General features: G+C 39.1%; 2 protein-coding genes across 9 annotated transcripts; both read right to left on the bottom strand.

The window, feature by feature from the left end:
* Positions 1 to 2499: 2499 nt before the first annotated feature.
* Positions 2500 to 23805, bottom strand: dpysl5a (dihydropyrimidinase like 5a). Its single transcript, XM_007252189.4, has 13 exons — positions 23651 to 23805; positions 20503 to 20771; positions 14524 to 14682; positions 13725 to 13904; positions 12600 to 12668; positions 12391 to 12435; positions 11535 to 11610; positions 10938 to 11094; positions 9978 to 10119; positions 7254 to 7396; positions 6649 to 6856; positions 6116 to 6284; positions 2500 to 4514 (listed from the first exon to the last, which is right to left on the bottom strand). Exons 2-13 carry the CDS (start codon positions 20761 to 20763, stop codon positions 4429 to 4431), a joined length of 1695 nt encoding a protein of 564 aa, XP_007252251.3. The 5' UTR covers positions 20764 to 20771; positions 23651 to 23805; the 3' UTR covers positions 2500 to 4428.
* Positions 23806 to 26427: 2622 nt separating this feature from the next.
* Positions 26428 to 118818, bottom strand: dnmt3ab (DNA (cytosine-5-)-methyltransferase 3 alpha b). 8 transcript variants are annotated; one of them, XM_022672894.2, is made up of 23 exons: positions 118667 to 118818; positions 115381 to 115546; positions 109387 to 109494; positions 89838 to 90189; positions 75901 to 75947; positions 75221 to 75367; positions 63498 to 63881; positions 53471 to 53629; positions 52472 to 52579; positions 51131 to 51287; positions 49709 to 49858; positions 49391 to 49435; positions 49208 to 49287; positions 46394 to 46506; positions 45109 to 45292; positions 43945 to 44029; positions 42297 to 42442; positions 41073 to 41163; positions 39440 to 39588; positions 37220 to 37305; positions 36390 to 36459; positions 35671 to 35789; positions 26428 to 28313 (listed from the first exon to the last, which is right to left on the bottom strand). In XM_022672894.2, exons 2-23 carry the CDS (start codon positions 115456 to 115458, stop codon positions 28172 to 28174), a joined length of 3000 nt encoding a protein of 999 aa, XP_022528615.2. In that variant the 5' UTR covers positions 115459 to 115546; positions 118667 to 118818; the 3' UTR covers positions 26428 to 28171. The 8 variants fall into 8 exon arrangements, with proteins under 8 accessions (XP_022528615.2, XP_022528614.2, XP_022528616.2 ...); XM_022672893.2 differs by having other exon boundaries at positions 109387 to 109497; positions 118667 to 118817; XM_022672895.2 differs by having other exon boundaries at positions 41082 to 41163; positions 109387 to 109497; positions 118667 to 118817.
* Between the last annotated feature and the right edge of the window lie 310 nt (positions 118819 to 119128).

The following is a 119128-nucleotide window of genomic DNA, read 5'->3' as shown; positions in this document are numbered from 1 at the left end:
ACATTTTTTTTTAATTTAGGAGAAATGTTGTCAGTAGTTTATAAAATAAAACAACAATGTTCATTTTATTGAAACATTTACCTATAAATAGCAAAATCAGATAAACTGATTTAGAAACTTAAGTGGTCTCTTAATTTATTTTCAGAGCTGTATAGTATGGGTTTAAAAGGCATTTTATAGTATATACATAATTATACAGTAACTCTGCCTGTGAGCTACCACGTGGGGGAATGTGGTTCAATTCCAGGTATGGGCAACTATGACTACAAAACAAACTACAAACAAATAACAAAATAAATTGCAAACACAGCTCAACTACAAAAACAAAAAAAAAAATGAAAACAGCTCTGGAAAATGGATTGACTTTGCACCATTTTGGTACCCCACAAGCCAGCCAGCTTTACAGTACCATGTAGGAGCTTTTGAGCTAAAGTTTTGGCATCCTATGAATCAGCAATGCAATTATACTCACAGTTTCTTCAGGAACAGCACTCTAGTATCAGCTTGAGACCCCTGGGCTAAATCTACTATTTTCCATTTGAAAAAAACTTGTTTATTACCTCCTCACCCACTGCAGCACAGTAAACAGACACGTCTAAATGTTTTTGAGGGGGTTTGGTTAAAACTGACGATTAAAATAAAGCTAAGTAAAGGTTAAATAATGGTTGACTGTGGCTGAAGTGTGTCAGCAGTTCCTGCATGATGAAGACATTGATGCTATGGACTGGCCTGCCTGTTCCCCAGACCTGAATACAATCCAAACATCGTGACTCGTTCCACCAAAGCCACATTGCACCACAGACTGTCCAGGAGTGGACTGATGCTTAAATCCAGGTCTTTAAGGAATCCATCAGGAAAACATAAGCCACCTTATCAGTAGCATGTATGATTTCATATTTAGACTTTCATGGTATCATTTTGGTTTACACTGATTTCAACTGGATTATTTCATTCATTGAGATCTTTGAGTGTTATTTGAGTGTTCCCTCTTTTTTTTGAGCAGTGTTGAAACCTCCAGATCCACTGACAGTTGTTAGACAAGCAGTGTAAGTTAAGTTTTAAATAATAAATCTCTCTTAACTCTATGCTGCCATCTAGTGTCCAGTTTAATTTCCTACAACTGCTTTCTGTTTGGTTGGCTATTGCTTCCATTGATGCATATTCACACAAAAAAAATGTATTACATTACAGAACTTTTTCAGAGTTGTCCGTCTAAAAGTGACTCTGTGGTAGAATCTCTATTTATATTTTTGCTATGCGGTTGTATTCCACTGTAGTGTTGTAAACCAGAAATTCAAGATGCTTCATACTGTACTTCTGGAACTGCCCATTCAATGTCAATGAGTTTACATATATGATACTTTAAAAATGCTAAATGTGATCTAAGTAAAACAACCATGTACTACATACGTGTTATGCTTATTTATTTATTTATTTATTCTAACACTGTGTTTTACTGAACACACAAATGCTGACTCTCCCCAGAGAAAAACTGAAAGTTCTTCACTCTACTTTTCACAGGTGCCCAAAACTTTACATGTAATGTAAATTTTTAACGACTGTATATAAGTATGGAATGTACAGGTGATGGTCAACGAATTAGAATAATTTGAAATAGTGCAATCATGAAATTCTTTGAATGCATTTTTTGTGCAGAAAGCAAATCAGGTGTTCACCGCACCTGTCCTACTCGTTAGACTAATCAATGTCATTGAAAACCTTTGGGCCATCGTCAAGCGGAAAATTCGCGACAGAAAGCCTACTACGCTGGACCAACTGAAGCAGAACATCGCCACTGCCTGGGAAGCTGTGAGTGCGGAAACTTGCGACAAGCTGGTCAAATCGATGCCGCGGAGACTTCAGGCAGTCATACAAGCCAAGGGGGCAGCCTCAAAATACTGAGAAAGTGATGATTGTAATTATAATAAAAATTATTCTAATTCAATGAAACGGTTTCTCCATTATTCTAATTCAATAAAACAACAGTGTCACAGTTAAATGGCCTAAATGGGCCTTTTGGAAAGCTCAGCTGAGCAAATTTTTTCCAGGTAACGAGTTCGGTGATTAGTCTAACGAGTAGGACAGGTGCGGTGAACACCTGATTTGCTTTCTGCACAAAAAATGCATTCAAAGAATTTCATGATTGCACTATTTCAAATTATTCTAATTCGTTGACCAGCACCTGTATACCTCAATTCTCTTCTACTCTATAGAAATCAAATTAAACTTATCCGCCATGTTTGTGCATTCACAAACAGAGTTTGCGCAGTTGGCTCAGAGGCAGAGCCAGACTCATCTAGTCTTTTGGTTGGCCTGCCCCTTTTCCCAAAACCCAGTGGACCAGAAGCAAAGTTAATCACTCCTCTTGATACTATACCCAGTTTGTTATACCCTAAATTTGACCAATGCATTTAAATTGTGATTATTTAACAGTGTTTACAATGCACTACAGTCTAAATGCTGTAAGTTCATCTTCATCATAATCAGAAAAGTCTGATGCCAGGTTGGACAGGGTTTATTTGTACTCATGAGAGGAACATAACATACATACAATTATAGTGATTTCATACATACATTATATTTAAAAAGTAGATGGATGAAAAAAGTTCTAAAATCGAAAAAGTAATAAAAAAAATAACATCCACACACACATGAATATTCAGCACCAATAAAATGTTCTATTATTCTTGTTGGAGTGTTAAACTGGGACAATTGCACTGTGATTCACACCATCTCTACAGTGGGGTCTCCCAATGCATTGAGCTAAGCTAAGTGACAGAAGCATGATGAACAGGAACCAGTAAAAGACACTGTACACTACAGTGAAGGTCTTTTTTATCTACCACTGTTTGGCCATATTCAGTTCTTATTCACTGCTTATTCAGTTATTCACTACAGGGGAAGAAGACAAGTTTTTACTGATGACAACAAAGGTATTACAGCTAATAGTTGTGCAGCTATTTGCATCCTAACCTATTTGCTCTCACTGCACACAGTTTTAATCCTATTCTTTGTGGAACAAGAATGAACCAGGTCTCTTTTATATAATAATTCCCTGCTGGAATGAGAAGATTTGATGGTGCATATTTCAAAACTAAAGTCCCTTCTATTGTTTTCAAACCTCAAAGTTCTAACCCTAGTAACACTAGTAACTAACTGAAGTGCACTAAAGACAACAGCTTAAGAGAAAGCTAAGGTGTCTGTTGTGAAGCAAGCAGAGAATAACATTGGCATTATGGGTTAAACTATGAGCTCAATCAGGCATTAGGCAATCCCAGGTAGTTATGCTATCAAGATGCAGTGAAATGCACATAAGAGAAACTCAAGAGTTTTGATATGTGACACTGTAAACATGGCAATCATGTTGATTCACATTAATGGGAGGTACAGGGCTGTGCTAACTGAGCGTAAACACCCTTAGCAAATGTAAGAATGATTTAGCTATCGATAACACTTTCAAATAGTGACACAATATAAGTCTACCGCACAGGGACACACCGCTGTTGCCATTTACCATGTAGAGTCAAATAAAACATGCTGAACCATGGCATAACAAAGAAGTAAATAACTCAATATACACAGATTCTAGCTAAATTAATGCCGTGGCAAGAACTGGATTTGATCACTTTCAAAACTGCCTTTGAATAATACACAAGTCAACGGTCATGTGAACAAAAAACAACCAACCAAACATTTCCACTTCAACATAAAATACAAAAAAGCGATACAGAGGCCGCGACTGAACGTTTAGCAGAGGAGCGCGTCATCGTTTCTAAAACCGCTTTACTTGATCACAACAGGTGTACAGTTCAACAAATGAAGAGGCAGGGTAGTGCTGTACATAAGTGCAATTCCAGAGATAAAACACACTGAGGTAAACACAGATTCATGTGCCCAGACAATTAAAAAAAATGTGGTTAAATAATTATACATAGTTACACATCCTCTTACCATGGTCATATAAAATTCTATCCATTTTCAGCCAAACGTCCAAATGATCACTTTCTTTTTTTTAGAAATCTTTTTTTAAACTGTTGCATATCACAGTGCACTGTTATCAATAAAGTGTTAAAGTAGACATAATCAGGAGAAAGGTTAAGTTACTTGCACCACTATCATACGACACCCACACAAACCCAGATTAACCAACTAATAAAAAATGCCTGCGTAATGTTTCAATAATCACATCTCTTACAAACAATCCACACATCCTCTATAAACACACCTATACCTTGTTTTCCCATTTTCGTTCAGCACGTCTCAGCTTTCCCTCCTCAGGCCATTAACAACACTTAGGTTTTTAGTTACGTTTGTAGCAAGTGACTAGCTTTAAATCATTTTGGTTGGATGTGAAGTTGTCAAACAATATTAAGGTGTTTAGTTTCAGGTTTAGTTGTTCTGTGGGTCCAAAGCTAGCAGCAGCCGATGTTACCATATGCCACTGGATCTACCACCGGGAGGAGCCAGAATCCTTTGAGAAGATCGCTTTGGGAGGTTGTCGTCAATCTGGACACCTGTCAAAACACAAAAATATTGTGAATTATATGGTGTGCACTGTGTATTAATGCATACTTTCAATGTATTTCTAATTTTTTTTTCTGGAAAAGATTGCTTCTGTTTAAATGACACATTGTAACACACAACATTTTTATTGTTTAAAAAATTGTGCAATATGTTAATTTAAGCTACTTAAGAGTAAAGGCTCAAGGCTCATTTACAGTGAGTGTTATGCACAGATATAGATATGAATCTTTTTTTCCATATTCTGTGTTCATGGTAATCGCAAAGGCTGTTTGGACAATAGTTATCAGAAACACGACCACCACAATATGGACACACAATGGAAAAAAATAAAATAAAAAAAATCTAAACCCTATGCGGATGGGATTAGTTTCTCAGGGGGTCCTGGGGTCATTTTCTCTTTTATAGGGGGTCCTCTGTGATTTTATTCTCATCAGGATTGACCATGTACATGTTTTTCTCAGACGTCCTCTGAGAAAATTACAGACTGAATTATCTACTGTTTTTCACTGAACTCCGTGGTCCTCCGGTAATTTTATTCCTATCGAGACGCACATCTATGAGTTTCATCACCTCACGTTTAATAAAATAGCTATTTGTTTGCTGCCACGCACTGTAATTACACTTTGGGCACGCGTTTCCACGGAGATCCACAAAAACGCAACAGCGAGTGGACGTGGAGGAGCTACTGAACGTGATGTCATGTGACCGAGACAGCCAAAAAACGGACTGGTCCTTCTGTTTTTTTAATTGCAGGCTGGATGCAAGAGTTTTATCAATGAGTAGAAGTGTGAAATATTTTTCACAGACGTCCCCTGAAAAACGAATCGCAGTCGGATAGGGCTTTAGTAGGACTTTTTACTTTTTACACTGCTTACAGATGTTTTTTTTTTTGTAGTAAGTACAATATAACAACCTAGTGGTTGTTTGGTTGTTGTTGTCAGAAACATTTGACTCTGATCTGCCCTCTAGTGATGTAGTCATTTTTTCCAGTCTATCTGCGAATAGAGTGCATTTCTACATTGGCTTTAATATGGTTCTGCAGCTGTGTGCAATGTCCATATTGCCATCTATGAACTGAACGTGAAACTGCAGTGTTTTGTAATCTTACACAGCACTGCAACATATTGCAAAATATGAGTAATATGATCTGACCAGTTCTCAGGATTGAGTAAATTAGGGCTCATTGGATATTTGGGCTGAAACTGGCCAATACCAATATCGATACATAGCCAATCAATCCTATCATCTCTACCTTTCAAGTTATATCTCCTGTACACACACTTCTCATATCAATATGGTAAAAGTCACAAAAATGATCACATTTTACATTATATTTTCTAAATTCAACAAGTAGTAAGAGCAGCAGCTTGATCAAAATACAGAAAAAGAGGTAGACATAGCCTACTATTCACATCAGGAAGTTAAAACATAAAAAATCTTTGTTTGATGTGACTGTAAAAATGTAATGTATCTGGTGAGTCTTGAATTTAGATTGGTTCTAGTCTAATATCTACAGAAATTTAATCAGGCTGAATATTTAAACCTTGTGACAGTCAAGTCCGTGGCCAAAACACATGATCACAGCTAGTACCTGATAAGCTAAAGCTGGACTCGTGCAGGTCCCTCATTCCTCCATGGCGGGTGCAGGGTCGCTGAGCCAAGTCACCTACAGCAGGGACCGTCTCCTTCTTTCCCGAGTTCTGAACTGCAGCCACATCTCCAATGTAAGGAGCTCGGTCTACTCCCTTCAGAGCCTGACACTGAGGGAAAAAGAAACACACACATTACGTAAAAAAGTACACTATGTAAGCCTCTATCTAGTTCACTTCCCCACTTCCAGTTCTAAAAACTATACTGTGCAAACATCCCCAATTGAGTTATTCATCTAATTATGATTGTGATGTTAATTAATAAAGTTTTCTTAACGAAATGTGCAGAGAAATACATCTGGACATTTTCCAGTGTTGCTTCTGTTCCTGAACCCTATTAAGCCACATATGAAACATTTTTGTGCCTATGCAGGCCCAAAGTGACTAAATCCATATCATTTTTTAATTTGTTTTTATGAAGGGCCAAAAAAAAAACATGTCACACAGTGAAGAAGAGTCCAGAATTTGGAAATACCTTCTCTCTTTGAACCATCTTCTTGTAGAGATAGTCAGGAAAGGTCCGGAGGGGATAGAACTTTCCAGAGCCCTCAGCACAGGTGAAGATACCGTTCTCATAGACCACGCGTCCACGACTGATAGTAACCAGAGGCACACCATGGCAGCGCAGACCCTCATACAGGTTCACCTCTCCCCCTTGCCACTGTGTGGTGACGGAAATGGTCCTACCAAAGAGAACATTTTACAAGACAATTAACAACATGAGGTGAGATCCTTCTCATAGATATTCTATATTTAATGTAGAATAAAAATTTTGTAACAGCATTAGGTAGCCTTTTGGGGACAATGTATAATTACACAGAGCATGTGGAAGATTATTTTTGAAGAAGGTTAATCAAAATACATTGCTAAGTGAAATTCTGTGTTTTTGAGTATACTGTTTTGTTCATTTTGCTCACCTATTAAAATACTTCCAAAATGAGCAAGTTGCAGAGATGGTCATGCCAGGACACTGACTCAAGCATCTCCCAGCTCAGTAATACTACTGCATTCAATCAAAAAGAAGCAGCCGCTGCTTTAAGTAGCACAGGTCAAAAATGGATCATCAGCTAAAGAGTGTACCTGGTTGCATCAGGGTCCCAAACCACTACATCGGCATCAGCTCCAGGGATGATCCTGCCTTTCCTGGGATACAGGTTGTAGATTTTGGCAGCATTAGAGCTTGTAACAGCAACAAATCGGTTTTCATCCATCTTCCCTCCAACCTGATAGGGTAAAAAAGTAAGAAGCTTAAACTGGATTCTGTTTCATTGGCTGTCAGTGAATAAAGTTGACAGGTTGACAATCCTTTATGTTTTTATTTATTATTTTTTTTTATTCCACTCATTAGGACTCCCTCTATCACTAGGTAAAGACTCGCACATGCCTTCTTCAATATGTGAAGTCAGCCACCACCTCTTTTTGTACTGTTGCTGATGTATCATTGCAGGGAAGCATCACAACGCACTTACAGACGCCTTGTGCTGATCTACCTATGATCAACCTAGGAGTGATCTGGGGAGAGAGCGCCATCTACCCACCCAGAGAGTGAGCAAGGCCAGCGATCATAGTGGCAGCGCTGGACCACTGGGAGCCTAGGTTGACAGTCCTGACAACAAGAATCTGTACTACAATGATAAATGCAGTTATAATAATAAATGATTACAGGAAAAGTAGGTAGCCTCATTTACTACTGCACAAAATCTATTTAAATAGCTCAAAACAACTAATATAGCATATTCAACACAAACTGGCACATTAATGATTACCACAATTTCATAAATGTTTCCTGAGTTAAAGTGCCTGAATAGAATTAACCCCTAAATAGAATCACTAACAAACAGAAGCACAAAAAGGAAGCCAAAACACAGAATGCACCTTGATATATACTATATGAATAGTTCACAAGCTTAAAGACACCCCAGCTACACTACTCTCTAGATGTGCCAGAAACAGAAAGCTAGTACCAGCTGCTGCTAGATTCCTGAGGAGAGCCTTCCAGCTAGATTTGGTGGCTTGGTTTTAGTTTGCACAGTGTGGTGAATACTAAACGCCGCCGCAATCCAAGAAGTACACTTCTACTGACCCAAAAGCACAAGCTTCAGTCTTCTCAAAAACATTTTAGGTTAAGGGATTCTGTTCTGTGGAGTAATGGAACAAAACTGGAACCTTCTGGGGCTTATAAATCAGCAATAGGTCTGCAGGAGAAAGAATGAAGCATATGCTAAAGCATAGTTATGGCTCTGTGATGCTATGGGGCTGATTTGCTTTCTCGGGCACTAGAAACCTGCAGCATGTGCACGGCAAGATGAATTCAATCAAATATTTAAAAAAAATTCTAGGACAAAATGTTATGCGTTCCATAAGCTGAGGAAGCTGAAGCTTAGGCATCACTTGACCTTTCAATAGGAAAATAATCTAACACATATCTTGAAGTCTACCAAGTCTTGGATTCAGAAGAAGTCCAGGATGATTCTGCAGTATAGAATATCTTTGGTAGGATTTGAAGGAAGCTGAAAGCCACTGCCAATGAGTACTGGGCTAAGATTCCTTAGAAACGCAGCAGAAGCTGGTGCCTGACTCATGTTTGCAACAAATCTACAAAAGGTGCTCTGCAAAGTACTCAAGACATTTGTTATAAAGGTGTTGTACAATTATAAGACTGCAGTTGTCATTTATAATGGCATTTTGTGTTACACTGCTCTTGATTTTTTTACTGTCAACAAACAGAAGGTTTGTACATTTTGCCTATAAACCTAATTTGCTATGAGGGCTAAACTTTTTTTTATAGCAACTGTATGATTTAAGAACAGTATTAGTTCAAAGTATGTTAATTTGTGTGGTACAAAACATTAAAGCTTTTTTAATTTAATGTTAGATTCAATATTTTAATCTAACCTGTCCTATTCAACAGCAAAGGCTGAGACTGATTTTAAGTAAGACTCAGACTGAGAAAAACATTATTGTTCATGAAAAAAATGTACTGACATTACATTTCATGAAATTCATTGCAAATAGTTTGTTTTGGGCTATTTTTTAGATTAGTATTAAAGCTCACCTTCCGTCGTTTTTTCTTTCATTTTAAAATGTCTAGTTGTGGTCTCTAGTATGAATGAATGACATGTGAGCCGTTTTTGTAAAAAAAAAGTGCTCAGGTGTCTCTGTATAGCTCTTTTTTAATGGACTGTTTTAGGGGTGTGTCCAAAATGACCGGATTCCAGCTTTGCTCATGAATATTCATACATGCAAACAGCATGCAAATATCTCTCCTCTGATTGGCTAGGAGCACTGCGACGCCCCTCCACCGCTCTGCCGCTCACTGCCTCCCACCTCCTAACTGATGAGCGGTGATGTTGCGTCGCTTCAGCTCCGCCTCTGGGAGTTTCTCGAGCCAAGGTGGGCTGGTCTGTGAGTTTCTGCCTACGTAGGCAGAAAGATAATTCAAAATTCACCCGTTTTTCGGAGGGGGGGAGGGGGGATTTCTTTGCTTAGCTCCTGCAGACAATGGGGGCTGCAAAACAGTTTAATGTGCAGGTGTACACATTCAACTCGGAGAGACCTACTGTATTCCACAAAAAACAAGAAAAATCGGATTTTCGCGGAAGGTGACCTTTAAGCGCACCTTTGTGGCAAAATTTAAATAAAACCTATAAAGAATCTCTGATTTGGAAAAAATCATCTATTACCCGTTTCTGGCTGATGACTACCAGGTAAGCCCAAAGTATTAATAAAAAGGTTTAAACATTACAATAAATTGCGAGTTTAAAAGGTCAGCATGATCCTAAAGCCATGACATATAAAACATACCACTCCTTTCTCCCAGATGATGCTCATGCGATCCTGTACTCCTGGCACTCCATGAGGGATCTTAGTAAAGTCGTCTTTACCCATGGCCTTCTGTTTGGTGGTGAAGGGTCGGTGGTCAGATGTTACCACGTTTAATGAGTCACTACAGCAGAAGAGAAATTGGTGATGACAATGTGTAAAGCCCTCTCTACACATGCAGTCATTTGTTTAGCTTGACTGACCATATAGGAGCACTTTGTAGAGCAGTTATTATTTGGGTGGTGGGTCATTCTTAGCACTGCTGTGAAACTGACCTGGTGGTGGTGTGTTAAGTGATGTGTGGATGGGTTTTTAAACATGATCCGATACATAGACGTCAAGACAGAGACAGAAGCTCATCTGTTTGTGTGGGTCATCCTTTAGTCATTCATCAGAGCTCACAGAACATTGCCTACAGGACACTGTTTGTGGACTATTTTTAGTCCAGCAGTAACAATGAGGTGTTTAAAAACTCCAGTAGCAATGCTGTGTATGATATCACTAGCACCAGCACCAGGGTGGGCGGGGTAGCTAACTAAGTTAATAAAGCTAAGTTAAGTAAACAAAACCGTATGACAAAAAATATTTTCTTTAAGTTAAATGAGTGCTGGATGTAAATATACACAGATTTCTCTCCTGAAAACTATTTATTTGGGTGAGTAAAGCACCTCCATTTACTTACAGTAAGCTTAGATTCACGAATTTCTCTGGCACTAAGGCTGGACCATTTGCATTAACGCTAACGCTAAACTTAACTGAAACTCCTGTAAAACGCTTCACTTCAGCGAAGTGATTTTACTGCTCTTTACAACCTGACTGGTAAAATTCATGCATAAGGTGCACTCGATTAAAAGGCGCACTGAAGATTTTGGGGGTAATAAAGGATTTTAAGTGCCCCATATAGTGCTAAAGATATAGTATGTAGAATATAATGGAACCTACTTTCCGAGCAGGCTAAGCAAGAAGTTGGGAGTGTTGGGGTCCAGTCTCAGGGGGGGCACAGTGACGTAGGCAGCAGCATGAGCCCAATCTTGGTGGTAATACTGAAGGCCATTTATCACTGCATGAGCAGTGCTTGTCTCCCCATGAACTACTTTACCTACATAAAGAACAGAAATGCAATGTTACATACAGTAAGCAAATTATACATTTGTTTTAGTAATTGTTTGTCAGCCAGAAATGAGGAACCAATGGATGTCAGAAAAGGGAAAGCTGTTCTTTTAAATCTACCATAGTTGCAGAAAATAGTAGATCCAATGACAGAAATAGCTTTTATATAATGGGTTACATAATATACATAATGACATTTTACATAATTGTGCATAGTAAAATATATAATTAAAAAGAATTATATAATAGCATGTTTATTTAATGAGTTAACCCCTAGGAGATGCAGTTTTCTCTCCAATAACAAAAGCACCTCTGTGTAATTCCTAGGTCTATATGTATTTACATGGCAAATTTATGAAAAACACAATTACAGACTTAAATATGTAAGTTTGAGATGTAAGTGGATACAGACACAGTTTTGGTCCTTACCCTGCATCTTAGCTGTGGCCAGAACATCTCCTGCCGACATGCTGGACACGTTCACCAGGTATATGGGGCAGTGGGCCTGCAGGGGGTAAAACAACTGTTACCACCTTTAAAAGCTTAAAGTGAAAGCATTGTATCCACACTAAGCCACATCTGCACTAACTACTTTTTGTAATTTAGAACACTATTAGAACTCCATTATTCCATTACTCCATTACTCTGCCAAATGTAATGTAATGTAATGTAATGTAAAAATGGTAAAATACCTGATAATAAGTATTTGTTACTGTGTTTTAATCTACAAATGACCAATAATTGTCCAATTTAATTGATCTGTCACAAAAAAATGTAAATGAGTATGAGTATCATTTATTCATTGCATATAAACTGCAAACATAAACAATTATAAATAAATACAAGTAATAGCAAAAATACAAAACAATATGTTACACCCATGCTTTAAACAAAACCGTTTTAACTTTGACATTAAATACTTCAACTTATTGTAAGGAAACTTATATTGACCTAGATTTAATTTTTAAGTGCTTAAGAAGGGGAAACTGACCAAATTTATATATATTTTATATGTAGTGCATATCTGTTTAAATTTTACATGATACTCCACTTACTGCACTGCATAGCACTGGCATGAGGCCTTTAACTTAAACTTTTTTCAATAACAAATCTGACTAAATTCTAAGTTTTATTCGTCCAATACTATCATAGCCCTAACACATCCCGCACATCAGAATCACAAATAATATTGTGTTCCAAAGTATGGTCAATTTCAGACAAAAGAGGAAAATATCTGTCAAACTATAATACACATCAAGCCATGTGATGATGACACAGTACTCACCCTATTAGCGATGGTGATTGCTCGGTGAACTGCCTCTGCCTCCAGCTGTGAGCGGAAAATTACCCACAGTCAGTAAGAAATGCATGAATGCTACTAATGTAACCTAATAATCAGCAGACACTTAAAGGCATTAATATTCAATGGCAATACTATATCTGAGTTAGAAGACTTCATAAGATCAAATTAGGATTCAACGGGCAACAGCCTACCTCTTCAGGCCTGCTGATCTCGATACCCTCTGGTCCACTGATGCCCAGATCCAAAGCTTCTTTGGCACCCTTGGATGAAAGCAAAAAGCAAGGATCAATTTAAATCCAAGCTACATACATTCAAGCAAAATACTGCCATATGCAAATAAGATGCGTATTTTATGACGGACATATACTTCCAATAAACATAAATAAATAAAACAATTTTGTACACTGAAAAAAGGGTCCAGTTAAGAACTGTGATAGTCCATCTTACCCTTCCCCATGCCTACCACATGATCTCTGGTAGTTAAAATCTATTTTTCGCACTATAAGGCACACCAGATTATAAGGCTCATTATTAATGAACTATAAATGAACGCTACACTGAGGAACCCTAAATGTTCTGGTAAGCAAGGGCAACATTAGCTAGCCGTTCATCCTATGTAGCTTGTTTTAACACGGTAAACACGGAGACTACAGTCCAATATACTCACCTCTGACCGGCAAAAAAGCTAGCGCTTAGCGACTAATGCTAATGCTGCTCTAGCTTTGCTAGCAGGGGTTAGCAGCAGGCTACAGGCCGATGATACTCACCTTTGGCGGGCCTAAGAGCTAGCACTTAGTGGCTAATCCTTACACTGCTCCAGCCTCAGTACTGGAGAACTAAACTGAAACTCCTGTATAATGCTTCACTTCAGCAGAGTAGCTTTCCTGCACCTTACAAACTGACTGGTACAATTCATACATAAGGTACATCGGTTTATAAGTCGCACTGATGGTTGTTGGGAAAATTAAGGGATTTTAAGTGTGCCTTACTGTGAGAAAAATATGACAGTAATGAATGTGGTTAAATTATTGCCCTTTGCTTGTTTGTCATTAAATCAGTAAGCTACCTTAAAATCTAGTAAATGCAAAATGCAATACAAAAACAAACTGTCTTTACAAACTATGACCTTTTAAATGCATTTGAGAAACAATTTAATACAAATTAAAGCTTTTTTATGGTTAAATAAATTGAAGACCTTATTGGATTAACAGACAGCGTTTGATGTATATATACACAATCATGATATGCTGTATGGCATTATGTCCATGTAGTGCAATCCTCCTAAAACTACTAGTATGCCATAGATCAGTCCCAACCTCGGCGACCAGCTCTCCGTTCTCAGCATGCACGCGGGCAATGGCTCCAATGTCCTTACAGTTCTGCAGGGCCTGGAAGAGCTCGCTGTCCCTCAGCATGTACACGTCCTTATAAGCCATGAACATCTGGAAGGAGTTCACTCCTTTCTCCCTCACCAGCGTCTCCATCTGAGCCCTCACCTGCCATCAGGACACAGGCGGTTCCAAAGAGAACATAAGTGATGTATGGGATGCCACCATGTTGGTTAAATACAGCAAGCCACTGCCACAAATTCCACATCGTGTTATCCATAATAGGAGACTGCTCAGACAAGTGTTTAGTCTACATTTGGTCTACGACTGCAAATACTGCCAGTGGTGCTTGTACAGTAAGAGCTAAAAACAAACAAGCTTTACAGCAATGCACAGCAATGCACTCTCAAACATATGTTTACTCTCAAACATACTGTTCTGCAGCGTACAAAAATTCACAGATCCACAGATACGTGTAATACTGTGTTAGTAATTGAGGTATAAGTGGTTATGGTTATGATTCAATATAGTATGCTATATTGCAATACTGTAAGCAAGGTGATATATTGAGATTATATATAAAATCTGAGTAAAAGAAAAGTTTATTTTTATTCTTAACAGTGGGATCTAACAACAGAGCACAACAAAGTCAGTACAGTATTACTAAACACAATACTGCAATTCTTTAATATATCATTATTTTCTTACACAGCAAAACTAAAGGTATCTGCTAAGTAAATCATATGAATTATTGACAAATAACCCTGTGAGTAAGAGGGACAGTTACCTTAGGACCCCACCAGGTGACAGCAACATGAAGAGCATAATCACAGCAGCTCTTAGCATCAGCATGGGATCGACATTTCTCATAGGCATCCAGCAAAGACTCGTTCTTCTCAGGCAACACATGGCCTATGACCATTGTAGTGCCTCCAGCAAGGGCAGCCTAAAAAAAAAAAAAAATAAACACAAGACATTACTTCATTTTCATAGATAATATATGTTAAGGGGAGATAAAGGCAAGGGTTTTACATTTAAGGGTTCTTACCACTGATTACGACCATCTTTATCACAAAAGAATACATGAATCACTCCACCTTGACATCAAAGAGTTCATACATCCAAAACAAAATATCTACATGCAATAACAAATGCAGCTCCACTCAGCCACCAACTATTTACTGTTTTTTTTCCCCAAAAGTCTGATTTTTTATCTCATTCCTTAAAAATATGGAAAGTAGTCAAAATGAACAAATCGGGTGCTGCATTGCACTAATTTACACTAACAACTACATTATTACTTGATTCCCCTGAATGCTCAATTCTAAGTAGATATCAGTATGGGCAAGTACAAAAATGCACATTCTCGTACTTGCTTGGGAAAAAATGGTATCTATGCATCCCTAGTTCAGACATAAGTGAATATAAAAGTAAGCAAACAATTTTAAGAAGTGTAGCCAATTCACTAAAGTTTGATCCAAGAAACTCAAACTGTGACCATCAGTCTCAAGAGGAAATTGGTTTCGATGGTCAGGAACAGCCTAAGAACCACTAAGGCACAGACCTGCCATTAACTGGAAGCTGCTGGAAGACAGTCAAGCAAATCTTAAATTGCCATAAAATGAAAGGCTACTGTCCAAGTAAGAAGCCCATTTTCCAAAAAACAACACATTTAAGCTTGACATTCTGGGGGAAAATGTAATAATCAGATGAGACTAAAAAGCTATATATTTATCTAGTAAAGAATTCAAATCCAATTACACTGTACTAACTGTTAAGGATAGTAGTGGCAGCAACGTGTTCTGGACCTGTTTTGGTACACTACACAAAGTAGAAGGAAAAATAAGTAATAATAAGTAATTAGACATTACAACATAACAATGACACCAAACACACACCAAAAAGGGGTTTTGAAATGTAGAAAGCACACTAACATTAAACTACTGGAGTGGTCTTCTCAAAGTCCTCACCTTAATCATGTAAAATATATGCGAAATAGTTTGCATTTAAAATCAGTTCTGTGCACAAAATTAAGATGAGCTTTCAAATATCCAAAATGATATTTGATACTTAATTCAATATTTGACTGTGTGTAAGTATTGTATGTAATTATTTGATTATTATATTACACTTAATAACAGATGTATGCCATTATTCCCCAGACAATAAAATATTTCCAATATGCAATATTGCCACGATATTCAGGTTCATGATGAGTGTGGATAAATGTCCAGCTAGAAATAGTATTTCTGCTATGTGTTTTACAAAACATGCTTTAGGATTTTACAAATCACTAGAAAATCGCAATTACAAAACACTGCAGAGGACATTTCATTTGAAACAATGGATACAGGACATATGACAAGAGGGAAAGAAAAAAAAATACAGCAAAAGGGTGCAAAGACAAAAGGTAGATGTGAGTAGCTAACGTTTAGTTTTCCAGTTGAAAAGAACATTTATGATGTAACGTAAAGCCTGTTACACATCGGCTCCTTGTGACTCTGATCACTTTAAGTTTGATTCCCCAGTGTGCCACAAAGCATTCTAAAAGTACTAAATTAAATTAAAGCCATATTAAGACCACTGAAAGCCACATTAGATCATATGTGATGGTAATAAACAAAAAAAGGCAGCCAGCCCAGCAGTAACCTTAGCTAGCATTACTGTCCTAGTCCTGTACAGCTCATACCTTTCAGCAGGAAAACTGAGCTTTTGAGGAGATAGTAAACTGGGCAAACTAATACCAGGAAACATAAGAGATGCTGAACACTTTATTTTGTTTCATTTATGAGTGCAAGGGTGTAAAAATAATAATATAATAAAACATTCAGTGGAAAACACTGGTACACTAAAACACAAAAAACTAAAGACATAACAAGCACAGACATTGGATTTTGTTTTTAAGCTCCTTGAACCCTTAAATGCATACATCTGCCCACTGGTGTCCCGTGACCTCATTTCCCCTACTTTTTCGTCATATAAGCGGCAAGTAAGTATGCAAATATAATAACATGTATTTAATAGTCTTCTTTTGTTCTTTATTTATTATTTATGGAATTTATTTGTGTAGTTCAAGGCTTGAAAATTAAAAATGAATGGCCTGCAAGTGTGCTGGCCTATTGGAGTGGAACCAACATATTAATGCAGTTTTTGAACACGCACTCTTTTCCAGCACAGCAGAGCGTACAGTAGTTTTACTATACTATGCTAAGCTGTATGAGGCCGTACAGTATAAACGGTGGTAGTATAGTGGATTGTACTTGACCTGAAAATAAAATGAATTCACTTTTGTAGAATTATATGGTGTGTGAGCATCTTATTCAGTCTGTCAGCTGGCACAGGGGAATGGAACAGTGTCCACTGAACGATACGTGCACCATTGTTTTGTAGGACAATGGCGCAAGTGAAATGCTTTTGCAGCAGTCTTTGCAGCAGCTCCCCCTCCGTATCTATGGCAACAGAATCTGATCTGCATTTGTCTGGGTTCTTGGCCAGTCTCACGGTAGTAATGTTGGGGGGGTGTGGCGGTGGTGAATACCACTGGTGTCGCCAATGGCTAAGAAGCGCATTTGGGAACACAACTGATTTATTTGTCATCCCAAACACTACACACACTCAGACCAGGAGTGTGTATGTCTCCGTTCGTCTGTATGTTTGTGTGTGTGTGGTGCCTGCCGGTGAATCATACCCTGCAGTTCACTGAGATGGCCTCAGTGTATACTCCTCGCTCTCGCCTTTCAGTGTTTGCTAAGTGAGCCATGGGATTAGTTTGGACAGGGCAGTCGGCTCCTGCATCCCTGTTTCTGTTCTTCAACTATTTCAAAGCATATGCATCGCTCTGAGAAAACATGAAGATGCAGCTCCAAACAACCACAAAAATAAGTAAACTGTGTTTTGTCAACGTGAAAATACTGTATTTTTCCGACTATAAGGTGCACCTAAAATCCTTAATTTTTTCAAAAAATCTACAGGGCGTCTGATAGTGCTGGGCAATATGGGAAAAATCATATATCATGATATGGAATTTTTTATATCACGATAACAATATATATCATGATATACCACAGTTATTTCAGTTTCAGTAACGTCACGTCGCAAAACCACATAATGAAACTTTTTTGTGCAGATTACTTTATTATCACCTTTAAAAACCGAGTTTATGCAATGTGACCAAGCCAATACATTTCATCGTAGCCTACTTTATATATTTGCATGAATAATTGATGAAATTACTAGGGACGATAGATGGTAAGTAGCACAATAGACACTTTTCTATTGTCTCCACGATATTTATCATCATATCGCACAACACTAACGCCTGATAATCCAGTGCACCTTATTAATTAATTACTGCTCAGGTTGTAAGGAGCAGTAAAGCCACTCCAATGAATTACAGAGTATAAGGGAGTTAGCTCTGCTAACTGGGGCTGGGAATCGCTGTTAACTGGGGCTGGCTAGAAGGGAAACGTCGCGACACCCTTGCTCACATCGATGTGCGCATCCTAGGTATGTTGCTTAATGCGCCTTATAATCCGGTGCGCCATATGTATGAAAACATACCAGAAAATAGACCTTCATTGATAGTGCACCGGTGCGCCAAATAGTGCAAAAATACAGAAAACCCAATTAAGTTTAGCCAATCCAACTTAAAGGAATCATGTTCACTTAAATCAATTACATTGCTTTAAAGGAACTAATAGAAATTAACCTTAGTGCACACGAAGTGCAGGAGTGGAACCACTATAGAATTTATGGAAAGCAGAGAAAGCTGTAACACCTTTAACACAGATGCCAGGGAAGAATAATTTAATATAAATTACCAATAACCAGGTAAAGGTAGTATAGGGAAAGACTACACAGTGAGGGTAAGTGAGCGGAAGGAGGGAAAGACATGTAGCCAATGCCGGAAGCCAATGGAAAAAACATAAGATTAATTCATCATGGTTGCACTGCCCAAACAAAAGAAATACAAATTCATAACTATGCTGTATCATACATTGTGTGTGGAAGTTAATATATAGTGGAAGCTAATAAATTAGATCATGTCCACAAAGATTCCAAACATAATTAAAGTGTGGCATAAATCTTCAGGCATAACCAACAGCCACTCAAAATATTTTTTTTTTCAGTCAGCCCCCCAACTGTGGCTTTTGGTTTAAAATAGAACACAAATGCAGTTATTAATAGCAGCTCTGGTGTACAATGAATTATTTTTAATCCGTCAGGCATGCACCAGACGAGGCAGTGAAAGCAGACACCAGTCTGTGCAGAAATCCAAGTCAGAAATCTGAGGATCAAGCTCTGTAGATTTCACGTCTTTTGGAGTGTAAGCCTGTGTTATAAGCCCAGTAGGTGAAGAGGAGGGCTGTGGGCTTAAGGCCAACAGATGGTGGACTCCTCAACTGTGCAGGGCAAGCACAAAAATCAATCTATTTCAGACTCAGACTACAAATACAATACAAAAATCAGGCTTAATTACAGAACACAATGGAGTGCACCATATATACTGCTTTTCTCAATAATTTCTTAATTAAATGTGCAATAAAAAGTATTTACTCAGGTTTTTACATGTCCTCTGGTGTCGGCATAGAAGCTATGCAACTTTAGCCAGCTCAAATAAATAAAATAATTATGCATTTTTACATGTGCATTTAAACCTTAGATGATTTAGCCCCAGAAATAAACAATCTAGTTCTCCTTTTATGGTAGCCTTATTATATAATTTGATGAACTCTGTTTTGACTCAGCTCACACAGAATTAACATGTCTATCACTAGCACAGTTATAACTTATCTTACTGTATAGTGCTGCTCATGTGGTTTATCTGTCTAGTGCATGTTTATCAGTGTTGATGATATTGATGTACGACTGTAATACAAGATTAGCTTATAAAACGTTCTTACAAACGTAAGAAAAACACCAAATAAACACCAGGAATTGAATACTGTGTTACCGCAACGAGTTATAACTAAGTAACTATAACAAATTTTGATATATTTTTGATATATTTTATTTATATATTTATTTTATAATACACTGTATTATTACTTATAGGTTAATCATATTATGTATGTTAATTTTATTTAGATGGGTAGAATATTTAACAGTACAGTTTTTAACAGTACAGTGTTTTTTTATAATTAAAAATCTAAGTCATTCATTTTACATGAATTAAGCTGTAACAAATTCTGTTAATGGTATCAGGCTGGTATGCCACACACACAGGAGCACCATGCACAGAACAGGCGCATTTCAAACAAGGAGCGAAGGCAAAAACAGCAGAATATGAACTTACAGATATACAAATATATCAGAATGACGTTGATTAAAAATTAAAAATCTAAATATTATGATTGCTACTTCAGGACTATGTTGTTGTTTAACTTTAATTCAGGCACACCCACAGTAAGAGCCAAGAGATCCAGCACAGCAAATTGAATTAAAGAAAAGTGCTCTGCACAATATTGCTTTTTCTATCCTTTTTTGGAAGGGTGGGTATCAATTTGTTACCAAGCATTAAAACACTGCACTTATCTGATTATAGCCTTATACACTTGCAATTATAAATTCTGTGACAACCTTAGTCCACCTGCTGCAAGGGAAGGAATTTGCAAATATGACCATAAAGTAATTTAGAAAAATCATGATATTGTATTGTGATCTCATTATGATTTATCAAGGCATGAACTAGTCCGGGTATCGTTACAATCCCAGATATGCATGTGCAATAAACGCTTTTCTCATTTTAAAATACGGGACACTGTACCTTAGTGCCACTGTAGAAGTCATCAGCAGTGGTGGCGTTCATAAAGGTCTCCTGCAGGTGAACGCTGGTGTCGATGCCTCCGGGAAGCACCAGCTTGCCTGTGGCGTCAATCACCTTGGCTCCGCCCGGAATCATCAGCTCCTTGCCCACTTGTTGGATGATGCCATTCTCAATGTACACATCGGCCTCCTGAGTATAGTCATCATTCACCACTTTGCCCCCCTTTATGAGGATGCGTACCATCGCTGCTCCAGAAGACATGATTCAACCTACAAGGGAGGGAACAAGTGAAACCAACATGACTTCCTTCTCAAAAAGAACTTTCAACCTGCCAAAATACTAAAATACTGTGTGGTCTGACAGGACTTCTTTCATTTTTTCCACATGTGGCCAGTAATCACTGGGTTGGAAGGCAATTCCCCGAAATTTGAGGATTCCACTGGAGTCAGACATGACGCAGAAATAAAAATGAATCTGGGATTTGTAGGCTACTTCTGACAGGAGCCAGGCTCCAAACCACAGAGTGTGGAATATCAGAAGGGAGGGTGAATGGACTTCAGCACTGGTACTCCATGTTCATTGCATGCAAAGCATTGCTTGGTGTTGTGAGGCTTCTATGCAGCTTCTCTATGGACAAATAGCTATTTTATAAAATGCGAGGTGTACGTCCAGATGGGGCTAAAATTACTGGATGACCACAAGATTCAGCAAAACACAGTAAGTAATTCAGCCTGTAATTTTCTCAGAGGTCGTCTGAGAAAAATACAGACATGGTCATTCCGAACGGGAATAAAATCACAGAGGACTCCGCCATAAAAGAGAAAATTACCCCAGGAACCCCTGAGAAACTAATCCCGTTTGGATAGGGTTTAAGATTGACTGCATGCCTAGCTGCTTGGTTCCATACACCTGTGGCCATGAAAGTGATTTGCCCAGAGTTTGCCAATGATTTGAAGGGGCAAACGAATGAATACTTTTGGCAAATCATGGCGGTCTATCTGTAATTACTGCTCAGGCCAGTCACTCTCACACAGATGAAGCACTGCAGCAAATCAATACCATATGTGTGTCTGAATGAAATCAGTAAGCACACATACTCGGCTCGGCTCAGCTCTGCTGCTGCAAACTGTGCTGCTGCCCACAGGCACAACATGGAGAGAGTTATATCATCTGGCAGGAGTGAAGAGCATCGTCAGCGCTTATAAAGAAATCATGATGCTGTGAGTCAGGGGCGGTTCTGACCCAGATTGCGCTGGGCGTAGTGTGTGCAGAGGGACGCAGGTGTACTCCAGCTCCACCACAGAAATGGGACAACTGATGCTGATGCTGCTGCTGCTTCTTCTACTTGAATTCCCTCCTGGTGTTCAAGGCCCTGTAGTGTTGTTAGCATGCCCCAGCCATGGCGAGTGGGTGCGGCAAATTCACAGCATGACGGCACCCCCTCCTGTTCTAAGCCCCTGATTGGGAGGGTAAGGGGAGGGGGAGGCTGCCAACCTAAGGGAGCGGGTACGGATGGGTGTGTCCTGAGCCATCCTCTCTAGGCTGAAAGGCTGAACTATATTGGGAAAGCAACAACATTACATTACACTACATATGTTAGCTAGGCTACATCCATGAGCCTGCCATGTTCTCTCCAAAGGGCCTAGAGACACATTAGTCACGCATTTGTTCGCCTTCATGGCTTAGCTATGTGGGCTGAGTCTGGCATGACCTATTTTTTCCTGCATTTAGGAGCATGTTAGTTAGGTTAGGTTAGTGAGATGCTAAATGCAAAGCAGACAGCTCTGTTGTGTGAACAATATTAGCTACAGCTCTGGAAATAATTAGGAGTCCGCTTCAGTTTCTCTGATTCAGCTATTTATAGGTACATGTTTAAGTAAAATGAACATTGTTGTTTTATTCTATAAACTATGGACAACATTCCCCCAAATTCCAAATAAAAAGATTAGCATTTAGAGCAGAGCTATCAGACATAAAATAATACAAAGAAAATAGTTTCATATTCATAAAGTTTTAAGAGTTGAGAAATCAATATTTGGTGGAATATTTGGAATAATAACCCTGTTATTTAATCACAGTTTTCATGCATCTTGGCATGCTCTCCTCCACCAGCTTGGTTCAGCTCGGTTTTATGGCTTATGATCATCCATCCTTCCTTTTAGTTATATTCCAGAGGTTTTCAATTTGGTAAAATCAAAGAAACTCATCATTTTAAGTGGTCTCTTATTTTTTCCAGAGCTGTATGGAGCTGTCAAGAGCTACATTCAGCATAGCTCTAGTTAAGCTAGTTAGGCTAACTAACTAGAGTACACTGAGATGGTATGGCCACTCACACTGGTTTCTATATCAGAGTAGGGCAGGAATGTGAGAGAACAGCATGGTGATTTAATAGTTTTAAATTATTTACGTACATTTAAGACCCACTGGCACGCTCAATTGCCCTTTTTGACGTGGCAAAAGGAGGAACAGAGATAGAGGGAAGGAATTATTAGGTAACTAGCTAACCTACATAAACGAACCTAGCTTGGTTAGTTGACTAGCTTGAGGAGAGTGGAGATGGAGGGCACATCCCACTTGAATGTGAAGTCTATCACACACATACACACACAAAGGGGTGACCAAGCCCTTCCACCAGATAGCTAGCGTTAATGGAAACGAGCAGGATGCTTAGGTTAGCCAAGCTACAGCAGACACCAACGAAAAAAAGCATATGTTTGACTGTATAATGGCATAGAATGGAAGATAATTATCGTTATATTAATTTTCGACTATTAACATTAACGTTAGCTAGCTAGCTAGTTAATTAGCTTCTCATCTAACGTTACACAGACCTCATAAAACATGTTTACTGCAAATTGACATTCTGGTACTTGCTGAGCTAGCTAGACAGCTGTATAACTGGCTAATTAATTAGCTAACTAGTTAAAAAATAGCTAGATAATCGGCTTACGAAATATCTTAGCTTATAAATATCGTTAAAGCTAGCTAACGCTACCGTCTCAGAATCACAGCACACCGTCTCCAACGGCTGCTCCAGCTCGCGACTGTCATTCAGCTCCAGCTCGCGACCGTTATCCCTTTAAACCAATTTAAAATAACACAGCAAATACGAGACATACATATAAAAATACGAAATAAACCAGTTTACCTCCTTCTTGATGTCCCAAACAGTCGCTTACGCCTCGTCTCGCTCCGTGCCGTGCAGGGTTTCGGTGCTGTCTGACGGTAACGCTCGCTGACACCCGCAGGCAGGCGCACACAGGCAGATGCTCCGCTCCACAAACCTTACGGCCACAGCATCCACACGGCCGAGCCGGCAGCGCACCAATCACAGAGCAGACACAGCGAAGACGGCAACGGTATCGACCAACCCCAGCTCGAGTTGGGCGTATCCAGACGGCCTCGGCTTATACCATTGTACACTGTCAAGGGGGGTGTGAGGGGCGTGGTAAAAATGGCACGTAATTCCACACACTGGATCTCAGTGAGACTGGGAGTGAAGATTATATCATCGCTCAGGATTAACGTCTGTATAAAATGATGATTGTTAGATCAAAATAAGATAAAAAATATATATATATAAAGGGATGCTGAAATGACACCTGTGTCTGGATTCATGCAATCCATACAAACCCATTCATTCTCCTGTTCATAGGAGAGTAGATCTATTTATATGTGTGTATATAACTGACGTCATGCAAAAAAAGGATAATTAGTGCATGGGTGACTGGCAAGGGATTATTCTACCGTAACTGATGCATGCTGATGCAGTGAGTAGCTTCTCATTTGTTGTATCATCATATGCTGTATCCTTATTTTTCTGTAATATTTTTTCTTATGTTACACTTTTAGTTATTTTGACTAATTTATAAAGAACAAAAATATTAATGATCAAACCTTTGGCCAACACAAAACTGAGTAATAGTAAATACAGTTTTCTACAGGTATGACCAATGTTAAACGTTAAATATCACCAGATTTAATAGAAACAATGTTAAAAATTAAGATAAAATTCTCATGTTTAATTAAAAAGGATTTTTGCCTAATGCTTTTGGAGGATAAATAAACCTTTTATCTTTTTAGCTCTTGATTACGACTGTGAAAACTGCCACCTGGAAATGGCACCTGGTTTGGAGAATGATAAAATACACTTCAGGAAAGCAAGTAAAAAATAACAGAAGTCTGAGCTGCACAAAAAAAACAATACATTTATTCAAGTGTTCTCCAGCACAAGTACATAAGGAGCCTTTTTTCTTCGTTCTGGGCACATAACAAAAAGAGAGAGGGAGGAGAGGTGGAAAATGACTGCTACATCTGCTGTATGAGCTGATCTCAAAGAATAGAGAAGGCTTGAAAACAGAGGTCACACAAAAATCAACAGTGTCACTGAGATATATATTTATATAGAGCAAGAACCTGTTACGATAGAGCAACCAAATAGGCCACAGTAGCCCAAAAAATAAAAAAATCATACGAAACTGATCTATAAAAATCAAATCAAATAAAAGGAAGGGAGGAGGAACAACAAAAGACGGAGGGCTGGATACATGGCATGGAATGTAGGACTTAAAAGCAATGCTGCCTGGATATTAAGCAAGTACATGTTAACAGCAAAAGTTATAACTATTTTTTCTTACTTCCCAATATGAGTACATGATTTTCCCACAGATAAGCACCAACTACAGCAATGTCTATTCTAAAACAATATAAGAATCTTTTCATCATTTATCATTTTTTTCAAGTACAAAGTTAAAATGCCTTTGTTAATATATTTATATGAGAGAGTAAAATAATAGTGCTTTTCCAGTACTACAAGGAACAGGAAAAAACAGTCATTGTCAAGACGAGTTTTTCTCTCTTCCAAGTAATATACCTTTTTTTCTCTCAATTAGATAAAATGTTTAGCACCTTAGGAAACACCTACAATCCCCCTTTTAGTACTTAGAAAAGAATTAAACACAAATAAAAACAGACTTTTTTGTATGTAGGGCTGTGCAGTAACGATGGAATTGTCCATCTACTGTTAAGATCACTTGGCAAATTCATTCATTTAGCTTTCTGTAATTCAAGACATGACATATAAATATGAAACATAAAAGACCAGCAGTCGTCCCACCCCACTGCTCTATAGCTTATGTCAAATTTCCAACGCATTTCTGTCAAATTACCCCTCTCTTTGTAATTGGAGACTTCTTGTTTTTTTATTTTTTCATTTTTGATTCCATGATATATATTAGCAAAGAATTATATTTGTACATCTCATAGGTCATTTTAAAACAGTTAAAACAGCAACAGACATATTCTATGTACAAAATGTACAAAAAATATGGGCAATGAGATCATTTGAACGTAAGAAAGCTGTTACTGCTAAACAGTAGATTAAAGTAGAACAAGCTAGATTAAGGTATGTATGCAGTGCAATGCCTTAAAAAAAGAAAACAACAACATCAAAAAAAGTCATCGAATTTGTTTCTGCAGTATGTCTTGTGGTAGTTCGCCCAATGACCAAATCTGCCCTAAGTACAACAATTTGGATGCACGCAGATATTTTTTTTTACAACTTTCTAATCTAAAATTTCTGAAAGCTGCAGATATTACAGGCCTTGGACTTTGGAAGTCGGGAACGGTGGTCAACTTCTTGTTGTAGCTTGTTTGTTTTAGCTAAAACACTCAATTTCTTATAAAAGTTACACATTCCTTAAATCGGCCGCATGCTGTGACGCGTGATCACACAACTGAAGAACTAACAGGGAGGAGAGACCAGGCACCGCTAACACAGCTAATATGTATCCGTCAAATGGCATATCTAAGCAAAAAGATACTTACTGTTAGGCTCATATACGCACGACACTGGTAGCAGACAGTACTTAACGTGGATTATGATGAAGCACCACTGTAGCAGATGAGGACTTGAGAAGGGTGGCGTTTTTTTTCTTTCTTTTTTTATTTTTAATTTAGCCCCAAAAATCACCACTAGAATGACAGGCGAACGTCCCCCTATCCTACGAACCCTTTCTTTCACATCTATTGGCACAGCCCTACTGTACAGAAAACAAAAGAATTACCTCATATAACGGTAAAGAGAGTTTCACATCATAGAACATAACTTGAAAAATAAAAAACGAAACGAAAACAAAAAAAAAAAAAAACAATTCACAATAGTCAAGAAGAAATATTCAAAAATGTCAATGGAAATAAAAAGAAGTTTACATATACAAAAGTGCTTGATATTGTTGGTAACACAGCACAAAAAATCCGCTATAAAAAGGTAGAAGAACTTTGTGAAGCCGCACCTTTATTTATTTATTTTTTTTTTAAGTGTTGCACCTGACTGAGGATAGCCTGCGAGGGGCACTGTTGAGGGGGGGAGGAGGGGATCAGCAGGCCAAGGGCAAACACCCGACGCTGCCCTCCCTGCGGCCACCACGCATGCTGAGAGTTGTACAGTAATGATTCTGGCCTGTGAGACGCTAGAAAAAAAGTAGCTCAGCACAGCCTTTGATCTCAAGGTATGGATGACAAAAAAAACATCACGGCCCATGTGGCAGGCCAGCACACTCCGTACATGTGTGTGTGTGTGTGTGTGTGTGTGTGTGTGTATGTATGCATACCTGTTAGTGTAATAATGTGTGTGTGTGTGTGTGTGTGTGTGTGTGTGTGTATGTGTGTACGGACAGAGGAAACGGACCTCAGTGACTGCAAGGCTGAGGAGTTGGAATAGAGCACCAGTAAGATATTATTGTATAAAAGACTGTAAAAAATACAAAATGAGATGTGGCAGACCTGGCTTTGACGAGTCCTCGTTTATAGTTTAGCATCACATTTTTTGTGTGTGTGTATATATATATATGCATATATATATAGATAAGCATGTATACATATATACGTATATATTTCATTTTTAAAAACCTAACCTGGCTAAGGGAGCGACCCCCATCCGGTTCTGAAGTAAAGTAGTAGCACCACATGAGTTGCAATGTTTTTCACCACCTTGAAGCACCATATTGTCACCTATTACAGTAGTACCTTTTATTAACTTCAGTTCGTGTATAGAAACTGTAAACAAAGAGGTATTTGTGATGTAGTGTTTTGGATTGGTTAAGACAGAGCTCCCCTGACACTGAAGAGAAAGACACCTTTTGTGTGTTTTTGTGTGTTTGCATGTGTGTGTTTGCATGTGTGTATATGTGTGTGTTTTTTGCTCTCACCAAGGCTCAGTTGCTGGAGGAGAGGAAAAGTGAGCGATAGAGTGGCCCGTGAAAAACCCAACCCAGTTACTCCAAATCACCAAGTCAAACCTTTTTCCGTAACTTATGCCGGTGAAAATGAACCATCTGCTCTCGATCTGTTTTTTTATTTTCCCCATCGTTCGCTTTCTCGCTTTCATCTCTCAGTGCCTTGATAGGAGGCCCCGTCTCAAGTATAGCTTGCACACATAAATCAGTTTCAATTCTGGATAACACTGCTAAAACGTTAAATGAACTGAACCAAAAAAGAAAAAAAAAAAAAAAACAATTAAATAGAATAAAAAGTCAAATATTTAAAACTGAGGAAAAAAAAGAAATACAATGAAATACCTACTTTGATGTTTAGGCTGTAAATAATATACAAGGCTCTTGTTATTTCATACATCAGTTTGGGTTTTCTCTTCTCCTCGCTGCGTTGGGCTTCACACACAGGCAAAGTACTCTTTGAGTGGTGCAAACAAGTGGCGGATGACCGGGACACTCCACGAACGGCCCAGCAGCCTCTGTCTCGCCAGCCGGCTCATGTTGGACACGTCTGTGTAGTGGACAGGGAATCCAAACACCCTAGAAAGAAGAATATAGAGATATTGAGATATATTGAGTTACCTTTTTTTTTTTTTTTTAGTAATGCTGACACAAAATCACTGGACAGCTGAACATGCCACCGTGTCTATGTTACCTTCTGGTTGTCTGCCTTTAGTAAGGCTGTTTTATTCAGATCTGCCAGAGTCATTAGCCACACTCTGATAATATTTTATATTCTCTGTTTTACATAAATCCAGTCAAAACTAAATCCATCTCTCTGCCTTTCTGTGTTTTCTATCTGTTTTTTCATCTCTTTTACATGTATCGAGATGCCCTGTTCCTGATGTTGCCCAGCCTGGCTCTCCACTGCCCGCTTTGTCATAAATGAGTACCTGTTACATTAGCTATAGCTCCACATTATCTCTTTGTACTGTTGTTTTGTTCTGTTATTTGTTTGTACTGAGCAGGTCGACCCGAGTAGGATGGGTTCCTCTGACTGAGTCTTGGTTACTCCTAAGGTTTCTTCCTCTTAATGTAAGGCAATTTTTTCTTTCCACCACAATAATTGGCACCTCTGTGGTGCTGCTCATAAGAGGCGTGGACCTGTTTTTCCTCTGTAAAGCTATATAGAAATAAAATTTAATTTAATTGAATTATGTCAGCTCATAGATGGCGTATTAGCTAACACTGCACAGAGTGATACAAAGGAGAGAGAGGGCCATCTAACTCATCCACTCACTAAAGATTGGGAATTGACGAGGTAGTAATACAATTATAATCAGAATTACCCTGGGATTTAGTCACCATCAAATGCGCTATGCCAGTCATTTTTATGGACGAAACGCTTCTGTGTCAGTAAAGAGTTCAGATTTTTTTTTACCTTTGAAAAAAAATAACCTTAGGTTATGACACTTCCTAACATAGCACACTGCTTTATCCACAACCATAAATTTATTTTCCTCTCCCTTATGTGTGATGCAAAGGCAAGATTGAAACAGCATGCTATACTGAACACCTCGGCAGTTGTGGAGCATCTCTCTGACCTCCATGAATGCAGCCCTGGCCTTGGCAACACTGGCAGTAAAATCCCGGAAAATAATGAGCAATGATTGGTTCTCCGTTGAGCCATACTTTATGTGGGATGGGTGCTTGCATAGGTTAGCAAACCAGACACTGTTGTCTGCAGAGTATTCACCTCATCTGAGCATGTTGATAATCTGCATGTTTCTTAGCGTAGCCTTGCCCTGGTCAGTGTTGGACCAGATTGTCACCATGTTGTTGACAGTCTCAGTTTTTACCCCTCCCCGAAGATCTCTGAAGCTTGGCAGAAAGCTGGGGAACTCTGCGAACTATGCTCCTCAGAATCCGCTGATCAAGCTTTGTCAGTATATGTGTATATAAGTGTACCACTTCATGGCTAAGTTGCTCTCATTGCCAACCGCTTCCATCCATCCTTCATCTACCGCTTATCCGGGGATCTGGGTTGCAGACCTCCCTCTCCCCAGCTACCTTTTCCAGCTCTTGGGGGGACACCTAGGTATTCCCAGGCCAACCGAGAGATACAATCTCTCCTGGGTCTTCCCCGGAGTGTCCTTGCAGTCGAACATGCCCGAAACACCACACCAGAGAGCCATCCTGACCAGATGCCCGAACCACCTCAGCTGGTTCCTCCATCTGAGTCAGCCAATCGCTTCCACTTTGTTTTAATACCACTGACAGTTGACTGTGGAATATTCAGTATTTTTTTTTTAACAATATATTTATTGTTTTCCTTTTCAACAATCATAACAATGTTACATATGACAGATATTTCCAAATAAACAATTAACCCACCCCACCCACCAGACAACCACCTCCACCCACCCGATACCCACTTCCACACCCCCACCCCACCCCACCCCACCCCACACCAACACCAACACCAACCCACACCAACACCAACCCACACATTGGCATTAGTCCACAAAAAAAATGATAATAAATAAGATGCAAAGAAAAACACAGAGCAGAGCCAGCTTATTAATTAAATTACAGATCCAGAATTAAACTGCATAATAGCAACTTCATTTTAGTTATCAGTTACAGATACTGTCCTGGATTTTAGATAAGTTATAAAATCTCCCCAATATTCATGAAACAGTTTAGATTTTTTCCTCATGTTGAAAAGGATTCTTTCTGGTGGGATATAGGAGGACAGCTCTTTTAGCCACATCGAGAAATTAGGAGGTTCAGGTGATTTCCATTTGATGGTAATAATTTTTTTTGCAGCCAGGAGTGCCATCTTCATAAACCTAAGGTTCCTCCCTTCCTGATCTTGAAGTATAGATTCATCTCCTAGCAAAACAAGTCTGGGTGACAGAGGTAAATCCACTTTAGTGACCTCCAAGATAATATTTAGAACTGCCCTCCAGTACTCCTCCAGATTTGGACAAGACCACAGCATGTGTAATAGAGTTCCAACGCCCACTTTACATCTGGGGCAGTATATTGAGCAGTCATTATTCATGTGGTGGAGCCTTTCAGGAGTAAAATATATTCGATGAATGATATTAAACTGAATTAACTTGTGGCGACTATTAAAGGAGAAGGATTGTGCATTCTCACAAATATTCCCCCACACATCATCATCGATTATACACGCCAAATCCTTTTCCCACCTAAGTTTAACCATAGAGACAGGATCTTTTAGGAGTTCGGATAGCCTTCCATAAACATAGGAGATAAAACCTCTAGAGTCCTGCCTACCTGTTATCACCTCATCTAAAGGAAGAGGCAGTAGAGGTAACAAACGGCCCCCTAGCTGTGCAACAATATAGTGTCTCACCTGCAGATACTTAAAAAAATGTTTGGCAGGAAGAAGGTATTTTTGCCGTAGTTGTTCAAATGACATAAGCACACCCTCCTCACACAAATCTCCAAAGGTTTCAATACCCCTTTCATACCAAAGTTTTGTTAACCCATCTCTCAGAACAGGTGGTAAAGAGGGATTAGCAAAGAACGGTGTGGAACTATACAAGTTTTGTACACATTTGAGCATCTTTCTAATGTCTGCCCAAGCTTTACATGTGCATTTAATAAATGGATTGTCAATTGCCTTTTGTATATAATTTAGGGGAATAAATGGTAAAGTTGCTAAGGCAATGTTTTCACTATATGACTCTTCAATTTGCTGCCATGCAGGTGATTGGTCCAGGTGTGCTTGCCAAATCCACATAGCTCTAGCTTGAGCTGCACAATAGAACAAATAAAAATCAGGTAACTGTAACCCTCCCCCATTGTATGACCTGGACAGAGTTTTTAATTTGATTCTAGGCACTTTTCCATTCCATATAAATCTGCTGATTAATCCGTTTAACTCTTTAAAGAATGATTTTGGCACAGTTATAGGAAGCGTTTGAAACAAATATAAGAATTTTGGCAACACATTCATTTTGATAGAATTTACCCGGCCAATCAAAGAGATAGGGAGTAATTTCCATCTATCCAAGTCTTTCTCAACTTTTTTTAGCAGAGGATATAATTTAGTTAAAAAATTTGTGTCAGGTCATTGGATATTTGCAAGCCAAGGTACGTAAATTTACTTGATTTCCACATGAAGGGAGTATTACTATACTGACTTTGTATGGTAGCAGAATTAAGAGGCACAACTACACTTTTGCTCATATTGACTTTGTACCCAGATACTGTTCCTACGTCTTGAAGTAGATTAATTAAGGCAGGAAGGGAGGAGTTTAGACTAGTGAGAAATAAAATTATATCATCTGCATATAATGAGATAGTGTGCTGAAGGTGTTCAACAGGGAAGCCTACAATAGAGGAATGCGACCTAATAGCTAAAGCTAACGGCTCAATGGCTAAGGCAAACAACAGGGGTGAAGCACAACATCCTTGTCTTGTACCTCTTGATAGAGAAAATTGTTCAGATATTTCACTATTAGTTTGTACAGCTGCCATTGGACTATGATACAGCATCTTAATTAAATTTAGGAATTTAGGACCAAAATTCATCTTCTGAAGGACGGAAAATAAGTAGGGCCATTCAACACGGTCGAAAGCCTTTTCGGCACCCTTATCGCACAATCGAACATATTCATTAAGGGGTCAATTAATTTGGATAAGAAGGCTTTAAAAAAATCTACCGAAAAACCATCAAGACCAGGTGATTTACCTACAGATAACTTAGCAATAGCTTGTTTCAGCTCATCCTGTGAAATATCAGCCTCCAGACTCTCCTTACTATTCTCAGAGATTGTTGGGATGTCAAGTCCATCCAGAAATTCTGCTATTTTAACATCGTCCACCCCTTGTGATGTATATAAAGATTTATAAAACTGTTTAAATTCCAGATTGATATGCTTAGGGTCCTTAATAATATTATTATTGCTAGTACGAATCGTTGTAATTAGTCTAGCAGATTCCTCTTTCCGGATCTGCCATGCTAGCAGTTTTCCAACCTTATCCCCATGTTCATAATAAAGCTGTTTAGTCCTAAGTAAAGTATTTTCTGCTTCACGGGTGATCAACACGTCATATTCTAATTTTAGGGTATCTAATTCTCGAGAAACCGATTCTTCCTTGGTTTGTTGGTATTTAAGTTCAAGCATTTTCATATTATTTTCCAAAGTTTTCATTTGCTTTTCATAGTTTTTTTTCCTTCCAGAAGAAAAGGAGATAGTTCGGCCCCTTAAAAAAACTTTCAGTGACTCCCATATAACCATAGGTAAAGCTGAGCCAATATTTAGCCTTAAAAACACATCAATATTCGTATTTAGAAATTTCATAAAATCTGAATCATTACGTAGATGGTTATTAAAACGCCATTGTTTAAAACCCTGAACCTTATCTGAGGTCCTAATAGTCATTTGTAAAGGGGAGTGATCTGAGAGGGTTCTTGGTAAATACTCACATGAATCTACTAAATATTCACGTCCTTTAGGTATTAGAAACAAATCAATCCTTGAGAAGCTTTTATGAACATGGGAATAAAAGGAGAAATCATTTTGCGATCCATGGAGAGATCTCCATATGTCAACTAGCTGCATGTCTGCCATTTGGAGTTTTAGAGCCTTAGCTGCTTGGGTTACAGTAACTGATTTGGAGACTGACTGATCTACTGGGTCCAAAACCAAGTTAAACTCACCTCCAATAACTAACTCATTTGATGCATAGGACAGTTTGAAAAAAAGATGATGAAAAAAATGAGGATCATCCTGGTTAGGCCCATATATGTTTACTATTGCCACGTTTTCAGAATAAATTTGCCCCCGCACTATAACATATCTCCCTGAGCGGTCCTTTTCAACACTGTGTAACTTAAATGGCACCCTTCTATTTATCAATATAACCACCCCTCTCGACTGAGAGTTAAAAGATGAAAAGTATGTTTGCCCCTGCCATTGACGCGCCAGTTTAAGATGTTCAGTGTCACTCAGATGAGTCTCCTGAAGCAAAGCTATATCTATGTTACGCTTCTTTAGAAACAGTACCACCTTTTTCCTCTTAAGAGTCTCATTAATACCATTTACATTCCAGGACAAGTATGTATTTTTAACCAGATTTACCATTTACCTAGAATCCAAATAAGTTGTTTGCCAGACCCAGCGCTCTGAAGTAATAATGCAAAATAAAATAACATCTTACAAAACCAATGTAAAAAATAAGGCATTAATTGCCCCCCTCCCCAAACACTTCCCCAAATGAAGTGTAACCCCCAACTATGCATGCGAAACGTTGTATAAGCAACAAATACAACTTCAAGCTCTAACAGCCCACTTGAAAGTTTAGATTAGAGAGAGTAAGTCCTCAGAACTAAGTAAAAATGTCATTTTTCCGTGCCTACCAAAATCCGCTAGTCCTTTTCAAATAAACAGAGAACACCTACTAAGCAGTCAGTCCCCGTTATTGCATGATGGTCTCTAGGTCCACACATAAGGGGAGGCGAGCACCGCTGGATGATGAGATTTCAGATAGGCTTCGGCCGTCTCTTTCGAGCTGAAGGAGCGGGTGCCCTCCGGGAGAACAACCCTGAGGGTGGCAGGGTATTACATGCTGTAAGCGATGCCGTGATCCCTGAGCTGCTTTCGGAGGGATATAAAGGATTTCTTCTTTCGGTAGAGAACAGTAGACATGTCGCGGAAGATCATGATGCTCGAGTTACCGTAGGTGAGTTCCTTCTTCACCCGCGCAGCAGCGAGGATCTTTACCGTGTCCGTGTAGCGCAGCAGTCGGATCACAATAGCCCGCGGTCGCTCATGTTCAGCGGGTCCCCGCTGCAAGGTGCGGTGTGCTCGCTCCACTTCAAACGGCCGATCTTGCTCTAGTCCGAGTATTTTGGGCAGCCATTCCTCCACGAATAGAACCGCATCTTTCCCCTCGACTCCCTCTGGAAAGCCGACCAGGCGTAAATTATTTCGTCTAGAGCGATTTTCTAAGTCGTCAACTTTGTCTTTGAGCGCGTTCAATTCACTCTCCGTGCGAGTTTTAGCATCCGCGCCATCTTGGCGTAGATCCACCACAGCAGTTTCAAAATCACTCTGCCGCTTTTCAAACTCACTCAATTGCTGTCTTATCTCCTGACAGTCGTTGATAACTTTCTCCACCGACCCTTTTATTTCGTTCAGGTGGCCCTCGAGCAGATCTTTAAGTCTCCTGAAGCCCCTTTCCATTTCAGCCTGAAACCACGCGGGTGGAGTGTCAGGAGAAGTTGCTGGGGCTAGCATAGCTTCGTCCGCGCTGGTTTCTTAATTGTTCTCCGGAATTTTCTTTGGAGGCATCTTAAAGTATTCTTCCAAAGTAGGCTGAAGTTCTTCAGAAAAGCTTTGGAGAGACTAAAATAGCGCTTACTCGTCCCTAAAGTAAAGACTGAAAAAAAAGGATTTTGCTGTGGGAGCTACGCTTTTCGCGTTGTTTCCTCACGCCGCCATAACCGGAAGCCCGAATATTCAGTATTGAGGAAATTTCATGACTGGACAGGTGGCATCTTATCATAGTACCACGCTTAAATTCAGTGTGCAATTTAGGAGTTTGGTTTCATATATCTGTCGCTAAGGAATCCATTGGAACACCTGAAATTGATTATTTAAATGGATGAGTATAAGTGATAAATAACAAGGCATGTATTATGCATTTTTTTTGCCAATGATACTGACCTGTTAATGTCCTGTAATAAAATGATATTACTTCATCATCCTCTGTAAGACTAATCCTGTTGGAATAGGGCTTTAAACCTTTTAATCACACACAGAGTGAAATGTAGAGATTTCCTCTTTCAACACAGAATTTTTTTCTGCTGTGAGTACCGTGCCTCAGAAGGTAAAGCAGTCTTTTTAGCTAACCTGCTACATTCAAATAACAGTAATGCACATGCACAGGCTCCGGATGAACGATAATCCCATACCTCTCCATCTCAGTGCACCACAGGATGTCCTCTTTTTCGTTCATAAAAACAGGAAAGTGCTGGTCTTTGCCCTGCTTTATGGAATTCGACCGAGTGGTGATGGTCCTCACTTTATCAAACTGGAAAACAAACACTGATTATTTGTTACAGTTCTGTTTGCTGATATTGATTAACCTATTATTTCATCATATTCTACACTGCCTGGCCAAAAAAAAAGGTGCCACATGGAATTAACTAAGTAAATAGGTACGCGCCTTTTATTAGATAATTACTGCATAGACGATTATCTTTTAGCTGTTATTTAACCCCAACTGGTGCAATGAGTTGCTTCTCATTTCTTAAACAACCACGTTGAAAGACACATCGCATGGTTGTGGACAAGATGTCAGTCTGTTTAAGAAGGGTAAAATCATTGGCATGCTTTAAGCCGAGAAAACATCTAAGGGAGATTGCAGAAACTACTAAAATTATGTTAAAAACTGTCCAATGCATTATTAAAAACTGAAAGAATAGTGGGGACTCATCATTATCGAGGAAGAAATGTGGACGAAAAAAGTCCTGAATGATCGTGATTGGCCATCATGTAAACATTTGTTGAAATAAAATCAAAGAAAAACAACAGTAGAGTGTGACCTTTTTTTTTGGTGTGGCACCATTTGTTTTGGCCAGGCAGTGTATGTTGCAACTTCTTAGTAAATTTAAGAGGAGGTGTTTGCTACCTTAGCAGTCCTGCCATGTTCCAGACAGTCTTGAAGATCCAGTTTGTCAGCGTTCATGGCAGTTAGCGGTCTATGAAAAAAAACATATGAGAGACAGATATTATGACGATTTTAAAGACTACTGATAATGTATTTCAGTGATTCTCAACCTTGGTTCTTGAGAACTTTTGCTCATGCTCCCAACACATCTAATCAGCAAATTAACAAGCCCTTCCTGAGCTGATGGCGGTGTGTGTTAAAGAAGGAAACCAGTAATCAAAGCTTCACACTACACAATTTAAGCCCCAATTTTGAAATCACTTTTTTTTTTTGGAAGATTGACAACAAATGCTTCAAGTCAGAGGCAAATCGGCTTGATCGTTATGTGTGAACTGCTGAAATTCACACTTTGAAAGCTCCAATAGTGTGAAAAGTGTTGTGTCTAAAAGACTAAAAGCTAGTGACTGTATACAGTAAAGGACAATACATCGTCTCTTGAATGTGAAGCCACCGCAGGTTGGACACTCCTGCTAGTGGGTTGCAGCATGATGCACTCTATAACTGTGCCGATTTCCATAGGTTTCAATAGGAAAAAAAGCTAATTTCCAATAAAATTTTTATTCCACTGATCTGTCTACATCTACAGTGTTTAATTCCAACAGTTTCTTCTCCCCGTTCTACACATTTCCCCTTCAGAAATAACTTTTAATACAATGTTCTGGTATATCTAAAAAGGTGGGGTTATTTTAAGAAGGCAGGATTACACTTGAAGTGATTGACAGCCTTAGCTGGAATGGCCGTCTAGACATGTCCCCTCTCCTGTGTATTTTGAATTAGTTCCAAAAACCAACCTGTTCATGCCAGGAAGATTCCCCCAGAAGTAGCGAGCACGATGTGCAGCAGACACTTCCTTGGCATCTATCATCACAGGGTTGCACTGTTGGGATGAATCAGAAAGAAATGTGCATAATTAATTTAAAGATTTTAGTTGTTGAAAGATTTTAACAGTGCAGATCACCCTAAAATGTAATTATAAAATCAGAATTACAATATAATAAATACATGGTAAACTATGTATCATCTAGCAATAGCCTTGCTGCCATAATGTTTCTAGAACACAGTTTTAAACCACAGTATGTTGTCTTTCTAAGAAAATTTGTCTTTTTATTTCTCACTGTATTTGTATCTGATAATCTGCATCTGAATATACCTTGGGGGTGACTTTTATTTTTATGTATAAATCACTTTTTGGTCATCTTTTATATAATCTCAATTAATAACAGTAATAATCAGACTCGCTCCAGTGGCTGGATCCCCTGTCAGGTACCGAGAGGTTCCCAGTGAACTGGGAAAATCTGCGTTTAGCTACAGGGAGCTGGAATTCACTACAGGAACTGCTCAGCTCACTGTAATCAAAATTCATTTTAAACTTTTAGTTTCTAATTACCACCAGAAAGCATGTGAATGTTTTAAATGAGTTTTTAAGGAGTTTATCTTTTTCTTATTATTTTAATTTTTGATTTGTTTTATTTAATTTTACTAATTTATTTATTACTATTTATTTACTTTTTACGTTACGTTTATTTTATTTTTTTTTATTCATATTTTCTTAGATCATTATTATTCATTTTATCATTTCTTATTATTTTACTTTACTTTTACTTCTATTATCTTCTTATTTATTTTAGATTTTATAAATTCTTTATTTTTTATGTGTCAATTTGTTTTATGGCCTTTTTTTTAGAATGTTTTACTTTTTTTTTTCTTTTTACATATATATTTTATTCATCTATATTAAATGTTTATTTAATGATTGATATTTTATTTATTATTTTTTACTATTTTATTCCTTATTATTTCCAGGTTCAGCACTCCTATTCTATATAAATACATACAGCACTGGAAAAAAATAAGAGACCACTTAAACATTATGAGTTTCTTTGATTTTACCAAATTGAAAATCACAAGCCATCAAACCAAGCTGAACTGCTTGAATTTTTGCACCAGGAGTGGCATAAAGTTATCCAAAACTGTGATTAAAAACCAGAGTAAAACTTAAAAACTTTATGAATATAAACTTATTTTCTTTGCATTATGTTGAGGTCTGAAAGCTCTGCACCTTTTTTGTTATTGTTACGCCCTCGCTATGTTTTCCTGTGTTTTCCCCGTTTCCTAGTGTGTTTCTCTAGTACTTTTCCATCACGTGTGTGTAATTTGTAGCTCCGCCCCTTCCCCAGGTGTTCAGTGTTTATTGTTACTATTTATAGCACAGTTTAGTCCATGTTTAGCCGTCGGTCTTTGCACCTTCCCCTGTTGTCTGTCTCGCCACGTTCACATTATAGCTCTTTTCTTGTTCCTTGGTTGTTTGTATTTTCACGCTCTTGTTTATTTCTAGTCACATTTATTTCCTGTTTGTTTCTTTGTTTATTTTGTATATATTTACGTGTTTAGCCCTGTTTATATTCCCTAGCCATGTTTAGTTATTATCTGTTTAGTTTAGCCACTTATCTGTTTAGCTTAGCTCTTTGTTGGTTTTCCCTGTTTGTTCATGTATACATATTTATTCGTTATTCCCCTGTCTGTTTATTTATTTATTTGTTATTTATTAAAGTATTGGTCTTACCCGCATTTAAATCCGCCTCCCGTCTGTTCCCCACGTTACAGTTATTTCAGCCATTTCTCATTTTCTGCACGGCAATATTTTTATTTGGAATTTGGAAGAAATGTCCATAATTTATAGAATGAAACAACAATGTTTATTTTACTCAAACATATATACCTATAAATAGCAAAATCAGAAAAACTGCTTCAGAAACTGAAGTGGTCTCTTAATCTTTTCCAGAGCTGTATATTTGTCTTATATTGCAGGTCTACAAGTCTACCACTTGGTGGCAGCAAAAACCCATTACTATATGACTCACTGATACACATCACATAAATGCACTATCCTGGAACTCTTTAAAATTGAGTAATTTTATTAACGCACTTATATGTCTGTGTGTGCAAATAAAAGTCTCAAACACAATCACCACAATCTACACAGCTGTTATTGTTATATTTACAAAACATACCTCCAAAAAGCGAGAGATGTCCCTCTTGTCGCTCACACCCATGGCCACCACGTTCTCAAACAGCCAGAAGAACGGCCTCTCGTCTCCCTGTTTAGGACGAGCCTCATGTAAAAGCCGATAGAACTCAAAAAACAGCCGGCCAGTGCCCTCTGAGTGTGTTTTTCATCCACAAGTGAGTGAGCGTGTACAGAAGAGAAAAGGATGGAGAGGAAAAAAGAGAAAACACAGTCATACATACAGCACTTCAGACCGCATCTTTGCATATAAAAAAGCCATGCAAAGTCATGACCTATATCAAAGCACTAAAAGAAAAAAAATAAAACCTGACAAACTAGCAACCAGCTGTTAACCCTCTACAGTCCACAAACTCAACAAACAGCATGTCAAATTTAATGTTTTTAGATATTTCTATTAATAATATCTTCATGACAATACACTGCAGTTGAGAAACTACTCTTGTTCTGTCCTTCATATGTAATTAATTATTCGTGGATTTGTGCATCTGTCTGTTTTGTGTTAAACTAACCAATTGACACTTAAGAAACCACTAACGATGTTAGTGCCTTCCTAGTTACATTTAACCCTCTAGACACTGTACGTAAACCCATAATTCAGTTCTTCATCCTTATAACTACATCATGTCATAATTAACATCAATATCATAGGCCCCAAAATAGAGCCCTGTTGGACTTTTTCGGACTAATTGATTAACATTAAACTTAGGATTTAAAGAATTAAACCCTCAGCTTAGTTCTTTTCTCACTTCACAATTGTGTTAAAAGAGAAAATCACTACTTTATCTGAAAATGCAAAATGTTTGTGGATGGTAAAAAATTCAAAACACAAAACGATGCAAGAACTAGGGATCCACGATGATATCAGAATTATATCGGTCTCAGCTGATGCCTACAATCGGGCCAATGCCTAGATTTGAACAATATTTCAAACCAATATTTGCTGACATACCGTATTTTTCACACTGTAAGGCACACCGTCTATTTTGTGGTCTACACTGAGGAGCCCTGAGTGTTCCAGTAAGCCAAGGTGATATCAGCTAGTGGTTCGTCCCACGTAGCTTGTTTTAACATGGTAAACACACAGACTGCAGTCCAATATACTCACTTATGAACTGCAAAAAAGCTAGCGCTTAGCACGGTTAGTGGGTAATGCTGGAACGGTTAAAGATAATGCTGGAAACACATCAGAAATGACCTTTGACCCTGCACCTAAAAAAGCACAACCTAAATCTGCCTTAGTATAACAGTTTAACAATTGCTCCATATCAATAAATCTGATATTTAGAAAAAAAAAACATCTCTCTATGCGTGACTGAAAGGGTTAGACTCGCTTCTTTAGCATGGGGAGAGATGGAAATCTCAGTCCTCTTTCAAATCCCCATAACCACAGATCTGAGTCATGCACACTTATCTCACGATAAGCTCAAGATACAAGTGCATACTCTACATATTCAGGAAATGTTTGAACCATAATTCTGCTTTGTATTATCACAAAGATATTAACAGAGATATATTGAATCGGTCAGTGATTTCATGGACCGATGGTTACAGTAGGGTTAATAATAAGCAATCAACACTGGCTGCAGTTCAGGCTTTTGCATGCGAACACATTTTACCATAGAGACCTTTCCGTGCTGGGTTTACTATGGACAGATCGTTACAAGGGCTTCCACCAATCACAAGATCAAACGGCCCCCACTCTTGTATCTGTGAGCCAGAGAGAGAGAGAGAGAGAGAGAGAGAGAAAGAGAAAAAGATAGACAGACAGAAAAATAGCATATTAAGTTAAAAAGATTACTTGAATTTCAATCAACCATCCTTTATTTAATCTCACGTAAAATTTTTGTATGTTACAATGTTACTCAGTGTGCTCACACTTGGAGAAACCTGAATTGGACACACTTTACACATGCATTTGTTGACAAGCTGGGAGATACAGAACTAACAGTAACAGTCCACAGTTAATCCTGTTGGATGTGGTTTGTCCTTCTTGGTGGTATGCTGACATTACCCTGGATACCGTGGCTCTTGATACATCACAAAGATTTGCTGTCTTGGTTACAGATGCGCCAGCAAGACGTGCACCAACAATGTGTCCTCTTTTAAACTCTGGTATGTCACCCATGTTGTGTGCATTTTACAAAAGTTAAATAGTGCAGTACTAGCATTTTAGGCCCTTTTGGGTTCAACTGATGTACCTTTATGTGATTAACGCTGAAGCATTACTTTAGAAAACAGATTGGAAACACCTATTCTGCTTTTACCAACGTCAATAGGCATGCTTGTAAAATATTTCATAAACCACATGCTTCTACTAGGTAATACTTTTTTCCTTTATCATTTTTACCATTTTAAAAAAATTACCTACTACACCACTGAAGTAATACACGGTATCTAATTGGTATCATACTGTATGATTTGGTCTACTGCTAATATAGTACAAGTCAAAAGTGTGGACACATTAAATTCATTAAATGTTTTTTAATTATTTTATCAAAAACATTATGATGAAACTGGCTCTTATCAGGGCCGCTTCAGGAAAGGAAGATTAATACTTAACTCTGTTGCACAGGGTAAGTTAATCAGATTTACCAGCCTCAAAATACACAGGTTAAACAGCTCCCCAGATAAGAGCACCTAAATGCTTCACAGAGTATTATGAGTATTTTGGTTTGTTTAACACTTTTAAGTTACTACATGATTCCTTATGTGTTCCTTCATAGTCTGGATAAATTCAGTATTCATTTACAATGTAGGTAAAAAAAAAAGAAATAAAAACATTAAGTGAGAAGGTGTGTCCAAACTATTGGTTCATCCATCAAACCAGCAAGTTGACTCACATGCTTGCGTGTGACGTTCCTCACGTCGCCGACGTACATGATGCGTCCCTGGTGTCGCACAATACCCACAGTGATGGAATCCTCGCACACCTCTGAGGCCACATACCGCTCCACTTGAATGCCCAGCTCTTTAAGCACCAGCAGCCCTTTACAAACAAACACAGACACATACTGAGTACACAAAACTCCTATTCTAATTTAAATTCTAATAATATCAACAGTAATCTAGTATATTTTTCACACTATAAGGCACACTTAAAATCCTTTCTTTCCCCAAAAAATCTACAGTGAGCCTTATGATCTGGTGCACCTTATGTATGAATTTTACCAGTCAGGTTTTAAGGAGCAGTACAATCACTCAGCTGAAGTACAGCGTTATACAGGAGTTTCAGTTTAGCTCTCCAGCACCGAGACTCAAGACTGTAGAAGTATTAGCATTAGCACATAAGCGCGCTAAGCACTAGCTCTTCTGCTGTTTAGAGGTTAGTGTTATCGGACTGTAGCCTGCTGCTAACCCCGGCTAGCACTGCTGGAGCAGCATTAGCATTAGCCGCTAACCACGCTAAGCACTAGTTAGCACTTTTACCCTTCAGAGGTAAGTATTATTGGACTTTAGCCTGCTGCTAAACCAGCTAGCACTGCTGGGTTACTGTTCAGAGTATTATCGGCCTGTAGTATGTGCAAATATCGTGTTAAAACAAGCTAAGTTGGACGAACCACTAGCTAATATCGCCCTGGCTAATCGAAAAACTCAGGGTTCCTCAGTGTAGCACTGTCGGGTGGCATTAGCCATTAATCGTGGCTAGACTTAGTGGAAATCTGGAAATCTGAGTTTACTGTAAATAAGCAGAAACGCTTTACTAACACAAATAAACAGAGCAACATTAGCATTACTTGCTAAGCGCTAGCTCTTTACTGCTCAGAGTATTATCGAATTGTAGTCTGCACGTTTACCGTGTTAAAGCTAACTGTGGCTAGCCTTAGTGTAAATCTGGAAATCTAAGCTTACTTTAAATAAACAGAGGTGCTTTACACACCCAAATAATATTTTTAGGAGAGAAATCCGTGTAGATTAACATTCAGTGCTTATTTTAAAAGAAAATGTTTTTTTTTTAAGAATTACAGTTTTGTTTACTTAACTTAGCTCAGCTTTACAGGTCTCGCCATCCAGCAGCGAGACCTGCTGAATTAGAAGGAAAACATGGCGACACCCCCGTTCCTTTCTAGTGTCGCATAATGCGCCTTACAATCCAGTGCGCCTTATGTATAAAAATAGACCGAAAAAAAGACGTTCATTCATAATGCACCTTATAATCTGATGTGCCTTATAGTGCGAAAAATAGGGTATGTTATTTTTAGTAACGTGTTTGTCTGTATGCTGTATAAAATGACACTCTTTTGTGTATTCATGTCTTCAAGACTATAGAAAAACTAGCCAAGAACTGTATTGTACGGGCACCCATTTCTTACATACATTGTGTTACTTAATATTGAACATGATCCTTAGGAGGAATGCAGTAATTTTACTGTACTATGAATGGGTAACCTGCATATTCCAAACAAACAGAGCTTTAAAAGCCAGAAAGGCTGTAATGTGATCAGTGCTGTGCAGACAGTTAAAAAACAAGAGGGTAGAGATTCTTCCAACCTGTGGCGATGCCGTCAAAAAGTGATAGGACACGAATAGGCCTTCTCTTCTCTGCTAAAACTGGAGGGTATAGCTTTGGGGGTTCCTGAAAAGAGACAAAGACAGAGAAAGAGAGAGAGAGAGAGAAAGAGAGGGAGCTTTGTGATGAAGGAGCACCTGTCTGTATATATTTTCTGAGCCCTGTACAGTAACTCATTCCCAGTGACAAGGCTCCATTGTTACATGTCTCCAGTGGTAATGGAGAAGTGGTCAGAGGTTAAGGTTTCCTAATCCATAAATTCATGACAATGTAAAATACATATGAAGTCCTTGAGCCTCCAGCACTGCAGCACAGGTGGAGCATAACCTTTTCCCCAAAAGAGCTTAAAGACGTCTTGCTTTTAACTTCATGGGTGATACTCCCTTCACCACGTGTTAATGTTAAACCTTTCAGCAGAAGGAAGTTGTTGTCGGCCAGAAAGGTACGTTGTTTAGGCTTGCCTCATAATGCAATGCTGCGTGCCGTGAACTGACAACTATTTGATAGTTCTTCTGGCTCACTGGCCGTCTGCACAAGACACTATTCCTCTTTCTCACAGTACAGGTCTTTAGAAAATATCAAATTTCATAATATAATTCTCAGGAACACCCCCCCCCCCATCCCATGGAATGGGATTCTTGTAAATTTAGAAAATCCCACATTTTCTTTTCACAGGTAACAGAGGTAACAATACATCATACAAGCATCATACCACTTTTTACCACTAAATATTTAATAATATCAATATTTTTTCCCTTAAGGGCCATATGCAATTCACAGCTATGGAAAAACTTTCTGAATCAGTTTCTCTGATTTTGCTATTTATAGGTATATGTTTGAGTAAAATGTACATTGTTGTTTTATTCTATAAACTACAGACAACATTTCTCCCAAATTTCAATGAAAATATTGTCAATACTGAGCATTTATTTGCAGAAGAAATGACAAAAAAGATGCAGCACTTTCAGACCTCAAATAATGCAAAGAAAACAAGTTCATATTCATAATGTTTTAAGAGTTCAGAAATCAATATTTGGTGTTATAACCCTGGTTTTTAATCACAGTTTTCGTTTTGACTGTTACGATGATGCATTTTTTTTAATGAGAAAATTTGCGTGTTGGTTTGCATGCTGTGTGCCACTTACAAAGTCCTGGTCGTGGTTGTTGGCGAAGAAGCGCTGCAGGCGGCTTGGCCAGTCAGCCCGGCGCTCTAGCAGACCGAACTGGGGCTTCTGACCACACATATAGCAGTTCCATGGGTCCTCCTTTATAGCTGCCTGTGCTGCACCTGGTCCCACCAGCAGATCCACACACTCTACACAGAAACACCTGCACACAGACATCAACATAGAGAGTTGCTGATGTCTAAATCTAAAATCTCACAAATCTATCTAAATTCCTGAAGTTCTACTTACTGTATAGATATTGGTTATACTGTAAAAGTGAAACAGAAAACAACAAGAATTGTCGATTTCTAAGGCCTAATATTAAGAGTGTAAGAAAAGGTTAATGCAAGTTTTTATCACAATATTAAGTTTTGCAATACTGAATCAACTCTCAACATTGTTTACAAAATTAGTATATTATAAAGTCCTAGTCTGTTATGCGTTCTTCTTTTTTGTTTTTCTCTGTTCCTGTTTTGTTTTCTTGCTTGTTTTTCTCACCATGTGCTTTTATAGCACATGGCTCGGTTTTGTCTTATCATTAGTGTTCCCACCTGTTTTTCCTTTCTAAACCAGCCCCCTTGTTATCTTCCCCAGGTGTATCTTGTCTGTTCATATATAGTCCCTTTGTTTTAGTTCACCTTTGTCTGGTCTTGTGCACGCTATGTTAGTTTATTGGTTTTTTTTTTTTCAATTTGTTCTCTGTTCTCAGAAAAATTCCTGTTGTTTTAATGTTTCTTGTCTGGTTGTTGTAGTCTAGTCAGTTTGTTTCTCTTGTTTAATGTTTATTTTCAGTTTCCGATTTGGTTCACCCTCTCATTCTTTAATATCTGTGACAAAATACTGCAAGAAAATTGTCAACTAAAGAATATGTAAGAAATGTGTGAAAAAAACATGTCAGCACGTATGCCTGTAGAAAAGTGGTTGTTTTCTGGCATTCCTACTGACAGAAAGTTACCTTTTTTGAATTTATTTTTTAACAGCGTCTTTATGATGGTTTGTTTTTTATATTTTAAACTTTTTACTTAATAGTTGTACATTGCCTTCTGTACAGAATCACAATATATTGTTTCCTAAACCTTGTATCATGAAATATATCATATTGCCAACTCTCAGTCCTAGATAATACTAATTGTGCATACTTGGCATTTGTGAATGTCACACACTTGAAGAGACACTTGAATTATCATGAATTATCTCAGTTCAAAGGACCTGTAGGCTGATCAGTTAATATGAAATGAACCGTCTATAGTGGTGGATGTTGCACCTGCAGCAGTTGTTGTTTCCACACATGAGGACTTCCCTCCCGCCACAGCAGATAGTGCAGTAAGACTGGTAACCATCGTCATCATACTGGTACGCACACTCAAGGAAGCAGTTCTGAAACACATCAGCATTCTGCTTTACTGAGAAAGCTCATGTTGGGTTTAATTATGCTCAAGTGATTCACAAACCTATGGTCATGTTTTATTACACGGCTATAAACTCCAGCAGTGCTGATGGGAACTAATCATGCCATAAAATGGTGTCATAACGAGTGAACTGACACCTGTTATAAAAGCAAAGCAAAGCAAACGTGCTCAGTGTGGGCAGTGATTTGTCCTACTGTATATACTGCTATACCACAGTGCTGCCACACTGAATGTTCAATATACCATATATTTTCAGGCACACCTGATTATGGATTAAGGTGCACTATCAATGAACATATATTTTCTGGTCTTTTTTCATACATAAGACACGCCAGATTATAAAATGCATTATGCTGCACTAGTAAGAAAACAGGGGTGTCGCCATGTGTTCCTTCTAATTCAGCAGGTCACACCGCTGGGTGGTGGTGGGGGGGGGGTAACTAAGTTAAGTAAAGCTAAGTTAAGTAAACAAAACTATAATTCTTAAAGAAACCATTTGCTTCTACACAGATTTCTCTTCTGAAACTGTTTATTTGGGTGAGTAAAGCGCTTCTGTTTATTCACAGTAACCTTTAATTTCCAAATTTCCACTAAGGCTGAGTGCAGCAGCATTAGCATTAGTGGCTAACCGCTAGCGGGACATAAATGCCACCCGACAGAGCTACACTGAGGAACCCTGCATGTTCCGGTGATGTTCCAGGGCAATATTAGCTAGTTTGTCCAACTCTAAACAGTGAAAGAGCTAGTGCTTAGCATGGTTAGCGGCTAATGCTAACATTGGATTTTAAGAAGAACTGATGATTTTTGGGAAAATAAAAGGATTTTAAGTGCAGCTTATATTATGAAAAGTACGGTACTACATTGTATGGACAAAAGTATTGGGACACTTGTTTACTGTTTCGTCCAAATCAAGAGTGTTTAACTAGATACAAGATTTCTACTAGTAGCATCTTTTTGAAGGATCACTGTGAGGATTTTAATTGAATGCAGTGACAAGCGCTGAGTGGTCCAGCGGTCTAAACTGCTGCCACTATGATCGGGAGATTGATTGCTTAAAATCCCGGTCGTGCAGCTTGTCATTAATTAAATTATTTATTAATCTTACACCCCACCAACAATATATTCATGCCTTCCATCTGTGTCATTTTAATAGCAAAGGTGCTTGTGAATATATCTATGCCTGTGGGTGTCGTGTTCTAGAAGTGAGATGTGTCTAGGTAAATTTTTGGGCTATTGCTATCTTGGCATTAGAAAACACAGGTGCACCACTGACTGAAAAAGGCCTAGACAACAGTCATCAGTCACAAGTTCATTGCTATCTTGGTATAACATGCACATAAACACGCAGGTCAGTTTCCACTGCTCAGAAGCACAGAAGCTCTATGCCATTAAAATACCAACAAATCAAAGTCACTTTGGCTCTTAAAGGGAATGGCAAGTTTATTTCACATCATGCCCAAAACACAATTATGATTTTTGAGTTTTGAGTAGCACAACATTTTCTTTCCCATAATTATCATAGGACACGCCCTAAATCAAGCTGTCCGGTGCACAGTTAACAGCTCCCCTATAGAATGCTAAAATAGGGCCCTCAATGTTTCGAATAAAATAACCAAATGTGGCCACAGAATGTGACCGCAGCATAAAAGGAAAATAAATAGAGCTTAAATGAGAACTCCGGTGTAAAATGGAATTTTGGTGTAGTAAAACATGATAAAAAGTACTTACCTTTGATGAATAGCACACATTTGTTCTCCCACAGAATTCCGAGATCCAGAAATTTTAACAGTTTGTCCAAATGCCCTTCAGACTGGGTGACACAGGGCATAAATTGCCCTGATAAATCACTTTTTCCACCGTTATCCAGGCTCAAAGTGGCTCCACAATTTCTTGCTAAAATTCAGAGAGCCCTGACATTTAAAACAAGGCATTAATAGCTTAAAAAGTGCTCAAGAGGCCTATAAAAAAAACACTTCTAACATCTAACATTGCTTCTGGCACCGGCTGCTACGTAGTAGCCGGAGACAGGAGTAATGGCGGCGCTCGCAGCTGAAGCTAGCGTTATAGAATGTAAATAAGCTTCTAATAAGCTTCTTGTGCACTTTTTAAGATGACTGTGGAAAAAGCGATTTACCGGGGCAAATTATGCCCCGTGTCACCCAGTCTAAAGGGTGTTCGGACAAACTGTTAAAATTTCTGGATCTCGGAACGCTGTGGGAGAATGGATGTGTGCTGTTCATCAAAGGTAGGTACTTTTTTATCATGTTTTACTAAACCAAAAGTCAATTTTACACCGAAGTTCTCCTTTATATCTAAAGTTAAAAAAACTTTAAAGGTGCAAAACAAAACAGTGTACATTTCTAAATAATGTGCAATTAATTATGGTTAATTAATTAATGCTGCTTCTGTGATTCTGGCAAGGAAGAAACTGACCCTTGTAACTTGTAAAATACCAAAAAAAAAAAAAAGAATTATGTTTTTGTGCATCAGAAGCACAGTGTGTACTGTTCAGACACATGTCAGACACAGCTCACAATGACATTGGATTTGGGCTACTTTGCCTGCTGTGTGAAAACAGTCATAATTAAAGTTGCTGAATGCATTAATTAGAAGGAAACATTTGGACATATAGTGTACACTCAAGCAACAAATAAGGGCTTGCTGGCTACCTTACAGCTTTGGCACATTCCTCCGGTGAAGAGCGGGTGCTCCAGAGAAACATTCAGCGTTCCACAGGAGATGCAGATATCTGTGGGTAAACAATCAAGACGGCAGGGTCAGAGTGTCCCAGAGGGAATGCCATGGAGTTCATGGGATACTCATTACAAGAGAGAAGAGCCCGTCGTAAATACCTTCAATGTTCCTACACTTCTGTCGCACTTCGTAGACGAGCCTCTCTGAAGAAAATATAAAAAATAAATAAAAGAGAAACAGTGATTAGAGTGGCCGACTCGTCCTGTAATTCCCTATATGACGTTTAGCATGTAGTGTTTACTCTGGAGAGCTTACGAGATGAAGCTGATAATCCTGATTACAGGAGAGTGTTAGTGTTTATGTACTTATGCGCGTGTCTGTGGTGTGTGTGTGTGTGTGTGTGTGTGTGTGTGTGTGTGGATGTGAACTCATTGAACTCCTTGGCTCTGTGTGGCTCAGTGAGAGTGGAAGTTCACCTCGAGTTCTCTCGTCAACGATGTCTTTAACCTTGGGCTTCTCCACGTTCGTGCTCTTGCGGGGCTTCTTCGCCAGTGGTGGCATGTAGGCCGCAGCTTCGGGCTCCACCCACATCTCAGGGTACACTTCCTTATACGGGTTACGATCCTCTGAAAAGAGCCCAGTCAGCAAAATCAGGAAAAAATAGGCTAAAGGATCAAACTACAGATTAGTGTGTGAATCAGGCTGTCAGGAATGTTTGAGGAATGGTTTTAAAGCAGCAGTAATTCATTCCAGGAAATGTATGCCAGTATGTATACAGGCATCCAGGACAAAGGTTTCTGTCAGTATTTGCTTAAGAAACGCAGAAAATTGCTATGAAAAGCTAACAGCTATGAAAATCCCAATTTAACATAAACGTCTATTCATGGACTACGTTACAAATAGACTATAGTTCATGGTTAATTTGATTAATAACACACCATGGTGCTTAAAAGTTTATGAATCTTGAATACTTTGCTGTATGTCTGCCTAAATTTCCCTTTGCTAGATTTTCACACAAGTCCTAATTACACGTCGAAATTTACTTATCAAGAAAAACAATTCAATTTTACATATCTGTAAGTACAAATCGTATAGGACCCTTTAGGAATAACAGTATTTATTCAGTATTACTGCACAAACAAATGAGTTTTCTGATGAGCTCAAAAGAAGAATTGTTGATGCTTATAAGGGTGAAAAATGTTACAAAACCATCTCTGAAGAGTTCAAATGAAAGAAATTCAAGACCAATATCACCTTTCTCAGGAGTGGTCAACCAACAAACACCACTGCAAGAGCAAGGGGTGTAACAGTCAACAAAGTCACAAAGCAATCTAATGTAACTTCTAATCAACTACAGGTCTTTATTACATTGACTAATGTAATGTAAATGAGTTCACTATCAGGAACAAGAACAGTGAACAACAATGGCGTGCACGACAGGGTTGCAGGAAGAAAACCACTGCTCTCTGAATCATGGTATCATGGTTTTGCCAGTTTTGCTGCATCTAAAGGCATCTAAGGAGCCCTACCATCACTGATGAAACAATATATTCTGAATTAAACCAGCAAATTTAAGGAAAATATTTATTTACAGCTGCTGCTGCACAAATAGGTCACACAAGATATTAAAAGTAATGGTTAACATATTTTTGCGACTCAGATATGTAATACTGGACCATTTTCCTTAATAAAAAATCTAATTTGATTAGTTTGCTTGTTTGATTTAGGTTTAAGGTCATATTTATGCACACATTCAGAAAAATCTAAAAGCTACAAACATTTAAACGCATGCAACAGATCTGACTTTTTTCCACAGATGTGCCTTCACTTGTTCAGGCATGTGTTTTTACTTCATGCTTCCTGTACTTTCAATAGGAGATGGTGGCAGTAGTGTTTACCTTCAGGTGGCTCCAGGCCTTTAGGGCCAGTGGGCTGGAATCCTGTCATGGCCCATTCAATCATCTGCTTGTTTTGCATGTCTACTGACTTAGAAGTGTCAGTGTTGTCACTCTCAGGGCACGTGATGAACACTTTTCCTGCTCGACTGCAGGCTTCCTGCGAAACAACGGCAGAAACAATTAGACAAACACAAGTTCTGCAGAAGAGTCTTGAGCAATCAACAGAGTGAAAATAACAGAAGCATAACAAAGACAGCTCACACATCACTATTTTAGAATTCTGACGTTGATGCTGAAAATGTGATGACATCAATAAATTAAGCTAATGCATTGTTTATTCTTATTCTTATTCTTTTATTATTATAATAATTATTATTAATTGTTTCTACTTCAGCCTTTTAGATCTCTAAAACTGTCAGTTTGCCTGCTCTGGACTCTGGTTTCACACAATAAAGACTCCAATTCCCAGCATGCACCCACTTCGGACTTTCCCGACTCTGTGGATCACGTGACACTATGGTGTTCACGCTCTCCCAGCTTCTGATTGCTTACACCTGGTCTGTTTAGTATAAATACCCCTCTGTTTCATTTGCTCCTTGCCAAATATTGAATCTAGTTTGTTAGATCTTCTACAACGCATTTCTTTTGATTGTTTTCCTTTGTTACCGACCCATTTTGTGTTTTTTGACTACTCTCTTGCTTTGCCCTTTTAATCGTTTGTTTACCATTGTTAACCTATTTTGTGTACTTTGACTACTCTTATTGCCTTGCCCTTTTAACTTCTGGATTACCCATATATATATATACCCAATTCTACATTATATTCTTCCCTGTCTCTCTCTAAATATAACTGTAAGCCTAGTCCCCTAGATAATACATTGTTTGATTGGTATCTGCGAGTGTCCATCCTTGTTTTGGCCCATGTGACAAAAACACTTCAGGTCAAACAGCAAAGGCTTTTTCTCATTATTTGCAAAATACCTTCATTAAAATATCTAAATGCAGACAATTTTATGATATGCCAAAAATATAGAGTGCTTAAAAATGGTACATAACTAATAGAAGGTTTTGTACACTGAGTTTCAATAGCTTATTTATGCTGAAATGCACAGTTTAAACCAACAGTTTTTCATTTTAATATCTACATTTTGGCTTACTTTCTGTTTTATGATGCATTATACATGATACAGTTCATGTTAAAATAAAAGGAATTTAAATTGCTGTAAATTGATTTTACTCTTTGGAGGAAATTAATCATTTAGATTAAAAGCTTAATTGAAAAATCAGTTAACAGATTAATTAATAGAGAAAATGAAGTCATAAATAGTAATAAAGCCTTACCTGTAGCACCTCATAGATGGCTTTCTTGTATGTTGGCTGTTTGTTGTAAGTTGGCTGGTGAAAGGCATTGTGGAAGGAACTCAAAGGCAATAGTTTCTCAACACAGACCTGGAGGACAAGTGTCAATTGCAGCACTTCAGAATTCCATCAATAAACCCATACATTTCAGATACACAAAATTGTTGGTACCTTTCTGTTAAAGAAAGAAAGCTCATAATGGTCATTAAAATAATTAAAACTGACAAAAGTAATCATGAATAAAACAAAAAGAATAAGAATAAAGATAATCAGAGATTGCTTTTGAACTGTGGTTCAACAGAATAATTTTGAAAAATAAACTAATGTAAGGGGCTTGGACCCCTAAAAAAGATTATAATTTGACCATAGGGACAAATCCTGTTAAACATCTGTGGCAAGAGCTGAAACATGCAGTCTAGAGAAGGCACCCTTCAAATCTGAGACAGTGGGAGCAGTTTGTTCACAAGGAGTGGGCCAAAAAACCTGTGGACAGGTGCAGAAGTCTCATTGAGAGTATGACTGAAATCACTTGATTGCACTGATTACCTCAAAAGGTTGAATAACAAAATTTTAGGCTACCATCCTTTTTGACCAGGCTAGTTCCGTAGGTTTGGTTTTTAAAAATGAATCTGTTGAACCACAAATTAAAGGTCTCCTTCAGCTTAAATCCATTTTTCCTTGCTCTTCGTATAAAATTATAGGTCTCATGCTGCACATGAAACTGTTTTTCAGCCTCTGTTGTCTGCAGTAACTAGTAAAAGAAAAGCCTTAGAAATACAAGTTGTTCAGAGAGATGTTAGGTGTCTACGACAACCAGTGAGTTTGTGGCCTCAACCATGGGACTCGGGACCGCCCACGGACAGTGCTGAATTTTCATTAAATTTGTATTTATCCTTACGTTTGTCAGTTTCAAGTGATGTTTTTTTTTCTATGTCTGTATGTACCAGTTAACAATCCTGCAGTGCTTGTGAAAACACCTACCACAGAGAATTTGCCATCACCAAACCACTTGACCCATCTGGTTCCCTCAGCAGCTCGGCTTCGTCCAGTCATCCACCAGGACACGATTCGTCCAGGCCACCAAGAAAAGCCTCGTAGCTTCCCCCAAACCAGCTCACCAATCCCGAAGCCTCGTCCATCCTGTAGAGAAGACACAGCATTAAAGATAGTCCATGAAGACACCATCTAAACAGTATCCTACAGCTTTATGTATGCAGTCTGTTTATTTTTTTAATTACAGTTTCATCCAGTTCATCTTATGCTCTTATGATCTTATAATCAGATTTTTAATTTCTTCACTTAATATAGTGCCTTTCATAAACCCAAATACACTTTACAATAATGAGGAGGAAAAATAGCACACAGTGTAGAAAAGAGTAAAAAGGTAAATATTCAGTGTGATGTCTGATTTTGTTTCTAATGAAATAAAAACTTCATCAAAAGTGAGCTCGAACTCATTCTCAGTGATAAACTCCAACTGTCAGCCTGAATTTCTTCATAGCTCCTGTGATGCTGACAAAGATAAAACCGAAACTGCTTGTGAATCGAGGCTTATTTGTGCATGTGCATCAGTTCAGAAGCGTGAAACGTTCAGACAAATATAAGATATAGGTCACATTACAAGTGTAGCATGAAAGGCCTAAAATAATAGCAGTAACGGCAGATTTGGTGATGAACCATGAACCATGAAACCATGGTTTGTCTGCAGAGTGAAAGCACTTTTTTGACAGTTTAAACTCAGACTAATTACAGTCCAAACCAAAGAAAAAAAGAACTGGCGTTTTGCTGGAGTCCAACTCCCCTTGGTGCACAGGCATGTCGCACAGCCATGTAAATGCAAATGCTTAGGCGATGCTGGTGATTCATATATCTACTGTTACTGTAGATTAACTCTTATTTCTAAACAAAAATAAAAGGAATCTGAAAAAAATTAAATAAAAGGGAAACTGTTTTAATACACTTATTATACCAAGTGATGCAGGTGTTCAGTACAACACCTAGAAAAAAAGCAACTCACTGACCAAATTCTACAAAACAATTAATGTAAAGTATAGAGAGACGCAGTCACGCGGGTGATAATGACAAGATGTCAGAAAGTTCCTCTGTCCATTCAGTCACTAAATTGCAGTGTGAAACCAAAACTAACCAAACCTAATGTATACACTGTAGCACACGAGTCTGCTCCAGACATTCAGGTGGGAAAGTCTCTACATGCACAAATTGCAAATCAATAAAACAGAATCTTCCTTATTAAATACACTTGCATAACAAAGCAATAATTGGATCATATATCGTCGCTGTCCAATGAAAAACACTTATCTTCAAAACAGCAACTTTACAGGAGAGAAAAATAAAAGTGTAAGGGACCGTTTGTCTGTTCAGATTATGTAGTGAACTAAAAATTTACAAAATTGAGATGTTATGAAATGTTTTTCATTGGACAGCAGCGATATGAACTTTGGTTTCTCCTGAACAGCCATAAGTATTTTCTTGATGGTGTGGCAAATATGATCAGGTGTTCACAAAATGCAACCGTTCAAGTAGTAAATCTGCCTATACTTTGAATGATATTATTATTTAATTATTTTATTAATCTACTAGTTTAATGACTGAGGCGAACAATACCCCCTGACAAATAAACATATATATATATATATATATATATATATATATATATATATATATATATATATATATATTTTAGAACTGGTCTATTGACAAAACTTATAATCCACTTTACATATGAATTTTACCAGTCAGTTTGTAAGGGGCAGAAAACCACTCCACTAAAGTACAGCGTTATAAACAAGTTTTAGTTTAGCCCGAGGAACCGAGGCTGGAGCAGTATTAGCAGCAGCCGCTAACCACACTAGCTCTTTTGCCGCTTAGAGGTGAGTATTATCGGCCTGTAGCCTGCTGCCAACCCCCGGCTATCACTGCTGGAGCAGCATTAGCTGCTAACCACTAAGCGCTAGCTCTTTCACCTTTCAGAGGTGAGTATAATTGGACTGTAGCCTGCTTTTAATCCTGGCTAGCAGGCTAAGTGCTAACTATTTTGCCATTTGGAGGTGAGTGTTATTGGCCTTTAGACTGCTGCAAACCCCAGCTAGCATTGCTGGAGCAGTATATCGGCCGGTGCGCCTTATGTATGAAAATAGACCAGAATATAGACATTTATTAATAGTGTGCCTTAGAATTCTGTACATGTAACTTTTATTAGATTATCTACAATGGACTCAAAGAAGGCTCTCCCACAAATAGGGAGAACTAATTGAAAACTATTTCATCCTTTACCCCTAGCTTGTTAAAATTCTTAAAATGCGATGACTATTCTGACGCTCACAGGTGTGAGTAAGATATGGGAAGCAGTAATGGCTGCTGTCTTTCATCACCATAGACCTTTTTAGAGTCTCAGTATTGACATTATTATCGTGATATTGCGAGTTTTATCCCTTTTTGACAGCTGTGAATCCAAGACATAATAATTGGCCTCATCCTCCCTAGGTGCAGGCTGGTCTGTGTGTCAGCTGACGTAACAGAACTAGTGAACTAGGGCATGAAAAAACAGCTCAGACAGATGGGGCAGCCTGGTTTAGATGTGTCTCAGTAGAAACACATGCTAAATACATATTAACCTCCCAGCGTTTGAGTGCTGTGTGATAGAGGAGCCTAAATAAGTGGTTGGGAACTGGAGATGGCTAAAGTTGTGGTGGTGGGGGGTGTCTGAGTCTTTGTTATTAGCATTTTATTATTTTTACTCTGTACTTTGCACAGCTTTATCAGAGCTCATTTGGGAAATTCATTGAGCATAGCTCACTCCCCTCTCACACTATACGTCAAACAGCAGCAGATCTGCCTGGCTTTAGCAGCTATTTCACTGTTGTCATTAGGTTTTATGGGATCATAACCTTACACTAGTTTCTATTTAACAAGGCAGAAAGCCATACATCAGGATGCAGGTCGCCACTCTAATCAATTACATTAATCACTGACAGACTGAGCTGAAAGCCATATCACATTCTTTTCGGAAATTAGACACTGCAGTTAGCTGCAGTTAGGCCTCACTTTCTAATCCCTCCTGCATTACTCTTACTTACAGCAACAGAACTGCTCTTTTTGCATTTCTGAAAGAAGAGGTGGCATTCAATGTAAGTAGAAACATGCCCCCATTTTTTTTTTTACAATAGAGCCCATAACTGTAAAGCATAAATTGGAAGTAAGAACACAGATCTAAGATCAGTCAATGCAATCCAACACGTAATGCCAATGTAAAGTTGAAGGCATAAACTGATCAGTATTATTACTCTGAAAAGTTTAATAAATATATGCAATTCTGATTGTACTTTTCTCACTACAAGGCACACTTAAAATAATTTAATTAGGCGCCTCATAAATCAGGTGCACCTCATGTATAAATTTTATCAGTCAGGTTGTAAGGAGCACTAAAGCCACTCCGCTGAAGTACAGCATTATACAGGAATTTCAGTTTCGAGATTGGAGCAGTATTAGCATTAGCCGCTAACCACGCTAAGTGCTAGTTTATTTGTCAGTCAGAGGCGATTATGTTGGACTGTAGCTTACTGCTCACCCTGGCTAGTGCAAGCTTTTTCGCTGTTCAGAGGTGTGTATTATCAGCCTGTAGCCTGCTGCTAACCCCAGCTAGCTTTGCTGGAGCAGCATTAGCATTAGCTGCTAACCGCGCTAAGCTCTAGGTCTTTTGTCATACAGAGGCAAGTATATTGGACTTTTCTGTGCATTTACAGTGTAAAAACAAGCTATGTGGGACAAACTGCTAGATAATATCGCTCTGGCTTACCCAAACATCCAGACTTCCTCAGTGTAATGCTGTAGGGCGGTGGTCACTAACGCTAAGAGTGGCTAGCGTTAGCAGTTAGCCGCAAATGCTAATGCTGCTGCACCCAGCCTTAGTGGTAATCTGAAACTTTTCTCTCAAGGACATCATTCAAAATCTGTCGTTCCTTTTGGATTGTGAGGGCTGGGTGGCTGAAGTTTTACCCACAACTGTAATGAGGCTGCCCCGTGTAACAAACCCTCACACCTATGCTTGTTCCATTTCTGCTTAAGGGCAGAATTTAGTGGCTGGAGGCTAAGACGGACAGAAGATCCCAATACAGCACCACAGCCTGGAGCCGCCACCACGGCTTTTCTGTATCCCCATATGCCACACAGAGGCGATGAACATCACTCAGAATGGGATACAGCATGTAGGGCAGCCCCAACACAACTGCAGCACATCTCAGTTCTCCAGGCTTTGCCACAGGTTTCACAAGCCAAGAGAAACAGCAGATCCTCCAGTCGTTGCTTAAGTGTGTGGCTGTATGTGGGCTGGTAACTCCATTACAGACATCAAAACCACAGTCAAACTCTCTGCGCCGATGCATAACAAATCCATTTAGGAGGATTCAGCAAAAACTGTTGGAGAGTTTTACATTACATTACATTACATTACATTACATTTGGCAGATGCTTTTGTCCAAAGCGACTTACAATAGTCAAGTACAATGTAAAATAAGTTTAAAGGTAAAACATCTTTGGATAGGGATAAAAAGAGGTCAAAGGGGAGTAATAGGATAGAGGAGTGAAGGAGGGGAAGAAGGAAATGAGGTTAGAAGTAGTTAGTGTGTTAGAGGTATTAAGAGAGTAAGTGCTCTTTGAAGAGCACTTCAGGAGTTTCTTAAAGATAGCGAGAGATTCTCCTGATCTGGTAGTGGAAGGCAGTTTGTTCCACCATTGGGGAACTCTGTATGAGAACAGACTGGATTGCTTTGTGTGAATGTTTGGCAAAGCGAGGCGACGTTCATTGGAGGAGCGCAGCGGCCGGGAGGTAGCGTAAGCCTTCAGGAGCGAGTGCAGGTAGGAAGGAGCCTGTTCTGTCATCACCTTGTAGGCGATAGTAAGAGCTTTGAATTTGATGCGAGCATCAACTGGTAGCCAATGGAGCTCAATGAGCAGCGGGGTGACATGTGCCCGTTTTGGCTGGTTGAAGACCAGACGTGCTGCTGCGTTCTGGATCATCTGGAGTGGTTTTACTACACAGGCCGGGAGGCCAGTTAGCAGGGCATTGCAGTAGTCGAGGCGTGAGATGACGACCGCTTGCACCAGGAGTTGGGTGGCCTGTTGCGTCAAGAACGGTCTAATTTTTCGGATGTTATAGAGCGCAAAGCGGCAGGACCGAGCAACTGACGCCACATGGTGCGTGAAGGAGAGTTGGTCATCAACCAGAACACCCAGGTTCCTAGCAACCTTTGTCGGTGAGAGAGAGAGAGAGTCGATACTTATAGAGAAGTTGTGTTGAAAAGATGGCTTTGCTGGTATAACCAGAAGTTCAGTCTTTGAGAGATTTAATTGAAGGTGATGCTCCTTCATCCATGAGGATATGTCAGAGAGACACTGCGATATCCGTGCAGAGATTGAGTGATCTTCAGGTGAGAACGACAGGTATAGCTGGGTGTCATCAGCAAAGCAATGGTAGGAAAATCCGTGTGAGCGGATAACCTGACCAAGAGAGGTGGTGAACCTTGGGGAACCCCAGTGGATAAGGAGCGGGCTGAGGACAGCTGTCCTTGCCACGACACCTTGAACGAGCGCCCAGTGAGGTACGATCTGAACCATGACAGCACATTGTCTGCGATCCCCATGTTTGAGAGTATAGTTAGGAGGAAGTCATGGTTGACTGTGTCAAATGCGGCAGAGGTCCAGCAGAATGAGCACTGAGGACTGACCTGCAGCTCTGGCAGTTTTCAACGCTTCAGTCACAGACAACAGAGCCGTCTCGGTAGAGTGTCCTTTTTTGAACCCAGATTGGTTCTGGTCCAGAAGGTCATTCTGGGAGAGGAAGCCAGAGACCTGATTTAAAACAGCTCTTTCTAGTGTTTTAGAGAGAAAGGGTAGCAGTGAGACCGGTCTGTAGTTGTCAACCTGGGCGGGGTTGAGAGAAGGCTTTTTAAGCTGTGGTGTCACATGTGCTTGTTTGAAAGCAGTCGGGAATACACCAGAAGTTAAAGAGGCATTGATCGTGTGAGTGATAGCCGGAATGATTGCAGGTGCGATAGTTTGCAGTAGGTTTGAAGGAATTGGGTCAAGCGGACACGTAGTAGGACGGCTACGTGTTAGGAGAGCCAGTGTCTCGTTCTCAGTGAGAGGAGTGAACGAGGAGAAAGCAACGCCTTCGGTGGAGGGACACCGGGCAGTAGAGGATGTAGTAGGACTGCTACATTGTGCATCAGTAAACTGGTTGCTGATGGCCGCCACTTTGCCAGTAAAAGAATATTGTCAGTCACCAGCGAGGAGTACTGGTCTGCTGAGAGATCTCGAAGATTTCAGGGGAACAAGACCATAGTAGGAGTAGCTGTGGGTTTTTTTGAAATATGAACATTGAGTTTCATAAAGTAGTTATCTGAGACATGAAAGGAGTGACAGTTAGAGAGTCGGTGTCACAGTTACGAGTCTAGATGTTTGCCAGCTTTATGTGTTGGAGGGCTGGGGACCTGCTCCAGTTCGAAAGACTGCATGAGGGATAGGAAGTCTGTGAAGCTGGTACTGTCATGGTGGATGTTCATATCCCCTAGAATGAGCATGGGACAATCTTGCTCAGGGATAGAAGACAGTAGCATGTCAAGTTCATGCGTGAATTCGCCCATTTGTCCAGGAGGACGGTAGAGAACAATAATGGCAAGTTTTGCTGGAGTATTAACCAGTGTGGCATGATACTCAAATGTATTGAATGTGTTTGCCGGTAATAGTGGAGTATGTTTTAAGCCATTAGCGATTAATAGGCCCGTTCCACCTCCTCGTCCAGAGAGACGAGAAGTGTGGGAGAAGGAATAATAATTGGAAATAGCCGCCGGAGTAGCAGTATTTTCAGGTTTGATCCAAGTTTCAGTCAGTGCCAGCAGTTGTAATGACTGATGATTCGCATAAGAGGCGATAAAGTCTGCTTTATTAACAGCCGACTGGCAGTTCCATAGCCCAACAGAGAATGAGGTAGTAGTGGGCGTGGTTTGTTTTAGTGGACGCAGGTTAGTATGATCCTGGCGCCTGATTGTGTTTTCAGCCTTCTGTGCGTGCCGGAAATAACTGAGATGTGTTGGGAGCACATTTTAGGAGGCAGTAGGACGGGCTGCCTTGTCAGTGTCCTTGCTCGGTGGACTCGTGCAGGTAGACTCGCAGGTCTTTACCCGCGTTGGTCTTCACACGAGAGGGTCTCAACAGCTGACGCCTTCGGCTGACGCCTCGGCGAGTGTGAGTGACGAAATAGGATTCTAGATTGCGCACAGCTGCGGGCGATATAGGAAATCAGCGCCACCAGACTGTCTTTTAAAGCCGTGAGTAACGCCCCCGAGGTCCGCACACAGAGAAGTGTGAAAGAGGGGGTTTGCCACGCCCCGCTCAAGTGAGAATCGCCCAACCTTGTCCGAAAAAGCGCGCTGAAAAGCGTGTTTGCTGTTGCTGCTACAGCGTATCTGAAGTGAAAGTAAAGTAAAAAAGTAAAAGAGCAGTCTGGTGTAGCTTGAAGTTCCTGCTAGCCCTGCTAGTGTGCCCTTGTCTTATTTAGGAAATCTTTTAAATCCGTGAGTAACGCCCCCGAGGTTCTCTGTGAGCTGACTCTGTGTTAACTCTGTGTGCTGATTGGCTCAATAAAAAATTGACTGACATCAAAAAGTGATCGACTTCAGTCTAAAATTATGTCAGTAATTATATATTCTCTGCTCTTTGTTTACGTCCACTGTTTCTTCGGCCTGCAGTAGTGGGATTGAGATGAGCTGGAATAATTAGAAACTTTTACAGTTACCAAAATAATTCACAATGGTTTCTGCATTTGGACTAATAATGATCTATAAACCTAAGTTTCAATACGTTCAATTACTATATACAGCTCTGGAAAAAAATGAGACCACATAAAAATTATAGTTTTTTTAATTTTACCAAATTGAAAACCTCTGATAAATAATCAAGAGGAAGATGGACGATCACAACCATCAATCCAGGCTGAACTGCTTGAATGTTTGCACCAGGAGTGGTATAATGTTATCCAAAAGCAGTGTGTAAGACTGGTGGAGGAGAACATGCCAAGATGCATGAAAACTGTGATTAAAAACCAGGGTTATTCCACCAATTATTGATTTCTGAACTCTTAAAACTTTATGAATATGAACTTTATTCATTTTCTGCAAATAAAGGCTCTAAATGACAATATTTTTATTTGGAATTTGGGAGCAATGTTGTCCGTAGTTTATAGAATAAAACAACAATTTCTAAACAATTCTATACTTTTTTATCTTTGCTTTCATTATTACATTTTATTCATGGTCTTTGTGTGGCCATGCTGTTCATGCTAAAAACACTGCCAGGTCTCCCTTGATATAGGCATTGATAAATGTTTTAATAAAACACTATGGAGAGGTTTTCTGGACACGGATTAAGAATATATTTAGTTGTAGACTACCGTATTTTTCGGACTATAAGGCGCACTTAAAAACTTTTAATTTTCACAAAAATTGACAGTGCGTCTTATAATACGGTGCGCCTTTTGTATGGATTTTACTCGTCAGGTTGTAAGGAGCAGTAAACACACACTCCGTGCAGCGTTATAGAGAGTTTCAGTGCTATACAGAGTCCAGAGCCGTGCAGCTCCGAGGCTGGAGCAGCAATAGCATTAGCTAGATGCTAACCGCTAAGCTAGCTAGCTTATTCACTGTTCAGAGATCAGTATTATCTAAATTTTACCCGTCAGGTGTAAGGAGCAGTAAACACACACTCCGTGCAGAGCCGTGCCGCTCCGAGGCTGGAGCAGCAATAGCATTAGCTAGATGCTAACCGCTTAGCTAGCTAGCTTTTTCACTGTTCAGAGATCAGTATTTTCTAAATTTAGTGCTTTTAATACTGCTGGAGCAGTATTATTAGAGTTAGATGCTAATCGCTAAGCGTTCACCGTTCAGAGGTGAGTTATCGGCCTGTAAGTCTGTGCTGCTTTGCCTGGCTAGCATTAGCTAGATGCTAAGCGCTAACTCTCTCAGAGGTGAGTTTTATCAGCCTGTAATCTGCTTGTTTACCGTGTTAAAACAAGCTACGGGGGACGAATCGCTAGCTAATATCTCACTGTCTTACCAGAACACGCAGGATTACTCAGTGTAACGCTGTCGTTTAAGTTTGGGTTAACTTTACTAGTTTAGGTGACTAGCTAGCGCGCTAGTGGATAGCTATGCTAACGCTGGTGCAGCAAGCCTTAGTGGACATCTGGAAATCTAAGCTTACTGTAAATAAACTGAAGCACGTTACTCACCCAAATAAACAGTTTTCAGGAGAGGAATCTGTGTAGATTAATATCCAGCACTCGTTTGACTTTGAAAGAGCTAGATTTGTATACTGAGACGCTCCACCGGCAAGAGACCACCCCCGGTGGGGGAAGGGAAACATGGCGCCACCCCTGTTCACTTTGATATAGGCACCCTTTCTAGTGTCACTTAACGCGCCTTATAATGCGATGCGCCCTATGTATGGAAAAATAGCAGAAAATAGGCGTTCTTTGATAGTGCGTCTTATAATACGGTGCGCCTTATAGTCCGAAAAATACGGTACATTTTCTTTTCGATGGAAAATCTACACTCACAATACTGTGTGGTCCAAAACTAGGCCTAATACTTGTTTGGGTTTATATAGTTTTCCAAACAGCCAGAGCTGCACAATAAATCAAAAAATCAAACAATCGGACATTCATAACCTTAATAAGTGACCTCATTAATTATTCATTCTGTTACTACTAATCACTACTATGTGTATTTAAGTACCGTACTCTTGAAAACATAGCACCGCATGTGCAGTCACCTGACTTCACCTTGCCCAGTCTGTAGTCAGTAGCAATATATAAGAGGCAACATGGAGGAGAACTCAAAACACTAAGCAACTATGCAAGCAGCATGTTTGAGGTGTTTAATTAATCTCAATTTATGTTGTGTCTACGTGTATATGATGTCACATGTGTCAGTACCTCATACTCAGGCTCCGTGTCAGCGGACTTGGGAGAGATCTTGTCTCCGTTTCCTATAGGCACCGGCTCTGGGGTAGTGGCCACTGTGGGGGAGGCGGGGTCCGTAGGCTGCTGCTGAGGTGGTGGAGGCTGCTGCTGGGGAGGAGGCTGCGGCTGTGGTTGAGGCTGGGCTTTGGGGAGAGCCTGAGGCTGGGCTATTATTTGTTGCTGCTGCTGCTGTTGCTGTGTCGTTGGAGGTGCAGATGGCATTGGTGGTGGGGGCGGTGGAGGCGCAGGGGTCCGTGGGCCGCTGAAGGTGTCGCTGCCTTTCTGAGGGTCGTCCTCCACGTCTCCGTGCTCGTCCATGGAGTTCATCCCGGAAACCTGCTTGGCCTTTTTCTCCGCCTGCAGGACAAGGGGGAACAGGAAGAGTGGAAAAAGAGAGAGACGGTAAAGAGAGAGAGATGGTAAAGGACAAGCGGGAGGGAGTGGACACTTGCAACTTCCTGAAAGAGGCTTGCAGGTCTTTTAGCGGCGATAATTGTTTGCTTTGTTTACAGTGCGGTAATCCCACGTGCCAAAGCAAATATTTCCAGTCCCTCTCGACAAAGAGCGAGTGACTCCCATTCGAGGACAAGCAGGGTCAAAGAAGGAGCAAAAAAAAAAAAAAAGAGAGAGAGAGAACAACACAGAACAAAACAAAAAAAAGAACCCTTGTGGAAAAAATATCCTCCCTGATCCTATAAAGGGAAAGGCGTTTGCGGCAACTTTGAAGAGGCGAGTCTTTCCGCTGTGGTTGAGGTGCGCCGAGAACAGCGCGCTGCAGAGTTCATTGAGTTTGCCGAACCTGACTCTAAGCCATTAGGTCAACAACAGAGGACACGGGCCAAGCCGTGACTTAAGCTGCTCACAGAAAATCCCCAACAGCTGCACACATTCTGCAACCTCTCTCTCTCTCTCTCTCTCTTACTCTCACTCACTTTCTCTCTCGCTCTCTCTCTCTCTCTCTCTCTCTCTCTCTCTCTGCAGCTCGCTTTCTCGCTCACTCACTCACACGTGAATCTCTTTCACAGCTGTACTCCCTCTGCTGCCGGCGTCCAACTCCGTCTCGGATTTCACTCAACACACACGTGAACCTGGCCGAGTGTAAGCGCCAGTGTGAGTGTGTGTGTGATGGGGGGGGAGAAATGACTGCGATCGTCCCCTTTAAAAAAAAAAAAAAAAACTTCTACTGTTGTTTCTGCCTCTCTTTCTTTTCTCTCTCTCTCTCTACCGCTCACACACTCTTTCTTACTCTCACTCGCTCACTATGTATCCACACTACACTCACACACAGGCCCACAAGGGGGAGCGGAGGCCAGGAGCACTGAGTCTATATGTGTGTGTGTGTGTGTGTGTGTGTGTCTTTGTGTATGTGTGTATATGTATATACAGCTCTGGAAAACAAAAAAGAGACCACTTAAAAATGATGAATTTCAGGGATTTTGCTAAATTGAAAACCTCTGGAATATAATCAAGAGGAAGATGAGGATGATCACCAGCCATCAAACCAAACTGAACTGCTTGAATTTTTGTTTTGCAACAGGAGTGACATAAAGTTATCCAAAATCAGTGTGTAAGACTGGTGGAGGAGAACATGCCAAGATGCATGTAAACTGTGATTAAAAAACAGGGTTATTACGCCAAATACTTTGCATTACTTGAGGCCTGAAAGCTCTGAATCTTTTATGTTATTTCAGCCATTTATCATTTTCTGCAAATAAATGCTCTAAATGGTTTGTTTAGATTTTTATTTGGAATTTGGGAGAAATGTTGTTCGTAGTTTATGGAATAAAACAACAATGTTCATTTTACTCAAACATAAACCTATTAATAGCAAAATCATATAAACCGATTCAGAAACTGAAGTGGTCTCTTAATTTTTTCCAGAGCTGTATATGTGTGTGTATATATGGAAAAGAGAGAGAGAGAGAGAGAGAGAGAGGGAGAGAGAAATGAAGAGGGAAAGAAAGGGAAGGGGGCTGATGATGTGGAATAGAAACATGTGGCCTCCAATCACTGAGCTCCACTGTAGTTTATAAATATCTATAGCTTCGCAGGCTGCTTCAAAGCACTGAGCCATATGTCCTATACTGTTGAGCTTAGTGAGTTACTGACTTAGCTTACATGTGAGGGACTGTCTTTCATTTACGGCTCTTAAACCAAAGATGCAGCATATTTGCGAATATTTGGCGAGAAAAAATATTATTCAGCCAAAAACGGCAAAAAAAGCACTTTCAGTGTTGGGCTGAAATATAAGAGAAAAGACAGAAGAACGTGTAGCGAACATTAACTAATTTAACTAATTTTTAAGAAATTTCATTATAAAATAAAGGGCAACATCTGTCCCTCACATGGTCTGTGGCAAGACAGAGAAAAATACACAAAACGACGGGTTGAAGTTTAATTGAATTAAATAGTAAATAAAGTCGTCAGCATCACTTATGAAGCTTGGTATTAGTTTACTACCGCTTCATTAACTGGCTAACCCCTTTTCGAGCTTAAAGACCTGTAGAGCTGTACAGGGCTAGTATAGTAATATTTCGCTTAAGCATTTGTAGATTTTTTTTAACTAGAAGACTTCCTGCCTTTCATTGTGTAAATTTCTGCGTGAGTTAACTGGTCACATGTGAGCTTAGTAGCACTTCTGAGGTAAACCTGTGATCAGATTAGCACTACTGAGGTAATCTTTTGACTAAAATTGCACTGCTGAGATTAATTCATGATTAGAATAGTAGCACTGCTGAGATAAATGTTTTGGTCTTTGTTGTTATGTATGCTGGCAGATTAAAAATGCTCAGTATTTAATAAATACGTTTTAATTGTATTTTTGTAATTGCTTTTCCTTTTAAAGCAAGAAAAATATATTTAGATTATTGAAATATATATATTTGAGTACATTAGTAATTCACACTGGATCTGTTTATCAAGCTGCTGGCCTGGCCCAAAGTCAAACTACAGCAGTCATTAGTGCCCAGCTCATACAAATAAGGCAACATAAGCCTTATTTTAATAATAATAATATATTTTACCATATATTTGCAAAGGGCTCCCTGCTCTACATGAGTCTGATCAGTGTTTATCTTGATTGTTCCACATGTATACAATTTACACTCCACACAATGAACCAAGCCTATCTGAAGGGAATAAAGTAAAGGGAGAACGAAAGCTGACCTCAGTTTAGAAACCAAAATAAATGTGAATTTTGCCTTTCCAAGAATTGAAAAGCCCAGTCGTAACTACACTGGTTAGGAAAATGGCCAGGAAGCATGTGCTCCACTTTGAAGTGGAGAAAGGAATCTTGTCTTTCCCACTTTCTCTCTCCAGAGGGGAAAGGAAAGGGTTATTTCTCCAGAAAATCAATAGAAAGCTGACTCTCCCCAAAACGCCGGGAGAGGGGTGCCGGGGAGGAGAGCAGGACAGCTATAAGAAGTCAAGGTTTGTTTCTGGACTTTTTCCCAGTTGTAAATGCCCCCTTTTAGGGGGCCTCTCTGCAGAGAGAGCCTGACTCTCCAAATCACAGGAGAGGAGGGAGGGGCGGAACGGGAGCCTTCTGGAAGTACAGTACAGTACAGTCTTTATCACTTACACACGCACACACATACTGTACATACACACACATACACACACCACTGAAAGCCTCGACAAGACCAACACATATGTGCCGCAAGACAGAAAGCAAGCCAAAAACAGGAACCACTCAATTGCAGGGTGAGCGTGTGACTCTTAACAAAGCTTCAAACCCAGTAAACAGCAGTTAAAAACAGTTCAAAAACAAAAGCTGTCTTTTTAGTTACTCCCATCTCAGAAACTGCAGAGCTGGTCATAACAAAGTCATGATGTAATCATCTACTGTATGTACAGCTAAGTTTAAAAACTAAGAATTTGTTTTAAAAGTGCAGTTCGTAAACGCTCAGACATTTGAGCAGATAATTTTATTGCGATTAGACAGAATTTGATAAAACTATTGTTAGATGTGTGGTTGTTTGTCTTGACCATAATCACTGACTAAAAACAAATCAGCAATAAATGCCTGTGGATCCAAACTGCACTCTAAATGTGACTGCACTCTTACTCAGGAAAAAAAAAACATAGTGTATCCAACAAGAACGAAAGCCACACACACAGTATATCTTTTACACTGACATGAACAGAGTCATGGAATAGCAGTAACTGATCATAAGGCATTCCCTCAGGGAGGTATTATCTTATTATCTAAGTGAAATTAAACACTGGCCAGCATGCTCATGGCAAGGCGGAGTAAATAACTGGAGTTCGACCAAAGTATGATGATAGTGGGAACCAGATGAATGGGGCATTCTATTAACAAAGTTAATAGTGCAAGCATTTAACCTTCCTCAATCATTCCTAGAATGCACTGCTACATACAATGGGCATCGCAATGTAAGTAATAATGATCGTGACTGGCGGCATCTGGTCAGAATTGTCCATGCAAACAGATGAGCCACTCATAAACGCATTGAAAAATCACATCAGGGGAAGACTTATAGCTTATATACTTTTTAATAATAATTTTTCTCACTGTGCTCCAGCAGATAATGTAGTGAAATCATCTACTAGAGAGGTTAACGAGGTCTCCTTTCCCTTTGCACTCATTGACCGGTGTGGTGATGAAAGGCCCAAGAAGGTAAGAGGCGCAACCGGTTCTGATAATGGCGCCCATCCGGCTCTCTGGGTGAATAGACTATCCCTCAGGCAAAGTTGCACATACATCCACATGGTTCTAACTGCGGGTAAGCGTAATTCCATGGCGACCCATGTTAATACTTTTGTAGAGAATTGGGGATTGTACTAAACAAAAGTTTGGAGTTTATTTTTCCAGTAAGGGCACACCAGAATGGGAATTTAAGATAGATCATTTAGATGATTTTTCATGTACATAACTACTGAAATTTATGGGACAAATAAGGTCTCTTTTCGCACCCATTGACCAGTGTAGTGATGAAAGACCCAGTAAGGGTGAAGTTAGTGAAGTTTACTTTTAAAATAAGGTGTCAAAGATGTTATTATGTTATTACATAGTAAAACAAATCAGTGTGTGGAATCTGTGCCCCCCTGGTTTTCTTGCTGTATAAAAGAAGTATGAAGCTTTCATTTTTGTTGGATACACTTTGTTTTTTTTTCCTGTGTAAGCTTATTCAGAGAGCATGTTCTATTGTGCTATTGAAAGTAATAACAGTAAGGCTGAATTTAATATGCTCTGCTATGTTCTTTTAGAAAAGCAAAGCCCGATTTAATAAAGCATATCTAACATACAATACTACAAATCTCTCCTTTTCTCCTCTCTAATAAGGTTGTAGGTCTAAAAGCAACAAGTGCTCTTTTTTTTTTTACCAAATGTCTGTCTACTTTCCACTTGTTCACAAATGACCCATCTCAGTTTGCATTTACTGAAATAAAAGTAAAACTTTCTGCAAATCAGAAAATAATAGTCCTTTAGGCCTTTGTTGGTCCAAGGATCATGAGTTACAACAAGCCACACGTTTTCAGAATAGCAAGATTAGTGTGCAACAGGCCAAGCGTGACTGTGCATGCCAGGGAGTTTCTCCATGCTAGAAGAACAATACAATATGAGGAAGCCCCCCTTGACAGATTCTAGGAGCGTAAAATTGATATGTGACATTCCTGCAGTCTGTCTTTGTGAACGGCCGTCATCGCCGCCTTGTGACTATCGCATTTATTTTGAAGTGACCTTTTTGAGAGGCTGAACAAAGCCCTCTCACTTCTTTAGCCTCTGGAGAGCACGGACGGAGGATGCATCTGGCCTCCATTGTGTAAGGTCCTTAAAAGAGCTACAGCAATTAGGAGACTTATAGAGGTCAGCCAATGCAAACGTGAGTTCAACTACAGCCGTATTAATGAGGCCCATTCAAACATGCTCTGCCTGCTCCAATCATTCATTCAAAGGGATCGGTTTCGTGTTCAAAGGCTTGTCATTTGCCTGATAACTGTGGATTAATTGGCAAAAGATTAGGCTTAAAAATAGCAGAGCAGCAGTAAAAGCCTAGCCACGTCTGTGCCTGTAGCCTTGACCCACAGCTCGGGCTCCGGCAGCGCACAGCGCGCATACGCCACCCGGGTTCACTCGGTTCATTCTCGCCATTTGCATATTCTTAAAAAGACAGGCACCACATTTCCGTTCCGACGCAAGCCAGGACCAAAGCCAATATTTACATGCTTATAACATTTCTTCCCAGAACTTCCCAGAGCTCCAGATAAGCTTATCAGCGTTGCTTCACTCCACAACAACAGCATTTAATGACACCTTTCCTTTCATAAAACACTCCTGACTTAAGAGAAAAGAAGAAAAACTTGTAGCTTTGGCTTTAAACAAGCGCAAAAACATGCACTGTCAAGCAACACTGCTAAAAAAGACACCAATCAACAATTTCAAAACAGTATTCAGAGAGAAAAAAGAAGCAGAGAGATTAAAACAGGAAAAAGGAAATACTCTGAGCACATGCAGCGATCCCCTGCGATAACATACAGTCAAGCAAAACTCCTCTTTTTTTTTCTCTTGTGGGCTCCGGCGAAAGCCTGCACTCCCTCCTCTCTGGAGCTTGAAAGAGACGGGTTTCCTTTAAGCCGCCCGGAGCAGATGATCCGTAACAAGTCTTCTGGAAATACCTGAAGTCAGCATAATTCCTTCGTCCAGCAAAAGCCTACTCAGACATGCACACCGTCCCCCCCTGCATTATCAACAACAAACAACACGGCCGACCTTACCCACACACGCCTGCGCTCGGCACTTTAAATCCAACGTGTGACTCTCCGTTTTTTTTTTTCCCTTGCCCCCACTCTCGGGTTAGAGGAGTCCGCTCCAAAAAAAAAGGAAAAAAAAGAGAAAGGAAAAAAAATAGAAAGCATGAACATTTCTTTGTCTGGGAATTCAGGGTCAGGTGGTTTGTCGACAGGAATTCTGGTTGGCTAGAGAGGACTTGCAAAATGTTGGCAGGCAGCCAGGAGGGCCGTCTTGCAAGCAGCGCTGGAAACTTGCTGCAAACCTCATCTTCACCCTCATATCCATAGCACTGAGTTCATTCCCATAGCTGAGAGGAGGGAAGAGGAGGAGGAGGAGGAGTAGAGAGAGAGGGAACAGAGGGGAGGTTTGAAAGGGGGGGGGGGTGGGGGGAAGAGGAATCGACTGTACTGTGTTGGGCACTTCTTCACGCAAATGTATATATACTATATATACTGTATATATAGTAATATATTTTTAGGACTAATAATCCTCTTTTCTTGCAAAGTGTCACCAAGACAGCAAACCAGCAAACCTAGGATTCCAGTCCAGATTTAAACCACCACATCATGCCTAGGCTAAGCTCAGATCTGTGGAGATGGCCGTCCACACTGTTATTTTCAAATCATCAGATCTGATTTGTGGATATCTGGATGACCTAATATCATACAGAGGTTGGTGCCAGTACCTAACCTTTGTCTTGGACACTTGATTGCTATTTCTCATGTTGGAACTTAAGTTTTAAAGATCTTCAGAAGTTTTGAAGTTTCGAACATCAAATGTAAAATAGTTTAGATCTGGTTTGCAAAAGCTGGGTTTTATGTGGGTTCTGGCTGTTCAGGCTATCAATAATCAATCTGGATGCAATTTAAATACGGCAAAAATTAAAAACTTTACAAGCTCAAGTCAAAGTTCTACCCGACTCTATTACTGCAGGAACAGCAAATGGAAGCACCTCAAGGCTTTTAGAAGAGTGAGCTTTCGACAGAAGGAACTCAAGACATTTCTGAAGACAAAATTAAGACGTTTAGAAGGGCTTTTTTAGGGAAAAAGTAAACAACATTATAACTCATTGATAACTGGGCGCATATTTTTTTTAAACGATTAAAACACTTAATCAAAAAGAAGGTGGCGAAATTCTCGAAAAAAACAAACAAACTAAAACTCGGGATAAAGAATTCCAGCTCCATGTGGACTCCTGTTATGCTGGCCTCTACGATGTTCGCTCACGAGACAACTGTGTATCCCACTAATTTGGCAATGTTTCCAGACTCTGACACTTTTATGGCTTCTCCCCAATCCCGCTTGGGCAGGAGGCAGGAGAAAGGACTGAAGGGGGGGTAGGTGCTAGGGTGGGGGGGTTTAGCCGTCAAATGGAAATGGTAGGCCCCATTTGGTTGCCATGGAGACAGAACATTATGTAACAGCGAGGCTCTCGCTGTACACCACATTACCAGGGGGAGAAATGTCTGCCGCCAGCAAGGAGACTGCAAAGACACTCCGTTTCACAAGTGACTGGCGGCAGCCGTGCACAGAACACAGGAACACGCTCCCTGTTGCGATATGGAAAACAGTTGCTCCTAAATATGACAAGCATCACTTCAGGTCAGCGTTCCCATCCTTCTCCATTCCACATGTGAAGCAGATGTAGAGGTCCCTGCTCTGGGTCCGCACACACTTGATTGGATTTCCACAGAAAAAGAAAAGATAAGAAAAAAGCTACTGACATGTAAAGTCTGGTGATCATCTCAAAACGAAAGCTTAATGATGATTAAGCATCTGTTTTCCCTACTGTGTTGTCTACTTATTGATCTCCAATTACTCCACTTGTCTGCCATCACTGGGGAGGAGGACAATTTAGTCCTACAGTAGCGCTTAGCATGCATAACTAATTGACATTAAGACAGATGGGGAAAGGATGCAGTGTAGATGTTTATTTGCACTATACTCACGTCTCGTTCACTGCAGTATAGATGAGAATTGTGTTTCACAGTATACAGAGTAATGATCCTGTCAATTACGCAAATAATTACAGCGCAAATGATAAATGGAGACTGCTTGATTCAAACGTGAACATAATTTCCATACAATAAACAAAAAAACTTCAACAGAAGAGAGACTTCAATAAAACTCTCTGCCAGGGAACAGCAGAACTAATTGGAACTGATGCACTATGAAAGAAAGAGGTGGAGTGCAAATCCTACCCACTGAGAACACTAATAGGTCTGATGAGCAAAAAGACAGACCAATCAAGAAGTACAGTACATCCTATACAAAAGGCCACACTGATAGGTCTACTGAACACAAGGAGGACCAATCAGGGTGTCACTTACTCACTGCGTCTCAACTTATTCCCTCTAAAAAGTGTGTGAGAAGGGCCAATATACAATCTCCTGATCACTAGGATATTACATATGATTTGAGTGCATTAGACATCCGCTATCAAAATATTAAAGAATCCCGCGAGTCACAGGAGAAATGGGATGTCTATAACTTAGATGAAGCATGCAGGACAACACTAGCAATTTATGTAACATTACTCTATATCACAACAATTGACATGCTATGTTCACTTCTTTCACTTTGCTATTGTTGTTTTTATATCTCTCAGCATGTCCAAAAATGCATGTGTAAAGCGTGTTCTGTAGCGGTGACTCAAAGCGTGCATTGCACTTCTTTACTTCTTTTACAAAGAAGGCTGAGGAGCGAGAAAGTCTTGCAAGCATTACCAAAATTTAGAAGAAACTTTGATAAAGAAACTGTAATCACCTGGAACACATACAGAATTGTAATCAAGCATTCTCTACGTTTTACTTGTTTAAAAGTCTGTAGACACCACATCAAAGGAGTTTGTCTCCAGAAGCTGCAGAAAGCTTCTAATGCTTTCTAATCCTCTGTAGACTAGACTGGAATACTGGAATATTACTGTAACTGACTGCAGATATATACAGTATGAGATTCTGATCTCATAAGATTAGTAAGGTCAGGTCCTGATATCTGCCATGATGAATCATCCCACAGGTATTGGATTCATCAGATAACGCAGTTCCACTGCTCCATAGGCAACAATAGGAGAGCTTTAAATCCCTCTTCCAGTCTAAACTTAGGCTCATGTGCAGCTGCTCCAGAGTCTTCCACACTATTGACAGTGCTTTACTTGGTACAACGTGCTGTAAGTCAATATTCTATCACTACTACAATGACTGTGTTTTCCACTGATTTCATGCAATTTGCACAAATATGTTTAATGGCAATCTTTTTTTTTTTGGTGCCTTCCCACCTTCACCTCTGTAAGAGCCTCACCAAAGCTCTGTTACATCACAAAACCTCCCTCTTTTCTTTTTCGACATTTCTGTGTTCGAACACATTGTTTTATACTGATACAGCTGTAAATTGCACCCTATTGGTCAGTTCTTTCAACAATGCGTAAAGGTGAGACACTTCTAATGTGCTTTTTTAAAATGATGGCAATTTAAATTTTTTGACTGATTTCTTATCACAATTTAAGCTTACATATTAATGCATATATAGTAAAAGTCAGTAATCGAAAGAAATGATGTGCGGTTTCTTTTTCAAACCTATTATATCTTAAACATTCAAAAAGTTCTAGCATTAAAGCATCATTTATGTAGCACCATTACCTTGATAATAACACCTTCAAAATCATGACGCTCCAGTGGCATGAAAATAGTGGGAAAAACAGGGAGAAGAGCATCATTATCATTGCTACTTTTGGCCCAACATAGTGCTAAGTGCACTATGTAACTTTAGTGAAGCAGACAGGACCACTTTGAGTCATATTTGTGTATAATCTTGCTCTTCAACTCAGCTTGTCCAGGAATGCATGTACACTATAAAGTGTTTAAAATGCAAATTACATTTCTCAACTGTAATTCTGAAATATACAGGGGTTGGACAATGAAACTGAAACACCTGGTTTTAGACCACAATAATTTACTGTCCCGACAGACAGTTCTGGTGGAAACAGGAGAGTTGAGGCACACATTGAATTCTGCTGTGATTTGGGCAGCCGTGGTTTTATGTTTTTGGATACAATCCGGTTTAGCACCTGAACATCCCTTTCAGACAGCTTCCTCTTGCGTCCACAGTTAATCCTGTTGGATGTGGTTCTTCTTGGTGGTATGCTGACATTACCCTGGATATTGTGGCACTTGATACATCACAAAGACTTGCTGTCTTGGTCACAGGTGCGCCAGCAAGACGTGCACCAACAATTTGTCCTCTTTTAAACTCTGGAATGTCACCCATAATATTGTATGCATTGCAATATTTTGAGCAAAACTGTGCTCTTACCCTGCTAATTGAACCTTCACACTCTGCTCTTACTGGTGCAATGTGCAATTTATGAAGATTGGCCACCAGGCTGCTCCAACTTAACCATGAAACCTCCCACACTAAAATGATTGGTGTTTCAGTTTCAGTGTCCAACCCCTGTAGATGGTGTTTTTAAATACTGTTGGACATACTGTACATTGTATACAATGGGAACAAACACTCCACAAATCTAATATGAAGCAAAGACAGAGCTGAGAAAAGTAAAGTGATGAGCTGAAAGCCTAGCATGTAAGCAATGAAGCAAAGAAGCTCATGAAATAAATGGTACCTTCATGAGAAATCAGATGACTCATCAAATACACTTGGCTTGTGCAAGATTTTATTTTTTTTTTCTTCTCTTCTCTCTTCTCTCAATGGAAATGGGTTATAGCAAACATACTAGGCTGAGAATGCTGACAAAAGCTCATTTTTCACGTCTTATGAGTCCTTACAACCTGGCACATGGACAGAGTGGATCTGATCTTGGATCAGCACTCATCCTGAGGGGGTTTCTGTACACATATACCCCTTTCCTAACCTGTGGCTTGACCTGCATCGCTAAACTCCCTGTCATTTCTGCTGTGGGACAGTGGCGAGCAATGGTACTCACCTCCATCTTCCACTTGGCCAGCAACTCCTCCCTGGTCCTCTTGCTAATGTAATAAGGGTCACCGGCCTGGAAGGTTACTCTGGGCATGGGTCTCTGACGTAGGCTGACTTCCCAGCCCACTCCCCGACGGAGCCTGCCTCGAGCTCCCTGTTTAAAGCGACAAATAAAAAAGATATAAATTATCCGCTTGTTTAGTTCACTCAGCTTATCTCGCGGTTCTATCGTTAAAAGAGGGAAGGAAGTAGGCAGTTTCTCCGAGAGCGATACGGGCTGAGTATGTTTGTTGGAGGGATGGGGGTGGGTAGGCTAGTGCGGAAAAGAGAGGCTGACTCACACACCCCTGAGCTGGGCAGAACGGGAGCGTGTGTGAGTACTCTCAGTGGCCCTGGCTCCCTCGGTCCCTTCAGAGAAGACCACTGATTGTGGAATCATGGGACCAATCAGAGGACCAAGTGTATTTGATATATCAAATCTACTCGCCACTAGGGTACCATTTCTTTCACAACTACGCGGTCCGAGAAAAGAGGCGCTCTAACTGTGTTTTTGTTGTTACGTTGTAACTGGAGCCTTATTTGCAGAGAGTTGAGCTCTAGACAAAGAAGGAATGCACTGGAACATATATGCAGACACACATACTTGCACAGACAAACAGAGGACAAAACACTGAGAAAGTTCCATACCTCATTCTTCGAGGAGTCTCCGCTCTCGTCCTCTTTGTGCTCAACGTCTAGAGAGACACACAACCACACGAGAAGAAAGAATTACCTCAAAAAGCTCTTTACAGTGCGGGCTGTGACATTAGATCAATATCTATTAAGAAATTCAATAGTGGAGTCTCCTGCTAGCTGCTAGTTTTTCTACACTTGCAGGCAAGTTAAAACCACTCAACCTATGCCTTTGCCTTTTTACCCTATTAAAACATATGGAGATTTGATCTTCAGTTAAACAGCATTAAAAATGAAGGTTGTTCATAATGTTTTGTATGTTTTGATGCTTTTCATCAAGTTCTTTGCACAAAATCACTCTCAAATAAAGAGAACTCTATTCTTGCCACTTTCAGTCCCTTTTAGAATGAGCCATTTAAGGGCTCTGTCACTTTTTTTGCAAATAAGCTGTTCCTGGCCCCGCAATGTATACACTTTTTTTTAACACGTTTACAACATGTTAGTATTAGCTTGTGCTAAATGTCACAAAAATACCAACAAGGTGGTTCATGCTTAACTGTGATAGAAGCACAAAGCTCAATATTTAAAAGTACTTCAACCTCCCTCATCTGTTTACTTGCTATAGATCCATCCTTCAGAGGAGGTCTGGTGGCAAATCCTGCTGTGTACTGTCTGAGGTCCCCAACCAAAATTAAAAAAGTTATGCATAATGTCCCCTTTAATTTAACCAGTATAAAAAATAAGAGCAATACATTTAATAATAATATTATATAAGTAAAATAAATCAACAATATTAATGTGAAAAGAGATCTTGTTTCGGAATTCTCATCAGAATTTGCAGTTGTGTATCGGATCGGAACTGAAGGAACAAAACACAGCATAGCACATTTTTCTCATCTGTTATGTTTGTTTAGAATTATTACCTTAAAAAGAATCATAAAGCACTGCATTATCACATAACATTAAGAAGGGAGGTATATGTGCTGTATGGGTAAGCTACAGTATATTTCACGCAGCAGCTACTCTACTTCATATTCTGCTGACTATAAGTGGAATCCTTGCCCAGTTGTGGTCTTTGCGGTAGTCTGGCATTTTAAGACTCCATTGAGAATATATGGTAAAGTCATTTTGAGGCTAATATAGCCTTCTGAGCGCACCGTCAGTGTCATCACAAGCAAGTAATGACAGTACAGCAACATTTAAATGCAGTTACAGTAATGTTCCCTATGTGGATAAAGCGTGGCACTACATTTTAGTGCCTATTATCTCGTTGTAATGCTCTTTTTGCTCTTTTATATTTATATACAGTATGTAAGTGTTCCCCCCAGATCTACATCGACCAGGTTTCTCTGAACAAACTCAAAAGGCAGGATGTGGTCAAACATGGGCTTTTGGATTAAATGAGCAATGCAGTCAGTCTGTAGTTGCACAGCAAAACTTAGGAAAAATGCACATTGAAAGTGACATAAATTTGACTTTTTCCCTGAATGTGATACAGATCTGATCAGATTTAAATCAGACACATACTCAGTTCAAAGAGCTAAAAAGAGTCAACTGGAGATAAACATGGGAAGTGATGCTTAACGCCTAATTTCAGTTGACATGTTTGATGAAAATGTAAAAAATAGGCCCAAATGTCCCTGCTAGCATTCGACATAGAAGGGCAATAAGCAAAGCTGCAGATCTCAGTGTGCATATGTGTTTTCTTTTTAACTTCCAACACTTCACTTTGCATGCCCTTTGCATGCCCTTTCCACGCCTTTATTTCTAGTAGGATTGATTACTGTAATGGACTCCTAACTGGTCTCCCAAAAAAGACCATCAAACAGCTTCAGCTGATTCAGAATTCAGCAGCCAGAGTTCTGACTAGAAGTAAAAGAAGAGAGCACATCACCCCCATCCTTAAATCCCTGCACTGGATACCAGTATGTTACAGAATAGATTTTAAGGTACTGTTACTGGTCTATAAATGTGTTAATGGTGCAGGACCAGCATATTTATCTAATGAGCTCCAGCAGTATGAGCCGAGCAGAACTCTCAGATCATCAGGAACTGCTCAGCTAGAGCTGCCTAAAGTAAAAACTAAACACGGAGAGGCAGCGTTTAGTTACTACGCTGCTCTTAAATGGAACCAGTTAACAGAGAGCATTAGAAGAGCTCCAACACTAAACATGTTTAAATCCAGACTGAAAACCTACATGTTTGATCAGGCTTTCAGCTCAGCTTAAAACACTGCAGCTCCACACACTTTTATTCTGTAACGGCACTTTTATATTATGTTTTTTTCTTATTTTAATTTTATTTCCAATTCCTTGTTGTTCTTTTACATGTTTTTAATTTTACTTCTCTTTGTTTTAATCATGTATGTTTTATTCATGCTTTATTCTTATTTTATTTTTATTTCAAATTCCTTGTTGTTCTTTTACATATTTTTAATTTGACTTATCTTTGTTTTAATCATGTTTGAATCAATCATGCTTTACTCTTATTTTAGTTTTTATTTTCCATTTTTACTGTTATTCTTTTACATGTTTTTTTTTTTTTTTTTTTTTTATATGACTTCTCTGTGTATTTTCTAATTTGTAAAGCACTTTGAATGACCGCTGTGTATGAAAGGTGCTATATAAATAAACTTGCCTTGCCTTGCCTTGCCTTGCTGTCATCAATTAAAATAACTGGATATCAGGTCAAAAGTAAATAACTTGATAAAATCTGTGCTAAAAAGTTATGAGATGAAGATGAAGATGTGTCAGGTTTCAAGTTTTTGAATAAAATTAATTTGATGCACAAGCGTTCATCTTCTGAAATCAATACATGGTCTTAGAAATTCGGCCTTCAGGAATCAGGAGTCATATTCACGAGTCAGGAGACAGCACCAAGTTGTTAGAAATATGGCATCCGGGTCACGGCACCAAGTTGTTAGGAATTCGGCCTTCAGGAATCAGGAGTCAAATTCAGGAGTCAGGAGACAGCTTGAGAGTTGACGGGCACAGGCTTACTTGGTCATTTGTCCCTCTCTGTGTGTCTGACTAGTCCATCTGACTTGTCAGACAGTTACTGTCTGACTGACTTCTGTCTTACTTACTTGTCTGACTATTACTGACTTAACTTAGGACTTTACATACAGTAAAAACTGCTTTGAACACAGCAGGGGGAAGCAGGGTAGGGGTTTACGGAGGAGTATGTGGGGGGGTCATCATTGAGGGTGTCTCTATCTACTCATGTTAAACAAAGAAGAGGTATGTAAGAGATAAGGGTGAGGGACAAAAGGTTAGGAGTGTATAGGGGAATAGGGCGATTAAGGAGTGAGTCAGTTGAGAACCTAAGGAAAGCACTATTTGCTATTGACAGAATCTCTCAATGTTGAAAACTTATTAAAAGTACAATTTGCTAAGTGCGGACTGCGCCTAAAGAAGTAGAGAAAGAAGAAGGAAAAAGGGGAGGGAACTCAGGGAAATTTAAGCTAAAGTTTTGAACTGCGTACTGAAGAAGCGTGCAGTTATACCCCCCCCCCCCCTTTTTATTTAATAAGAAGTGAAAGAGTAGAAAAAGGAAGTTGTTGGGGAGGAGGTGGGTTGTGAACTTTCGTCATGAGAGGTAGTTAGTTAGGGTAGGTATTTATAGTGTGGTTGATTGATAGGGGGTGGAGTTAGAACGTAGAGTTCGGGCATGGTCCTTCTCCCAAACTTTTGTTATTACCTAACATTATTTTGTTGTTGACAGAATCTCTCAATGGTCACAATTTTACATTAAATGTAAAAAATGTACAAACAGAACAATTAATACTTGATTAAATCTTCTTTGAAATCTGTATCTGGACCAGATGCTTTTATTAGCCATCCATGCAAACTCCTGCAGAATTGTGGATGTAATTATACAGATTTTGACCACTTTTTCGTCAGATAGTCCTGACGCTGTCAGCAAAGACTCCACTTCCCAGCATGCACTCACACCAGACTTCCCTGACTCAGCTGATCACATGAGCTTCTGCAAATGTCACAAGATTTATTTTAATCCAGTGTTGCATTCATTTTTCACCAAGATCTTGCAGCAGCATTGATGATGGAAGAGTCTGACCGCTGCACAAAGTCTTCTCCAGCACATCCCAAAGATTCTCAATGGAGTTAAGGTCTGGACTCTTTAAGGTGTTGAGTTAAGGTGGTGAACTCTTAATCCATGTGTGAAAATGATGATCTCATGCTCCCTGAACCACTCTTTAAATCCTTGCATTGATGCAATAACCTGGTCTATATTCAGTATATTCAGGTAGTCAGCTGACATTCTTGTTCTTTCAGCACATACTGTTGCTGAACCTAGACCTCACCAACTGGAGCAACACCACATCATTTGCTTAGTTAAATCCAGGTGGCGACTTTTGCGTTTTTTTTTTTTTTGGCCAGGCAGTGTATATTTGCAACCATTTGCAACTATGCTCCGAAATACTGGATCAAATCAGAGCAAAAAAATGGATTTGAGCAGAAAGACTTGCGGCGTGAGTATCAGCATGCCTTTGACAGGGAATCGTCCCTGTGAAGCGAAGGTTGTGGTTGGAGGTTGAAGGGAGCAGGGAGGTTGAAGAGTGTCAGCCAGAGTGGTGATGAGTATGGAGGGAGGCCAGGTTTACTTTGGCTGCGCTCACACCCCTGACCCTACAGCTCATCCTGCTGAGCCTCCACAGCTGCCTGCTATTAGCCCGGCCCCTGCCCTCCCTCACCCCCACTGCATGCTAACCTTAATGACGAGCATACTGGACCGCTTGTGCCGACGACATCCGCAGCTAGCCCACTCATTAATCTTAACAAGCCAACTTTTCGAATTCGACCAAAGTTGTTTGCGACCTACTGTTTGGGAAAAATTGAAGCCCTTGAGGTTGTTTGCATTGCGTTGTTTGGATAAGTGCTGCGCTAGCTAAGCTGGTCTTCATATCAGATATGTTAATCTACAGTGACTAACTGTGTGATTTCAGCATACAGAAATGTATACAGCGGCGAATCAAAATGTTTGCACAAGTTCCCCAGAAAATCTCAGGGAAATGAATCGGAATCAAAATGCCCACACAAATTCTGTGTTATGAATAAAACATCCTAATCCCATAATATTCATGAATTACACTCGTCGTCAAGCAGCTTCGTGGAGAAAACGAACAGCATGAACATTTCAGCACCAGCTGAACTAATTTAGATTAGAAAAAAAAGTAGCTTTAAAATGACTCAGCTTCTCTTTTCAAGGATTAAACATCATTTGCAATGCAGATAAACGTGTGTGTGGCCAGATCAACTGTGTTGCATCACGTCTTATTCTGGCGCCTATGAGTGTTTGCAAAATTCAACAGTTTTTTTTTTTTTAAGTTGTTAAGTGTTCTCTTCTTCTACTACTCCCCTGGCATGAATTTACATTTCTAAACACTCATAAAGCACTCAAATATACAGCATAAAAAAATAAAAAAGATGTAACTCATTCCTAGACAGCTCTGTTTTGTTTTCTGTTAGTTTTTTTGTTAAGAAGGGCAGGCAGGGGTTAGCCAGAGGCTACAATTTCTAGTGACCTGAAACACTAGAAGGGCTATTACAATGATTCATGATTCATGAGCCATAAGATTAAGTTCTAAGCAGGACACGAGATGCCAAAGAAGACAACACTGTTCTTCATTGTTACACTGATATAAAAGCTACAGTACCAGTAAAAAGTCATCCAACTGTGAAGGAACACATACAGTACCCAGTCAAAAGTTTGGACACACCTTAAATTCAGTGGTTTTGAGACCATCAGTTGTGTTGTCAAGAGGTAGAGAGTAAAAAAAAAAAATCAAGAACTTTGAAAGTGTCCTCAAGTGGAGGCGCAAGGACAATCAAAAATGTGATGATGAAACCGGCACTCATCAGGACTGCCCCAGGAAAGGAAGAGCAAGAGTTACTTATAGAGTAACTAGCCTTAGAAACAGCAAGTTAACATCACCCCAGATAAGAGCCACCTAAATGCTTCACATGCTTCATATTTTGGTTTGTTTAACCTTTTTAAGTTACTACATGATTCCTTATGTGTTTCTTCATAGTCTGGATGACCTCAGTATTCATTTACAATAATAAAATCAGAAAAATACTGAATGCAAAGGTGTGTCTAAACTATTGACTGTTACTGTATATACATTTTTTTATTAATCTAAATATAAAAAAATAAATAATATAAAGACAATTAATAAGACTGAATGAGAATTTGTATCTAAATTTTGCCCCAAATTACCTCAGTCAATATAACTACCCAACTATTGCCAATGTAGCATCACCTGTCACCTGTGAGCCTGTCTGATCCCCAGCACTGATATATATATATACACATCAGCTAACAGATGAGAGTAAAGATGGGAGAGAATGTAATTTACACACCCTGAGAAAACAAGGCTAACTGTGCTATCTCTGACTCTGGCTGCTGATGGAAAGCAGCATAACTTGGAATTCAAACCAGCAATTCTCTCAGTTCTAACTTTTGACTCTTCTCTATTATTGTAAAAAATGTGTACCGGTTCAGAAACAAAAGGGAAAATGACACATCAGAGTATTCCAGCAAGAAATGGGTGAAAGGGCGTATCTTTTATGCTATGAACATGGCCGCCTCCATCTTGAAAGCCACCATATTGTCCTGCGACTTCCGACTCTTTATACTTATTATGTTAGAAATTTGGGAAGCTGATTCATTAACTTCCAAACATAACTTTTGTCCAGAGCTTGTCTTGTACAGCCTTGAGCGATATATTAGTGTGCTTTCTTGATCAAAAGAAGCATCTTAAATTATTCATAACTCTCCAACATCTAAGCAGTGAACTGACTGGGCTCCTAACACATGCTGTGAAAGTCTGGAGGGGGTATTTTTAACAGACTCTGCTGGTTATGTAATAATCGGAAACAATTACAGATCATTCTGATCTCTGGTAGTTACAAAGTTACAAAATTGGCACCCGTTAAAGAGTTTTAATGAACATGTTTGTTGAAAAAAGTAATTTAGAAAAGGAGTAGTTTTGGGGTTTTATTTGGTTCACATATGAGATGGACGTGTTGCAATAACAGGCCTGAATTAAACGATTTAAAAATGGCAGAGCTTATTATTGGTTAGTGTTCAGACACAAAATGCTTTATCACCTACACCAATATGCCACAAGTCATAGAATAGTGTTACCGCAAGAGGTAGCTTGGTAATCCCCATACCTGTATAAGTTGCGAGGTGTTATCATGTGAGAAAGACTCAACACTGGCCAGCATGCTCATGAGCAGATTTTTTTTGGTGGAACATGCATATTGGCATGTTCTCCTCCCCCAGCCTTAAACACTGCTGTTGAATAATGTTATGCCACTCCTGGTGTAACAATTCAAGCAGTTCAGCTTGGTTTGATGGCTTGTGATTATCCATCTTCCTCTGGATTATATTCCAGAGGTTATAAATTTGGTAAAATTAAAGAAACTCATCATTTTTAAGTGGTCTCTTATTTTTTTATACAAGTTATACAAGTTTTATGTGGCTAAAAACAGGACAGCAAAAAAATATTATAATATTTATTTTATTAAGTATTATTATTCTGTCTCTCTCAGATCCCAAAATTGACAAATTCCTAGCCAGAGCTGGTAAAATAATAAAAGTCCATCGTTTTCTGAGGCAATCCTTGCCACGTTTGTGCATCAGTAACAGTAGAGAGCAGCCCATCACTGCTACAGAGCTTTGCCTGAGGCCTGACTGACTGGGGAGTCAAAAACAGGGCAGACAGAAGTGAAAGAAGGAGAAGCAAGTGGATATCCATGTTTAGCTAATAGCTAACCCCTGACTGACTGACTGAGTTTTGTTTTACCACCTTGCTAACAGGACAGCAATGCTACACACATTTATTGAATGAAAAATCATTGCTTTGTAGAAATTATTGTCTTTTTAAATTAACATGATTATTTAGATTAGTTAATTGAAAAAAAAAATATAAGGCGTAATTAAAATCCTTTATTTTTCCCTAAAATCGTCAATGTGTCTTATAATCCAGTGCATCTTGTGTTTGAATTTTACCAGTCAGGTTGTAAGGAGCAGTAAAGCCACTCCACCAAATAGCAGTGTTATACAGGAGTTTCAGTTTAATTCTCCAGCACAGAGACTGGAGGAGTATTAGCATTAGCCGCTAACCGCGATTGCTATTTCCCTATTCAGAGGGGAGTATTATCGGTCTCTAGCCTGCTGCTAACCCCGGCTAGCACTGCTGAAAGTAGCATTAGCATTACCAGCTAACCGCGCTCGCTATTTCCTCGTTCAGAGAGGAGTTTTATCGGCCTGTAGCCTGCTCCTAGCCTTTCTTGGTGCCCTTTAACCCGGTGCTACAGTTTCAGCTATTAATGTAAAATATATCGTTACACTTTGACAACATATTGTCGTTATATATGTGGTTACATTTTAAGACAATTCGAGTAGCATAGAATCTCCCGTGAATAACCTCTGGAATGTGACTCCTATAAATAGTTTTGTAATTTTTAGGTGATTAAATGTAGATCAAACTATAACAATTGGTCTTGTGTTGTAATATATTGATATACAGAATTTACAGCAGCTGTTACTGACTGATGTTCATTACAGGAAGCTGATGTACACCACTGGAAGTGGCTTTTACACGGTTCATATCGATACTGGAAATATTGTGCATCAAACAAAACTAAGAAATAAATTGTGATATAAATCTTTGCAATATTGTGTTAAACGTCAAGCTGACAATTACACTATGTTGCTTAATGCAATACGCTGCCTGATTTTTGAAGTAGATTGGAAGCGGAAAGGACTGTTAATGTGTTATTTTGTTCTATTGACGTGATGAATGTAATTAATTTAAATTAATTGTTTGACAACACTAATTCATATAAGAACAAATTGCTTACTTACGCAAAAAAGAGCCGCTTTAGGCAGAACTTAAAATTCTAAACGTAAAAAATTTAAATTTTTTAAAGGAAGTTAATGAAAAGGAAAGATTTTATTCTACAATACAAAGAGCAAAAGTGATTAAAAGCAAAAGCTGTGTCACGTGTCTTTTTGAGACAACAAAATGACAGGTGTGCACATACTGTAGCTGAAACTCTCATCCAAAGACAATGAAAATCTTTTTAGTGCTTTTCGTTACTATAAGTAAGTGACAGATATTCCACAGGGCAATACTTACAAAGTAATACAAGTGTATTACCAGAGTAAAGCAGCAGGTGTGTCAAAGAAAGAAAACCTCAATTGCAATCTGCTCCTAGCTGTGCGGTTCTTCATGTAGCAATGACAAGATTAGCTACTTTGTTAGACGCTGAACAGCCCCTCGCTTACGACCACATGGAATAGTTTACACTGACAAATGCCGGCCTGCAAAGGGTGCTCGGCTTCATCATATACAGGACGTGCAGGGGAGGGGTGTTTGAGGTTTGTCTGGGCCTATCAGAGTTTCATCATCTGGCCACATTAGAGAGCACTTGAGTGGTAAGGGGCCGGGGGCAAAACTGTAGAGCTTGTTTTGTTCAAAAGAGGTAGTAGGTCTGCTGATGAAGTGCCATACACACCCAGCCAAACAATGGGCCTACACCCACTGAGCACTCTCTAGATCTATACCATGTGTAAATCCTCTCTCTCTCTCTCTCTCTCTCTCTCTCTTTTCTCTCTCTTTTTTCTCTCTCTCTCTCTCTCTCAGTGAGAATAAGCAACTACATAATCATTCGCTAAGGCAGAGGAGGGGCTTGTTTTACACAAACTGCCAAGGTCAGCGGGTCCATGAGCGTGGTTGGCACGCTGTGCCCATAGAGACTCCAGTGTGCCAGGCTTGTGCGCATGCCAACCTGCGTGTTCTTAGTGCCCAGTTCCTCTCCACTGAGCTGAGATCCTTCCTGTGCCCTCCAGATGGACGGCTTGAAAACCGCACTGGGCACCGCTGATCAAGCCCACAACTGTCTTTAAGAGCTGTCTTTTAGAGCTGTCACCTGCGTTCAATTCATGCTTTAAAAAAAACGTGTATTTACACAGCTGAAACTGAGCTGAAGGAAGAATAATATGGGATTAACCTTCCTTTAGAAGTTGAAACAGGCCACAGTTCTGGTTATCTTCTTGCGATTGGCAAGGAGGCAAGTGGGCAAGTAGGCGAGAGCAGCGAGGACAAGACTGTGAAAGTGCTTGGCCGCATGGCAGCCCTGCTGTGGAGCTCTGCAGCCGGGAGCGAGTAACGGCAGATAGAGGGACATTGTGATCTGCTCCTACAGGCTCAACAGGACCCCTGAGCTGCCGTCCATATGCCTGAGCTGGAGTGTTCTACAGGAACATTACACAATGGACACTTTCATCACAGCTAATTCAGTCAAATTCAGAGCGTCTAATAATAGGATTGCTGGGTTGAGTCTGGGAGTGCACAGTGCAACCAGCTCAGAAATGAAATGTAGGACAACATGTAGGGATATGTGTTTAGACTGCAGGCAAATCTGATGTGTTTCTTAAATATAATAATAAGATAATGATGTCTAATAGGGGTGGAAATCACAGGCCATCTTACAAATGCAATATTTCTAACTTATTTTTAACAATATTTTTAGTTTTAGTTATTAAGTATGTTTGTCTCTAGAGTCGTGCTGATAGAAATATATTTTACTGTGATCGTCTGTGGTTCTAGTCCTTTGCTTGTGTTGAAGCCTTTTATCTGTTTTCTGTCGATTTTGCCCATAGCAGCAAAACTAGACATTAGGGCTGCACGATATTGGAAAAAAAAGTACATTGCAAAAGGTTTTTTCATCAATATATTGCGATATTAAAAAATGCAGGGCCCATGACTGCAAACAACAGTAATCGACCCTTTAATCAGGCATTTAAATGGCTTTTTAAAGGTAAATACGAGCGTTTTTTTTTTTATTAAAAGCGAGAATTCAGATGTAACTGGAAATATCTGCGCACATCGCAATGACGATGCTTATACGATATATCGTCCAGTCCGACTATACATAGAAAAACTCCTGTGAAGACTTCAAGACTTTACTCTTGAAATACGACTGGTTAGAAATGAAAGTATCTGGAAAGTACCAGGTGCACTATAAATACACTTTTAACAGTAATATAAAGTAGCAAACAACGAGTTAAGATTGTTTACCACCATGCAAACATGCATCACACATGAAGTGATTTCACTGCAGCCTACACACATACACACATTTATAAAACAATTTAGCTTCAGCAAAAAGTAGCAGCAAATTGTGTGGCTGTTTTATTTATAAAAACACAAAAGCCAGGTCAGGTCAGTATCAGACAAAACTAGGACTGGTTTGGGAGGCAAAAAAAAAAAAGATATTTTTTAGCTGCAACATTTAATTGACATAATTTAAAATGTCATTAATAACAAACTTGTTGTCCCTGGATCCTGTAAACTGTTTGGCAGCGAGATAATACAGCTGTCAGAGACTACAGTACAAGGTCAGACATGACTGGACTGAAGTCAGGATTACGTAATATCTAATGCTTGATTTCAATATCTAAACATTTTATTTTTGGTAAGAAGAAAATAATAATAAAATGACCTTAACTGAGTTTCACGTCTTTTATACATATTGCTTGTGTCTATCTGTCTAACTATCTAAGTTAAACACACATCAACTAAAACTGCAATAAATTAATATTGACTGGTTAAAAAACAGTTTGTCAAAAATCTCTGTTTTAAGATATATTCGAAGATGATTCATTGATTCAGTTCTTCTCCGTATTGCTTCCCTGATGTATACTGGACAGGGTTGCATCACCTTTCTGCACATGATATATATATGTATATTTTTAAACGGACGAAACATGAACACACACAGTGTTAATAGAATAAGAATATCAATATGGATTAGATTACATTGGTAAGAGGTTGAGTTTAATGAATTAATCTTCTATTAATTGCCCAGCCCTGAGTGAGGGGATGGGATTTATTTATGTATATATTATGCACAGCTAAATCACACAAGACTTAATCTTTTCTCTGTGATCTGGCATTCAATTCAAACCAGAAGTAGTGGAAAAATGAATATTCTCTATAGCAGAGATTTGAGGCTAATCTTTAAGTTATCTGTGTATTTGTAATAGGCAACACTGAATTTTCAGTCTAAATGTGATTAAGACAATCTGGACAGATGTTTGAATTCTTAATGAGCATTGTGTAAAAGGTGCCTGTACTCAGTCAATAAAAGATAAAAAATTAAAAAATGTAAAATATGAAATATTCAGTGTTGAATAAAAGCTGCTGCATGTTTTGTTTTCCTAGTTAATCAAAAACCTGAAATAAATAATGGCTGAGTGAGGATCAATGCTTCATATAAATATATATGTCAGACAGGTGGAGTGTAGGGTGTGTATGTGTGTGTCTGTTTGGCATACATGTGCGCTGGGTGAATGAGTACACACTGAGTTTTTGGGTGCCTGATATAGGATCAGTGTGTAAGTGGCCCGGGCACAGTGCCATCCACCTGGCATGGTCCCTGCTGAGAGAGCGGCTACAACACTGTCCTGCTGTCTCTCCATGCGCTGCACCCAACCGGGGCATGTTGCCAGGAGACAGCTCAGTCTACCCAGGCTTTATTTACTGCTCTCATCAAGGTCATAGCCTGGCCCAGAGAGAGAGAGAGAGAGAGAGAGAGAGAGAGAGAGGGGAGAGAGAGAGAGAGAGAGAGAGAGAGAGAGAGAAGGGGTCGAGACACACTGATAGATCTACTCATCAGCACATCTGACAGAGAGCTGTCTCTGTAGCACATATTCTCTCTTCCCTCCATCCTCCTCCTTTTGAGTGTATTTGCTATATTTGGCTCATTATTACATAATTACTACTAATTATTACTATTACTATTAACCCGTTAACACCCTATATTGCTTTTATGTTAACCTTATATGTCTTTATATAGAATGCTTTAAGGAACATAACCAGCATATATTAGTTTCACCAAAAAATACATTATACAGTAGGCATATGCAATATTGTAGTACTCAAGATAATATTAGAATAGTTTTAAAATGATAAAAATCCATAAATACATGTAATGATAACAGGAGTATTCTGTCTTGAAACAGTTTTTTGTATTATTTTGTATTAGTTTTTTTACTTAACGATTTGAGAGTGTTTTTGTACTAAATATTCAGCATTATCACAATACTTTTTATTTTGATAGATTGTTTTGGTATTATCCTTAGATGTTATTATATTACAATATCATATTAGAACCACATTATTGCAGTTTATGGCAGTTTATGTTACAACACTGGATTACTGTGATAATGGAGTTTCAGTCAGGGTGTGTGTGTTAAAAGGACACAAGCAGGTTAAGCTTTGCACTTAACTGTGGTCATTGTTTCCTACTGGATGTTAAATTCTGTGAAATTGACCCCAATAAATACATACATTCCTGGTATCTGTTTATTTAGGAATATTTTATCCTGTTCTGTAACACAGAAGTGTCTTCTGATATATCAAGTATTGTAGAATCACAGTATTGTGATATCATCATTACTGTGGGCAACGTATGGTGATATTACTGTGTCATAAGATGCCATGTGATTCCCACCCCTAGTCTTGGTAAGTTATTGTTTTTTAGACAGTAGACACACAGACACACAGAAGTGTATAGAAGACTTTGTTTCTATTAAATGTCTAAAAATATTCAGATATTTTTCAGTGTTTTGTCTGACATCTCCAGAAATACTGTTATTGTGAAAATACCTTGATATATACTATTTAAGGCCCAGCCCCACTATACAATAACTTAATAGCTGAACAATTAGCCTGCAGTTTAAAGGGTTAACCGCCTACAACTCAAAGGTTAAGGAACTTCTTCCGGACAGTTTCCGGCGACATCACATCCCCGGCCAAAACACAAGCTCCATCATGGTAACACATCCAAGGTGTCCACGGACTTGAAAGCAGCTGTGACATATGAGGCCAGAAGAGGCTAAGCATAACTCACATTTAGTCGGACGCTCCAGTTTCCGCCTCCCTCGTTTCTTGCGAGGCAGAGTTGGCAGCGTCTCCTCTTTGTCCTTCTCGGAGTCGTGCTCGTCCCGGGCAGCAGCAAATCCGTTCTCCACGGAGGGGCTCATGCTCGGGTCAGCGGGGCACGGAGCCCTGTAGCCGGCTGGGCAAGGGAGGCTGTTTTCTGGAACATTCTTGTCCTGCGAAGGGTAAGAGCCTTCTGAGGATCTGCCCTCATGCCTCTCTCCCACATCTCCATTCTGAACCTGCGAACTGGACTGAAGCTCTGCCCCTCTGTGATTCTTAGCCACGCCTACAAGATCTTTCAGGGATCCACAGCTTTCCACCTGGAACAGGAAACAACATCAACTTGTGAGCTGTGAATATGCTAAGGAGCAGCTTTAAAATTCTACTATAAGAACTCCTTTGTGTACATCAATATCGATAGATTTAGAGCATTAAAAACAAAAACTAAAAAATTCTTTAAAACAACAGTCTATAGGTTTTGGGCATTTGAAGAATTAGAGACCTCTCTGGTGAGAATATGTCATTGCACGGAGAATGTGCAAGAGTACTTTTAACGTAGGTTATTATAAATAAAGTTTGTTCATTTATGAAATACTGTCAAAAATGTAGAAATAAATGACTGTACATCCAACAAACGTACCAGACCACTCTGTTTTAGAATGTATTTAGAATATATTAGCCGGTTTAGCTAATATCCTGGACAGGCCAGGACTTTAATACCACTAATTATAATATTTGTCCTCTCAGATCTCAGGAATACTAGTGCTATCAATTGAAAAGAAAAAATATCGTATTGACTGGTGTTTTAAATAATAGTTATCTTCTTATAGAATAACAATAAAAAAAACTATAGCAATTTTCAGTATAGGACAAGTAATTGAGTTAATATGAATAAGGTGTTTACAAACTCATACCCTTGTACTGCTCTTTAAATTTAAAGTATTATTTATATTAAAGCCCCTGACAGTACAATTTAAAAAATGTAAAGATAAGTTGTGGAATAAGTGTTAACCAATGTCATATTCCAGAAATACAGATTAATATATTTAAAACAATGCACAATATATACCAGTTGTGAGCTGCTTTCTGCTCAGAACTGAGTGGGTGTGTCAGGTTGCATAATGATTGACAGTACTGTCTCCCCGCCAACATCAACAACCCAGGTGAGTGACAACAGCAGGATACTAGAGACGACACACGCAGCAGGCAGGGTGGGTGTGATCCAGCCCTGCATCATTTAGCTGTCTGACCCTGATTTTAAAGAACAAGAGCCCCCTACAGGAAAATAGACCAGATATGCACCAACCAAAATTTAGAATAAGTTAAAAACATGGAATTCAAATCTTTTTTCAAAAATATCTGTCATAAATACATGTATTGTACATTAATGTCATGATATTAGCTTTGTTGGAGTCCACAGAAATACACCCTGACAGATTTACACTCATTAAAATGCTGCTGTGCTGTTTTGGAGGAGAGGAGAAATTCTCAGTCCTTCCCATCCCCACCCAAAATAAAAACATACTAAATTACAAGGCTGAATGATAAATAGCAGCTTTTAAATACACACATAGTGCTATTTAGATGTGGACATTATTTGATGACATATGAAGTGTAATGTTTAGAGAGTGGTCTGTATTTAAGTACTTGGTCAGGACTCTCATTCAACTGCAGCATTGCTTGCCAGATATAATCGTAATGGAAAAATAATAGGAAGAAAACCTCAGCTGTACTGTAAACTCACTCTTTGTTTGAATTCAAATAGATTCAGTCTGTTTAATGTCAAATTGGATATTTCCACACATTACTCAACTACTTTAAATTATGTGAACATTTGTGGCCACATATAAAGTACATTTAAACAGAGATCTTTGGGTGGAATCAACTTATATTAGTCTATTGCTACTGCCAGCTTCTTTTTCATTAGCTTTTCATTAGCTTCTTAGATTGCATAATGAGTGTTTCCTCCAGTCACTGACACTCACTGTCAGTTTGTAGTCATAAACTACCTGGTCTCTATGTTGTAGGCTGTAAGAGCAAGAATCTTTTTCTGAGCTCCAGTAACTCTGTGCTGGCTGATTTTAAAACTAAACATTACTTACTTAAAGAGGCAGTCTGTATTATTTTGTTTCTAAACTGAAAGCAGAAGCATTTCTGGGTGGAGAAGGGACAAAAATATTGGGTTTAATGGTACCAGAGTGCTGGAACAACCATCCCTGCTAAGCCTAATATACTCATTCGAAAAAATGGGGCGTCTGGTTGCTTTTCGTGGGAGTTCTTCTGGCTACATCACGCATCTTTACGTACTTATGTCACATGTACAGCTTTTAAAGAGGATCCGGCTCAGTTTTACTGAACGTGAGTTGCTGGTGGAGCAATGGAGACTTCAGAAGGGGAAACTCAGACCTCAGCAGCTCATTCACTCATAGTAAAACTAAAGAAACGAAGGAGTGAAGCAAGCGCCGAAGCCAAAAAGGAACGCAATAAAGCCTGAGCTAAAACCAGGAATAATATTGGACTGGTGTTTGAATGGTGGAGAAAGCTCTGTGACCTGAAAGGGTTTAAAAGTGATGCTGAGTCTGACTGAGCACACTCTCTCTCTGACTAAACATAACCTGGAATCGGATTCATTTGCTCTGAAAGGAGACCGCATCACACCCGCCCTGTTTAAAATGATTCTTCCGCATGCTCCGTGCAATGACCCATTCTCACCAGAGAGGGCCCTAAATCCCCCAAATCCCAAAACTTACGGACATCAGCTTTAACAAAAGCTATATAAAATGTTCTTTGTACTAGTACAGTGTTTTTAGACCATACTGAAAAATGAAACATATATATCTGGCAATGTTGAATGAATTGAATGAATTGTCATGTGTGGAATATCAATTAAAGCATGTAAATGGGCTAATACTGGAAGCGGTAATAAATTAAACAAGCCTCTTTTCTTCTCTGTTTAGGCATGGAAGTCAAATGCTACAAGTTACGCTTATAATTTTATCATCTGTTTGCCATTCCTTGCTTCTTAATGATAGAAATGGGCCTGTTCTCTACATGCATGAGTGAGCCACAATGCAGTAAAAGAAAAATGAGAATAATGGAAGAATTATGGGATTTGTACTAGGAATGCACCTAAATTTAAATTTTAGGGGAAAAAAGGAAATGGCCAAATACAGAAAACAGAACTTTTATTTTCTAGGTTTTCATTAATTTTGCCACTTTTTTCACCACTACATGTACTTCTTGTAATTATTTTAATAAAAAAAATTAAGTTTAAAATATTTATTGAACAATTAATGTTTTGTACATTCCAAAAGCCCAAAAAAGCACAATACGACTAAATAAATTCAAATAAGTAAAAGGTTAGTGTAAATTTGATTATTTGATTCTACAGCTTGTTTGCATGGTGGATAGGAAAGCTGACGGCTAGAAGGTTCAACTGGAATCATGCTATAAAAAAATATTCAAAAAAGTCTAAAAAAATATGTTTTTAAAGATTTTGCACACTATAAACACTTACACTTGTAAAAGGCACTATAATTTGAAACTGTGAAAAACCTCTAAGAGTGATTTGAAAGACCTTCAGGAAAGCTTTGGGTGCTTTAAAGTGCTTCAAAAAAACTTTTTCTTAAAAGTTCATTAATACACCTTCAGGATTTCCTCTACAATTTCCTCAAGGATACTTATAACAGTGTAAAAAATAACCGGTAGATTCAATTAAATTCAATAGCAGGTTTCACACGTGTGTATATATTAGAATATGTTAGCCATTTACACATCCAGTGTTGTGCAACACCCTTAACTCAGTCCCATTATCATGCCATACACTCACGGTTCTTATTACACACATATCACTCACTACACAGTTCCCAACAGCTTTACGAAAAAATGTCAAGTCACCCAAGACAGCAGCCCCCACGTTTCATGTCTACATATCCTGCATAGCAAGCCATTAATCTCCTCACACAAACATACATCAGCCTAGTGATCCAGCCACCTGCTCAGCGCTTACGAGAGGCAGAAGATTGATATGAGAAAGTGTTGAAATGGAGGAGGACAGATTGAGAGCCTCAGGAGAACGATGCTGCCAGAGTGACAGTGGCGTCTCTCTTCAGACTAGCAGCTGCTGCTTTGCCTCACCGGCTCAGGATGTCAAAGCCATTCTCCTGAAGAGAAAATCAAAGAAGGCCCTGACAGAACTCAAACGCTTCTCAAGACTCGCACTGAAGCAAACGTAATAGAAAGCAACTCAACAGCAGAAGCTGGATCGCCTGGTCTGTCCTCTTGTTGTCCACCAAACTGTACATTATCCACTGCTGTACATAGTGTTGGATACTTAATTGGATCAAATTTATATGATGCATTTAAGGGCATATCTATTGATAGTTGGGGATATTCTTGGAAATAAAGCAAAACATACCATATTTTTCGCACTATAAGGCACACCAGTTTATAAAGTGCAATAAAGATCAATAACCTCTATTTTCTGGTCTATTTTCATACATAAGGTGCACCGGATTATATGGCGTGTTACCATGTTTTCCTTCTCCTTCAGCAGGTCTTGCCGCTGGGGGGGTGGTGAATGGGTAGCTAACTAAGTTAAGCAAAGCTAAGCTAAGTAAACAAAACTGTAGTTCTTAAAAAAAACATTTTCTTTTAAATGTTAATTTACACAGATTTCTCTTCTGAAAACTTTTATTTGAATGAGTATTTGAAGCACTTCCGTTTATGTAAAGTAAGCTTAGATTTACAGATTTCCACTAAGCCTGGGTGTAGCAGCATTAGGGGCTAAATTAGCAGGTAAATGCTGCCCAACAGTGTTCCAGCAAGACAGGCAATATTAGCTAGCGGTTCATCCTACATAGCTTGTTTTAACACAGTAAATGTGCGGCTGAAATCCAATATACTCTACTCTGAACAGTGAAAGAGCTAGCGCTTAGCGGCTAATGCTAATGCTGCTCCAGGAATGCTAGCTGGGGTTAGCAGCAGGCTACAGGCTGATAATACTCATCTCTGAATGGCAAAAGAGTTAGCGCTTAGTGTGCATAGCGACTAATGTATATACTGCTCTTGCCTCAGTGGCTCGGCAGTTACTACAAAAAATATAATCCTTAATGGTGTCATACCTTCAGTAGAAACAAAAATATCGATAAACCTTTGTGTATTTCATGAATAGTACCTTTCCAAGACCCAAATTTACTATAACAAATTAAAAAAAGCTAAAATAACAAAAATAAAGTAACAACAAAAATGCCAGTGAGAACCTCACACTAATGATCTACCATTGATTTGAGTGATTGAGTGTTTTCATTTTAAGTTTATTTTAACACAGCAGTAGTAAAATGCTGAGTGCCCTCACATGCATCCTCTCATGCACCATGGCCTTAATAATGCAAAGCTCCTTTGCTGTTACAGGGCCTGACTCTCTGTCAAGAGCATTGAATTCCAGAGAAATTCTACACTCTTGGCTCAATAAAGTAGTGAAAAGGGATTTTTTGCCTCGTGATAATAGCTACATTATTAAAAGGTTCTTTAGGGAGATATCTACAAAAGGTTTTATACCAGAGAAGGCCAATTTAACTAAAACTATAACAAATTAAAAAAAAAAATCTTGACAATTTTTAAAGATTTTTTTAAAGATTGTGAATATTTTTATTGTCTCAAACGTTATTTAATAAATATGACATGCCTGACCTGCCAATTTTCTGCTCTGTCTTGCTTATACAGGCCAAATTAGCTTATTCATTCAAGTGTATTTAAGCTGGCCACAGGATGGAGCTCTCTGAGACTAAATTGTTGTTGCTCTCTGAAAACGGATGGGAAAACAACACAGGGCCACTCTAGTTGTAAGTTCAGCAATGTGCCTTTAAACCTGGATATAGAAGTCTGAAAAGTGTGCTTCAAAACACTGCTAAGTTTATTCATTCAACTGTGTGTGCAGGTTTGAAGCTTTATCTTCTAAACTTGTTTGATTTAAGCCTCATTTGGCTGGAACACAGTCTGTGCTGTGGTGTTAGATGTTAGCCTGTGAGATACTGTAATTGTCGGCAATAGGCATGAAACATCTGGCCTGTGAGGTTGTTTGAACTATAATGAACGTTAGTGGGAAAAAAATGAAATAAAATGCTTCTCAGGCCAGCGTTTGTATATATTCCTCCACTGTCTCTCTGTCCTGCTCGGCGTGACTTTAGTTTCCGCCTGTTTACGTTTTTCTGCCCGTTCTTGGGCTCCTGATCTCCTTATAAGGGCGTTTTTTCCTGGTTGTGTCCCAATTTACTAGACAGGGCAGTGGTAGTGTGTTCGACCGCGACCCTGATTAAACAGGTTCGAAGCGGTGTGTTTGTTGCTTTATTTTTTTCCTTTTTTCTTCGGTTGACCTGCTTTGAGATCAGCTGTATCTGTAACTGTAACTGCAGTTGGGTTCAACAACCCTCTGGGATGGAGAGCTACTAGTCTGTATCACTCCATCCCATTACACTTCAGATTTTTTTTTTCTGTGGCCAAACCTGTAAAGCTAAGTTAAGTAAACAAAACTGTAATTCTTAAAAAAACATTTTATTTTAAAGTCAAACAAGCGCTGGATGTTAATCTTTACAAATTTCTCTCCTGAAAACTGTTTATTTGGGTGAGTAAAGCACTTCCATTTATTTACATTAAGCTTAGATTTCCTCATCTCTGAACAGAGAAAGAGCTAGCGTTTAGCGCGGCTAGTGGGTAATGCTAATGCTGTTCCAGCAGTGCTAGCCGGGGTTAGGAGAAGGCTACAAGCTGATAATACTCACCTCTGAATGGGGTAAGAGCCTTAGTGTGGTTAGTGCGGTTAGAGGTTAATGCTAATACTGCTGGAGAACTAAACTGAAACCACTGTGTAACTCAGTGGTACTGTACTTCAGCGGTGTGGCTTTAGTGCTCCTTACAACCTGACTGGTAAAATTCATACATAAGGTGCACCAAATTATAAGGTACTTGACGATTTTTGGGAAACTTAAAAGATTTTAAGTGTTCCTTATAGTGCAAAAGATATGGTACTTCATAAACCAGGATCAGATGATGTTTTTGTAGCAATTTATACAGAAATACAGTCAATTTTACACATTTCATTAACGATTTCTCTGAACTGCCAGTGTGAAACTTACTGCCTATTGCAGACCTACTGTACTCTACTCCCAATGTTACAAAACGGACTGGAGGTATGGGAGGAATGTTGGCTGTTTGTCAGTAAGGAGTTGTTGGGCTCTGCATGAGCTACTTCCCTCAACCCCTCACCATCTCGGCCTCATAAAGCAGAAATAAGGAAGCATTACTCAGCTGTAATGCACAGTAAACCAGCTGGCAAACTCTAACCTATAAAGATGGAATTAAGCACACAACAACTCCATCATACGCTCTAATCAAAGACAGAGTAGTACGGCAAGCCAACAGCTGGGAGTGCCATGACAGATGTTCAAGCTTTTCAAAAAAAAAAAAAAAAAAAACTGTAGACGCTAGACCAAAAAGCACCTTTCCTACTGCCCTAGAAAGAAAATCGTCTCAATAGTCTTCCAGCTGAAGTATTTCTGATTCTTCTGAAGTCTTGGGAAAGAGGCAGGGGCAGGAAAGGGGCTGTCTTACTGGTCCCTGAGCTCTGGTTTAAAAATAGCGGTTGAGAAATACACAGTGGGGGGAACAATACCATTACTGGGTCAGGATGAAATGTGGAGCGCGTCTTGTGAGAGGGAGGACACCCTTCTCACAACGTCTACAACCAGCCGGCTTACAGTTCAGAGATGTTTCAATTACGTTTACATTTTCACAGTGATCCAACTACATTCTCAGAGCCGGTTAACACTTTGTGGACTGATCAGACTGCTAGGTGATCAAGGAATATTAAAGAGTATACAGCTCTGGAAAAAAATTAAGAGACCACTTCAGTTTCTAAATCAGTTTCTCTGGTTTTGTTATTTATAGGTAAATGTTTGAGTAAAATGAACATTGTTGTTTTATTCTATAAACTAGGGACAACATTTCTCTCAAATTCTTCAACATTTCTCCCTAAGTTCTCCTCCACCAGTCTTACACACTGCTTTTGGATAACTTTATGTCTGTGTAGCTGTTAAGACTAACTGTGTAATTCTTACAGCTTTCCTAGAATAGTCTGCTATTCTTTAGTATAGCCTGATGCTGTAGTGTCTAAGATGATTCAGCCATGATAAACTAGTGCTGCCATTGGTAAGGCCTTCACAACCTAAATCCCAAAGATAATGGGTTCCGATAATGGGTTCCACTTTATAGTCAATGTCTCTAATAACTGTTTTCACACAATAATGTAACTACTGTGTAATAACAATTTAATTACTATGTAACTACAATGTACCTCTCTGTCCTGCTCTGCGTGCTGGATTTGCACCATCAGTCTAGCTCAAACTAATGCATCAGTTTCCCTGCCAAATTGATCACACTCCAACCTTAGACCAAGCCCTTTGGACCTTGGACAACCCAATGAGAAGAATGTCGAACAGTGTCAAGGCAGATGCAGCTCATAAGGCCAATGACAATGGGATGTAGGCATAGTATATCACTTATTTAGTACTCTTAAGCCCCATCCGGTCAGGATAAGTTTCTTAGGGGGACGTCTGTGAAAAATATTTTTCACTTCTACTCTGCATTTGGAAAAAACAGGAGGACCAGTAAGTTTTTTTGGCTTTCTCGGTCTTTTCCACTCACTGTTGTGTTTACGTGGATATCCATGAAAACATGCGCCCAAAGTGTAATTACAGTGCGTGGCAGTGGACAAATAGCTATTTTATTCAACGCAAGGTGACAAAACTCAGAGATATGCGTCCGGACAGGACTAAAATTAGTGTACGACCACAAAGTTCAGCGAAAAACAGTAGGTAATTCAGCCTGTAATTTTCTCAGAGGACGTCTGAGAAAAATACATACATGGTCGTTTCGGACGAAAATAAAATGAGGACCCCCCATAAAAGAGAAAATTACCCCAGGATACCCTGAGAAACTAACCCGTCTGGATAGGACTTTAGACTTATTGTGACTTATTGAGACTTATTGCCTGTCACGATAAGAATTATTTGTGGACGATATATTGTCCCAAAAATTATTGCGATACTCGATATTTTTGTAATTATAAGATTATTAAATGCCACTGACATAATGATAACAGAATAACATAAAACAACGATTATACACTTTTAAAGACAGCCAAAATGTAATTAATCATTTATTATAATTAGTTAGGGAATTAAATACATATTTCTTCACCTACTTTAGTCCACACTGTGTGTATGAAGTCACAGTTGTTGAAGCATGACTGGCTAAAATACTGTTCACTGTTATATATGTGAACAAAAAACATACAAATAAACACAATAGATGATATCACGATTATTAAAAAAGATTAAGGTCATATTAATTTATTGTACGATACATCAATATTGCGATTACTGCTTAGGGCTAAGTTTGACTTAATTTCAAGATGGCGGCAGATGAAAGAGAAATACCTCAATATACTGTGTGTATAAACAGAGTGTTTTAATAAACTACCTGTGTACTTTCAAAGTTCTCATTGCCTTGTTTTAAATGTCAGGGCCCTCATAATTCTAGCAATAAGGTGTGGAGCTTCTTTGAGCTTGTTAACGGTGTAAAATACAGATTTATTAGCTTGGGCAATGCTATACCCCTCAATATCATGTTTCACTACACCCCAAATCCATTTCACATTGTATTTTTCTTTAACCAACCAGCAGTGAAAGCAGTCATAAAGAGGCATGGAACAACATCTATCCACCACTGCTGCATCTCCATCTGTTTCAGACAGCAGGCCAGATTTTACTGTATCTGTGATTCTGAATGGCTTAAGTTTCAAGGAAGGCTGCATTATTCTACCGTTACACACAAATACCTGTTGAAGCAATGGAATATGCAGAGAATAGAATCAGAAAGCTCCCGAGGGGGAAGGAGGAGGGGGTGTGAGGGGCGGATGTGGGGCAGCTGAGCGCCCGCGTGCCCCGACATGCCCTCTGCGAGATTAATTATGCAAGAGCCAGGATTATTTTCAAACACAGGAAAGCGGGATCCGCTGCAGAGGATGTTTACCAGCGGCTGGATGTGGAAATTGCAGCAGCCGGAGTTCTGAGGGTGGATCCTGTTGTATTCTTTTCTTGGTGCTTACTTCTGTCTTCTTAACCACACATTTAGATTTCTCTAAATGGGTCAGTGAAGCAGTGAAGAGAACACTAGATCTTCTTGACGTCTGCTGACGTCTGCTGTTCAACAACGTACCAGTTCTTGTAGATGTAGATTGCAGAAGAAAGGAGTCTCAGAGATCGTTATTGCAGGAAGATTGTAGCTTTATTCAGATAGTTGTTTAAAGCATGGACACTGAGACAAGCATGGTCCAGCCTTAGTACAGCCTTACGGCTGTCCAGCAGCTCTCCCAGCCAGCTCACCTCTATACCACCAACGCCGTCTCTCTCTAACTCATTCACACACATTGGCTAAATAGTGTTTAGACATGGGGGAGGTGTACCAGAAACAAAGGACCTTCAACCATCAGTCCCAAAAAACAGATGTCTTGCTCTGTTAAGGAGTTTTGACCTTTGCCCCATGCTCCTAACCATAGGTTATTATTACCCAGCTTGACACCTGGCACCGCTATGTCTGGTCTAAAGATTGCTTACAGGGTAAACTGACATGCTTACACTGGTAAACTAACACAAGAACTAATTAACAATGATTAAAAAATTATATTCATTACATCAATCCCCCCTTAATTTTTAAATTAATTGTAATTGTAATTAATGTGATTGCTAAAATTAACTTCCTGCTAATTTATATATATATATAATAGAAAGAAAAGAAAATAATAAAAACAAATTATAATAAGAGATAGAAATAAGATATAATAAGAAAAGAAAGAAAAGAATAGAAAAAGGAAAAATGCATTTTACTCTTAAAGACACTATTGCCCTTAACTGTAAATTTGATATTACTTTAGAATTTGTGTAACCAACTGATGATTATTGGAATGTAATTCTGACATAAATTCCTCTTAATAATAATAAGACCAATGTGATTAACTTAACTTTTTAGTGAATTCCTCAACTTTGTATGTTTCCCTCAACTGTGAATCCCTCAACTATTGTTTCATACATTACGTTTTTTCACTAAATTCTCTTCTTGAAAATGAAAGAATTGATCTTATCACTTCACTAATGAAAGCTTGTTGAGTAGAGGCATAGTCAGAATCCTACTTTTAAAAACACCCCCCTTGAGAAGTTACAAAGACTAACCTCAGTATTAAACTAGATCAAAGTCTTTTCTCAAAACACTGAGTTACAAAAAGGGTTTTTTATAAGTAAATCATGGTCATGAACTATAATGAATTATTGCTTCCTCATATAGATATGAGCTGTAATTGTAGTACAATTAAACCTTACTTTTGTTTTACGTGAATCTGAACCATATCTAAGATAAATTTGTAAATTTAACTTAAAGACCTTAATTTGAAAGTTTAATTCCAGATTTATAACCGGTTGTTATAACTTTTGTCTCCTGGAAGTAAAACATGGAATACACAGTGACATTAATTAATCAATTGGTCCTCAAATTACTTAATGTAATTTGTTTGATAACTAAATGTCCTGTTATATTTTTAAAACCTAGTGTCTAGACACATTTCATTAAATTGCTCTTCAAAATAATAATATGTATCATTGTACACATATTATCTATTAAAATGAAGATTTATGCTTTTAAGTTTAAAAGCTATCCATTATATAATTTAAAACAGCTTCCTAACTCGAATGTAGGAAATTCTGTTATATTAGTTAGCATGAACATTATGTCCTGTTCATGTTAAATTACATTAATTCTAAAAATGCTACATGTTATGCTAATGTTTCATTCTTTTTAACATTCGCCATGTAGGATTAACTTGTTGTTAACACTCCCGGTTAACAGAAACATTTCTTAATCGAGTACATTATTCATGCTGTTAAGCACACTTAATAATACTCTAAACATTTTCAAAAACATCAATGTTCTTTACAGTCTTAAATGTTCTTCAGCATTATCTTCTTTGATGTTCTTGGATCTTCTTTAAAACGATGGTCTTGTGAGATCTTCTTTGATGATCATGTTCAGCAATTCACTGCCCTTAATTCAGCCATCACTGTCTTTATTGAGACCCGGATCACAACAAGTTGAGTTGAATCACCAACAGCCATCACTTGTCTTTCTTGATCCTCTCACTTGAAAGTGTTGTAGGAGCTGAAAAAGAAATGGAAAAAGCGGCAGTATCTTGTGGAAGACACAGAAAAGTGCTTACACAATGTGTTGTTTTTATTTAAACACTGTTAAATGTGCCACACTGTCCCTACCTTTATGAGCCCTGGCTTCTGTGTGAGGGGCGCTAATCGCAGTTTTCTTCACTGTGAGTCTGGCCCCCAGACCTAAAACTTCTGGATCTGTTCACAGCTCTCATCACAGAATCGCTCGTTTCTTGACCTTATTTTAAGTAGCACAATTTAACAGTGTAGATGTTTCTACATTTACTGATCAAACATTCACAGACCCATTGCTGGAAGGAAGAATGCTTCTGTTTTAAACTGTCCTTCTGTGTCCTGTCAGGGTCACCCCCCTTGACCCCCCCCAGGCTATTCATCCACCTGGACAAGGGTCAGAGCGCTCAACCCCTGCAGCCATAAAACAATAAAAATGCTTGTGAACCACTAGTCAGATTTAGTCTTTCAACCCCCCTTCAGATGGCAATCAGTGAACAAACGGTGTTGTAACCTGTATTTGCCTAAGACCCGTGGGACCCTGGGTAAGACTTGGTTCTAAGACCCATGAGTGTAAATATATCAACTGAAATCTGACCTAGTGTATAAAACATTAAAGATGTTTGCTTAAAGACATACAAATTACTGATCAAACAGATCAGCATAAAACATTTAAAATAATCTTAGCCATTGAGACTAGATTCTAGGATAAAAACCTCCAATACATACTTTAGCATTTAAACTAAATATATATATATATATATATATTAGTGGAAAACATTCACTCATACATTTAAGAAACTCATTGTAACAAGTTACATTTCTAAATTTAGGCAAATTAATCTTATTTTCAAGTAAGATTTTTTTCATACCAAGCATTGTAACAGTAAGACTATAATGTTTATTTTAGGAACTATTACCCTAATCAGGTTTACTTAGATTATTAATCTTATTTTAAGTAATTAATTTATTTTTATCCTTTATCAAGATTTAAGCTTTAAAACTGTGTTTTTTGCTTATTTTAAATCTTACCTTAAGGATTTTGTTAATTTACTTATTTTAAGAATCTTACTAAAATACATTTGCTTACTTCTTGGCAGATCATTTATTTTATATCCCATATATGTCCTAATTTACATATATTTTTTCTAATTCTTGCCAAATGTTTCTTTTTTTTTCAATGTAGTGAACAGTTTTTTTTTTTTTTGTAGATAAAAACATTTAAACTAAATACGCAGTTTCTATGAGAACAGTTAACCTTATTTGTCCCATCCTGGACATTTAATCTAATTGCATATAAAACAAACAGAATGTCTAAATGTAACCAATACTCCATTGATTTAGAAAATATAACACTCTAAATTGCAGATCTGTGTCTAATGATTATCAGTTAGCTGGCCAGACTAACTGATAAGCATTCCTGTGAAATTTCTCTGAAGAGAACTCACAGATGTTAAAACAGATAACTGCCACCCTGTAGCTCAGAATTGGCTATAGGAACTCAATTTAGTCCTAATAATAGATTCAATAGTGGTGTGTCATTAGGGTTAGCATGTTAAAGTTATATTTAGAGTATTTGCACATTTATCATGCTGTTTTGCCTATATACAATCGGCTAATACAGTTCTCTCACTGAAAATATTAATCCACACTTTTCTGTTAGTCAGAAAAGTGGACTTTTAGATCTTAAACTTTTTTTTTCCTCCATTTCTTCCATTCTCGTAAAACCACTCTACCACCGATGTTTGGTTTTTGGGTTTGTGATTTTACTCTGATGGAAAAACGACACTTTGTGGGAAGATGTACAAAAGTGTCTTCATCACATGCTTTCTGAGACTTTCTTAGCTTAGCTGTTCTTGTTCTGTAATTAACAGACTTAGGATTTGACTCCCTGCGCACAGAAATCAACCTTTTGTCTGATTTGATCACAGGCTGCTTGTTGCTTGTCACCTTTTTAGCAAAACTACAACTAGGATTTTGACTGTTGGTCTCAGAATTTTCCTGTCTGTCTAGGGGGACTTTAGACCCCTCCCTTTCTTCATTCTGTGAGACACCTTCCTTTGTTCTCTCAGAATGAGGTAAAAGCTGTTGTTCTTGCTTTTCGAACACATCCAATTTACTCTGAAGGAGATTTAGAGATTTTTGTGTTTCTCTGCAAATTTCCTGAGCAGTTTTAAAAGCTGTTTCATAATCAGAACATTCTTGTTCTAATTGTCTGATGCGTTCTTGTTTCTCTGCCATTAACAAAGAATGCCATTGTCTAAAAACTAACAGACAACCTTCTAAATCCTCTTTTTGAACACATTTCCCCAACACTGCAAAGCACTGGTCTTGAGTCCATTCTGATTCAGGTCTGATGTTAAACTTTTTGCATAACTTTGCTTTTTTCTTTGAGCAGAGTTTATCTATAATCTGGATTAAATCTCCCTCAAATGCATCTCTGTTTGCATACTTAGAAGGCATCGATTCAACAGATTTAGATCTTTTGATGGAAAAGCAGGAAAATATTCCTGTGTGACTCATTTTTGTTCTTGTTTTTAAGGATCCTACACTTACAGAAAAAAGGAAACATAAAATCGGAACGACCAGATAGAAAAATGATTTCTTATCTGATATAACTAAACAGAAAACCGCAGTACTGCTTAGAATGTCCCTGGACAGACAATTTTGAGAAACGCTCGTCCACGTTTAACTCCGGAAATAGAAACGCCGCCTATTTCCAAGGCAGAACTCAACTAAACAAACTGGTTTTACCTCAAAACTCTGGTAATGGACGCGGCCAAGTACCTTAATAGCAACCACCAGATTAAAAAGCGTAATTTTTAACCGGTATAACTAAAGACAGGACGCGGCCCCTTTAGGATGTTACTAATGGAGTTAGAGTACACTTTTGAATAAACAGACCGAATCCGGTGAGAACGCCTAAACCCTAGCTAGGACTTTTTTTGGACATACACACATAAAACAAATATACTAATTTGAAGCTTCTAGCAGTACCAAACAGACATCTCTCAGTTCAGAGAGGATAACAGTTACTATTTTGAAGCTTCTAGCAGTAACAAACAGACATCTCTCAGTTCAGAGAGGATAACAGTTACTATTTTGAAGCTTCTAGCAGTAACAAACAGACATCTCTCAGTTCAGAGAGGATAACAGTTACTATTTTGAAACTTCTAACAGTGACAAACAGAGATCTCTCAATTTCTTATTTTTCTTCTCACTCACTGAACCAGCAGTGGTGATTAGGTACCATATTTTGCTTAGTTGTTGAATATTTTTTTATTCCTTTACTTTTACTTTATGAATTTCTGACTTATTCATAAGACAATTCTAGGTGTGCTTTTGTCTTAGGCTTTTTCTTTTCTTTCTCTGCTAATGGTGTGTGGTGGTCATACTCACCAAATATTCTTGGTGGAGAAAACTGGAAGTTGCTCTTATCTGCCTCACAGACGTCTCCATTCAGCAGTTTTCTTCACACTTCCAGCAGGAGACACCTCTTGCAGCAGAAGGATCAGGAGGAGGGGTGGTGGACTTCACTCCCCTGGCTTGGCTTGGCTTGGAGATCTCCCTTCTTGCTTCAGCAGAGTTCTTCAGTTCTCTTGAAGTTGCACCAGGTTCTTCTCGATCAGTATCACATCAATTCACGAAATTGTGAAATTGAATTCAGTGATTTAACTGATCCTGTTCGTGACGCCAAATTGTTGTATTCTTTTCTTGGTGCTTACTTCTGTCTTCTTAACCACACATTTAGATTTCTCTAAATGGGTCAGTGAAGCAGTGAAGAGAACACTAGATCTTCTTGACGTCTGCTGACGTCTGCTGTTCAACAACGTACCAGTTCTTGTAGATGTAGATTGCAGAAGAAAGGAGTCTCAGAGATCGTTATTGCAGGAAGATTGTAGCTTTATTCAGATAGTTGTTTAAAGCATGGACACTGAGACAAGCATGGTCCAGCCTTAGTACAGCCTTACGGCTGTCCAGCAGCTCTCCCAGCCAGCTCACCTCTATACCACCAACGCCGTCTCTCTCTAACTCATTCACACACATTGGCTAAATAGTGTTTAGACATGGGGGAGGTGTACCAGAAACAAAGGACCTTCAACCATCAGTCCCAAAAAACAGATGTCTTGCTCTGTTAAGGAGTTTTGACCTTTGCCCCATGCTCCTAACCATAGGTTATTATTACCCAGCTTGACACCTGGCACCGCTATGTCTGGTCTAAAGATTGCTTACAGGGTAAACTGACATGCTTACACTGGTAAACTAACACAAGAACTAATTAACAATGATTAAAAAATTATATTCATTACATCAATCCACATAGACACGAACGGCACAGAGGAAGAGAGACTAATAACTACAAGAAAGAGAGCAAATTGGCAATTTGGTAATGCAATAAAAGAACAGACGAGAGCAATTAAAGCGCGCTTGCAAAGAGCAGGAAGGAGAGAATGGAGGGAAAGAAAAGACACGTGTCAGACGAGAGAGAAGTCGACTACAGAGTGAAAGAGAGAGAAAGGGAGAGAAAGGGAGAGTGAGCATTAAAGGAGCAGACAAATGAACCAGTCAGCAGCCTGTGACAGCGAAGAAGTGTTATGCAACACCCTCAGTGACCCAGTGACCCAGACATGGCCTCTGCCAGAGGTCAGAAACCAACACAGTCTAAACACACGCAGAGGGCAACATGAGCTGCAGCTGCGCAGCCGGCCCCAAGCCTCAAACCTCCTGCCTCTAGCCTGCAGCCTTTCCAACAGCAGAGCAGGTAAACACAAATTTTTAAGCTAAAATAATTCTTGACCTAAGATAATTCATGATCTTGAAGTGTCACCTCAGGTGATGGCTCAGAAAAGCCCACACCTGTAAACTTTGTGAGGTATTATCTTGTGTGAGTGAGGCTGAACCTTGACGGTGTGCTCATGGCAAGGCAAAAGCATGAATTAGAAGATCCAGATGGGAATTCCATTTCCAACACTATGCAAGCATTTAACATCCCACAGATTGTTCCACAGTCTTATGAATGTATTGGGAATAGAGGTGGGACAATATATATTTATATTGCAATATATTATATCGTTTCAATACATGGAGTATAATATTGGGAGGGGCACTGTGTGATGTATGGGTTTAGGAGGGGAGCAGGAGGGTAAGCAGCAGTGTGCCTCTGATAGCGGTGAGACGCTGATGGTTGGATGCCAAAGTAGGACAGGTATGTTTCATTATGTCAAAAAGGACACATTTCAGCTATTAATGGAAAAAATATGGTTTAGGGTTTAGTGCCTCCTTTAAAAAACAATGAGTAATAAATGTAAACAATAACAAAACTCGCATAAAGAACAATAAGATCTTCCCTTTCTTTTTATCTTTATACTGAAAGTAAGGTCTGAGAGGAAAAAGCTAGTGAGTTAGCTTGTGAAAAAAAAAAAATGTAAATGAGCTAAACAACACTAACACTAACATACAGGTAGGGTTGCAGCGGTAACCGGTTTCACGGTATACCGTGGTATTAAAATGCACGGTTATCATACCGTGTGTGTTTGCTTAATACCGGTAAAACGCAAGCCAGCGGTGAAACTCACCCGCGCATGCGCAACTCTGCTCCGCTTCAGCTACTCAGCACACAGCGGTGAGAACGGCAGAAAGTGCTAGACTAGAGCTTCATTAACAATTATTATTGTTAATGAAAACGAACCAAATAACGAAAACTGAAAGTGAAACTTAACTAACTTATTTATAAGCGCTGTTTTCAGTCCCGCAGTTCTACAGCGGGAGGTGTTGTGCTGATTCTGTCCGCGAAGCGGGAGTCGGATTGAGCAGGGAGTCGGATTCGGCACAACAGCGGCAGCGCGACAGCGCGGCAGCACCTCGCGGTCCGCGGTGTTAGTTGTAAGCGCTCGCGCTAGCCGCAAAATACGACAGAAAACACTGAGAAACTGCAGAATTATGTATTGGACTAAAATGAGCACGAGGAGATAAAAGAGAACCTTTACCTGTGAGTAGCTCACATCAGAACACGCAAATCTCTCTCTCTCTGTGTGTCTCTCTCTCTCTGTGTCTCTCTCTCTCGCACGTGAACTTCTCCGCACTGTGTTTAGCTGTTCTTAAAAATCATTTTAATTAAATAATAGTTCTATGCTTCTATGTTAGTGTTAATTAACATAATTCTGATCATATTTCGCTCATTCAAACAGCCTGAAAACAGACTTGTAATCTTGTAATCAACAAGCTTGTAATCAATGTGGCCGTAGTCACAGCTAAAGGAGGAAATACATGAAACCTGTTCTCCCATCTCCGAGAACACCACCCCGCTGTGCAGAGGAAAGTATGTGTTCAGTTTATAATTTTAATCTGAACATAAATAAAACCTCTTTGTAGTCGTGCACAACCCATGCGGTAAGCGCCCGCAAAAGCGCTGAGTTATCCGAAATTTGGGCACGCAGGTACAGGCGTGAAGTGCGTGCTACGATGGATTCACGTGTCCGTGTAAAGGTCCTGGCCGGACTGGATGTGAAAGACGCCATTCATTTACATGCGTTTATTTTCAAATTCTGACGTGCCTGTTTTTCATATGTTGAAGGTTTTAAGGTATGAACGCCTTAAAATAGAAATCTCTATTGTGAGGATCATGTCAGAAATAAATCCCCTCTTTCTGCAGTATCTGGTTATATACCAACTTTTTTATATATATACACTCTTAATGCCCTTAAGAGTAGTGGAAAAACATGGTTTCCTTCACCTGATGTTGTAGTTTCTACAATAAATAGTTAATTGAACAAAAAACCTTTGTTGTAATTTCTTTAAGGGTCAGTTTAATAATATATGTAACAAACTGTGATACCGTGATAACCGTGATACCGCGGTATTTTCCGAGACGGTTATCATACCGTGAAAATCTCATACCGTTGCAACCCTACATACAGGGTTAGCTCAATACTATAAAATCTTGAATATCAGCCAATACTAGTCCAGTACTTTTAAACTTAGTCCAGCTCTAACATGATCAGTTTTTTTTAGCTTACTCTTACATTACACTGTTCACAAACATAAAGATAACAACCTGAGTGTTTGCTGTTCCAAGTTAGATTAGGCTATAATACAATTTACACACAGGTATTAATATCGGTCTAAAATCAATCCACAGCCAAATCGACATATCATCTATACTTTTTTTATAATATATTATTAAAATATTAAAAAGTGCATAGCTGAAGTGTGTGTTCACTGCAGCGGTCGGCCAGTACTCACTGGGAGGTGCTTGCGTTTACGCCCAGGTCGCCCCACTCTGCGGACCGGAGTGCTGAGCGCTGGCTTCTCCACTGCAGGAAGATCCTTCTCCAGCCTCGGACTCTCAGTCTGCTCGAGTCAACACAGTCAACAGCGTCCATGTCACAAAAACACGCCACACCTGTACTCCCTAGACCAGGGGTGTCAAACGCATGTCCTGGAGGGCCTCAGAAGAGTGTTTTCCCTCTTCTGACACTCGGAACGCAGCTCGTGAAGGGCTTGCTAATTAGCTGATGACTCCAATCAGGTGTGGGTTAAATGAGGCAAAATAATAAGCTCACTGATGCTGCGGTCCTTCAGGACTGGAGTGTAACACCCTTGCCCTAATCACACTAAACACCTGTTTATTTATTCTTTCTTTGTTTATTTTTACTGTGTAATCTGAATTGATTTCACACTGTTCATGTGTAGTGGTGGTGCAACTGAATGGTTTGGTCCATTATATACACTCAATCAAGCATAACATTAGGACCACTTCTTTACTTATTTTGTTTCTACCCTTGTACATTATATTTCAGCAGCACTGAGCATATACATATGTAGATGCTATAATTAAAAACAATGTAAATAAGTGTGTTTTTCGGACTGTAAGGCACAGTTTAAAGCCTTTAATTTTCCCCAAAATCGTCAGTGCACCTTACAATCCAGTGCATTTTGCAGAAAAACAACACTGCAGAAGTATAGCTTCATAAGGGAGCTTCAGTGAAGTGTCCCCAGCACCGAGGCTGAGTAAAGAGGCATTAGCATTAGCCGCTAACTGCAGCGCTAGCTCTTTCACCATTTAGAGAGGAGTATATTAGACTGTAGCCTGGGAAAGCTACATGGAAAAAAACTCTAGCATTTACTAGCGCTAAACACAGCTGGCTAGCACTGCTAACCGCGGCTGGCTAAGTGCTTGCTATCCATGGCTAGCGCTCTTACAGCATTTTTACTAGTGTCGCTTAATGCTCCTTATGCATGAAAATAGACCAGAAAATAGATGTTTATTGATAGTACGCTTTATAATCTGATGCGCCTTATAGTCTGAAAAATACAGCTTCTCTGCATATTTAATTACCCTCCTTTAACCTTATTCTTGTTCTTTAATGTTCAGGGCCCCAAAGGACCACACAAAACAAAACACTACAAAGGTATTATTTGGGTGTTGAGTCATTCTCAGCACTGCAGTATTACTGACACCAGACACAGCAGTGCTGCTGGAGGTTTTAAACACTGTGTCCACTCACTGTCCACACAAATTTCACTGTTACAATATGTTCATGCTCTTTGTTTGCATGCTTGCCTTCAAACAAGGGCAGAAAAGACAGTTCTGTTGGTCTGTCTGTCTGTTCAAGGCAACTCAACCAGAAAGGCAGGAGCAAATAAAAAAAAAAAACAGATCATCATCTCCATTCCTATCTATGAAGTGCTTCCACTAAGCTGAGCTCACCAGCGGTCGCAGAAGGAAGAACACACACCCCACAACATTCGCACGAGTTGAATGGGTTTCTTTTTCACTCTCTCTCTTCACAGACGAGGATATTTAGATAATGAGAAAAGCCGTGGCGCTTGAATGACACCTCCCTTTTAGCTACAATGAAGTGAGGATTCTATAGCCGCCGAGCTGACCTACCACTCTCAGCTCCCACTTGACACAGTTACAAAGACATTCGGCAGCTCTTTCTCTCCCCTCCTTCCTCCTCCCCTTTGTCTAGCACAACTCTGCCCCCCTCCTCACCGCCCACTCCCCAACACTCTCCCGCCAGCCAAGCACCCTAGGGTGGACGGAGGAGAAAAGATGATCTTAATGTTGACACAGCCCTCAGTTTGACTTGAAAAGCACCTCCCCGCTCTAAATCAAAATGCTAATCGTAATACACAACCTGTCCAGCTTGACTGGAGGTTTGAGCTCCAGCTGTGTGGAAAAGGAGATACAGAGCAATGCTGCAGTTCCTAATTAGCCTATTTGTAATAGGGCACTATCCACTATCAGTCACATTATAATGGACTCGGATAATGATCACTGTGCTGGCATAAAGAAAGTACAGTACCAGTCTTTTCCAGCAGAAATATATAGCAATCTTGAGTATCTTGATTTTTTTTGTTATTAAGCTTAAAATTAGCTGTTCTGTTTTTACACACCTAATAAGTCACTAGTAATACCTGATGTGGAATAAGTAAAATGTGCATATTTTATCCCATGCAGCAGTCATACTTTAGTCTGACTAACTGTAAATGCATTTGCAGGGCTCCAGACTAACACTGTTCCTATATGACTGGGAGTTTTTCTATTGCTTAGCACATAGCCTGTTTACGGATAAAGTCACGCAAGAGGAGAAGGGTAATTATAGAAAAATTGGGGAATCTGTCTAAAGGACATAATTGTGCTTGTTGGATCTCCATGTCAATCAACTGGGGATCTTCAAAAGTGGCAACGATAATCAGTGAAACTGCACAACTTGCTGGATACTGGCAGCACTGACTTTTAGAACGAGCAAATTGACTTTAATGTGGAAGCAGGAGAAAAATTGACGACACAGTTAAAAAATATATCAATTTTAAAAAATCCGGTTGATCATATTGGTGTGTACTAGATTAGATTTAGTCCCACAATAGCACATTCAATTCTAGTAGAGAGGAGCAGCTACTGTACATGTTTTTAAACATCTGATCACAATCTAGATTTTAGCTACATGAAATGGTTGAGTGTAAACAGGTTCAAAGCCTAGAAATGGCCAATAAACAGATTCATCCACTATTTTTAATCAACTTTGTAAGGGAAACTATGTCCACCTTTGTCTGCTCAATGCCTCAACCTACATTAACTGGTGAGATTAAATGAATAAGAGCATGTTAAAGCTAGTTACTGTTACAGGACTGGACTTTTTTCCCTTCGAGATCCTGTCCAGCTTTTTTTTTTGTGTTGATATCGGCCTTTTAGGTGCATTCATCGATACCTGTATTTCATTACAGTAAAGATCAGTAAAACAGATAAAAACTGGTTTAATTTCAACTTTAAGGATATTCTTTTTCTGTAGTAATGCAGTACTAATGCTTGTTTAATAGCATAGTAACAGATAATGCACTACTTACACACACACACACACACACTGGGTGACCTAAGCATTGGTTGTTGATATGTGGTTGCATCACATGCTGTTTTCTGCCCTGAATTATTACTGAATTATTAAGATATGTGATTAAATTCTAAGATCAATATTTTAATTCTAACAGGTTATTTTATGGCATATACTATAGTTTGATTGATTTGATTTTGGAAAATATTAAATTTTTTGAAGATTTTAAAGAAGAAAAAGACTGACAAAGACAAAGTGGCACGTCCATGTTCGTGTGATCTTGTAAAACACAGGTAAGCTACGGAGGCCTTAAAAATAGCCTGAATGTACTCAAATCTCTATTTCCGATTGTGTTTTTTGTGAAAGACGACAAAGGAAGGAGAGAGAGAGCCTCAGAGGAGGCTGAGGCAAGTATCGACTATACAGTTTTAAATTTCGTCTGTTTATTTTAGGTATTTTGGTCACACCCTTGCATATCATAGAAACCTCTCAAAATCAGTGATCTGGTCTTTCCATCTGGGCGAAATGCAATTTGTGCCTCAATTAATGAGTGTTTTTTTTATTTATTCTTAACCTCACACTCTTCTTGCAACCCCTGCAAACAATACAAATTGTTTTAATAAATTAATACAAAAAGAGGGCTTCCAAAATTTGGCATTGCCTTGGGTGAACTCAATAACACCGTCTATAGCTTTGCTCTATTTCTGTCGGCGGCCAGTTATTTAAGGCAAGCTCTGTTGCCAGGCAACAGAGCTACGAGCATTGCATGGCTCGGCGGGTGGAGAAGAAGAGGAGGAGAAGGAAGAGAATGAATTCCCCTATAAATCAGCCATACGACGAGCCTCCCATACACAGGCCAACACCCACGTCACACGACACACACACACACACACACACACACTCACCCGCACAGCACAAGAGCAACTCGTATCTCCAAGGCCGCTGAGGATAACAAGGCCTGGGTGTTTACGCGAAATACGCTTACACACACAATACGTATTCTGTGCTCTGACTCCACGTAACCCTGGCAGTGGCACACATTAGAGCCATTCATCATTTCAGCACGCCAATTCCATAATGAAGGGAGCATTGCATTTAATACAGATAGGCCCTGGAGGATGTCTGCATCCATTGGAAAGAATTGCTTATATGTGATGTTTAAGAATGACCGTAGGAAGGAGAAAATTAGTGCCAAATGTAGTGGGGAAAATGATTTAGTCAGATATTTTCGTAATTGCATTTAAACTGTAACTAAATCATAATATCTGGCTGCTTTTTCATTACTTATAAAGCTTTAAAGGAGCTGCATGCTTTTGGAATCACTAGTGGTAATGTGGTGTCTATTGACATTTTTTCCTCAGTTAGACAGATAATAAAGATAATCCTGTATTAGTCAAACAGTGAGGGAAAATTCACATTTGTAAACACAACTAGAACTCTAGAACTATTCTGCTGGGTAAAGTGTTGGCACCTAAAACTTTAGAAGTGTTTGATTTAATGGAAGAAAAAAAAACAATTTAACCTATTTCTTTTTAATCGTGTTCATATATTTATCTATATATATATACTTTTTTTTTCATATTTTTTACATAATGTGAATACGGCTTCGAAGTTTGATAATAAATGGATCAATAGATCCAAAAAAGCCCTTGAAATTCATATTTACACTGACTTCCACTGAATGTTAAGCAGGTTCTTTCCTTTCCTGTCAATTTCCATTTTGGAGATTCAGGGTTATTGTGCAACAGCATTTATTGAGCTCAGTTCTGATTGGCTACCTCATTCAAAAAGCAGCACAGGCTGGAACACGCTTTTTAACTTCTTTGTGGCTTGCAGATCTAAACTGCTCTAGACTAAACAGGTGGATATATGTAAATACAATTGTTATTAATAATGTATAATAACAAAATGTTTTGATATTTCTGAATGTTTGTTGCTAAAAATGTTTGTTGCTTAAGTTAAAAAATGGCAACCTTACAGGAGAATGGAACATTAAAGAATAATACACTAGAGGGAGTGCTATAGCATGTAAAACTGGCACAAAATTATATCAATGTTTATTGAAAGATTTTGACAAGAAAATACAATCTCTTTGGTTATAAACACTAGTTCCATTGTTGCTCTGTTTGTAGCTGCGCTGTTTGGCTTGTAAGCGCTGCATCGTTGCTAGGTTACCTGTATTTGGCAGAGTAATACATGGAAAGCTTCAGTTACAGTGCATTACCGGCTGATAATGGCACTCACAGAACGCCTTTCAGAAAATCACATTGCAAGGTCGGAACTAACTGTGTTATAATATATGTTAAATCATTTTTATTGACTCATTCATCCTAAAATATTGACACATCATGGATGTGTCAACTGCTGAATTAACAAATGGATATAAGAAACGTTTTTTTCTCTGGCAGAAACAATACAGACTGTATACACAGACAGTATGAGGAGTGAATGACACATTTTAAAACTTTAATACTGATTACATATTAGATCCAATTTTTAATTAATAGATAAGCGTGGGATTGGCCTTTCTTTCCACTGTAACTCAGACTGTTGGAAAACAGTGTATGAATCAGTTAGCTATATATAAAACAGAATTTGAAATTAGCGCTTTACTACAATGATGTTTTTAAAGCGAAAAATGTGGTGGCTGGTATCAAGTGCCTTGTAAGAACTACAGTGTACAGTGTCCTCCCAGCATTGATGGTATTGTGTCATATGGAGAGAACAATATTAGGAATAAAATATAAATAACCAATAGTATGGGTTTGATTATACAGGCCTTTTAAATGTGGGTTTATATATTGTAGACAATCCTATAACTGCCTGCAGAGGGTTATGGGATTAGGATGAAGTACTTCTAAAGCATTCTTACACATGGTACCCATTACAGAACTCTTACCATGAGATTTCCACCACTGTCACAGTTGAAGTCGGAGTTTTTGAAAGCGGTGGTGGTGGTGACCGTGTTGGATGGCATCACCAAAAGAATGGCAGTTGAGCACCACACAAAAGTCCAAAAAAACTAAAAGAAAAATGACTAAATGATCCTCCCTCGTTTGGATTCCCTGCAGACAAAAAAAGAACAAGAAAAAAAAGAAGAACATTTAAATGAGATATGTATGGTAACAAAAGCGCAACACCAACAGCATGAGATATAATCAGTTAAACATCTGTTAAACATCTCAGTAGCCTTACTAGTGAAGCTTCAGAATGAGTAATTGCAGCTAAAATATAGCATAGTATCTGACAACCACCAAATATAGCTTGTCCCACTGACCTAATCCCATTTGCTTAATCTCACTCTCCTGCACTTTGAATCATTCAATCATTTAGACCCGTTCCTTCTTTACAGAGCGGGAGATACGCCTGAAGCACATTTTTCCTGACACTTTCTACGGCAGGTCTGAAGAACAGCTCACTCACTGGTGACAAGATGCTATAAATCAAAGATGTGGTAACAAGTCACCCTGGAGCACTGTTCTCACACTCAGCGTTTGGACCTTGCATTCTATGTTTTTCTTGCTCTGCAGGCCTTTCTCCTAAGACAGCATATCAAGCTTGGATAAACAGGATGTCTACTGTCCAACACAAGTGCACAAAACACAAAAGATGACATATGTACTCATTAACTAACTCAGTAGAGTCCAAATTTAAATGTCTTCTTTTTTTTAAAGCAATGGAGAAGGACACTACTTGTAGACTTCTGCAGCTTAATGTTCTGCAACTTAACGCTGAGGCAGAGGTCTATTATTTTTAGCTATATATTGATAGTACATCTCTATTTGAAAGCAGCATACTTTCACTCTCATTTGTATCTAATCACATGTATTTTATTTCATGTATTAGAATTACATGTATTAATGTTACAAATAAATTTGATTATGATTTCCATAGTTTTTTTTGTAACATTCATGTCTCATGGGCCATTATTTCATTATTAAAATTTGCTAAGAACTTAAGAACTTGCTATGTTGTGTTAATACAGAGAGACTGGACAATGGGGTGACTTATTTACATGAATGCAGGCTTGGGCAGGTGAGGTAAAATGAGCACTGGAAGAGTCGTGCGGAGTCGTGCTCCACGGGAAACGGAGAGAATGTCAGAAATTGGGGTGGGACAAAATATCGATATCACAATATATTATATAGTTTTTGTTTGCAATACATTGGCAATATGTGACATCAAATATTGTTATTTTTTATTGAAACATACAATAGGCGCTCTGAACTCTTTAAGACTCGCCCCACAGTTTGACTTACTAAAGTTACTGCTTCATTACCACATGTGGTGGTGTTAATAAAATTAATAGGATAAACCTGCAGAGAAGAATATTGGTTAAAGAAATGCTGTGAAATAGACACTAATGAATCCATAAGAGCTGGTATTTGCTTATTTAGGAATATTTTATCTTCTTCAGTAACACAGATGTCATGAAGTATCATAGAATATTGTATTGTGATATTGTTATATTGTTATTGTATCGTTATGATATTCTATTGTGAGATGCCCTGTGATTCCCACCTAGTCAGAAATAATCAGCGACCAATTGAACAACTGGAAAATGACTCGACTGATTGGTCGATTCCATCACAATAATATTAAGATATCATCATTATCAGGGGCAGTGTATCATGATGATATCGCATCATGATAATATCGCATCATTAGATGACCTGTGATTCCCACCCCTAGTCAGAAAAAATCAGCGACCAATCTAACAATTGGAAAGAATTACTGGACTGATTACAGTTGATTCCATCACAGTGATATTGTGATATCACTGTTATCATAGGTTATCATTTTTTGTGTTGAAACCGTATAATGAGATGTCCTGTGATTCCCACCTCTAGTCAGAAATAACTGGCGACCAATCGAACAATCCAAAAAAAAATGACTGGACCGATTAGTCAATTCCATCATACTGATATTGTGGACAATGTATGATGATAATACTGTATCGTGAATTGCCTATGATTCCCACCCCTAGTCAAAAATGATCAGCAACCAATCGAATAATCATAAAAAAGACTGTACTGACGAGTCAATTACATTACGGTGATATTGTTATTGTTGGCAAAATATTGTGATAATATTGTATCGTGAGATGACCTGTGATTCCCACCTCTAGTCAGAAACAATTGCCGACCCCTTGAACAACTGGAAAAAATTACAGGACTGATTAGTCGATTCCCTCACAGTGATCTTGTGGACAATGTATAATGATAATATCATATTGTACATGCCTTATGATTTCCACCCCTAGTCAGAAATAATCATGACTAATCGAATATTCTGAAAAATGCCTGGACTGACAAGTCGACTCTGAAACATGCACTGCTCTTCACTGCATGGGTCTTCTTCTAAAGAGGGTAAATCTGGAAGTGCAGGGGATCCCTACAGCATGAACAAACACCCTCCTCAGGAATGACATGAGAATTCCAGACAGGTTCTGCTATTTCCTATAGGTTCATTTCTCTGTAGCAGAAGTTGTGGGCTGGATGAGGGCGAGGGGGAGGGGGTACAATATGTACTTTTAGCCTTTTTTTAGGTCTACAACCAGGACCAGACCTCCAAACCTTCAAACCTCCAGACCTTCAGACCTGGAAATCCTACAAAAGACAGATTAGACTTAGAGGTCAATAAATCAAGACTGAATATTCGACTTAAACCAGGGCAGTAATCGATTATCAGCTCATTATCTTCTTATTATTAACCACACAGAAAAAGAAAAACACACTAAAACGGAGAGTGGCTTAACCTTAGATTAGATTAGCTGTAGGTGTTTTACTAACATAATGACAGCATGTCTGCAGCTTCGGTCACTGGAGCTGCTGGAGCTTAGCAGCTTTATCTCGACAGAATTCACCGCTAAAGCTGCTGCTGAATTTAAAGAGACAGAGCTGAACAGGCCACGGTGTTTCAGCGCAGACTGAGCTCCTCTCTTTTACCCCCCGTGTACAATGGCGAGCGCTAAACCCCGGCGACCAAGTTCAAGTGCACAGACCGCTCACATCTGTAGAAAACAGCAGCGGCGGGAGGAGAAAACCCGCCCCGCTGTCTGTGTCTCACAGACCGGGCTCCTGCCGATTGTTCCCCGCCGCCGAACCCGCCGGAGCTCCGTCCGAGCGGGAAAGGGGAGGGGGTGGGTGTGGGGGGTTATGGAAGTGTATGGCGGTGTTAATTACCCGTTCTGACCCCTCTTCTCCTCTCTCTCCGACTCCCGAGTCCTCCTTCAGCTTCTCTCCCCGTCCTCCACCTCCCCAGCCGGCCAGCGCTCCTCCTGATGCTCCTCCGCTCCCACTGCAGAGACCAGCCGCCGCTGCCGCCGCCGCCGCCGCTCCGGAGTCGAGCCGGTCCTAAAGCCCGCCGGCAGAACAGCCTCCTCCAACCTGACTCTAAACACTACATACATACAGTTCTGAAAAAAAATAGAAGCCCACTTAAAAATTATTAGTTTTTTTTTTAATTTAACAAATGGAAAAACCCTGAAATATAACTAAGATATATATTACTGAATTACTTAACTGAGAAAAGCCCTGTTTTTAAACATTTTCACATGTAATAACTTATTAATAACAGATATTCATTCTCACTAAAATGCTGTTTCTGTATCTACTGGAGTATTTTTACTTGACTACTGTACTTAA

This window comes from Astyanax mexicanus, chromosome 14, assembly GCF_023375975.1.
Source record: "Astyanax mexicanus isolate ESR-SI-001 chromosome 14, AstMex3_surface, whole genome shotgun sequence".
Taxonomy (NCBI): Eukaryota; Metazoa; Chordata; class Actinopteri; order Characiformes; family Acestrorhamphidae; genus Astyanax; species Astyanax mexicanus.
Note: the sequence above shows the minus strand (reverse complement) of the source record. Positions and strands in the feature narration are given on the sequence as shown.

Bases quoted from the DNA above. Each gene is read 5' to 3' on its own strand.
- dpysl5a (XM_007252189.4), bottom strand. From the start codon at position 20,763: ATGTCTTCTGGAGCAGCGATGGTACGCATCCTCATAAAGGGGGGCAAA. The intron at 12,669-13,724 runs GTTGGGACTGAT...CTTTCATCCAAG, and splicing joins ACGGAGAGCTGGTCGCCGAG to GGTGCCAAAGAAGCTTTGGA. The intron at 6,285-6,648 runs GTATTTCCAAAT...TTTTTCCCTCAG, and splicing joins AGATGGTTCAAAGAGAGAAG to TGTCAGGCTCTGAAGGGAGT.
- dnmt3ab (XM_022672893.2), bottom strand. From the start codon at position 115,458: ATGCCATCCAACACGGTCACCACCACCACCGCTTTCAAAAACTCCGAC. The intron at 75,948-89,837 runs GTGAGTTATGCT...GTGTCTCTCTAG, and splicing joins ACTGGAGCGTCCGACTAAAT to ACGTTGAGCACAAAGAGGAC. The intron at 51,288-52,471 runs GTAAGGCTTTAT...GTTGTTTCGCAG, and splicing joins CCATCTATGAGGTGCTACAG to GAAGCCTGCAGTCGAGCAGG.